This window comes from Phasianus colchicus, chromosome 3 (assembly GCF_987193195.1).
Source record: "Phasianus colchicus chromosome 3, bPhaCol1.hap1.1, whole genome shotgun sequence".
Lineage (NCBI taxonomy): Eukaryota > Metazoa > Chordata > Aves > Galliformes > Phasianidae > Phasianus > Phasianus colchicus.
The window spans coordinates 80,684,104-80,819,882 of record NC_143438.1 but is presented as its reverse complement, the minus strand read 5'-3'; the positions used below and the strand labels follow the sequence as shown (position 1 = coordinate 80,819,882).

Genomic DNA, 135,779 nt, shown 5'->3' with positions numbered 1-135,779 from the left:
CTCCCTGGGCAGCCCATTCCAACACTTCACCACTGCTTCTGAGAAGAAATTGTTTCAAATATCCAACCTGAACATCCCCTGGCACAACTTGAAGCCATTCCCTCTTGTCCCATCTCTATTACTTGATAAAAGAGACCAATTCCCATCTCTCTACAGTCTCCTTTCAGGGAGATGTAGAGAGTGATAAGGTCTCCCCTGAGCCTCCTCTTCTCCAGACTGAATAATCCCAGTTCCCTGAGCTGCTCTCCTTAAGATTTGTGCTCCAGACCCCTTACAGCTTCACTGCCTTTGTCTGGACATGCTCCAGTGCCCCAATGTCTTTCTTGTACTGAGGGGCCCAAAATTTAATACAGTACTTGAGTTGCGGCCTCACCAGGGCCAAGTCCATGATCAAAACCTGCATACTGGACAGAAGAAAGACACAACTCCATAGATTTCAGTGATAACCTGCTCCTACCTCCTACTTCCATTTTTATATATCTATATTTACTTAGCAACTGAACAGTAATATTTTTTAACTTATCACTTTTTCCTCACAGGAAGATGAGATTGGTTACAATATGTTTGGACACATGGCAGTGCAATATGTGTGATTGTCATCTGAGATTAAATGGGCACATGGTATCAATGTCTGTGTCTGGTTGAAGGAGACAATACTGTTTGAGAAACGTATCAGAGCTGTTTGATTCCTGTGGTGTAATGACTGTGACTCACACATCATTTCTGAGTACACAGATAAAACTTGGCCTGAGTGTTGTGCTGTCAAAAGGGAAACGTACTCTGATGCTATAGCCTCCAGTTTGGTATGGAGCTGCCAGCTACTGTGTTCCCTGACAGCCACACACCCGTGGTTTGCCTGCCCCATGGGAGCTGATATTTTCCACAAGATGCATGAGTATGTGGAAAGGTTCCCACCTGAGCTGCAGTTGGTAAGTTGCCTGCAATATGAAGTGCCCATTGGTCTTCCTCTTCAGCAGAAGAATTTCCCAGCCTGTCCTACTAGAAAGCCTGGTCAGGGCTGACCACGGTGAAGCTCATGTGAAGAGAGCCATCAAAGTGCTGAAGGTGCATACCCTGCCTTCTCACCCTTGTATTGCATTGACTCAAGTATGTTACAGCTGCAGAAAGCCAAAGCTCCATTTCCCTTCACCTGCCAGAGGGAAAGGAGAGCAGTAAGGTGGAGAGAGCACTCTGTTAGGGTTAGGGACCATGCCACTTGGCTAAGACTTGGAGTGGAGTACAAGGACAAGGCCTGTGGAGATGGAGGAAAAAAAGTCTTTACGCTTTGTAGTAGGAATGTGAAAACTGTGCACGTTTAAGAGAAGTCTAGCTGGTTTCATCTGCACATCACACTCAGACAGATGGGAGCAGGGAATGGCTCACCCATGGCTGTCTTCCAGCTGCTACAATGAGTAGCGAATGGCTTTAGATGCAAAGGGGTAGCTTAAACTGTTATGGTAAATTTGGTACCAGCATTTATAGCAAAAATAATGTTTTAAGATCATTGGACCAGCCCGTCACAAGGAGTATTATTTGAAAACTTCAGCTTCTAATTAATGCTGTCTAAAATCATTCTACTCTGAACACAGGGTAGAAAAATCCAATTTAACTGAAAGGTACAGCAGTGAGGTGTTACGCATATGAAGTTTGATTGCACAACTAATTAACTTATAATTTGACAAGTCATCAGTACGATACATAGTCTGCACATGTTTAAAACCTCCTCCTATTAATAGATCCTTAGGTTCCAGTTAAATATAGTAGAAGTATCTAACATTTAAACCAATCCCTTGAAAGCTACAATTTCTATGTATTTTTAACTCCAGTCACCTAAATTAGATTTTTTTTTTAAGGCTTACACTTACGAAGCACCATAAAGTCTGGTAGGTATGAGTTCTTGATGAAAGCCATGTAATGGTGGCAGAAGACCAAGAAATTAAGATTTAAAAGAGTTAATTTCCTGCTGACTGAAGGTTGTGTATGAGGTCACATGTATTTATCTTCCATCACAACCCTGCATTTCCTTCTGGAAGGGGAAGGGAACATGCCTTCATGGCACTTCTGCACTGATATTTTAATCTGGGAAGGCCTCAGTAAAAGAGGAACTAAGAATCTAAGTGATCCAGAGAAGGAGCTTTAACTCTTGAAATATTTATAAGATTATAAGATGGAAACTGCCAGAAAAATTTCTGTCCACGCTGCCACGGAGGCACCCAACCTATTCCTTCTGTGCCTGCTCTCACAGTCAGAAACGTTTCCCAGAAGTCACATTCCTGAATATTCTGTTAATGAATCTGCAAATGTAGTTACTTGGCACTCCGTTGTTTTTCTCTGCACTGGCAGTTTGTTGTTTCTTTCAAATGTTCATCTGGCTCTGTTTTGCTTAATCCTGGTGTCTCCCAAAGGTCTGCGCTAATGAGTTTCTGCATTCATACAATATGCTTTTTTTGCCATGGAGAAGTTCAGTTGTATAGCAAACAGACTTTGAAATTCTTTCTATTCCCTTCCTCCTCTTCCCTCTAATCTGAGAGGCCTTGTTGGCAGAAAGGTCTTCTTCCGCCCTGTGGTCCACATCATAATTTGGATCTGTGGCAACACTTTGAAAGCAATTACTCCTTCTTTCTATCTGCCCCTTCCTTCTATATTTGTAAACCAGCTTTTTTTGGAGCCTTCATTTGAAGTCCCAAAGGCCAACATCATCCACACACTCAGAAAGTGGTGGCAGCTTCTGGTGATAAAAGCAACCAGACTCCTACTGAAGAAGCCATGCTTCTTATTTACCGCCATCTGTGCTGGGGAAGCACTGCTGCTAAGCAAGGAGAGGGCTCTGAAGGATTTAGAAGGCTCCAGGCAGCTAGAAGATCGGCACTGGAGCACAGTCCCTTGGGAAAGGCCAAGCCATCTGCCCTAGGGATAATGACAGACAGCAAAGGAAATCACCCTACCTCCTCAGCAGATAAAAACAACCCATAAAAGCTGATATTCTAGATGGAGAATTTAAAATCCCATTAGCTATTATCCAGTAAGGAAACAGCCCAACAGGGACGGTTCTTCATGACAAAATCCTTAGAGGACTATTTTTTCCCACACTTTCTTTCAATTACTCTCACTCCACTATCATAAATTCCCATACTGGGGCATTTCAGGCAGAGATCTGCCATCAGTAGCAACTCTTAGCTTAGTGAAGTATGACAAATGCACCTCCAATAGCATAAAGGATTTCCCTCTTTCGTTTTCCCCATATGAATACAATCATAAATGGGAGCAACTTTCAAATCATGTCCCAGTTTTTCAGAATCCTCTCAGATTGTCCATCAAGTTGAAGGTGTACATAGGTATTGTCTCATCTAGGTGCATGCAGGGCATATTCCCTGGTACAAGAACCTATCCAGTGCCTGCAGCTCCAGGACGTGTGAAAGAGCCTGGTGCATTTGGTCCTAAGAGAAGCTCACTCCAGGACAGCTGTGTTAGGAGATCTGGCCAGGGAGCCACTTGTGCTGTCAGTGTACCAAGCACGACTTGCACCTGAGGGGTGGAAACAAGATCAGTGCTGTTGACATACACTGGGGTTTGGTGAAATTGTGCAGAAACACCCTTGGAGCAGAGAATTTCCTCCGAATAGAAGAAGAGTTCATGTTGGTCAGCAACACTGAGGTGGATATCTCAAAACACTTCTGGTGGTGAGATTCCCATCTAAGCAAGTCCCACCACAGCTGCAGGCCACTGGTGCCCTCTCCTTTTTAAGTCCACTTTGAGTGAGAAGAGCACTAGCACCAGTAAATAGCATTTTGCTCTGAGACATTAACTATCTTTCAGGCAATGGTATCAAATCTTAAGTGACTATATAGGCATTGCCAGAAGAGTGGAGGACAAGACTATGATTACATATCCAAGACATCAACTCCAGTTTGTTCATTGAAGTTAGAGCTGCTGTATTATTTTACAGCATTTAAATGTTCGCCAGATGTTTTTCATATGCACTTTTTCTGTTACTAGGGATTTTCTAGCTGTATCATTTTGTTTTCTTTTGTCTAGTTTTACAGCCACTTCCCAGTGTTCAGGATGCTTTAATATAAGCACTGGGCTCACCTGTAGGATGTGCCCTGATAAACTTGGCTGTCAGTTACACAAGCTCACATTTTTCACCAGCTGGCCAGATTTCTTCAAGCAGACCAAAGAATGTTGCATTAATGTATGGGAAGAGACTTAATCTACTTTTATATCCATTTTCAATAAAACACAATTTTCTCTGAAAGATCTGCCTAAAACCTTTGTCTCCCAGCTTGAAATATATCTCTGAAAGTAATAAAATTTTCCATTACACCAGCAAAGTAGTTATTAAATTTTATTTCTGCGAGTATCAGAATTTCCTATCCCTGGAGGGATGTCTTCTGTGTATCACTGCGAACCTGATAAATGAAGTACAATGAATCCAACTGATGTCACACCATCACAGCAGGGTTATTATGAAACAGGGCAGAAGTGTCTTTACAGAAAAAGGCTTTTATGTTCTTAGGATACTCAGAAAGCTCTTGCAAGAATTAAGACAAGGTGTTTTACTCCTCTATGTGAACATGATGGTTTGCCATATACTTCAGTCATTAAAATAAAAAAACCCCTGTGATGGATGACGAGACTACATACAAAAATAACAGAGCTTGGCGATAAATCCATAGTGCATCTTTTACCTACTATCTTTCTAATACTCCATCACACTGGGAGTTTCTCATTTAAGCTTCCTCAGCTGTTGCTGTCTTCCTTTATGGTGGTGATGGGTGGATGGTTGAACTATGTGATCTCAGTGGTCTTTTCCAACCTTAATGATTCTATGATTCAATGATCTTGTGTTTTCCATTATTAAACTCAGACTGTAGAACAACAGAAGAAGTGTGTTATCCTGTCACATGAAACAAAAACTGGATGAAATGGAAGCCGTATTGAAGGGAGTGTTATTTTCCCCTTGGGTCTCAGTTTTTCCATCCTGGGCTGTGGGACCATGGAGCTGGGCTACCTGGGGGACACTCAGTGGTCCCAGCTGGGAACACTGGAGATCACATCCCACAGGGTTGGCTCTGTGTCAGTGCTTTTTGTGCTGGGATGGACAGAAATGGTGTAGTGGCTGCCCACACATTTGGTGTTTCATGCTCTCCTTATGCTTCACTGTGCCAGAGAAGGTTTAATAATTGAACTCTGTTACCCATCCAAGATAGTAGCCAATGATCCTCTTCAAAGGATAATCGTCAACATAATGGTTTAACACAAGACTAACAAGTAACACTATCAGAAAATATAAAGCTGTTTTGTCAGGATTAAAGAAACCAGTGGATGTTTCTTGTGCTAAGAAAACACAGCTAACATCCAGACATTATCATTATACGGCCATGTAAAACTGAGACAGTATATGGCCATATAAACTGAGGCAGGGGAGGTTCAGGTTAGATATTAGGAGGAACGTGTTCACACAGATGGTGGTTACGCATTGGAACAGGTTGCCCCATCCTGTGGATGCCCCATCCCTGGAGGCATTCAAGGCCAGGCTGGATGTGGCTCTGGGCAGCCTGGTCTGGTGGTTGGCAACCCTGCACATAGCAGGGGGGTTGAAACTAGATGATCATTGTGGTCCTTTTCAATCCAGGCCATTCTATGATTCTGAGATTCTGTGATTCTATGATTCCATGATTCTACGATTCTTTGTGCCAATTGGGTCGGTTAACCCACGAGGTGCCCTTTTGGTTTAGCTGGCAAGGGGTGGGGGAACCCAAATTGGGCCTCCTCATCTGACACATGGCCTGTGCCAGGAGTTCCTCCTTCCTCTGAAATAGAAATCTACTGAACACCGAAAGTGAATGGAGCTACAAAACAGCAGTCCAGAAGAGGAAGATAGGCTCTTTATTTTTTGCTAATTGAACAAGATAGATGGAAGAGGTGAGTTCTTTCCATGTTAAAGAAAGGCAAACAGCTTGCTGGTCAAGGGGAGAGAACTGGCTACTGCCCAGGATCACAGCTCAGCACAGATAGCCATGTGTTTGCTTCCTCAAGGGTTCTCTTATGTTTTGTTGTTCTATTGCAGCTGCTGTCTGCTGGTTGTTTCCATGCTCAGTAACAGGGTCAGGGCCATTCTCCTCTCAAGACATTTGACGTGTTAAGGAGGCCAACAGAAACCTGTCCTTGAACCCTGCACTCCAGATTTCTTTTGGTCAGGTTGCTCTGCTCTTTTTTTCCCAGGTACCTGGGAAAAAAGCTTCAGCGATAAATGCATGCAGCTGCTCTTACAGAGCAAAAATACAGAATCATGGAATCACAGAATGGCTTGGGTTGGAAAGGAGTTTAAAGATCATCCAGCTCTAACCCCCTGCTGGGGGCAGGGCTGTCACCTACCAGACCAGGCTGCCCAGGGCTCCCTCTAACCTGGCAGATATTTGATCCTTCCTTAAAATAACCTCAGGCAAACTGGTACCTCCCTTGGGCAGCTCTTCCATCTGGATATGACAACAGTTTCAGTGTGGTGGGGTCTCTGACACCCTCTGGATATATCTCAGTTTGACTTTGTTAGAAGCAAAAAGAAAATGCTTTTGGTGCTGCAACATGCCATCCTGATATACAGACACTTGAGATTTGTGTGTAGTATGGCGATTGGAAACGCCTCTGGAAGAAGGCTCCCCGGTGTTAGAAACAACAGCAGCTCCCTCAGAAAAGGATTAGTGGATGTAGCAGTCTCTGGGGAAGAACAAGATAGGCTTATGCTACCCTTGTGCAGCGCCCAGCCCTCCCTGTGCTTGGGAGCAGACTTTGGGAGTGCATGGGGCAGAGATGGGTCTACTGCTCTCCAGTACTCTGCTGCCATCTTGAGACCCCCATCCCCAGCCCACACCTCGAGTTCCGATGCCCAGCACCAAGCCAGGGCTACCTCAGTTCTTCCATTATTCCCAAAATTATTTGCTGGACTTAGGAGAGGAGAGTTTGGCAGATAGCAGAGATAGCAGATAGCACAGATCAAGCCAAAAAGTAGAGGGGATACCTCACACCTATTGAGTCACAACCAGAAAAAAACAACACTTCTCCCTCTACAATGTGTGCTGGTTACAGGGATATGCAGCTCAAATTGTGATAGTAGTCAGGAATGTTGTAAAATCCATTTGCAGGTCACATCTCACAGGCAGGCAGGCTGTCATCAGCTCTGTTCTTGCCGTTTCATTTCCACTCGCTCTCATTCATGTGGAAAGATCCTGGAGCGCCTTGGGCTGCGATCTGTTCGGTTCTATTTTTGGCTGTCTCCTTGCTGAAGGAAGGTGATTTCTCACATGTGCTTGTTTTCCAATTATCACTTGTTGAGATGTACCCCCTGGCCACATTACAAAGAGAGTCAGGTGGCAAGCACGTATTTACAAGTCTTTATTCTAAGGCACAGGGTTACCTTTATTGATCCGAGCTTTGAATTGAAGCTGCAGGGACTCTTTGGAATCACATTTCTCATGGTTGAGTTGATCCATCCTCCTTCCCTTCAGAGGATTAAGTATCTGGTGTACCTGTGTGTGTGACTGGAGAAAGGAAGGTCTGCTGTATAAGGCTTAAAATAACTAGCTGTATCCTACAAGATGCTGCAAAGATCCCATTGTATGTGATATTAAACAGGCTTTTTTGCAGCTACCACTCACGCTCTGCACACCACGCTGCAACCCAGCTGTTTCCTTCATCTCAGAAGCTTAATCTTTTAGGTGAGGAACATTAGTTTGTAAAGCACTTTATCAGGAAAGCACAGACTTACGAGGGGATGAGCGGGTGAGCCAGCAGAGCAGTGGCCTTTCTGTTTGCTCTATCCACTAACAAGATGCACGGGATTACCTTTGAGCTCTCTTGGCAGCATAAGTTTGAAAATTGGAAAAAGCGTGATGATAAATGAAATACTCCCGTTAGCAGAGAGCAGATGGACTTGTTTTGCATGAAAAATTAGCTCAAATATTGACAGTATTACAATACTACGTCCAATACAGGAAAACAAAAGCGTTCTGCACCAGCTCCTGGCCAGCCACACAGTGAGAGCAAAGGCACCGTCCTTCCCACCATCCTACGTCCCAGGGCCCAGCACACCCAGTGCCACCAGTGGGACTGTGCTCCTGCATGGCTGTGTGGGACCAGTGTGGGTAAACCCCCAGCCACCAGCAGCCATGCGTCCAGAGCGATCCCAGAAATGGCTCAATTCCCAGTGAAGGCTGCTGAGAGGAGGGGATCTGTTTTGCTGAAGCGATCAATGTTTCATGGCTCGTAACCTTTGCTTTTTTTTGGCAGCCACTCTGTCCTTTGCACCAATGTGGGCAGCAGCTGTCTATCCTCCTTGAAACTCGAACAAATCTGACATTTTCCTGCAGTTTCTATTTCTTTTGTGAGTAATTTATCCTAGGGTCTGAGATCTCTAGTGTTTCTACCAGCTGTTTTCCCTTTCCAGCTGTTTACACCCATCTGATGGAATGATTTCATTAGAGCAGCTTCAAGCTCACTGCACTCAATTGCCCAGATTCTTTTACAAGTCACTGAGATGCAGTTCATTTTTCTTGCTTGTAGTTCTACAGACTGAAACTGAGCTGCACCAACATTCTGGTACATGCTAGCTGTTTCTTACTCATCTTCTCATTTACAAACACCCCACTTCTTCTAGGCAAGCAAGACACTCATTCTTTCCCTTCTTTCTATGCAATATTAGGATTAGAAAATCAGATTTGTGAACTGACTGATAGAGTTTTTAATCTCTTAGTTCACATGTTCAGCCTGTGGTGGTTTGTTTTGGCTCTGGTTCATACAAGAAAAAGTAAGGGATGTAAATATGATAATTGTAAGGCCAGAGAAATGGAAGGGGAAAAACATATTTCTGAGAGTGCCAGAAGGATGCAGAAGGCAAGAGTAGAAGCTCTCTGTATAAAACATAGGGACAGTAAAAGCAGAGGTCCTGCACTGTGCTTTGTACCCAGTACTGGAGATTTCCATGAACAACAGCTAACAGAAAGCATGCTGGGAACGATTTGAAAACTATAATATTGCTGCAAAAAACCTGGGCAACTAATTGCAGAGTTCAGTAATAGCAACTGCACCGGACAGCTGGAATGGAAAATAGCCCCAGAAAGTATGATTACTCTCTCCACCAGAGGCTTTCTGTTGAAATTCCTCTACACTAAGTGGACTATTTCCTTACCAAACATGACAGAAGGCAAAGCTGATGTAAGGTCCTGTCTATGTGTGAACCATAACCATTACAGAAAGCCACTCTACTGAATGGTCTGACACGTGGTACTCTGTTTACCAGTAAGAACAGTCGTTTTATCCATGCCTAAATCATATTCCTGAACAGTTTCAATCTGTAAGTGTTTAAGGTAGAAATAATTACATGTTTTAACAGTGTGTTTCTGGAAAAATAAGTAGCATGAGAAAACAGTCCTTTCTTCTCGTTCTGCTTTGTTTTCTGTGCTCACTTCTGTGCCATGTTTGCTCTCCAAGTATTATGCGAGGAATTCATACTAATCTGAGAGAAGAACCAAGAGTCCTGGAAATACTTTGTTTTAAATTACACCTACCCTTGGGCTTCTGACCCATGGTGTAGTCTGACAGAATAAACTGTAGTGGTGGATTTTATTTAAGTGGATTTTCTCAAAAAGAATAAGCAAGAGAGTTTACTCAAAAGGCAGTGAGGTTTAGCCCACTACAATTTTGCCAAGTTAATTAAGAGTGGAATGACACAGTGATTACATCAGGGTTCCAATTAGGGCTAAATCAATAAACCAATGGGTTCAAAGCATGATATCACTGAATTAACGCAGCAGGTAGTCAGACAGGAATACAAGGTTGGCAGTGCCTTGAGCTAGCCCTGTTTCAAGCTCTATTGAAAGCAAGAGACAAAATTCAAGGAAAAGCAGCTTCCTACAGCTGCAGGCTGCAGTCCAACCAGCGCATGAAATGTTTTATCCAGTGAGAAGTCATCTTGGTTTGAGGCCCATGCCACAGAAACATGGTAATCCCATCCCGCTTGATTTTAAGGAATAGTTTAGAGAGTTTAGAGAGCTCTCCGCTGTTCCTCTTCATGCTCAGCTGCTGCTAGCAGTCATGGGTTAACTATTATCTCTGAACACCACGACTGACAGAAACTTCTCAGAAAAGAATCAAGACTCCTTCCATGAGTTCAGAGGTCGTGATGCAGACAGGAGCCCACTGCCTGCACCACAGCTCCTCCCACTCCCCAGGCACTTGTACCCACCAGCATAAGGACAGGCAATGCCCAACCTGTCTGCCTGGGTGGCTCCTCCAGAGGAGTTATTGCTCATTTTATTTAAAGTCCCTTTAAATTCAGGCTTTCCTATTTCTCAGAAGAGAGACTGCAGACTCTTTGGTATGGATGCAGCTTTCTGGCTGCACTGCCTTTATCCACACAATTTCAGGGGAAGGAATGCTGTAAAGCTAAGCACGATGCTACTTTCCAAACATTTCACATATTTGCTTCTCAGAGTGCAAGGAAAACAAGTGAGTTTTTATCTGTGCAGATTCAGTTCAGGCTTCACCAGTGAAGTTCTGAGAACCAAATTCTTAAAAGATGCTTTGATGCTTAAAGATACTGGCAGATGACTCGTAGGACATTTAGTACTGTTTTTTATGGTTGATTTGTAAACTTTTCAGTTGCTAACTTTCACTCAGACCCGTGCCCTCAGGAAGTTTAATGCCTAATAAGTGGGAGCAATGACTAAATGAAAAATTGTTCTATGGACTTTCCAATGCTTAAAAAATATCTATTATTAAGCAGCTAACTGCAAAGTAGCCAAATAGATACAGGGTATCTTTCTCTACACTTATCCATTTTGAAGTACTGTTTCAGTCTAGATGGTGACCAACAGTTAAAAGTGGTCTTAGGAATTTTTAAGGGCACTATAATAAACTCAAGATGCAATACTATTTTCTGTCATGGGAAAGTCATCTTTGCTTTTATTTCTTTGTGTGTGACATAGGATAGAGAATTATGCCGCTCTCTGGTCCATCTTCAAAGGCACATGGCATTGCAAGGGAGAGAGGGACAAACCTCTCTTAATCCAAGTGCCTCCACACCTGATGCAGCACCATCAACAGTAATCCATCAATAATCCCTGTCCTAGTGCAGAAAAGTTCTTGTGGTCACCAGACCACGTAGAACTGTCAGAATGGCCAAATGATTTATTCCAGCTGAAATCGTTTTTATTGTGTGATGACTGGGAGTGAAGCCTGCAGAGCATAAATACATCCTATCTGGCAGCCCAGTCAGGGCTTTGCCATAACTGGGTAACTCCTGAGGCAGGCAATGATCTCCCTGCCATGGACTTCTACAGGACAAGTGAAAAATATGAAGAAAGTCTGGTGTGTTGTACTGAATTCAACATAATTTTAATGAATCAAAAATAAATCCATGATAAATTCATTAAGACTTCTCCATGGGGCTTCCAACCGACATCCCACAGCCAGGATTTAAGGGTCCTGAGACGAGACCTAGACGTTTTCCCCTTGGATGAGGCCCAGGGAACATACTAGCAAGATAAATGCACATGTCTCTCCCCATCTCCTTTCCTCCTCTGTAAAACATTTAGGCTTAGATCTTCCCTGGAGATAAATTGGCACAGTTTCACTCACTGCAGTCAAGCTGCAATGATTTATGGAAGCCCTATGCATATTAAATCACATCAGTTATGGCAGAAACAGAGGGAATATTGCAATCCACTCTCCCTTCTGACCATCACATCCCCTTCAGTTCCTGGTCCCCAGCTGAATGGTGTCCCTGTCCTCAGCTGAAAACCAGACTCTTTTTATGTTTTCCCATCCACTCACCTGCCTGTTCCTTCTGCTTTGGGACATAAAGTCCCCTCAGGAGCAGAGCTGCAACCCCAAATTGGGTAAGAATTCAGTGTCCAATGCCCACCTTGGATAAGTCAGCCTGGTCCAGCTTACCACATTAGCACAGACAAATTCAAGGCTCCATACAAGATTTTGGGGGTTGCATTTAGCAGACCTATGCAGTAATTAATACAGAGGGCCATATGCTGATTCTGCAGAGCCCATTAATCACTTTTGCTGAGACAGAGGGAGTGTTTGCACAGAGTTCTCGGAGATTATCACCCTGGCTCCGGGATTTGTCACACTGCATTACAAATGGTGTTTTAGTGAGCTCCTCAGGTCCCAAAGGGCCATAACCTGTCTGAGACAAAGTCAAATGTTGTTGAGCAGCAGAGGTTTCCCAAGAAGGAGCTTATCTGTTCCAGATTGCTTGGTTATATAAATAGGACCTTGATATGATATAGAAACACAATTAATTCCTCAAGGATTACATTTGATAATGGCATTGAAATTAATCTTCAGTGGCAGAAATAGCACCGTACATTTCAGGGAGTTTAAGTAAAAGCCTATAGAGACCTCCACTCTCCTACCAGAAACACTAACTTATTTTCCCCTTTAAAAGAATGTATTTTGCTATATTTTTATCTTTTTAAACTACTGATACTTCCTATTTCAAGGTATTTTAACAGTGGCTAATGAGTTTGTGGTTTTCCTGCCTGAGCAGCAGGCTGAGCAGATTACCAGCTCTCCCAGTCAATCCCAACCTGGCAGCAGGATGAACCAAGCATGTTAGTTGCCCAGCACCACTGGGGAGCTCATCCAAGAAGAAGTAACAGGTTATCTCCTGGGGTGATTGGGAAACTCATGATTCTGCAAAGAAGTGCTGATCACAAACCTACTCCTGCACAGGTTTACCAGCCAGGCAGCCAGGTGAGGATGATCAGGAAGCTAAAAGACTGCTGAACAGTACATGTTTTCACAGCTGTGCTATACATTTCTCACCTGTTTGTTCTGTTCCCAGATACCCTGCTGAAATTCCGTTGTCTCAAGCTTTTATTAAAAGTAAACTTAGTAACTAGATAAACTTCCTTAAACTTACTAACTGTTATTGTTATCAATTAATTTTTTAGGTTAGACCTTCTTTTCTGGGCCCAGTACATGTATAAAGGTACCCTGTGCAGTCCCCAAACTTACAATCTCCACCTGCTAAGTGTCTGTCCAGCTCACAGGGGGGATGAAGATGCAAAGGCCATGGGGATCTGGCTTTGATGCAGAGATGTTGGTATAGAAGTCCAGCTGAGGAGGAGCAATGCTTACATCACTCAAAAATACCAAACCGGTGTTGGTTATTGCTTGGTGGATGAGTAGGCTGTCAAGAGAAATGTGACCAGGGATTGAATGCACAGCTTTGGCGCAATGACTGTGAAAATGCTGAGAAATCTTTACAGGGGAAAACAGAACAAAACAAAATAAATAAAAAATGTGATTAAAAAAGCACAAATGTGAAAATGTAAAATTATGGCTCGAGTTTTCCTCAGTACAGTAGTGCCACATCTGTTTGCAGTAGAGGTAAGTTTGTGTACTGTAGGAGAGTAGCTGAGAAAGCCATAATGAAGTCAGAAACACAGTTTTAAAAAGCATACATGAAAGAAAAGTTTTGTTATTAAGAAGTTTGGTGATAATGTATTTTGAGCAATCCTACCACCTGCAGCTTGAGTCAGCTAGCTACTTCAGAGACTATTGGAAGGCACAAGTGAACAGATGGTGTGTTTTTGACACCATCAGGTAGTGGGCAGTGAATATTAGTAAACTGGCAAGTATCCACTAAAGATTATTCCAAAGCAGACAATTAAATAAGTTATAAATAATGACAAAAAGAAATCTCAACAGTTGAAAAAGGAGTGAGGGGAGGAAACAACATTTTTTCAGATGAATTACACAGCCGCATTTCTTACCTTCTTCTATCCTATTACACATAGAGACCAATTAAAAATCTAATTAATTAAACATCCCTTAGATAGCCTACATTACTGCAGCTAATTATCTGACATTTTGATATGGTCAAGCATACGTAATAACAATGTTCTACTTCACATTAGCACTACGAGATAACTACAGACTTGAAATCAAGATCTCCAGTATCACCAAAAGCCAGACAGGAACAAGACTGCTGCTCAGCGCCAAGGGGTGATTTGCACAAATGCCATATCCCCATTTTACTTTCACTCTCTTCAGTGCAGAAGCTTGGCAGGCCTGTTTGAGCTCTGCTTCTATCCTAGTCACTGATTTTGAATTTCTTGGGCAAATTTCTCTCTGGCTTAAACTTGACGTCAATTGTATTGTTCTTGTTTAGGACAGCAAGAGATCTGTCTTTTTTTCTACACAACATAAAAAAGAAACACTGCAGCTTTGTAAGTACTCTACCAGTGAAGCTGAAACCTCATTCTATTCTTCTATATGCATGTTAATTAATAAAGAATATCTCAAGTAGACAAGCAGTTCCCATTCTGAAAACACACTGTGGACACTGAGAAATGAGGTCTGTAAATAGGACAGAAGTACAGTACAAGAGCTGGAGGAATAAGTCTATTCAGATAATCGTCTAATTACTACAGACTATCAATTGTTGAATGAAGACTAGTCTCATACCATAGTGTTAGTTCAGTAGTCAGCTGACTTGTGTGTGCTAGTGGTCACAACCTCTCCAGAGCCCAGGATCTCAGGGAAATATTTGTACCACCACTGCACAGGCAAGGAGCCAAGACACGTCCACAGGCAAAGCACATCCATGGGCACAGAGCTTGGGTACCCAAGGAGAATGTGACAACCCAAGAGCTGAATGCAGAGCTTCTCTTCTCAGCCTTTTTTCCCCTGTGACCTGTAGGCTTCACACCAGGTTGAAGAAGATCCTTCAAAGTGGAAAAAAAAGAAAGAAAGGAAAAACCAGAGCTTTTGCAGCCACGAGTGTCATGGGAAGGGTGAGTAAGGAATGACAGTGTAATAATTCATCCATTATATGGGCTTTCAGAACAGACAAGAGAAAGTATTTCTAACAGAACAAGTTGAAGCTGTACAACTCCTTACTGCAGAAAATAACAGCAGCTAAATGCTAACATGGTCTGAAGAAGATACTAGACAAATTAGTGAAACCAAAAGCTATTGTGTGCTGTTAAAACAAAATACGTCTTTGGGGTCAGGAACTTGCTAATAAACTGTCAGGAAGTCAGAAAATAATCTGGGGAAGTTCCTCAAAATTGTTTTATCTATTTTTATCCCATCCCTGAGGAACAGCTTTTGGTCGCTCTTGGAGATGTGATGCTGGGCTCAACAGATTTTTGGACTGACTTGGACCAGGATGCTTATATTCCCAGGAGCTGACAGAGAAATTAGAGAGGGAAAGAGGGAACCAGGAAAACTAGACAACTGTTTTGTCTTTTTTTCTGAAAATGTTCCAGTCAAAATGGGTGCCAATTCACAAAGTAAAATATTTCCCAAACATTTCCCCATGAAAGCCAGAAAGAGAAACTACCCCAAAGAGTCAAACCATCAGCATCTTTGGTCTCCATGGTATGAACATGGCAAAAAGATCATTGTGGATCAACCAGAAGACAAGACTGCAACAAAAAACTTCAAAATCCCCCACAGAATTCCTGGAAGATAAGAGTTAAAAACACATACCACATTTTTGGTCATGATTTCCAGAGCCAGAAGAGCCTCAGTGAATCTCAGTCTCCCACTGCCAGTACCCCAGGGACAATTGGTGGCACAGCTAAGGTTCCTTCTGGCCACAGGATCTGCCTCCTGGGCAATGAGCCACAGGAAGCCTCAGGCTGCCTCTGCAGAAGGATTTGGCTGCAAACCTGCCAGTGCTGCAGAGAGTAACTGAAAAACCATAAAGGCCAGGCATGTTTGGCATGGGAAGATGTATGTTCTGTGGGAACTGCATTGATGCAAAACCTGTGTAACTGCTAGTCAGCCCAGCTCACTGTTTTAAAGGTGCAGAAGCCGAGTCAGAAAGGGCAATGGCATTTTCCTAAGGGAACTCAAAAGAATTCAGAATTTGTTTCTGGTTTATTACTCTGTTCCCTACTCACAATGACAGCTAAGCCATTCGTAATTCATCTTTCACTAGTGACCAATCCTTTCCACAGCTTCATACCCAGAAAACCTCATGTAAATTTTCCTCTCTTCCTCGGTTTCTCTTAAACCCCAGTGACTAATCTGCTGTCTCTTCTCCCGTCTCCTGGCTCTGGGTTGTTAGCCTGGCTCCTGTTAGCTGCCTGGTTGTTTCCCTTTGCCACACTCGGAGCACAGCTGCACGCTCCCCCTCTCAGCTCAGGAAGAAATCTGGCAGTGCAGCCCCTGGAGAGCCCGGCCTGTCTCCTCCTTAACAAGCTGAAGCAACTTCTGCAAAATGACAGACTCCCTGCGCCGGCAGCTGAGTTCTCTGAGACAGATTTGGGACTCAGAGCGTACAGACATAATAATTACCAGAAATGCATCACCCCTCCACCCCAGTTAGTCCACCCCTCACCATCAGGCATCGTCTGTCTGCCACTCCTGGCATTCTGGGTGCAAAAACCTCACTTTCTGTCATCTTCTCTCCACGCACTGCAATCTTTCTCTCTGAAATTGTAAATGATAACACCTGCAGGGGCTCTTGTTTGTTCATTCCCCATATCTCTGGCTGCTCCCTGTGTGAGATATTACGCCCACGCGGAGGTATGAAATATGCTGCAGCTTGTTGGGAAACTTCTGTATGAAAGATGCAGGGAGTATAAATAATGGTGCTGCTCTGACATTCTTCATCTTCTGTCTGACAGAACGTGTTCAGCAAACTACAGGAACATGCAGAGGCTGATGGAGAAGTCATTCATGCCTTATCGCTGCGGCTGAAAACAAACGAGCAGGACTGCTCTGGACATCCCATTTTCCTTTCAGCATCAGCACGCATTTATTTTTCGAGTCATACTATATTCATATTTACTTTAATGATTCATAAACGTCCCAGGTTCCAGAAGCTTCTAATTAACTCATCTGTTTAGTGTTGTTAACACGCTTAGGGAGTGATTTATTGTACAATACCAGATCACACCAGCGTATAAATCCAGCCAATTGAATTGGCAGACAGTCCGGGTAAATATCTTCTGCTGCTGGTAGATGAGGCTCTGTCCTAAATACAGTATTAATGCTCTGCAGACTGTGGCTGAAGCATTATTTCTTCTTCTATTACTGTGCACATGCAGCATACACTGTACTCAGCAACACAGGTTATCTCCCTCTAAAAAAAAGGATTTAGTGAGGTACTACGTAGGATGGAGGTTATATAGTAACCATGTCTGAGAAAAGAGCAAATCAATAAGCCCAAAGAAGTTTTCTCTCAAGCTCCTTTTCATTTACCTCTGGCTTTCTGCAGCTTTGAAAACAAAGCTATTCTCTCCAACGGACTGCAGCAAAATGATCCTTTATTAGAAAAGTCACTCTGGGGACACTCATTGCAGAGGTAGGTCAGACCACCATTTATTACACTGATAAACAAGGGCGTGGGCCTGGCCACCACGGCTTGGGGCAGAACGCACAGCTCAAGCTCTTACAACAGATGGAAGCAGCCCAACAGATACCTCCACAGCGGCGTTTGACACTGCACCTAGGGATGCTCCCAGTGATCTGCACGGCTAAATTGTTAGAGGGACCCCAGCACCGTGTGCAGTTGGACCAGCTGAGCCCCATCAGACCACTGCTAGGCCAGTGCCATCCCCTGGGGCAGCTCATGCAGCCACACCAGCTCAGACCGCGCGCGCCCAAGATGGGCCGGTCCCTGCCAGCACGGCTGGGTGCTACAGGCTAGCTTGAGCATTACTGCATTAAGGATATAAATAAGCCTTTCAATTTGGGCCTGGTGGACCTGTTTTACTTGGAAACAGTGTTTTTGTTTTTTAATCAAATTTCAAAATGTTGTGATTGCCTCTGCTTGCTGCCTGGTCAGGAGCCATCCTCCACAACTGAGAGCAGTGTTATTTACCTTGCCGGTGGAGAGCTGCAGACAAATTTTATAGCTTTTCTCCTAAGACCTCACTCCCTTTTCATTCCCAACGGCAACATCATGACTCAGTCTGTGTTAACAAAACACTAAGGAAACAGAGGCGAATGTTTTTTTAAAGTTCTTTAAGTAGGAGTCATTAGAGGACTGTTAAAGTATTATTTCTGCAGTAATTATGTTAATTTTTTTTTGTCTGCCTATAGTCTTGTATTTAAGTTTTGTGGTCCAACTGCACTGAAAGGGACTATTGTAAGAAATTGTGGTGCATTTTCTGCCTATTTTTTAAAACAATATTTACAGTAAAGCTATTATTTTTAATTATTTTTACTCAGAATGGGATTTGGAAGTTGAACCATCTCTGATGTCAGCTCCAAACTTTACTTACAGCAATGCTTTCTGGAAGTAGGTTTGGGAGGGGAAAGAAATACAAGCAGCACTAAAGGAGGAATGTGAAACAAACTACACTGTGCCCAAACAAGTGAAGGAAGGAACAGGACAACTTGCAAAAGGTGATACATTTAGGAATCACGCTGCACGAAGGAGTTCCTATGAGTTAGCAGATTTCTCCTCGGCACTCACTATTAGCGATCACTGGAGGAACACCACCACAATGAATGTGACTGTTTTTAATTTTTAATTGCAACTTTCATCTTGAGTACAGTAACCTTCCTTGCTGTTTCAGTTTGTAGCCAGTTATCAAGGTGCATGCAGCCTCTCATTGGGAAAAATAACAGATCCGGTGCATCTTTAACACCAGCGCACTGTGCTGTAAGCAGAGCACACTGGGATACCCTCGTGCATAGAATTGAGGGAAACCTGCAACTCCCCTGCCCAGGCTGATTTCTTAACCTCTGTGAAACAACTGCCCCTGCAATTTGAAAAGGCAACAGAAAGAATCATACGTTACAGCTACACAGAATTACGTAAGTACATTTATATACTTAAGAATCTGTGCAGGAGTCTCCTCATCATCAGTCAGTGGGCTATCTCTCAGTACTCCTCCACAGCAGTGCTGTGATGGCATTAAGTGCAAGCTGGAGCATCAGTTCAGCATTTTTAATTTGTATTCTTCTGATTTAAAATGGGAGAATGAGATAGAACTAATGATGAGACTATAATAGGTCAGGCATATCAATGAAATCACATGCCCTACAAGATCTCCATAGTAAACATTATGAACAGACACATCAGTTCCTATGGAGCTTATAAAGTTTATAAGTTAGGCTGGCAGTGACTAGCTGAGGTCACCCAGTCATTCTGCACACTCTGGCAGGAATCAAGATGCTGGAGAGAATAATGGAACTTGAGGGCTCCTAAATATTTTGTTGCATACCCAATTTCTAAACAACAGAATAAATTACTGAGACAATAACCTGCGAATGTTGAAAATGCAATAATAAGCAGTACCACCTCATAAAAATAAGTTTTAATATAAACAACTTAATTTCAGTTATTGCAAATTAATCTCGCTCTTTGCAGAGATCAACCAATGTCCTTCATTGTTCACAAAGATGGGTTTATTCTTTCTCATTCTTCTGCATTGACAGCACAGCTTCTGTTTTAACCCTAATTCGCTTTCTCCTTCTTTTCTTCTTTTCAGTAAGTTTCTGGCTCTCCTGTGTCTTCTTCTTCTTCTTCAGACAGCTGAGAGGATTGGGGCCACCTGCCCTTTTACGTTTTCTTCTCTTTTCACCTTCTTGCTTTGCCAGTCCTTCTTTTTCTTTAAGTTGTATGATGCTTTGTTTCTGGTGCTCTGGAACAAGCTGACTGGTCTGCAACGTTTGAACAAATGCCAAAGACTTAGGAGAAGGTTTGTCTAGCACCATAGTGTTCTGAATAATAAAGAGGAGAGGAATGCCAGCCTTCTTTTTCACTTTGTTTGCTAAATCCTGGTCCTGTAAAATTAAATACTTCAGTCAATATTTTGAGATTAAACAGCATTTGCAATTCAAATGCACCTACTTTTAATACAAAACTATAAAGATAAATTACATTATGAAAAAGATAAGAAACTTAATCTAGTAGATATACCTGGCAGAGTCTTTCAGAGCAATTTACATTTAAATTTTTCTCCCTCTGATTAGCTGTACTTCGTTGGAAAATTTGTTGTTTCCTTTTTTCCATGCTTGTGTAAGCCTACATGGATTCTTTTGAGAAGTGACATTTTATTTCACTCCATAACAAGATATTTAAAACTCCTTGTATCATACATAAGTATAATAATTCTACTGTAGGCCACTGAATATATTGTATATCTTACACCTACAGTCCCAAGAGTAGACCTAAGGAAAAAAGAACCTTGCTTATCTTATTTGTACACAAGTTCTACATTCTTTAGATATTAAAAAAAAATAATAAAATCATTTAAAACCGCACTTCTATGGTGCTTTAGTACTCTAAATTCACTTATCAGACTACCATGCACAGCAGTATGGGGCAGGAGATGCACACAGAAGCAAACTGACATTCATTACTTTTTTTTTCTTACCTGTTACTAGGTAATTGGTATATTTTCTCCATTTTCTGCTATACTAAGCAACATGCCTCTTTGGTAAAACAAACAGGTTGTTCAAATAATACATAAGATTCCTATTTTATAATTAGCAATTACATTTTAGAGTGAGTAAGGCTTTACAAGACTAATTTCCACAAACTATACACAAATCTCATAACCAAAATTTCACTGCCCTTATGTACCAAAGGATCACACTAATTGAAATGGAGTTGCATCTCCCACGCTCGTTTTTACCTGAGTAGCCACAAAGAAGTGATGAGGGTTGCCTTCCTCAACCATGGAAAGTAAACAGGCCGAGCCGCTCACAGGATCCTTGTGATGAGAACAGCTTCGAACTTGAAAACTTTGGGCAATTAATTTTGCCCCATACAGAGCTTTCCCCAGTGATTCCAATTCTTTCAGAATGCATCTAAAACCCAAAAGTAACAGCGATTTCTGAACAATGAAATAACCACCATTTTTTACAATAGCAAACGGTTGACAGTATGAATTATCACGTTAATGGGGAATGAGCAATGCCACTTGTTCAGGCTCTGTGAGCTATCAATGGCACCCAGTAATCTGAACGGAGTAACCAACCTGAATGCTTCAGTGACACTTCCTTGGCTCCAAACAAGATTAACCAGAAACAACAGTAAGTTACATTAAATGGATTTCAAAACATTTTGTATCAATGGCAACGCTAAGTCCTCACTTTTATGCACATGAACTGCTAGTTAACAAATAAAATTACTTGAATTAGCATAAATTGATTAAACACTACACGCAAGTTAAACTCTGCATTAGTATCCATCACCTTGCTTTAGGCTTATGTAGGAAGCCAAGTGACTCAAGCAAAAGGAGATTCTCCACATGATTAAAAATCTGGGATTTTAAGTCTCTACAACCTTCCAATTAGACAAGAAAACACAAAGCTGAAGCTCTCCTCTTAGCACAGCTGACATGGGCATAGGACAGTGTAGCAGTGCACAGTGAAGCTATCTCAGATCATAACTGGGTGAAACTCAGGAGAGAGCAGGTGATGAAACACCTACTACATGTGGAATGCAGTAGGAAAATGTATGGCCTGATCTTTACAGCCTTTTCCAAACTGAGCAATTTTAGGATTCTATAAACGGCCTCAAGTTGCATCAGGGGAGGCTTAGGTTGGATGTCAGGAAAAACTTTACAGAAAGGGTTGTTAAGCACTGGAATAGGCTCCCCAGAGAGGTGGTCGCGTCAACATCCCAGGATGTGCTTAAAAACCATTTGGATGTGGTGCTCAGGGACATGGTACAGCAGAGGGTTGTTACAGTTAGGGTAGTGTGGTTAGGTCATGGTTGCACTCAATGATCTTTAAGCTCCTTTCAAGCCTGAGCGATTCTGTGATTCTATGATTCCTGAAACACAGCTTCAAGGATATGGTACTGCAGCAATTCATCACAACTGCATGCAACAAAATACTCTGGATCTTTTACTTACTTATTATCACCTGAGAAGTAACTGTAAGGTGTTAAACAAAACTATTTTTCTTTCTAGATAATAAAGTTTAGCCTTTGGGGAGAGTCTTTATGGAGACTTGAGCCTGTTCTTTTTATTTTGTTCTTTTTTTTCTGACCAGAGAGCAAGGTTATTTCTTTGGAAAAGCCCTGGCCATGCCACAAAGGTGATTCCTCATCAACTCAGTGTGCTGACAGCAGAAAAATGAGCCTCTTCAGCCTCTCTAAATCCAAACAGGTAAAAAAGATCCACTGATATTGATTACAGAAGGGGAAAAAAAATGACATTTAAACATGACTGGAATACAGTAACTCCCAAACCTTCTAAAGCTAAGGGCATGACTTGACAGCTTCTTCTGCTTAGAAGCACGGGTCAGTTCTGCAGTGGAATAGGGTTTAATTTTTATCCAACTGTATAAATCTTCCTGATTCTTTCAACACTTGCCTCCACGATGGGCAGCTTCAGGCCTCCATCGCTTGACAGAACAGCACAATACACGTATGCCACCTCCAGAACTAAAGCAGCTAGTTATGAAGGAAGCTCGCTTCCTCATGGATGCTCACCGCAGCCCGATGGCTGAAATCCCATCCCATGCCACCCCACCCCACCCCACAGCCATCGCCCCCCGCCCGGCTCCAACCCAGACGGCGCCGCCCCACGACGAGGTGCCGGCAGCGCCAGGCGCCCTACGCACGCGCAGTGCGGCCCCCGCACGCGCAGTACCGGGTGGTGCAGAGCTGCGTGGCGCCGCCCAGATACCCGGGCAGCTGCTCGCGGATCTGGATCTTATTGCGGAGCGCGGCGTGGCAGAACGTGCCGTCCACCAGCACCTGGAAGGGCTCGCGGAACTGGAAGTTGTGCTTGTAGAAGCCCATGTTCTTCTTGGCGTGCTTCTGCCGCGTGATCTTCATGGCGGCGCCGCCGGAAGCCGTGCGGAGGGGCGGGGCGTGCCGGGTTCCCGCCCTGAGCTGCCGGGGCTCTGAGGAACGCTTCATTTTTTATTCTTTTTTTTTCGTTTTTTTTTTTTTTTTTTCCTTCCTTTTATTTCTTTTCCTTCATTTTTATTTTTTTTTCTTTTTTCTTTCTTTTCTTTTCTTTTCTTTTTTTTTCCTTTTTCGTTTCCCCTTTCCTCTTTCATTTGCAGCCCCCAAAACTTCAACATTAGTGTGGCACAGTCACGCGTTGCTGTACTTTTCTCATGCAGAATTATTCAGTGCCCACTGGCAGTGCTTGGCTGCAGTAGTTGTACCCATGTTCCAAATGATTTTTTCTTTGCTTCGTGGCAAATAGAGAACTTAATTTCATTGTAGTGTGCAGAAGCAGTAATAATTCAGACATTGCACAGACTGAGCAGACAATGAGTGGCAGTGAGAAAACTGAACTTCATTCCTGTATTTTGGGCAGGCAAAAGGGATGGAGTGTCTCAGCACCATAAAAATGATCACACAGAATGGATCACAGAATCACAGAATGGTTTGGGTTGGAAGGGACCTCAAGGATCATGAAGTTCCAACCTGCTGCCACATGCAGGGCCACCAACCTCCTCATTTAATGCTGGACCAGGCTGCCCAGGGCCCCATTCAACCTGGCCTTGAACACCTCCAGGGATGGGGCATCCACAACCTCTCTGGGCAGCCTGTTCCAGCACCTCACCACTCTCTCTGTAAAGAACTTAATGATAAATAGAGACATCTGGCTCTGTGCAGGTATGGCAGGAGACATCTTAATGCCAGGGACAACTGAATTGCAAAGAAAACATTTTTGCTCTGTGTAATCAGTCTGCTCTGAGGTTATTCATAGAATCATAAAATCACTAATATTGGAAAAGACCTGTACGATCATCTAGTCCAACGCTCTACCTATCCCCACCGTGCCCACTAAATTATGTCCCTAGTGCCACATCTACACAGTTCTTAAATATCTATATGGACAGTGACTCCACCACCTCCCTGGGCAGCCTGTCCCACTGTTTCTGTGAATAATTTGTTTCTAGTACCCAAGCTGAACCTCCCCTGGCACAACTTGAGGTCGTTACCCACCTGCAATCTTGTGGGTTTTTTTGTTAGCAGTGGGCATGGGGGAGCATCTGCCTCCAGAAAGAAGGGTTTCTTAGTGTTAAAAGAAACTGAAAAATAACGCAGCTAATTACTATTCTTGAATTCAAAAGCTTAGATGGGAGAAGCATTTACAGGATGAAAAATGTGAAGAGCAGGTGATTGAGAGTAAGATATGCATTATGGCTGTGCTGCTGGCAGTATTTTGCTGTCATTATGCTCTTTCCAGCAGCATTCAGGGAGCAGTTGCATGTGTTCATGAGTACCCTGGGCATACATGGGCACATGCCTTATGCTAAGGGTAAATTATATGCTGAATTTGTTGTTCTTTATTAAGTTTGATTCATGTTGCTGACCTATTCTACACTGGCTTGGTATCCCAATTCTTCTAATTACATGGTCTAATAATTAAAAAAATCAGATACACTCAATAAGACTCCAGAGCAAAACCTTCTTTGATCAGGGCTTATTTATTTTTTTGAAGCCTTTTTTTTTTTTTTTTTTTTAAACCAAGTTAACTGCCAAAGACAGGCAGTTATTCCTGATTAAGAACACTTTACCAGAACATTGCACACCAGAGGTATCAGCTAGAATGCCGAATCTGCAATGATAACAGCTGCTATTACAAAACGGAGATAAAAAGAAAAGCAAGTAAATGAGTTTGAACTAGTCATCACTTTCAACTAAATGCAAAGTAAGATGTAATCCAAAGTTGGGTGTTAAATACCACTGTAATGAGGTATTTCCCCCCCCTACTCAACTGGTAAATAGCATGATCACAGACAAGTTGTAATGCAATTGGTATGGTGAAATGTGTTCAGAAGACAAACAGGCAAAACTGCGAAACTGACTTCTTCATTTTGCAGAAAACACATGAATGGTGTCACTGAATCACAGAATCATTAAGGCAGGAAAAGACTCTAGGGTCATCTGATTTGACCGTCAACCCATCCCCTATGTGCCCACTAAGCCATGTCCCTCTGTGCTACATCTTAACCTTAACCTTTTCTGAACACCTCCAAGGGTGGTGACTCCACCACCTCTGTGGGCAGCCTGTGCCAATGCCTCACCACTCTATCTAGGAAAGTTTTTCTAATATCCAACCTGAACCTCCCCTGGTGCTATGCAAGGCCATTACCACTCATCTTATGATAGGCTACTTGCAATACCGTTCAGTAAATTGTATTTCTCTTCTGAGTAATTCCTATAGGATATAATTTTAATGTATTTTAAATGTTAAAAGTAGTACCTGTAAGAACATCAACTTAGTACATTTTTTCTTCAACATTTTGTTTGATATTTTGATAGTATTTTGTGTGTAATAAAATCCATCATTTTCCTTTCAAACTCAGTTATTTTGTTATGTCCTTGAAACATGTAGAATGGATATTTTAACAAGAAACTTTAGGATCTTATGTGAGCTTCTGAACCCAGTGGTCTCTGACAGCTAGAGACTGTTCCTTCTTGGCTGCTGAAGCGTACAGCCATTGGACATCCATGTGTGCTGGCACAGGTGGCCATGCATATAACACTACCAGAAATCATATGTAATTTAAGTACAGCAAAGTTCTGTACCCCCTTTCTAGCTGATCACTAGGGATCCCTCACATTCAGGGATCCCTCAAAAAATGGCATGGCCTTCCAGTCCATCTGATAATCATGTGTGGAGCTCAGGTTCCCTAACCTGTGCAGGTCCAAGGTCTCTGCCTTCTCATTGCTTAGTTCAACTTCAACCTTGCTCCTGGATTACACATATATATACAAGATTTAATTAATGTAGGAAAGCAAACACACCCATTGCTCTCTAACACACTCATGTGTCCCTGTCTCTCTGTTTGCTGGCTGTATCTTCTGGCCTTGTGAATTCTAGCTGAGGAACACAGCTTTCATGTGCAGCACCTGCTTACTCCTATATCCACTCCGATCCATACCAATGTCAAAATTTAGGCTGGTGCTCTGCAATGTGGCTCTGAGCAGTCCCTTTAAAGGCCCATCAGTTTGTAGCTGAAGAGTTCTGTTCTTCACTCTTGCGTTTGTTACCACCTGCTCAACTGGTAATTTCTGTGCATCTGTGTGTGTTTAACATACCACTTCCCTTGATATTTGTTATTTCTTTTCCACTGAATCGTCCTTAACTACATTACTTACTGAATCAAATGCTCTCGTATTTCACATACCTTACCAAGACTTGTCTATAGCACAAGAAAACTTGCCATAAAGCTTAGAGGAAGATCCGTTTTCAAATTACTTGCTGTTGTATTTGTAGTTTAAAAGTAGTTTCACCAGTTATCAGTGCATCACTTTAAGACTAAAGTGTTCGTTTTATTTTATTGAAGATCTAACAGACCACCTGCAGTAACAGCAGACTGCCTACCAGAAGAAGCATCATCGTGGAAATGAAGATGAAGAAGAGAACGGGAAGTGCTGAAGCACGACCACCGCTGACTGACAGGAACTGTTTTTGAAAGACATGAAACAGAATTAGAAGTGTGGCACTCCTTTGCCTGAAACACAGGTCTCAGAAAGAATACTGCCCTACAGTACAGTTCTAATCAGAAAACAAAACAAAACCAAACCACAACAGTTCCTATTACTTTTGCAATAATGTTTATACGCTGTGGGTAAGTATTCATGGAAATAACTATATACAAATATACAGCATTTATGAAAATAAGCCATCACACTGTAGGAGATCTGTATATCCAAAGTGTGAGCAGGGCTTGATACTGACCTTCCCAAACCTAAGCAATGATGAATCATAGGAAATTGAGCTTCATCACTTGCACACAAAATTACTTGCACCAGGAGAGCGTTAGCCCTTTTCAGAGAAGGCCATCTCTTGGCATAAAAGAGTTCAACTCTTGTTTTGAGATATGAGCTAAGGCAAGAGTAGACTGAAGTAACATGAAATTGCTATGACATGTGGATTACTTGAAGCTATAGCTGTTCTTTAGCTGTTCTGGAGCTGTTCTTTATCAAAAGAGCTTTGATGTGGGCCTAATAACAAAGATTTGCCTTAATAGCTGGCACTTGGCAAATGAGTGTAGCTTGGCAAGGAAAAGTTCTCAACTCCCGATTCTCCCAGACTTGTCCTGTGTCAGACCTTTTTAATCTGAATGTGTTGCCCCGAGGCAAATGTTGTGCTGTGCTCTGTGGTTATCTGCAGTAAGTCCTAGCACCAGGCATACTTAGATACAAAAAATGAGCTGATTTATAAAAATGAAAAATTACGATAAAGAAGCATACAACAGTAAAGCATTGTTGGAATATATCTGAAAATACATTCCTAAGTGTATTTTAGATTTTTTTTCTGATGTATATGAAGGCCACAGAAGTTTCAGCAGCATTTAATATGCTAAATTGTATTTGTCAGAATGTTTATTATTCATTGCTGGCTGCTCCTTTCATCACCTTGGGGCTAGGTTTGAGGTTTTGAATTTTAAGCTTCATCACATACATTCATCTTTTACAGTACTTATTTTTCTATTATCTCCTGGGAATGCAGCATCTGGATTTCTAATAAACATGGCAGTGGCAATACTGGCTTTTCTTTGCAGATTGGTATGAACTCACCAGATGAGAATTGTATATGTGATAAAGCTTTCAGAACCTTACTGAAATACTGTTACTGTACTTCTTAACTGGAAATTATTTCTGTCTTTAATATCCTAACTACCCATCACAGGACATCCCGCATGAACTGCCATGTAAACTGTGTATCATAAGTAGTGCACATTTAATGCAGAAGTTAGGATATTTACTGTCACTACATTCTTGTGGCTTTCATGGGTAAGAAAACGAAGACAATGGACATCTATATAGGCTTTTAAGTGACTGCCTATAGTAGCAAATATATGGAGAATGCTATGGAGAACAAAGATGTCACAGAAAACTTTAGTTTTCTTCCTAGTGCTGTAAGAAATTAGTGCAAGAAATAATTAGTGAGATTCTCCACAGCTTCTCAAATATTATACCAACTTTTTTTTTTTTTTTTTTTTTTTTTAACCTTGAGCTAGATTTCTAGGAGTGCTAAATAAAATCATACCTCAGTTAACAAAATCTTTCATCTTTCTGAATAGACACAGTGATACACATCAGTTCGGTTATGCAGCATTTTTGTCTGATGAAGCTCGTTAAGATGTACATGCTAAACAAATGTTTTCATGCTGCTGTAAGTACACACAAGGGCATCCTTAGAGAGCAGCCTTTCCTCCCTGCACTGTTCATCAGGATGTGCACTCATTAGTTACCATTCTGCTCTATGTGTGACATTGCAGCAGTGGTTCCCCTGCACTTGCAGAGCTTGTTCATGAGGCTGAGCTAAAGTGTGATAGAAAAGTGCCAGGAAAATAGGAAGTCTCTGGTACACAGAACTGGAATGTAACACTAATTCTATGATACCTGATATAATAGGTAGGGAAAGAAGGAAGTGCTGCTTTAAAGCTCATCTCTTGTGCACATGAAGCTGTCCATTCTCATTCTGAGCAGAGCATCCCTCTTCCCCTCTTAGTTTTCTTTCTGATAGAAAGTAAATCCATTTTTTTCCATTTAATTCTTTATGTCTTATTCTCCATAGAGAAGGTTGTTCTGTGTGCGACACCTTGTGCAATATTAAGGACCAGAAGGTGCACCAGTTGATTACAAAGATGGGACTAAACAAATTGACATCAAAAGTGAAATCTCGTGGTTAATTTCTTTCATTTCTTCTCTCAGATAAGAAATTAATTTTATGGCCCAAATTCTGATCTGTGTGAGAGAATTCTGTTGCATGAGATACTAAAAATATATTCTCAGCCTTTAGTTGATGTAATTAGAAGTCAGTTAATTGGGAACAGAAAAGTAGAATCTTTAAACCATGGAAATAAATGATATATATTCCCCATACTTGCCCAATTTTCTAACACGATACTACAGTAAGAGTTTGGTTGTGCTTAGCAACTTCCAATAAATTATTGCAAATAACTATTTTCTTTGCTTTACAATGATGGGAAAATAGATATTTAAAAAAAAAAAAAAATGCAGAGAAAAAGTTGAACAGTGGAAAGAAAAGTCCAAAGAGAAGTGCTCATAGTTTTTAAATATTTTCCTCATATGCACATGTGCCTTATTATGCCCATGATACCTGCCCCATATTTTAAGGCAATGCTTTACATTTATTCAAGCAAGTGCTAAAATGTTACCTGTTTAAGAGCATGGCTAAAAGCAAGTACGACCTCTGAAACCTACATGTTTCATGAAAAGAAATTGAATTTTCAAAGCTCACATTCTGCCCCGTAGTTTCTTTATTACATTTGATGTTTGTCTCCAGGGGTTTCCATGTGGTTGCCGCCCCCACCTTTACCATTGTTCTATCACTGCTGAACCTTATTACTTTCTATTCCCTATTCCAATGAAAAAATCCAATAAAACCATTTCTTCACTTTGATTCTCGAGAAGAAAATTACAAAAAATTACACAATGCATTTCAGCATCGGCACCAATAACATCTTTTAAAATCCCAATTAGCCTCGTGACAAATCCTAGTACTTAAAAGTTCTTAGACACAAAATGCCCAGGCGATCATATAATCATGTTACAACATTTACAAACATTTAACATCACTCACAGTAAGCACTGTCTGAATATTTGACTCATCAGAAGATGATGTGCATGCATATGTATTCAGAGGAGTGATCTCAGTGACTTGCATCTGGTGAAGTGATTTATATCTGAAGATGATACCAAGTATATGAATGAACACATGTATTCTTAGGTTAATCACTGTCTATTTCAAGTTTATTTCGATAGCTGATGCTTGGATCATTGCCAGTGTTCCCTGAAGAATGTAGCATGTTAGCAGAAATTTGTCTGGCCCAGGTTATACTTCCTCTTTGGTCTTAAAACTGAGACACCAAAAGGGAAACAGCAGTGTCCTTAGATGACTCATGAACAAATAAAGGCAAAATGGTTAAGGGGAACACACCTCAAATGAGCACTGAGGGTCACTGCGTCACTGAGGGTCACATAATTCTGCTGAACAACACTGCGCAGGCACAGATGGCTGGGGAAAGAAGACAAAAGGGGATGGAGTATTCTACTTGCTTCACTTGATGAATATGTAGGTAGGTATTTCTTCTGTATTAACAAGGTGGAGTAATGTAGGGCAGTATGTATAAATAGCTTGCGTGAGCAAGAAGGAGATGTGCTTGACCTGTAGAAATATTCCATCTGACACCCAGCACAGAAAATAAACAGTCTCTCCTCTGTGAGTGTGTTTCGGGAGTGCATGTTTGTTAAATATTTAGTAACAAAGAGAGTGCTGCCTTATTTATCAGCAAGATAATCAGCTCCCTTATTTATCAGCCAGAGGATGCTGCATTTCCCTTAGAACTGAAATGCGGATGTCACCAGAATACAAATGGCAGAAAATCCAGAATTACACAGGGTTTACACACAACTCTGCTTACTGGAGCTGGAGGGGGTGTGTGAAATTGCCTGAACATAGCACTTGGTGCTTCTGAACATACAGGTTCTCTACCTCTTTGGCTTCTCCCCATGCCACGGAAGAATGCAGTGAATAAGAAGATGGGTGGATGCTTGGCCAGGGTCAGTGCAGGCATGAGGGGCTTTCTTGGATTGTCACTCTCCCTTATGGGATATGAGATGGTGTGTGACTGTGAGGCTCGTGTTGAGACGAGAGTAAGAAAGGAATTTCAAAAGGAGGAAGGACACCGTACTATTTAGCACGTGCAGAAATTGTGGAATGAGCTTTGCACTTGAATGTAGGGACTAAGTACAGTCTTATGTTCACTGCAGTGCTCCCAAGTGCAAGCCTTACCGTACAAAGGAAAGAATTTAGATGGTTACTTTGCTTCTATGTGATATACTCACCTTCTAAGGCAGAGTGGGTGTATTACATGTAATGGCACACTGAAAAAGAGCAGCAATATACTCCTATGTGCCAGATGCCTGTATGCTGTGGCGTTTGGAAATTTAAGCCTGAATACCTCATCTCTTCCAGAAAACAGCCTTTCTGAACTTGAGACTTCTGTAAGGGCACAAGGTATTAAAAGATCACTTTAACTGGGCGTTAGGAGAATCTGTTGCCACCGAGTTGAGGAGATTATTTTAATGCAAATGGTTTCTGTTTGCAGATAACAAATGTTGTTTTAGGTGATTATAGCTATTAATGCAACTTTGCATTTAGGGTGCTGTTGAGTCTCAATGCAAGTACAGACTGCCATATGTGTATCCTAAGTGATTCTTTTGTATTCCTGTACACTGTGTGATAATGAAATGAAGGTATTCATTATACTTAGAAATACGAGGAATTGCTCAGAGGGTAGGAAGAAAAAAAACAGAATTCAGACACAACTCATTAACCAAGTGGTAGCAAGTCATTGCAGGTTGGCTGATCTCTGGAACTATTCATGTGAATGGTCTTAGCCTGCAGCATGTACAAAAGTAATTCAAGTTGGTTTAGCCCTTAAGGTAAAGCCAGTCTGACAATTTGGAAGGGATTACATCTTTGAAGCCTTAATCAGATTATTTACATTTAGCAGCACTTGTTCTGCTCATAGCAGTGATATGGTGTAGAAAAGCTGTGGAGGCAAATGACACATCTGAATTGTATCAAGGTTTTTACTTAAGTGGGACTGGAGAATAAAAGGGCTTTGTTTGGTTCCATCTGCCTTTTGACTTAGAGTATAATTTAAAAATGACTAATGGAGTTTGTGCACTACTTGAGCTTTCTAAACTATTTTGTGATGGAAGTCTTCTGTTCTGTGGTTTTCCTGAGTAGCTTGGGCAATGTTACTAATTCTTTTTTCAGCTTGACTTCCTTTTTATGTCCTCTTTTTCAATAATTCAGTATTTTCAGTGGTGAATTTCTTGTGGCCTTTAGCCTCTCATGATCTGAAGAGTTCTAAATAGAAGGAAGTTGATATTTTTCTTTCATTTTTCATGTTAATCATAATTAACCAAATCGACTGAGTTGTTCTGGCAATGCACTAAATGTGATCTCTGTGCCAGTCCCTAGAATAGAGCTATTTTGGGTGCTCACAGCATCCTCTTTGAACATACAGATGATCTGTGCAGCAGCTACTTTTCTTTTTTTTTTTTTTAATTAAATGGAGTTTTTGTTCAATATAGGCAGGAATAATGAATCACATTTGCGTTATTCAAGTAGTTTTCATTCCTTCTCAGTTTTCAGGTCTCTACGAGTTTGCCAGTAGTAAAGCACAGTGCATTTACTGACAGAAGGCATGTTTTTTATTTTTAAATATGCTTTGCCAATACCTTTGAAATAGCCCATAGATTTCCAGGAGTCAGTAGGCTGGCACTGAAAACCACGATATTACCATAATACTGCTTTCTAATCTTAATTTTCTTTAATCAAAATCTATTTGATTATATGTGTAAATTAAATCTGCTTATGCAAGTGTATATAACAGTACTGTGAAGCATTTATATTCAATCAAGCAACTTTGTTCTCTAGAAAAACTTCAAAAGACAATACGAGTGGGAGTCAGCAGTCACGGGAGCCTGTGAAAGGTAGGACTCAAATCTGCAACACCTACATGATGGTTGAGCAGGGATTACACAGGATACTACTGTGTAATTTGGGGTTGCTGTTGCATCAGCCTCTGACCAGTTTTTCAGAGCAGTGTCCTTAATCCTGCTGCATATGCACACCTCAGTTTCTTTGGAGCACATCTGACCTCACTGATGCTGCGAATTTTAAACGGGACTCTCAATCTCCATTTAACAGCTTTTCCTCAGTGGGAAATCTAAAGTGGGCCTCATCTCACTGTTGTGAGGAGTTCAAGGCTTAGTTGGGCACCTAGATTTCTCATCTCAGTCCATGCAGATCCAGTCAGTGATATCAATGGCATTTAGGATATGATTTCCCTGGTGGGTGTTATGGAGTAGGAGATTCTTTGCTTGAATCTGTTCCAGGCCTCATGCAGGCAGCTGGTAAGGATCATTCTGTGTGATGCTAAGGTCATTTTATTGGAACGAACGCTGGGCATGTGTCTGCTGGAAAATGCAGATACACCTCAGCACTGGCATTGCAAAATAACTTTCCCTGCCCCACTTAGAAATTAGCATCAACCACATGATTGAAAAACTTCACGGTGAATTCCTATGAGATCACGCATTTGGCACAGGATCTGGAGAGGTTTTGATGCCTGGTCCATCTACCTTTCACAGCCAATTTCATTTTTCAGAACACGGGAGCAGGGATTGGCGTACATTAAAAAAAAGCACCAAATGAAAAGCAGCAATTGACTTTTAGTACATCTCTGAAACTCCCGAGCCAGAGACGAGTCGCTGCTGCTTCAGGGTTTTACTTCTATCTAGGGTCAGGATTTTGTATCCCAGCTCAGCACGCCGAGCCGTTGTTTATGCTCAAGACGGGTACTGATGTTAACTGCACAGAGTCTGCTTTTTCTTTTTTTGAAGTTAAGTCCTAGGCTTTCACATGCATTTTCTCCCAGATTTCCAGTAGAAAGAAGCTCCCCCCTCGGCAATAAGCGAGTTTATTAAATATAAATCCCCGCATCGAGCAAGACTTTCCTCAAATCTTCCTGCTAAGAACCCAGATGCAAGTTTACGGCTGACCCCAAGCTCCCTCCCCGCTGCCAGCCGCTGAGCCACGGCCGGCCGAGCGGTGCGAGATGGCGGCAAGGCGACGCACCCCCGCACAACAGCAGCAGCCCCGCGCGTGCGCGCTTCTCTACCTCCCTCACTTGGAGTTTCCGCCCGGAGCCCTTTTCCGGCGCACCGCCTCGGCTTTGGAGCTCACTTCCGGTGTTTCGCTTTTCTCTTTCCGGTCGGTGCGAGGGAAAGATGGCGTCTCGCAAGGAAGGCTCCGGAGCGGCCGGCGGTGGCTTTGGCGCCGCAAAGGGCAAAGGCAAGGCGGCCGCCACGGGAGACTCGGCCGTCAAACAAGTGCAGATCGATGGACTGGTGAGTGGCGGTGCTCGGGGGGCAGCTGGCGGCGAGTGGGTGGGGTAAATGCTGGAGCCGCGTGGAGCTCCGGTGGAGTCGGCCCGGCCCTGCCCGGTCCGTGCGGCGCTGCCGGCGCTCCGTTCCGTCTCGATTCCGCCTCGAGTTGCCGCGGCCTGCGCTCATCCCTCGGAGGCTGCGAGTTGCCCTACACGATCCGAGGCAGGCTCTGGTGCCCGCATTCCGTTTCCACCCTTCGTACCTAGTGCTGTGTGACGCCAGACGAGTGTCACAGGGGAGCACGTGGTGGGGTTTTCTTGATCTGCTGTGTCTCTTAACTTCTTTGATGAGCTTGCCCTACCTACTGTGTTTTATTAAAAGAAACTAAGAAAATGAAGCTGTCCTAATGGTGGTGAGCAGGCAGGCTTTGAGTGGAGGGGTGTTTGCAAAAGTTGGTTCTTGGTTTTGCTGCTGGCACTTCCTGTGTCTGTTGATGTATCGTACACTTGATAGTACTCAGGATGACACAGAGTGGGAAGAAAAGGTGGTTACTTAAGCTTCTACTTAAGGAGTAGGAGCACTATTTATTGCTTCTTTGTCGTCTTGTCTGGGTATCACTGAAACAGTGAGCAGCTGAAGCGTGATGGAGAACTACAGACTAGGAGTGAGAAAGATTATGATTTGTGGGTAAGTACTGAAAAACCTGCTGGTGTCTGTAAGGGATAGTCCCCACTCATCCCAGAGTCATACAGCTTAGTAAATATTTAAGACTGCAGAGAATGATTTATTTGCTTTGTCGTGTGATTGAAAAGAGAATCCTTGAATTTCTTTTTGTGACCATTTCTGCACTACTGTGTTCAGCTGCCTGTGGCTTTAGTGCATGGGGCTTTGTCAAAGAATAGTCAATACTGACCAGTCACAAAGCATAGCTGTAAAAATATAGCAACTGACAGCAGATTGCTGTTGTTGCAAGTAGGCCAGAGTCTGCTAGAGCCCAGGACAATGGTGTGTATGTTTTTTAACAAGTTTGAGGGAATAATATAAAAATATTTGAGGGTAGGATACTTTTAGATTGGATTTACTTTGTTTCTGCCGTAACGAAGTAAAGAGAACAGATGTGTAATGTGCTTTGTGAAATTCTGACCACTCACATCTGCTGTGAGTGGCCCTGGTGGTCTGCTTCTTGTCTGTCCAATGGCTTTGAATGCTTTTTACTTTCTTGTTTTCTCTTGTCTTTGTGTGTATTATTCTGACACAGTGTGGTTGTATCTCTTTTATGGAGATTAGAACTGAAGCTGGCTTACTGAAAATTATGGACAGCTTTCACTCTTCCACTTAGAAGGCATCTCAGTGGATTTTCTGGAGCTTTCTCAGGTTGTGAACTGCGATTCTCAAACATCCACAATGCCTGTGAAGTTTTAGCATAGCTTTATTTCCTTTGTAACCAAAGTGTCTCCCATTGCCAGTCTTCAGACTGTTATACTCAGATTCTACTGGAACATTTCTAGTCTCAGTGTCTCATCGATGTTCTCACAAAGTAATGGGGATTCTTCAGTCTTGCATTAATGGTGATCAGAATAATTACATGCCAAAACTGGGGATGGATTAGTCTGAACTAAGGAAGTCAGTGATTTGTTTCTCTCTATTGATGCCTTATCTCTTGGCGGTGGTGTAAGTAATTCTTTCAGACAGGCTCACTGTGTAGGCTGCTTTGGTTTTGCTTATACAAAATGGAATATCTATCAGTCTTCTGTACGTGTGAGAATGTGAAAAGGCTTCTAGGAAGTCTGTTATTTCAGAGGAACAGTAAAGTACTAATTTTTTTTCTAATGAAGTTCTAAATGTCAGTGTGCTACTTGAAAACATAATGCATGCTGCTGCAACACCTACTTTTCTGGCTTCCTCTTAAATTAGGTACAAGTAGGGCATCTTGTAGTTGACTTCTTTAGTATTTTAATCTGATGCATTCCTTTTTCTATTATGTAATGGTGCCATTTGGATTTGTAACAAGTGCTGTTTTGTTTCAGGTAGTTCAACAGTATTTAAAAAGCACAGTTGTGGCTGAAGTAGAAGCTAACAGTGGAACCCTGGCTATTAAGATGGGATAAATCCACACAACTTTTAGAAGTGTTATTACTTAAATCTACTCTCCGTGGAGTATTTTATTTGGAAGAATCAGTAAGAACTGTATCATGCTATAGACACGTGGTAACTTGAATGGAGTACATGAGTGTCTTATTATAAAATACTTCTAAAGGTAATTGTGAACATGGTTTTCCAAACTTTACAATTTCTCAGAAGGGAGAGGAAGAATACAAGTCTGATGATGCCTCCAGGTCAGGCCTCATCTGGAATACTGTATCCAGTTCTGGGCTCCCTGGTACAAAAAAGGCAGGGATCTCCAAGGGAGAGAGTCCAGTGGATGACCACAAGGATGATAAAGGGCCTGGGGCATCTCCCCTATGAGGAAAGGCTGAATGAACTGGATCTGTTCAACCTTGAGAAAAGAAGACTCAGAGGTGATCTTACTAATGTTTATAAATGTCTTAAGTGTGGGAGTCAAGGAGACATGGCCAACCTCTTTTCAGTGGTCTGTGGGGACAGGACAAGGGGAAATGGCCGTAAAATGGAGCATGGGAAGTTCTGCACCAGTATGTGAAGGAACTTCTTCACAGTGAGGGTGACAGAGCACTGAATAGGCTGCCCAGGGATGTTGTGGATTCTCTTTTTCCAGAGATATATTCAAGACCTGCCTGGACGCCTACCTGTGTAATCTGGTCTAGGGAGCCTGCTTTGCAGGGGGGCTGGACTCTACGATCTCTGGAGGTCCTTTCCAACCCCTACAATTCTGTGATTTTCTAGCAGCTTTTTTTCTTGCAAAGTCAAGATCTCACTTGCCAAATGGTACTCATATTTGACTTACAGCTTCTGTATTTCAAGATAATGATATCTTAAGTATTTTATTCCATTTTTATTTTACTTGCGTAGAACACTTATCTTGTTTTCTGTTTTTGTATGGCTGCTGACAAGCAACTTTTTTGTTTCCTCGTTTTTTTTTTTTTCTTGAGAGAGATTATCACTAACCTGATTGCTCAAATTTGTCATGATAATGACTATGAAAGGATTTATGAAGCATCTTCAGTGTTATCTGGAGTTCTTAGAAACAGTAGCTGTACATATTTATCATAAATGTCCATTTGTAATAGACACCATTATAATGTAAGTTTGGACCAAAAAGAAAGACTGTTTTTGCTGCTTGGATTATAGTAGGTGTTTGGACCAAGGTAGAGTGCTCACCTTTTTATCATAGAATGGCCTGGGTTGTAAAGGACCTCAAAGATCATCTAGTTTCAACCCTCCTGCTATGTGCAGGGTCACCAGCCACCAGACCAGGCTGCCCAGAGCCATCCAGCCTGGCCTTGAATGCCTCCAGGGATGGGGCATCCACAACCTCCTTGGGCAACCTGTTCCAGTGAACAGTTTCTTAAGCTTGTTTCTCTATTTGGAGATCTGCAGTCTTTTCTAGCTGCTGCAGACTGCATTTTAAAGGCATTTTTGGAAGCTTGTTCTTCCAGTAGAGTCCTCTCTGCTCAGCTGTCTACTTTCATGGAGTCTATAGGAGTTCATTTCTTTCAAAGTGAAATCACTTTGAAAGTGTAGATGGTAAAACTTGATGTATGTGACGATGGTAAGATTTCCTTTGCTAGAAAATTAAGCAAATAATTCCCATGGCTCATTGCCTTGCATCACTAGAACTTGTTCATCTGATTGATGTGGTTACCTCAGACTGTTTTGTAGTTTGTTTTAGAAGTCCAGAACTAGTGTCACCTCATTATCATATTCTGCAACTTGAGAATGTGACTTTAAACAGAAGTCAAACCTAAAGGCTGCCTGGGTTTGTTATTAGCTCTTGGAGTGCTGGATTCCAACCTGCTTAGTGACTGCTAAGGGCTGCAGTTCTGGATATACCAGCTGCATTCGCAGTTGATTGTAACTACATTTAACAGCAGGAACATCACTTGAAGATTGAAAGCATGTCTTGCCTCTTATATATAACTATTTTTTTCTCTGCTTGACAGCAAATTGAAAAGCAGTGTAACACCTTTCCCTAAGCATTGCATGAGGAGGAAAAAGGGAAGCGTATGGACCTGGAGGTGCATGTGTTTGAGAGATAGGGAGGGGAGCATGGAAGGAAAGAACAAAGGCATTCTTTGGTGTTGCTTGTGTGTAACAGATTGTCTGACTCCTTTTCTTCCTTGTTGATTGGAGATGTAGCAACAGATGCACCAAGTACTGCCGTGGGTAGCTCAGTACGTTTCCTGGAGTCCTCTGAACTTTTTATGTAAATAATGGTGTCCAGATAAGAGCATCATATTAAGATTCGAACAATGAAGTAATTCTCACGGCGTTTGGGTGTAGTGCAGACACGGTTGTGCAAAGCCTTGTGAACCATTTCTTTTATGTTTATAAGCTTGCTAGTTTTTCAGTTTCACCCTTAGCAAAGACTTCAGATGTTACTCATGATTTGACTCCAAAGGGGTGGTAATTATTACATGCTATTTGAAATAAATGTACAGCAGCTTGTATTTATTTATTTATTTAAATTATTTGCTTGGAGCTCTGAATTTTTGGAATTCAACTGCAGGAATTAATCAGATTTGGTTCACTGACCTTCTATTCCTTCCCTTCAATGAGCTGCAGTAAACTTCAAGCTGTAAGCTGATGAGTTTTAGAATGTTGATAGTACTTTTTCTATACAGAAGAATGAAGTTTTCAGACTAATGGAGTAGATCTGGCAGCCTTCTTTTATGAGTACCTATCTGTGCAGTCAGGTGACTTTCCATGAGTATTTCTGTCTTGCTCTTTCTGTCCAGAAAGCAACAGAGATGACTTGGTTCCCATCTGATTCCAATTAGCAGTGTCAAGATGCAGAATATAAGTCTATAAATATGCCAGAACTTTTACACAACTCCTGTCCTTGCAGACCTGAGTGTCAGTAGTCAGAAAGTTCTGAATTTGTAAAGTTGACTATAAATATCGTTTATGCAGAACTTCTCAAGTTTGACATGCAGATTTAAATTGCATATGTACGTAAGCCTTTTTCAGATGTCTCCAAAAACTACATCTACATTTTCTGGGAGCATAATTGGTAGTGCTATGCTGCTGATTTATGCCGATAGCTGTATGGAAAACAAGTTTCATCGAGTCCAGAAGAATTTCTTCATGAAGAGGGTGGTTAGGCACAGGCTGCCCAGGGAAGTGGAGTTGCAATCCCTGGGGGTATTTTAGAGCTGTGTGGATGTGGTGCTTACTGACTTGATATAGTGGTGGACTTGGTAGTGTTAGGTGATGGTTGAACTTGATCATCTTGAGGGTCTCTTCCAAACTAAGTGTTTGTAATTTTTTTTTTTCCTTATCTTCACGTTTGCTTCCTTAACACTAACAAATGTCATCCTTTCTCTTTTTCATTCGTTATGCCCTGTACTTATTTGGAATCTGCATGACTTTTTGCGAAAATTATCTTCATGGTGTAGTTCTGCTTTTTGGTGTTATGACCATACCATGAAACAATGGGAAATTGTTCAGGGTTTCAGGTATAAGTGCACTTGTGGAATATTGCTGTTGTCCTTGGAATGCTGCTGTTTCTAGTCCTTTCGTGAATATTTGAAATAAGAAAAGTTGACATTCTTTAATTTTGTGCTTTTCAGATCAATGATAAAAGTACTTTAAGTTCTTGTACAGTTCATTCTCTTTATGATAGTATACAGTTCTAGAAAGCTGCATTTACTAGCAATTAGCTATTGTCTTTTAAAGTGACAGTCTTTTTCAGAACAACAATTCTGATTTTGCCATTTTTATTTGGCTTCTTTTACACATGCACTAGGAATGCTGGCTGTTTGCTCTGTAGTGCCTTTGCACTTTATCTCACTCAGCAAAGTGAACAAACGAAGCAGCAGGAGAGTAGCAGTAGTGAGGTAGGAGCTGATGAAGGGAACTTGTTTAAAAAGTGTTGTGTTGGATGTATGGTTACAAAAGAAGCTCAGAATGTAACCTTGTTTCAAGTTTGTAGTAACTCTTCAGCATTTGCTCTGTAACCTTTTTTTTCAATAGAGTAGTTGTACATTATTATTTAGGCTCGGTGTAATGCTGCTTTACTGCGAGAGTCAGGTTGGTGGTTGTAAGGTGCTGGGTGACCTCTTCATTTGTCTGTTGTTTCCCACTGCTTCATAGCCTCATCTTGCAAACTTGAGCTCTTTGGGTAAGCTAATAAAAACAAAACTCTCAGGCACCCTATGAGGAAAGGAAGAAGGTTGAAGGTTGTTCTGTTTTCCAGGAAGTGTTACAGCTCTAAGAAATTCTGAATTTCTATTTCACTTAGAAGATTTTTAGAATGCTCTTTTTAGTGGAACTTCTACTCTTGTTCTACTAAAGATGCAGAAGATGCTCTTGGTGCAAATTTCTGCCTGTCTCACAATTTCAATAGTAATGTCAGGCAAGATGCGAATCTGTAAAAGCAGAGATGATCCAGTGTACCACTCAGAGGCATAAAGTCAGGCAGGGTGAATAACATTGATTGCTAGATAAGCATGAAACCTGATGAGATGTAGAAATGAAACAAAGTCAAAAATGTAGATATTTCATGTGGTGGACTTTGTGTTATGCCTGTCCACTAGTAGGTAGATAGTGGTTATGTGGAAACTTTGTCCTGGGAAAGTAACAGCTGTGGGTTGGGCAGAAGGGATCTTCTAGCAAGGGAAATATACTGAATGTTAGAAATGTTAGAGCAACTATAGTGGTGTTTTTTTTGGTTTTTTTTGGTTTTTTTTTTGTTAATCACATTTATCTTTCTTATCTTTCTAGTAGTTAGCAGGAAGAATGCTGTTGTTGGGAAGCTGTTTCGTTCTTTGCATATCCTTTGCATGAGAATGTCCTAGGAGTAACAGTAAAATGAGTAACAGTGAAGATTGTTTTCTTTTGCTGAAGAAAAATTTCTTGTCCAACTGAGTCCTTAAACACCAACATGACTTCTTAAATTTAATTCTAACCTGCTGAATGTATCATATGCATTCCAAAACTACATTCAGAAATGCTTTTGGAGAATAGTGTTGACTAGACAGTAAAGCTTTTTCATATTGTTATGGCTCCAGTTATACAGCTATGCAATAGTAACAGGATAATGCATTAATATGTTGGTTGTTTTTTTTTTACTTCAGTAAAGAACGTATTTCCTTTTTTAATAAAACACTGTGTATGAATATTCTATACACTTATGCTAATTGATTCAAAAGAAACCTTTCTGGATATCAGCAGGTAAGGCATGCCTGTAGGCTAGCAAACAGCAACGCGAAGGACAGAGGCACTTGAGTATTAACTCAGTTCCAATGCCAGGTAATATTTGTTCCAGCTACTTAGTTATCTAAATATGTGTTTAGGCATGCTTTTAATAATACGTACAGAATTCAACCTTAAGATAGCCTTGTCTATTTACTCTCTTTCTCTCTCTCTCTGTATATTGTCCAACTCATAACTTTTAACCAACTTCTTCATATATATTTTTGTAAGCTTCCTCTGCATTTGTATTCACAGTAATGTTGATGTTTTTTGTGTGAGATTTGACAGGTTTATTCCAAGGCTATTACTTTAAGCTTCACTACATTATCATTGATTTGGAGATGACGTAGTGTTCCTAATGGCTTGTACTCTCACCTGTAGTATAAAAAGCATTTTTATTTGTTTTATTTTCTAATCTACTTTAAAGCTCTGCCTGCTGTTCTCTGTACAGCTTCTTGACATTGCACTGAATGGGGTTTTAGGATAGTGTGTCCTGTAGGCTCTATTTTCTTTGTGTCCTCCAGAGGAGCCTGAATGGCATTTTGAATTGAATTGTCATCTATTTGACTTTTCCTTGACCTGTTTCCCTAAAAGTTTAGATCAAATTAAGTTGTGATTGAGAGTTAGTGTATGATCTGGTTACTATCTGGATGTCTTCATGGCTCCCAGAATGGTAGAAAAGATGCAAGCATACCGTATTATTTGTGAGATATGTATGTGTGTGTGTATATGTTACTTATCTTGAAGTACAGTGAGTTGCATGAATATAACAGAGGGAATCTTCTGTCATATAGTCTGTGCTTATATTCAGAAGTGAAAGTGTGGACTCCAGTTGAAAAGTAAAGAGCCTCGTTGCACAAAATCTTTAATTTTCTTTGGGCTAAGTGAAATGCCAGTGAAATTTGGAGGCTTCTCATTGCTTTTGCTGGTGAGAGCTCCTTTTCTCTCCTCTTCCTGCTCCATTGAGGTAATTTTGTTGGTAATACTGTAGTAGTGCTAATAGCACTTTATGGAGAGTGGCTTGCAGTGACTGACTTGTTGGCTGTGTGCGTGTCTGTGATGAGGTTCTGGTAGCAGAGAGGCTCCAGAAGTGGCCTCTGTATCCAGAAACTGCCCCGTATCAGGCCAGAGCCAGTTCTAGCTATCTCCAAGAGGGATTGTCTGCTGTGCAGAGCTGAGCCATGAGAGATGCTGGGAGAGCCTCTGAGAGCAGGTTTAAGAAAGGGGCAAAAACTGCTGAGCAACAGCACCTGAGAGAGAAAAAAGTGATAAAAATGAGAGAAACAAACTGCCTTGCAGCCACCTTGGTCAGTGCAGAAGGGGTGCAGAGCAGAAGCTCTACTGTAGACTCCTCTCCATGGGCTGCAGGGACCAGGAAGTATGGGGGAGCTGCTGCCCCTGGGGACCCATGCTGAAGCAGTGTGGTTGTGAAGGATGATCCACACCATACTGACCCATGTAGGAGCAGCGCTTGAGGAGCTGCAGCCTGTGGGAAGCTCACACAGGATCAAGTCCAGGAGGATGATGTTCTGTGGGAGGAACCCCACATGGAGAGGCAAAGAGTGGCCTTGAAAGAGTGGCAGAGACTGCAGCTCCTGTTTTCTGTTCCCCAGCACTATCATGGGAGAAGAGGTAGAAGGGGATGGAAGGGAGAGAGAAGGTGGTTTTAGTTGACTTTGTTTTGCTTTAATCTGTTAGTAACTGGCAATAAATCGTACTGATCATATTTATGGTGAGTCTATTGGGCCTGTGACAGTAGCTGGTGAGTATGATCTCCCTGTTGCTTTCTCAGCCCATGAGTTTTTCATTGTATTTTCTCCCTGTCCTGCTGAGGCAGGGGGAGGGGAAATGTGAGTGGCTGTGTGGTGCTTGGCTGCCTACTGGTGTGAAACCACAACAGTTAGCTTTGTCTGTTACCAGAGTCACGGTTTTATAAATCAAAGTGGTAAAGAGTTGAATGGAATGTGCCAAGAATATTAGCTGTGTTCTTTGTCCTTCTTTTTACATTGTCGCATTCCTATTTAAAGCAAACAAAAGATTGGTTTGCTGTTTTATTTATTTATTGATTTAGTTGTTTTCCTAACCTAGTGTTCCTTCAGTCCTTTGTCTGAGTGGTTTCTTCTAGCAAGGAAGAAATTTTTTTTTTTTTTTTTTTTTTTTGTTCTAAACTCTTGTTCTTGCTATTGATTTCATTCTTAAATCTAAATACTGTTCCCTCTGAGAGTTCTTAATCTAAAAAGGACACAGCAACTACATTGTGGTGGTCCGAGGATTAAAATTTCAGTGTTTCGTCTGAATGGATAACAGGTATACATGTTAACAGAGCACAAACTTTAAATGATTTGTAAGAGTGCACTTGTGCACTCAGCATCTACTAAATGTCATGGTAAGTAGACTCTAGTGAGGAATTTAAAGCTAAAACATCTGGTATCACTTCATACTGCAAAACCAGTGTGCTGACAAAAGGAGTTAATCTAAATGTGGAGGTGGTTTAAATGTGTTGAACAGTGTTAGACTTCAAGAGTTGAAGGGGAAAATAATATTTCAAAGCAACCTTTTCTTTCCTGTGTGCATGGAGAAATAATATGTTGCTCTCTGTGCTACTGTCATTAACAGTTCAAGTCCTTGTTATTTTATTTTCCTTTTATATTTATATCAAACTTGTCTCTTGACTTGTGCTTATGCATACTTCACAGTTGAAAACAACGTGTTGTGCTCTTTTGGTACTTACTTTGCTGTTTTAAGGAGAGTGTTTCCACCAAATATCTTCCAAATAATTTCCTACATCTTAATGATCAAGATGTTACATCTGAAACAAAAGAGGTGGTAGGCATCACCTTTGTCTTATTTTAGGTGTTGATTTTGACTGAGATACCTAAGACTGCAGAGATTACTGTTGCTGGGTTTGTTGCAAAGACAAAACATTGTCCTCTTGCACACTGAAAACATTATTAAATATATTCCTTTGTTTTCACTTTATTGTATGTTTTAAAAAAAACAAACATAACCAACAACAAACCTTGTAGTTTTCGTGTAGTTCAGAGAAGTGCATGAAATATAGCAGGCCACTGGCAGAAAAACAGCAGACAGAGGTTTTATGCTCTTCTATGTCATAGGACTTTATCTTTCACCCTTATGGGAGGTCTCGGAAGAGGTCACCTTGTCTTTTTTCTAGTCTTTGAAAAAAGTCAATGTGTTTTTGACTTACTGTTGCTGTCATCTTCTCTATTAATCTTTAATTGCCACAGATGTTTTTTTGTGTATGATTTCTTTGCTTATTGTTTTTCCTTGTCTACGTGTGTGCTCAAAATGCATTCTTGATGGTACAGTTTAGAGCTTGGTGGTTTTTTTTTTTTTTACTCCAAATCTTCAGACAGCATTAAGATTGCAGAGATGCCTCCTGCTTTGATAACAGTGCTTAGCAGTTAGATTGTGAACTGCATGTTACTTAGTATCAATAGAATGTAAAATGCTTTTATATGTAGTTGGAAAATGTCATGCTTGTACAGTAAATCTAGTAAGTAATTCTTGTTACTGTTTTGTAGGATTATTTAGCAATCTGAAATTTCAAAAAGAATTTGAAGTTATTTAACTTAGATAATATCTTTTTGGCATGCATATACAAGATTATTTAGGAATAAGTGTGAGAGTATTCCTGATTTGCTTGTGTGTGGATGCTTATATCAGATAAGTTTTTCAATCATTTTTATGGGTTAATTTAATTTTTAGGTTAATAAAGTGAGGCTTATTTGTTCATATTGTTTGCTTTGGAGTTTGAAGATGCACCTGAGTTTTGCTGTGTGTATTCAATGAAAGGCTGTGTCTCCGTTATTTAAAAAAAAAAAAAAAAAATTTTGGTCCTTTACTGGAGAAGTAAAGTTGGGATGTTGCGTTGAACATATATTTTTGCATTTGCAATTTGCATTTGTTTTGCTTAAATGTTGCAGCCTGCTTTGCCATCCATTTGTTTTAAGATCTTCCTGTTCTATGGAGTCCCTGTTCTAAGATGATCAGAGGGCTGGAGCACCTCTCCTATGAGGAAAGATTGAGGGAACTAGGCTTGTTTAGCTAGGAGAAGGAGAAGGAGAAGAGAAGGCTCTGGGGAGATCTCATTGTGGCCTTCCAGTTCTTGAAGGGAGCGTACAAACAGGAAGGGGAATGGCTGTTTACAAGGGTGGGTAGTGATAGGACAAGGGGGAATAGTTTTCAACTAAGACAAGGGAGATTTAGGTTAGATATTAGGAGGAAGTTTTTCACACAGAGGGTGGTGACACACTGGAACAGGTTGCCCAAGGAGGTTGTGGATGCCCCATTCCTGGAGGCATTCAAGGCCAGGCTGGATGTGGCTCTGGGCAGCCTGGTCTGGAGGTTGGTGACCCTGCCCATGGCAAGTGGGTTGAAACTAGATGAACTTGAGGTCCTTTTCAACCCAGGTCATTCTGTGATTCTATCTGTGCGATAGATAATAGACACAGCTATTCATGTTGAGCAGGCATTGTGTCCTCTTGGTGTTAAGGATCTTTGTTGTAGAAAGTAGGTTGCTTTTTGTCTGTTGTTCATGCTGATCTGAGGATACTAAGCAGCCTCTGTCATTAACATAGAGCACTTACAACTCAGTTATCATTACCTTATTGCCAGTGCTGAAAATGAACTGTTTTCAAGCTTGTAAAATTGCAAGAGGACATGGAATAGGTGTTTGGAAATAGTCTGAAAGCTGTACTATCTTATCCAATGGGCTTCTTGGTGATAAAATTTAGAATGATTATTTTTAATCTTACTGTTACAATAGCTATTATTAGACATGGAGCTCACTTGGAAGTGTTTTTCACTTGTCTTTGTGGTGGTACAAAAAGCAAGTATCTCTGATTGATGGAAAAGTTGAAGATAACCAACAGTACCTCACTTTCTTAGTGTTTTTTTCTATGTTTTTTGGATTTTAAAGCATGAAAACTTGAAAATAAGTCAGTCTTCATTCTCAGGATTGCATTACCTTTAGTAGAATGATCTTTCTCCATCTCAGCCCTTTAGCATGCCTTTCTGGCAGATGCTTGGGTAAGTGCTTGAACATAGAAAATGCATTGTGCAAATCTTTATAAACTGAAAGAATCAACAGAATGGCCTAGGTTGGAAGGGACCTCAAGGATCATTAATCTCCAAGCCCCTGCCATATGCAGGGCTACTAACCTCCCCATTTAATACTAGACCAGGCTGCCCAGGGCCCCATCCAACCTGGCCTTGAGCACCTCCAGGGACAGGGCATCCACAACCTCTCTGGGCAGCCTGTTCCAGCACCTCACCACTCTCTCTGTAAAGAATTTCCCCCGACATCCAACCTAAATCTTCCCACCTTCATCTTAAAACCATTTCCCCTTGTTATCTACCGTTGTAAAGAGTTGACTCCCCTCCTGTTTATAGGCTCCCTTTAGGTACTGGAAGGCTGCAGTGAGGTTACCCTGCAGCCTTCTTTTTTCTAGGCTGAACAAGCCCAGCTCACTCCGCCATGGTAGTCAGGGCCAGTAGAGATTTTATTAGTTACTTAAAAGCTTCTTCTGAACACACTTGGAAATGGTGTTTTTTTTATTTTAAGACAAGCACTTTAATAGTATGTGCATTGCCGTTATGTTGTGTAGGTTATGGTCTTTACAAAGAGATGAACTGTCGTGAAAAACATAGCGTGCCCTCTTCCAATCAAGCTACTGTTTTTTGAAGTTCAACTAGATAGGAGTGACTATCTTGCAGTTTTTCTTTAGCTTTGAACTGTTTACAGTTTGGTACAATTTGATTAAAGGATAGCCTGCTTTAATAAAATTGCCTACTGCTGCTTTTGTCTGTCATTTTTTAAATCAATAGGAGAGTATTGGAAGTTGATGCTAAAGAGTAAACCTGCTTGCCAATACTCTGCTAGCTAAATAGGGACTTTGAATATTTCAGTGATGATGATTTACTTATACATGAAATATACATATTAACTGTATTTTGACATATATGTGTAAGGCTCTGGTGTATCAGTTGGAAAATGTTGAAACTTTGCCTTTACCCACTTCTGATGTGCTCTAAAGGGCACAGTTCATCAGCTTTCGCTCTTGAAATGAAGGTTATGTATTGAAATTGTTAAAAATAAGTATAAATTGTGTTGGCAGTTTAGAAAAACTGCTAAAATACTAAGTTTTCAGCTTTCAAAAGATTGGAGTCTTGTGAAATAGGAGAAATAATACACTTAGTAGTGCTGCTGAAATGGTCTGTCCCACTTGTAACTAGCAGGATTTTGGACGTTTATTTTATTACAGCCCTATCGCTGCCTCCTAACAGTGTGGTAATAGCATCTAATGCCCTGCTGCTCGCAGGATTGAAATCCTGGGGCTGTGTTACAGAAGTGTTTCTTGTAAAAAGTTATTCTTTGGTGCCTGTGGCCCTGGTGGTTTCTGTAGGAATGGACATGAATCCATGTACTGTGAAATTTGTTATGAAACTTTGCATTGCAGAGAAATTCGTTATACCAGTCTGTGACCAGGGCAATGGAGAGTTTGAGTGCACAGATGTAATAATGCATTTTGACTTATATTGAGACAATATTTATACTGATGGCTTGTGTGTGATCATGGAGGTTGTTGTTAGCCTGAGTCGTTGTGTAGTCTAAATTAAAATGTGATGGGACAAAAATCAGGAAGAGATGGATCTGTTCATTAAAAGATGCCTTGATTTAACATTTGATGTGTTTCTGTGTTTTTTAATGAACTTTTCTCAGCTGTTTAATGACCTCATTTGGTGTGTTGCAGTTTGTGTTCAACTTCTTTCTGTTCCAAGAGCAAGCAGCTCACTTGGATACAAGTAAATGAATGACTTAGATCTTTCATGGCACTACAAGACATTAGCTGATAAATGTAAGTTCCTGATAGATTTAAAGGAATTGCAGCCTGTGGCAAACCACTGAGCTTCTAACCAAAACCCAGAGATCTCCCCTTCTTGTATTGTATTTGTACAGAAACAGGCTTTTGTGCCTGTACTGCTTCAGTTCATCAAGCTAAATTCACCTATCTATTTGTCAGTAGCATTTTTACATCTTATCTTTTATATATTTTCCAGAATTCCTTCTAGATATTACCAATTTCATGTTTTATGTAAAAACAGCTGTTTCTATAACTTGGAGTATTTTTTTTTTTTTGTAGGCTTTATATTCTCAAATCTCTACAGCTTTTGAGGTGTCACAGTAATAAAGTGAATGAAAAATTGATGAGAGGTTGTGTGTGCTTTCATTAAATACATTTGTGTCAATTCACCAGTCAGTGTCTTTAGCAAGCCTGTGCTTGCACTGTGTGAATGACCACCCCCATCAGAAGACTGTGGAGGCCTGAAGGCTATACCTGCAGAGGAAGGCCCTGTCTTTGTTAGACTGGATTTCTGTTTTGCTTGCTGGGAAATTCTGGAGCTCCTGAATTGCAACAGTTTAAAATTACTTTCTGCTAAAAGGAGAAATAATGAAACAACTGAGAGAGTAGATGCTTATGAAGTATTTTATTTAGGGCATTACCTTGTGGTAATTTAACCTTTGTATACAATTCAAGATGTCTGTTATCTGTGGCATGAACTCTTCACATTTTATGGAAGGTGGGAATGAAGAGTATCTTACCTTTTCTGTGCTGAGTTTTAGGGTAGGTAAGTGCTGTGGTTTAACCCGGTAGGCAGATGAGCACCATACAACTGCTTGCTCACTCCCCTGCTCAACTGAAATGAGGGAGAGAAGTGGAAACAAAGTTGAACTTGTGGGTTGATATAAACTATTCATTAAGACAAAGAAAAAAAAAAAAGGAAATAGGAAAAAAATATGATGAAAACAAAATATATCCAAAGTGCAACTATGTGCAGTGTACTACCTGCTGACTGACACTCAGATAAGAATACAACTGCCCACCTACCAACTGGCTTGCTACCAAGGGCCTGCTAAGAATGCAATATCTCTTCACCTGCTCACTGATGTCCTGCAACCCTCCGAGCAGTGGCCGACTGCCCACAGCTTTATGGCCTTCCACGTGTGGTATGGAATAACTGCTGGTCTAATTCTGGCTCTGTCAATTCCCTGCTGCTGGACCATAATGGCAGCAGCTCTTCTACCAAGTGGCTACTGTGCCCTAGTTATGCACATATCACTGGGAGACAGCCAGACATTGGTGTTTTTTTAACACTGTCTCAGCTGAAACCAGTACAGTAAGATAGAATATTTCTAGCTATGGCCAAGATTTTACATAGCCAATTAATGGTAAGGAAGGAATGATAAAATGATATTGACCTGTCACCAACTTTGAGTTGTGCATTGGTTCATCCACTCAGTAGCAAGGTATATCCTCACTTAGTGCTATGTATGGATTTAATCACCTCAGAATCACAGAATCACAGAATCACAGAATCACTAAGGTTGGAAAAGACCTATAGGATCATCCAGTCCAACCATCCACCTGTCACCAATGGTTCTCATTAAACCATATCCCTCAACACAACATCCAAACGTTCTTTGAACACCTCCAGGGTCGGTGACTCCACCACCTCCCTGGGCAGCCCATTCCAGTGCCTGACCACCCTTTCAGAGAAGTAGTATTTCCTAATATCCAGCCTGAATCTTCCCTGGCGAAGCTTGAAACCATTCCCTCTAGTCCTATCACCAGTTACACGAGAGAAGAGGCCGACCCCCAGCTCGCTACAACCTCCCTTCAGGTAGTTATAGAGAGCAATAAGGTCTCCCCTGAGCCTCCTCTTCTCCAGACTGAACAATCCCAGCTCCCTCAGCCGCTCCTCATAAGGCCTGTGCTCCAGACCCCTCACCAGCTTTGTTGCCCTTCTTTGAACACGCTCCAGGGCCTCAATGTCTTTCTTGCAGTGAGGGGACCTCTTCTTTGTGCTGTTGAGGGGGGGAAAAAAAAAAAAAACATCATCTTCTTTAAAGCCCCAGAACAAGCAACCAGAAAAAAACCAACCAAACAAACCAAAAACAAAACAATAGGAAAGTGGTGATTTAGAAACTATAAGCATGAGATGAAGCAGGAGGTAATATGGAATGTCATCTAGATCCTTCAGGTGCCCTAGTAGTGCAGTATAGTAATCATATTTAGATGGTTTTCTTCAGCCCAATGTGTTATTCTGCACTCTTTGAAAGACTTCCTGTAGTTAAATCTTCAGAATTCTTCAGCTTTATAAGCTAAACACTGTGGTGCCAGCTGATGTAGTAACTCAGCCAGGGAATAAAAAAATTTGGATAATTTTCAGTCACTTCCAGTTCCCAGAAGTATTCAAATAGTACAGGAATGCTTAGTATATAACTATATTTAAAATTACAGTTCAAATCTAGTATTTTTCCATTCAATTAAAATTAATTTATCAGAGGATTTTGTACTGAGACAAAACCTACAGAATCCTGTGATTTGTAATTTTGCCTTAAAACAGATGCAATATCCATTATATGAGGACCACCTCTGATCAGTGTGCTTTGTTAGTAGTAGTTGAATTCCAACTTCTGGAAACTTCCAGTCTTGCGTCAAAAGATATTTTACTATTCACACCTGATTGAATTGGTATGAAATGGCACGCACCATTTTGCTATGCTTCCTATGGAATTATGTTTTGAAGCACCAAATTTGTCAAGTTCAGAAATAAGACTTTAACATCTGGTATTTATTAGCTGTCGAGTGACATAAAATGCAAGTTTACTATTCCAAGAACTGCATTTCCAAAGGCTTTCTAAAAGTTGGTATTAAGACTGTAGTCAGTCAAGATAAGGGTGAAATGTGGGCTTTTTGAGTCCTTCAGTTGAAATGATGGTAGTTTGACTTGCTGTACGTAATGTTGTGGGCTGAAATTGTTACTTATCAACAAGTTCAGGAATAAGTTTTTTATTATTATTATTTTTTCCACAGCTACCTTGCTTTTCAAATTTACCTGATCTTGTCCATTTAGCCTTTGCTTATGTACAATGTATTCAGATCAGTGTGTGTGTATTTTACCACAGACACTGTTACAATCGGAGATATTTATCAAAGCCATTACTTCAAGATGTCAAAGATTGTAATGGAAGATAAGTGTATGTGTGTGTGTATATATATATGTGTGTGATATATATATATATATATATATATATATATATATATATATGCATATATGTATTTTAACTTCTGTGTTAAAATTGGTGTAATGGTTGTAAGGGCCTTTATTCTAAAAGCATACTGGAGATGGGGAACAGGTTCCACTTTAAGTATTTCTCAAGTCTTTGTTGTGAAGCTTCATATACAGCAACAAAAAGGTTAGGACACAGAATTGTAAAACCGTTTGGGTTGGAAGGAATTCTTAAAGACCATCTAGTCCAACTCCCTTGCATTGAATGGGGACACCTACCACCAGATGATGATGCTCAGAGCCCCATCCAGCTGGCTTTGAGTATCTCTAGGAGTGGGATATCCACCACCTCTGGCAACCTGTTCCAGTGCCTCGCCACCCTTATCATAAGAATTTTCTTCCTTATATCCAATTTAAATCTACACTCCTTTAGTTTGAAATCTAGTAGTGCACCAATTAACTTGAAGTTCTTTGTGTGTATGTAAACAGCTGTCACTGTAACCATCCAGAGAGAGCATTATGTGTATTAGACATGTTTTCTTACAGTGATATCTTTAATTTCTTTGGAGTTTCTTTTCTTCAGGCAGGAAAGCTGAGATGCTTTGTTTCTGTCTTATCCAGTGGTGCTACAGCCAGGTGATAAATCAGCTCAAGGCGACTTTTGCTTCATCAGCTTCCAGAACTTGTATTTTGTAACTGTAGGATAAGTACTTATCTGTCCTCTGTAAAAACATCACTTGGTGCTATTAACAAATGTTAACATTGCCCATGTTTCACTGTATCTTTCTGTAGTTTTTTCTTTTTTCCCACTTTCCAGGTCTTTGTTAAAGAGAAAGCTATTCATTCCATGCTTACCTGATTAATTAAGTTTAATAGCTGAGTAGCCAATTGATTTTAGCCCAGCACAGACTGTAGATTTGCTTTTTGGTGTGTTGTGTGCAGAGAAAGCAGACAATGCCACAGAGGCTAGGGTGTATGCAGCTTGGTATGTCTCCGTTTGGAAAGTATCAAACAGATTAAATAGCACTTTCTCCAGAGCCGTTAAATATGGTTTTAATATGGATTAAGTAGATACCAGCATTTTAATTTCATCAAAATTCACCAACATCTGTGGGTTTAGGACAGTACAATTGCATGAGTTAGTTTCGTCGGTTCAGACCTATTCATTTACGGAAGTACACTGGCAGTTCTGCTCTCTTGAACGTTTTCCATGCTAGAGTTTAAATGAAATTGCCATTCCTGATGTAGCGGTAAACGTAAAGGTTCGTGGTCCGAGCTTTAAGAATTGCTATGGGAAAGGTTCCAGGACTGTGATAACACACATTCAAAATGTGTCAGCCACTATTACCAGTAAAAGCTTTCAAGCTATTTGCCAAGCTAAATATTGATCACAGTTTTCCCTCGTGTTATTTAGTGAGAGGATGTGGCTGTCATGGCGCCATCTGTATTTGATGCCCATGTCAGTTATGATCTGTTTGAAAGCAGCTAAATAACATCACTATTTACACTCTCTCCCCAGATCCTGGCTACTGGTGCTGGTGGTTGTGCTAATAAAGCTTTCATAGGTGGGAAACACTGTTAAGCATTCAGAAAGGTTTAAATACATGACTTAAGAACATAAATCAGCTTGTTTCATTGTGTATTTAGTGGGCTACCAAGAACTGTATTTTGCTTAATTTTGTATCTCTAAGAAACAACTCAGCACATGTACTGGAAATCTGGTTTCAATATAGGTACTTTCAGCTCTCTGGAACAGAACTATATATGAACTTTCAGTACTTTGATTTGGTGTTTTCTCTCTTCAGAGAAATACAAACACGTGTATCTTAACATATTCATGTCATTACAACTGAATGTTTCCAGGATCCCCACTGTTGAGGTTGTCAGTTCATGGTAAAGGTATTGCAATATTAAAATATAAACTTTTGAAATAAACAGCTGTGCTTTTGTAATATGTCCAGTTAAAATTGCTCATACAACTAAAATATGCATCTTTGAGCATTTTTAATGGTTTCAGAATGTATTTTTTTCTGTAGTATGACTTCATTTTTAATGGTTGAGCAGTGCTTTGAAGATTAGAAACACTGCTAAACAGCTAGCATTTTTTTTTAATTAATTAAGGATTAATGGCCATTAAAATCTGGCAAGTGGCTACTCCAAGTGATTGAATTGCTTTGGAATTTTTGAAGACTAACTTTACAATGCTGGGGTACTTTTGAGGTTTAGTTAGTAGCTGTTTGTATACCCACCCAATTCTAAAGAGCCCTTGTATATCTTAGTAAATGCATTTAGTATGTATGAAATATTAAGCTATGCACGTGACTGATTTCTGTGTTCAGAGATACTAGAATTTAAAAAACAAAGTTTAAATATGTGTTTTTATAGTAAGTCGTATTGCTTAATGCATTTTGTACTCCAGTAGGTAGGCAGCCTTTAATGGTTGGCGAGTCATATTCTGTAACTGCATTACTTAAATGACGGTAAGAGCTGAAATGTTTTTGGTTACTTTTAATTTCATGTGGCAGTGGCATAGCAGTGATGGTTCTGAGGGTATTTAGACTAGCAAACCTTGCGTTTGAAGGTCTGTTCTTAATACTGAAATAAGAATTTCAGTGCCTATATCTATACTGGTCATATGAAATTTTGTTGGCAAGCTTTTCAATCCTAGTTGAAGAGCCTGCTCCACTAAAGGCTTGTGTGCTATGCGCTAAATGAAACTCTCCAGAAAAAAGAACAAAATGAAAACAGGATTGACGTGTCATCAGGTACATTTCTCAGACTCCTTCATTAAACGTTTCATAAATGATTTCAGTAGCTAATGTATTTTCCAGTGCAGTCATAAACTTCTGCAGCTTGTTAATGGGTGTGAAATTGAGAGAAGTGAGTTTGTGAGCTACTTCTTCACTATTTTACTCGGACTCCTTTAGAAAACAATCTTGTGCGTGAGCCTAAATTGGGGTCTGTGTCTCCCTGGATAATAGCTGCTGTGATCTTCAGGTTGGAGATAGAAAATCACTGGCTTTGGTAACAACTTTGTTGTGTTTTGAAGTAGATGACTAGCATTTGAATACCTGGTTTTATCTTCTTGAAAAATATTGATGGTCTGTGACAGCCAGTGCTCTTTTTGTTTGCTGCTGTCTTCTGTGAGCAAATACTATCAGAAATGCTGTAATAAAACTGACATAATATCAGAAGCGCTTTTGAATTGGAGTCAGTGGGAAAATGGGAATCGTAACGGGAACAGTCAATATACACAGAAATCTCAATAGCAAATGAGGAGAAAAATGCTGAAAAAATGAAGCTTATAGGGCTGTATATTGAGAATAGTTGTGCAGTAAATAGAGAGCATGGTATGTTGTAATGAGTCCAGTCCTGAATTATTTTTTTTATGAATTTCTTGAGTGAAAGACCGAGTTTATGGTAAATATATAGCAAATGTTACATTTAACAAAACGCAAGCTGAGTGTTATTTATATGTTGTCTGTGTGATAGAAGATATTTGATAGATCAATATGGTCTAGCTCTTATTTGCTGCACTTCTTTCAAGCATTGCAAAATTCTCCTTTGCTTTCAGTTCTTCCCCGTGAAGGAAATCTATTTATATATATTTTTTTTCAAAGCACGTTTTTCTTCCATTTAATCTGTACTGCAACTCTTTAATTCATTAAGAGTGTTTTTCGCCAACTGAGGCAAAGATTAAGAATAAATATATAAGGACAAGCTAGAAAAAGATCTATGTTACTGGTATTTAAGTATAAGCTTGACAACCCTCAAGAGGTTGAGCTAAAATCCATTATAGTGGGGGATTTACCAGTGAATATATTGTAGCAGTAGTGTAACAACAACACATTGTCAGACATTTTCTGGTGCATTTTACTTGGGTCGATGGATTGGGATTTAGTGAAATAAAATCCACATGTGATGGACCAAGGATAAGATTTTAAGGTCTGTTTTTGTGGTAACCATATCCTGTCACGTTCTAGTTCTTATTATTAAACAAATTTTGATTTGTGTAGAGAAGGAACTTATACTCCTTTTAAGCATTCATTACTTCTTGAAATACGTAGTTCACAAGATACAGATTGCTTGACTATCTGAAGTAAAATTGCAGTAAGGTGCAATTTTAAATGTTAGTACATTTTCTGAGTTTTAATTGATGCATCTTCTGCTTAAAAAAAAAAAATCCTACTGGTTTCTCCATAATTACTTTCAAGATGTTTTGGTAATGTTTCTTTCAAGTGAGAGCTAATAAAAATTAGAGCAAGAAGATGAAGTTAAAACAAACAAACAAACATATCTGAATATTTCATTTTAGGAGGTTGTTTTGGAAAAATGATTTGGGACTGCATTTTGACTGTTCATTTAGTGGTCCTTTAAGTTCCCCAATATTTTAAGAGTGGCTGTTGTTTAACTTGCCTTGAAGATACTGGTATTTTAACCAGTAGCTCACTTGTTTTGCAGCTCTAGTTTATGCAACAGTTAAAAGAACATAGTTTTGAGTTTAAAAATTGTTGGGGGAAAAAATGATTACATCTCATGGTTTTCTTGTCTTTGCATTCTAGGTTGTGTTAAAGATCATTAAACATTACCAAGAAGAAGGACAGGGAAATGAAGTGGTCCAAGGAGTGCTGCTGGGTCTTGTGGTGGATGACAGACTTGAAATCACAAATTGTTTCCCCTTCCCTCAGCATACAGAAGATGATGCAGACTTTGATGAAGGTAATGGCTACAATTTTTTGCAAAACTTGTGTTAAAACACCATCCATATGTGCAAAAAGAGATTTTTTCACCACGACTAGTAGCTTCTACGTGATCAGAGAGTGTTTTTGTTTTGATTTGAGGCATAACTGCTCTACTTAAAATGCCATCTTGCATATTCAACTGCAACATACGGAAAGTTACAGATAAATACTATAATGTATATACACACATTGTAGAGTAAGACTGTCTCACTGAAAATTACATTCAATTCCAGTATATAATTCATATAGCCATTTCACAAAAAGACTTACAGTTTGTTTATCCATGTATGTGTATATATGTAGTCAAGCATGTAGGTTGCCTCCCTGTGGATTTCTTTATATGTGTTAAGTGCTTACTTTGAAAGCCTGGAGGGCAAAGCTTTGCAAGTTTAAGAATCACTGGTTAACATGAAATCTGCATGATTTTTTGCTTCTCCAACTAAGCTACAAGTAGTATCAGAGTTTTACATCTGTCTCGGTGCTTCCTTGCTGGCCTAGCAGGTTTTTTTTTTTATTTTATTGTCAATATAAGTTAACATAGTTGACTTGACACAGGATTACAAAATTTGTAAAACAAATTTTAGAGGTTTACAATTCTAATCTTTGTGCTGTGTGTATGTATACATCTAGTGATGCTGGTAGAAATGATTCTTTGCTAGGTTTTAGAGAGGAACAATTTGACTTCAAGAGTAACTGAAGAGGCAATATAATCAAAGGAGTTGTGGTTGGAAGCTTGATTCTATCTAATTTTGCTAATTCAGTTTGAGCAAGATTAAGTAATGTTTAAGCATAAACTCATTTTTCTTATAATAAGATTAGATATTATTAAATTAATATCTTATTACAAAAGAACCTTGAACTGCCTTTAAAACAGAGATTGTTTTAAGACTGTGCAGCTTGGTAAGGTTTCTTGGCTGTTTATTGCTTTTGTTGTGGTATCATACCATTCACAATTTTAAGAACAGTGAAACAAGGGAATGTTAATTGTCCTACAGTAATATGGTACCAGAGTCAGAGCTATATTTTGTTAAAGCCTAAGAGATGTTTTAAATATTATTTCTCTTCTATAGCTCTTCAAAGGATTAGAGTAAGTTAAATTTTTAATTGGAGCCTGTGCTTTAGTTTTTGCTGTACAAAAAGGCTGTTTTTTTTTCTGTGTAGCCAATAGATAAGCAAGCAGTGAAATAAAGTTCTTAGTTTCTGAGATGGGTTTATCTCACTATGACAACCGTACTGAAGCTGTAAGTCTGTGATCTTATTGCAAGGTTCAGCTGTTCCTGCTTGTAAGAAACTTCATTCCAAGAACTCTTGTCAGTTTTTCTTTTTCTCTTCTCAGCAAGCAGGCACTTATCCTGGTATCAAGTGATGTGCAAAGGCAATGCTTGTGGAGCTTCCCTTACCAGGATGCCTTAGCATTATCAACCTTCTGTTTCAGTGCTACAGAGGGAAGAACAAACTTGAGCCAGCATAGGTGGCATGTGTAGCAGTTTAACTGCTATGTGCCTAACAGCAGTATGGAATTGGCAACTGTGTCAGTGGAGCTTTCCAATGCTGAACTATGTACAAAGAGGTTCTCTGCCTTCTTAGTATAAGAAAAAACCATTTACACACTGCTCTTGTTCACCCTGCATTACCTTTAATTTGGGTCTCTTAAGCCCTTCGACCCATGTGGTAGAGGCTAGAGAAGGTGAAAACTGAAACAAAGTGGCTCTTGAGGTAGCCAGCTGAGTGTTAGATGCTTTTTTACCCTTGGAATATAATTGTCTTCCATCTTCTCAATGTGTCTTGTTTGTTTTCTCCGGAGCTGTGCTTCCCTATGCAACTGTTTTGCTGGATTTTCAAAAGATTGTTTTCTTTTAGATGCAGATATTTAAGCAGAGAGATCTATTGTTATCTGCTGGAACTTTAACATTTACCATGTTAAAACCTAAACCAAACAAGCATCTTCCTCTTCTCAAGACTTGTACCACTGGTTTTATGTGTCTACCCAAATTCAGACCAGAGATACTGAGGGAAGGAAAAAGTATCTCTGCGCTTCAGTACTTCCATCACCCAGAAAGATACTGAACTTAGTTCACTTTGGTCTGCATCATGCTTTGTATTGTCTTTTCCTCTAGTTTCCTCTGTGTGTCTTTGGATTTTTCTGTTTTCCTTTATTTAAGATACTGGAATAGCAACAATTCTATTTACAGTGTAAGTTTCTGGGCCTGCAAAATACATTTCACAGAATCACAGAATTGTAGAGGTTGAAGGGGACCTCTAGATATCATAGAGTCCAACCTTGGTCTGTCAGTATCCTGCCTGACTTTGGCCATGCATGGTTGTGTGTTAATGCAGGGACTACTGCACAGATTGGAGGGGGCAGCTGATCTCCTCCTGAGGGGGGAGCAATCATGCTGCAGTTATCTGTTCCCAAACACCAAATCTGCAATGGTGAGAATTGGATGAATGCACAAAAAATAATTTATTCTGTACTGTCTTGCAGGAGCTCTAGGAGTAGGTAACATGTAAAATACACATTTACCTTTTGGTCTTGAGGTGATTCTTGTTAAGAGAATGAAGTTTATGTATGGGAGGGTGATATTTCAGCAAACAAATTGTTGAGTACTTGGCAAGAAACATGAAAGCTAATGATTTCTTTTTAAAATGGAGGAGATCTGATATAAAGCACGTTTTTGAAGGTGCTAAGAAAATGCCCTTAACTTAAACTTGAAATAGGTACTTAAATGATGTTTAAGAATCTGAGGGATAAAGATGGATTTCTAACTGTTGTTAGCAACAGCCATTGCTTCAAATATGCTTTTATTTTAAAAGGTGACATTTTGCTGCTTATTGCTAATATCTGAACTAATAGTAAATTTTGACTATTTGCCTCAATATAATTGCCTCAAAAACAAAATTGTCAATTTAAAAACAAAAGTCACTGCTTGTTTTTTTTTTTTTTGTGAGATGATTCTTCAGAGTAGTTTGGACTATTTCTAGAAACTGTAGAAAATATACTTTTTTTTTTTTTTTAGCTTCAAGTAGTTCTTATTAAAAATCTGTAAGGGCTGTCTAACATTTATGAATCCACAGGTGTTTTTCATCTCAGAAAGTTTCTCTCACAGTGTCATCTTCCTGAGATTCTTTTTACAAAGTATAATTTTTGGTAAGATTTTCCTGTCAGGGAAGTCTTAAACACCTACAATGGCCTGCTGTAGCACAATATTTTCCAGGGAGACTTTCAGCCCAGCAATCTGTGCTAGAAAGCTGTAGGTGAAGTTTAGTTGATGATGTGTGAACTAATGGAGGAAAATTGCCGAACTGGTGTATGTTGTTGAGTCTTCAGCAAAATATGCCTCAGCGCAGGCTTTGATTTTAGGGCTGCTCTCTAGACTCCTGTTCAGGCTTTTACTTCCAAATAGCTTTATTTCTTTATGCTCAGTGTGCTCAAATGCTCAAAAGTATTGAAATGATTTCTCAAAACAGAGGTCTTTAAGTTTGAGAAGATGCTTTCATGTGAAGTCCTGCAGATTTTCCCTAAACATGAGTTGAATCTAATGATTTCTGCTCTAAAGATTTCTTGGTGAAAGCACTCCTGTGAAATGATGCAGTACCCACGCACGTCTTTGTTTTGTGAGGTTAGTTTTCTGAGAATTACTTTCACTTTAGGGTGCTTCAAAGCTTTTGTCTGTGCTTAGTTTTCCTTTCAGTTAACGTTTACAAAGAAGTTGTAAGGCATGACATTAATATTTAAGGAAGAAAATACGTATTATTCTTGACTACAAATTGCGTCTGCAAGGGACGTGTTGTGTTCTGTTCTTCTCACTTGGGTTAACTCGCTTTCCATGCAAGGAATACATTGCCTTTAAACAGGAAGAAAAGCTACATAACGATTAACATAGAAGAGAAAAATGATGTAATGTACATTTTGAAATTCATGATAAATTTTGAGACGCTTTATTTCAACCTGAGATGTTTTCACTACCTTACTTTCAAAGCTAAGATAATAGATTAAGTGCTGTGGTAGTTGTGCCAATAACAACTTTGAGGCAACTGTGTAATTATGTATTAAAAAGAAAAAACTCTAGAATGTTAGAATTTTCTTGTAGCTATATGGAGTTTTCATCAAGTTCCTTGTGAAATGCTGCAGATGGGAAGGTGATGTCTTCACTTGTGTGAATTTTACTTCCTCGCTTGAAGGTTAATTTTGTTTGTCAGCTTTCAGAAGAGAGCTATCTAAGGATTCTTACGTTTGCGCGTATCTGTTGTGTGTAGGCAGTATTTAGTTGTGCTGTCAGTAATAACTAAAATAACACAGTTCAGCGAGAATGTTGCACGGTTTGCTGTGCGTGTGGCTGCAGTTTAGCCTCAAATACAGCGGCATGTGGAGCGACACGTATATCCCATGTGGTGGTTTTGCAGGGCTTGAAGCAGACAGTGGCAGCAGCAGTTGTTAGTGCTGAGCCTTACCTGCAGCACTGCCAGCACCGTGCCCTGCAGTTACGTGATGCTGCGTGAGCGGAGGGCTTCACACGGCTGGGAGGAGTGCGCTTTTAGAGAAGTTAATTTAAGATAAGCATCACACTGGGCACGCGTGCCTGAATTGGTGCCTACTGCAGTGAGACCCAAGTGAATGTTCTCTGTTCGGGTATCTGTCCCGTTGGACGTTAAATCTTTTAAAACTAAGCCTGTGAGCTGCTGCGTTTGGCGTTGTAGCTCCTTAAAGAACAGCATTGCTTGAGCGTGTGCTTCCCAGCGTCACAGAGCGCAGCGTCTTCTTGTCTTCCACGGCGGGGCTCGAAGCCTGTGTGGAAAGCGGTGCGCAGCCATGCCCGCATCTCGCTCAGGCCGAGCGCTGCCGTCCGCCCTTACGCAGCGGGATGGCGGCCGTGCGGCGAGGCGCTGCTCTCCCGCGCGGGGCGCCGCCAGGGGGCGCCGTCATCCCGCGCACGGCGGCCGGGAGCGGAGCGGCGCAGCGCGGGGCCGTGGCGCCCCGTCCCGTGCCGAGGTCCGTCCGTGTGCCGCCGGGCGCTGCGGAGCTCCGTGCGCGCTGCTCCGGCTCAGGGCTGCGCCGGCCGCCTACCGGCTCTCCTCTCCCGTTCCCGATCCCCACGCGGGTCGCTTAAAGGGGAGGCAGCGTTAGTGCCGAGGCACGGACTTGGGTTTATGCAGCGGGCTGTGTCAATTTAAGAATTGCGTATTTACTATTGCATGTTCTGTTCCTTTTCTTGGTGCTAAATACCTCTGCTTGTAGCGCTTCTGGATTCTCGAGTGGATTCCTTCTTGCAGGGCTGGATAAATCCTTTTGTTCACCGTCTCATTTTGAATCAAAACTGAGAAATCTTTGTGTTCTTTTAAGCACAGACGTATTAAAATTGTATTTAAATCCACGTCCGTTAAGATGTGCTGCAGGAGGAGTCGGGGCAATTTGCACCAAACACAGGAATGCCGTAACGCCTTTTATCTTACTCGAAGAAAATGTTCTTTGTGACATTTTTCTTTGGGTAATTTTAAAGATGAAATACTTGCATCTGCCAGATTCCAGTAATTCGGTCCGTTTGTTTGATTTCTGTAAGCCACCCATGCAGTGGATTTCATCACCATATCTAATAAACTCGTAGTTACGCTGGAATTTACTGAAAACTGTACTTCAGAACGCTCATTTAATAGTCCTAAAGAGGAGGTGAGAGAGGGTTCTCAGTTGCAGGGAGCAGCTGTGCAGGTAGGGCTGTATGCAGCAGGCTGAGCAGCACTGTGCCGTGCAGCCCTGCCATTCAGGTACTCACTGCTTGCAAGTGCTGGACCTGAAGCCAGAAGATTTTTCCTTCATGGTTTGTGTTCCATCTCAACTCTATTCTTCATTTATAACCATGATGTACAATTGTGCAGCTTGCTAGATGAGTATTTCCTATTTTATAAAGCTTGCAGAGGCACATTTTTTTAATGTAATCAGTAATATGAAAGCTCAATTTCTTTATTTTCTTCAGGTTAAATAAAAAGCTACGGACAACACTGTGATTTTCTTTCTTCTTGTAAATGCAACGGGCTGAACTCTGACTAAAAGTGTACAGAGGAGAGTAAGAAGAAATACAAAAAGTATATTCAGATTTTAATATGTTCTTTGTTTTCACATATAAATTTCTATAAATTTTCTGCTAGTCATTTGGAAATATGAAGTCTTATGTTTAATGCTTATTAGAGATGAAAAAAATTACAGGTTATTTTCCCTGAGTACTCGGAATGATTTTCAGAGTTACTTTTTGGTGAGTTGCACAGAATCTTGAGGCTATTTGCTTGTTGCAAATTCACCTAATGTGTTATTCATTCTGTTTTGGAGATACGCAGGCTTAATATGGAAATACTGTATATTCTTTCACGCTTAAAATCACACAGAAATGATCTCCTCTTTATGTTTTATCATTAACTTATGGTAAGCAGTATCTAATGTACTAGTTTTGTACTGAAAGCAGAGTCCCAAGTAAACCTTACAGCTGTTTTAGTATAGATTCAGTAGATTCATTTGTGAAAAGATGTTAGTGTGAACATATGGCAACAGTGAAATGTGCTGCCTTTTTTTCAGACGTGCTCTATTTTTTACTGAGCATTTGAGTTTTTCTGTACTACAGTTCAGTCAAAGTCTGATGTAGCCATTTGTTTTTTAAGAAAGCAGTTTTCTTTCAGGCAAATGCTGTAACATATGATAGGTGTCCTGGTAGACAGGCCTGTGCTCAACTGTCACACTGAGGTATGTGCCTTCTGGGGTGCCCAAAAGTTGGGTGAGCAGTAAGTAGCTTGAGGCTACCTCTGTGCCTGGTAGATGAGCTTCTTGCAGAAGGAAGCCCAGACCACGTGAAGACAGTGGTGTCCACTGCAATAAAACTTGCTTTTTCATCTTTCGTTATGAGTCTTCAGTCCTAGACAACATGCTGCAGCAATGGAAATTTCCATTCTGTTTGGCTGCTTGGATCACTATCTCTACTTTGTGTGTGTTTTGTTGTGGTCTCTAGCATATCCCTGCTTAAGAAACTGATTTTCTTTTTTATTTGATTTTTTTTTTTCTTTTTTTTCTTTTTTCTTTTGTGGTCCCTGTGTTCCCCCATGCCTTTAGCTAGCTATGTCTCTCAGCTCATTTGTTCTTTTGGTAACACTTCTAGTGTGTCTGCACCAAAAGAAGGAGAATGATCTTTTAACACCTTCCTACTTGTTTCCATTCTCCCCCTCCCTTTTCTTTTTCTGCTAATGCGAGTATTTAGCCGTTTCCTTCCCTGAAGAATGCTGCAATAAACTTGAGGGAGCAGAAGGAAAGTACAGCGAACTGCATAAACCCCTGTGCTGGGGTCTTATTCCAAGAGGTAGAATAAAGGGAATGGAGATAGCTTTGTTGAACAACAACTCAGAGCAATAAATATAAGTAAAAGTGATAAGAATGGGTTGAAATAATAAGTAGTGGTAAATAAAAAAAAATTAAAAAAAAAAAAACACAATCTTTTTCATTTGTATTATCTCCCCTATCCGATATATTTTCTGTTCTGTGACCAGACAGCAGTGCTAGTGCTCTTAAGGTATCACCTAAAACACTACTGATGCTTTGTAGTGAACACAACTGTGTTGTCTTGGGCACGGTTTAAAAAATTAAAAACGTTGAACAGATTTCTTGCAAAAGTTGCATGGAAGTCATGGAACAGATTTTTATAATCTGACAACTGCTTCAAATGGTAAAGGCTGGGAGCAGCTCTGGGATGGGTGCATGGAAACAACATGTATTCCTGCAGGTGGGGAACTGTTCGAGTAACAGCTTCTTATGTGAGCTTTATTATTCTGAGGAATATGCTTTTTATCTTACAATGTAACACAATTATGACAACTTTTTAAAGATCAGTTGGGATGTTTTAGTGAGCAGGAAATGGCATCGGATGATTTGTTCTTGTTCATCGCTTAATGATGTGTTATGGTTTTCTCACAGCTGCATAACCTGGAGAAATTAAGTAGCGTTCTGTTCGAGAAGAAATTTGTATGATGTCAAGGTATAAAAGGCATTAAACCCAAGTCATGCCGTATTAGTGTATGGTGTTTGTATTTATTTTGTTAATGGACTGAGCCGTGTTACTGGCCCAGAGTTCAGTACTGAATCTTGAATTGAATACTTAAGCAATAGAGGTGGTTGAAATCCATTTTTGCTAACAGCAAAGCTACTGAAGCAGTGGAGTTGAAGGGATAAGCAATCAATTCACAAAGCTTGCTAAACTTAAATGATTTTCTAAAGAAATATTTGTCTTTGATAGAAAGGAGAAAAATCCTCAGTAGAGCTTAGATCCAGTGTATAGAATCTTAATAATGACAAAACTTGGGAAGTACAAACTGGTTTAAAACTGTGCTGAGAATGGTCTAGGTGTGCACAGCTGCAGAAGGAGTAGTTTATATCAGGTTATATGTTTTTAATTTCTCATTAGCCTACCTACCCAATGTGTTTATGGGAGATAAGGTTGTTCTCAGCCATCTAACTGGAGGACGTTTGCTTTATTTTGGTTTGTGGTGTATTGGTTGAGAAGTTTCTGTAGTACACAGCTTCTTTTGTTTCATTGTTTGCTGAACACACAGTTTGATTTCCTTTATTGAATTATATGCTTGGGTTCAGCATAAATTAATGCAGTAGAAAAATACACATTAAAATAGATTGTTTATTCTCTAGTAAAATATTCATACTTTTTTTTTTTTCTCGTAGGTTTGGTATGATAAATCCTCGATGCAGATATTTATAGCCAACACGCAGCACTCTGGAGCTTTATTCAATAATAGAAACGAAAAGATTTCTGAAAACTTTCAGGGGGGGGAAAAGACATGTTTTTGTGCAATATATTTAGGTCATAAGGGACATCTGCGAAGGATAATTTTTTTAATACTTGCTAACAATCCTAATATAATATGGTCTATTCATCAGTCATATTGTTCCTGACTTGGCTAGTGTGGATTTTAGTGATTCCCGATGTGCATTCAGACTCTCTTAATTGCTAGTTTCTTGCTGTTCTATCTTATTGTTTTGTAGGACAATGCATAAATGGGCACAGAATAATCAAAATGGTTTCCCTGGCCATATTAGGCACCTAACAGAGATATATTTGCTGTGCAGTGTGTGCATGGTTTTGCAAGTGGAAGTCTCCTTAGAACAAAATAAATCTTGACATGGAAATAATGCAGCAGATTTGAAATCTCTCTTCAGTGTGTGTATATAAATAAATCATCTGTGTGATATAAAAGCTCTGAGATATAACATTTATATTGGAGAGAAATTAGAGGGGTAAGTTAGGGAGACAGAACAGACACTGAACTCCAGGATTTTGGAGGTCTTGATTAAACTGTTAAATTGTGCCAATTTAATGCCTTTTGGCTTAGAGGGAAAAGCTGGTTCAGATGTATTTGTACTCTAATTCAGATCTAATCTTAGTTCACATGAGCTCAGAACTGCACTCAGCTGCAAGGCGTTGGGGTTCTGACGAGGTGCTGGTAATATTCCTCCAGCTTGCACGTGCAGGGCAGATAGTGAGATGGGCAGTGCTGAGCTTCCTTGCTTGAGAGGAGAGTGATGGCACACTTCTGTGTTTTAGGATTTAACATTAGTGACAGGGGAAGACTGACCAGCTGAAGTCTGGCACGATTCCTGAATGGTACTTGCAATTAAACTTCCATACGTAGGTGGAAACGGATTTTTCCATTGTGTTCTTTGTGCAAAAATCTTGTCTTTTTAGTGATTTATGTACTGTGATCTTACCTGCTGATAAAGCGACAGCTGTTTAATGCTTTGGGATAATCATTCTTATAGATAAATGTTTTATCCTAATGCAGCATCTCTAACTCTCAACTGTTTTTGTCAGCGAAGGAACAGCAGTAGAAATGAGGGCTGTTGCAGCAGGTTGGGGGGGAGCTTTCCTTGCAGCTGGATCCAGGTGTTGAATCTCTTTTTAAACCTAAACCTTAACCCTCTGATCGATTTGGGAGGAAACAAAAGGACTTTATTTGCTGGATTTGTCACGCTCATTTTTAGTCAGTCGTTGTAGCCAAGCACAACAGGTTGTCTTTAAAAATCCCGCATAGCTGCAACACGTGAAAATATTTTTTTTGTAATTCCTTGGGTGATTTTTAGTTCTGCCTTAACAAGCCATGTTTAATAAAATTGGTTGGAGCTATAAAAGCACTAACAGCGACCAGGAATAAATCAGCTTGTGGCTGTTAAGTCAGTTGTTGAGTGCACTTGAAAGACCGTGGTATATGCAAATGTTGATTTTATTCGGAGTTCAAATCTGTAGCTGCATAGCTTAATTAAATAATTTTACCAGACTTGATAGTTGTTCTCTATATTAAATAGTTTAAAATTTGATTCATCTCTGCAGTCTTGATTAAAAACAGTTTGGCAAAAGCTTCGTGCAAGCTGCTTTACTTGGTGAGCTTGATGGTGAAGCTGTGCGTTTCACAGAGCTGCTGATTTTCTGCGGCTGCAGTCGGGGAGAAAGGAGTGAGGGAAGATGGTTGGAAAAGGAAATCGAAGACGGTGTTGTAAGGATGCAGTTTGGACACTGGGTGCCACTCCTGGTACACACAGAGGCTCGAAAGCCTTCCTTTTACAGCGAAACAACAAGCGCTCTTAAAAATGGAGATCTTTGCTCATAAAATTCTGAAGGCCTTCGTCCTCAGAGCCAAGTGTTTCCCCTAGCTGGAAAAACATATTCCTCAGTCCTACGCGGAGTAATGAAAGCTACAAGGGCAAGATTTCATTTGTTTTTTCTTCTGTCATCATAATGGGAATGATTTTCTAGGCTTGATGCGTTGCTGTCTGGCTACACAGGCTTCCATCACGCAGTCACAGCACCAAGTATTCAGGAGCCAGACCAAGTGCCACAGTTCTCCTTAGAAATAGAAAGAATAATTCAAAAACAAAATAGGACTGAAAGGTCTCCCTCAAAGTGTGTGTGTGTATATATGTGTGTGTGTATATACACACACACATATGTATATATATGTTCTGTGTTTTTGGTTATTTTTTTCCATAGATTTATTGCTTGTTAGGAGAATACAGTGTTTTGTAAAATAATCTGGTGGTACGCTCTGATGGAAAACCAGATAAAAGAAATGGCTCAGGTTCACTTAGGGGTTGATGGACTTACAGAAACTAGGTTTGGGGGCATGTATGATGGTTTTTTGATAGGCACCGAGTGCTGAAGGTAAGAGGAGTGTTGAGGAGTGGGAGTGAGGAGAAGCATTCAGATATAAACTGGAGCAAGGTTACTGCTGCCATTCTGAAAGCCATGCAGCTCTCCAGCTGGGAAAGCAGGCTCTGATTTATGCCTTGCTGTGCCTGGAGGCATCAGCTGGCTCTGGGCATCCTAACCCCTGTACAAACACATGTGCTCAAACTGTTGAGGAAAGGCATAGGAGTTGAGGTCTTCTGCAGGAGTGTTGGCCTTTATGTACCTGGCTATTTGGGAAACTGAGATCTCAGTTCTGTTGATGAGTAAATGGGTCATTTAGAATGCTAGGAGGACAGAACACTTAAAAAAAAAAAAAAAACAACGTGAGACATCTAAGGCTGATCTCTGTTGCAAAAAATTTACCTGCTGTTTTGTTTGAAATGGAGTTAAGATAATGGGTCAGAAATTGAAATGTGTATGGAAGGGGTGGAAAGCATGACACTAATTGAAATAATGAATTGCAGGCTGAAGGATGAGGGAGTTCTTTGTAAAATTCAACTTTGATATAATTGTGTAGAGTTAAAAGCAAAAAGTCCCTCTATTCTCAAATGTAGAATTCTGAGATTTTTCTTTCACTTTCCAAAATGGCATTTGAGAAGGGGGTTCCTGTTTCTTACGCTGCTCTGTTGGACTAAATCATCCAACCTCTTCTCTTACAGTATGGTTCCAAATGAAAAAAATTGATGTATTTGGATGCATAAAGAGCAAAGTTAAGAGTGAAGGATAAGTCATCCTTTTCTCTGTGTGTTTTTGTATTTCTTTGAAAAGTAAAAACTTTGAAAACTGTTATAAGTATTGACTCTTTTGAATTTAAACTTGCAAATAAATTCTCTTAAAGTTGCCCTTAAATTTTTTTGTGCTTTGCAGGACGAACTCTATCAAAAAAGCTTTGGCAAACATGAGTCATTTGGTGCTCTTGTAATTAGCTTAGTCGTAAGTAGATGGTGAATAATACAAAGCCGCACTGGTTTTTGTGGTTTTGCTAACTGTGGAAAAGGCCTGACTTATTTTAAAAAGTATTTCTTTTTTTTTTTTTAATTTTAATGAGACCTTCTTATCAAAAGGCACCAGATACATAAGCAGAGCCAGATATGAAGGGATTGGCAGCAAGCCTCCTTTTGTTGACACCTGGAAATCTAATAAATGGACAATTGAAGTAATGAGTATGGTGGATGATAGGCTGGAGCCACCTGGATTTTATTAGGCTACTTGGTGCTTTGATCACAACTTGAAACAGAGAGTTGTTCGCTTGTAATGTTAGCATTCCCTTTCACTACAATTTCAATTTTAATCTGACTCAATACAAAGAAGGGTTATAAAACTCAAGACATGACTCAAATCAGAAATTGGTATGGGGAAGATGTTCAGCTTGCTCACCTCAGCACAAACCACCTGTTGAACAAAATTTGTACTCTGAAAGCGGAGTGGTAGATGACTTTCAGCTGGGACGCATCTGCTTTGAGCCATGGAGAGCATCGTAATGTCTCAGACTTGCTGTGAGCAGATGAAGGAGTTCACATGGTGCACCGGGCTGCATCTGGGGCTAGTATGGGTATCCATAGCATGTCTTGGTGTTGCATGCTGCAGCTGCTGTAACAAACAAGCGAAGCCGCAGGGCTTTGACTTAAGGCAGCAGGCGTTCTGGTGCGGCACTGGGCTCCCCGCACGTGCTCTGTGATGCAGGCATGCTCCTGGTGGGCTTTCTTTGCATTCCCTTCGTGTATTTAAAAAAGCACTTTAATATATATATTAGAAAAGAAGATGCTTAGATCTCTCTTCTCCTAGATCTGTCTTCTCATCCTACTTGCTCTTAGTAACAAATTAGTCTTTTTGCCTGTTCCCAACTTCAGATTTTCATTAATTTAGAAGGAAGTCTTCAGCTAATGCACTGTTTAAAAAGCATCACGATGAATGAAGTCTAAGTGTTAAAACTGGTTATAGACCCAATGGACAGTTTAAAAAGTATGCAATTAAAAGCTACACTTACAAAGATGGCTAGTGATCCTTTTGCTTCCCCTATGCTGGAGCCTTTATGCAAGTTAGATGCTATCTGGCAGCATATCCATTACATGCAGCTGACAGAAGTTTCATGGATCTCCTCGTATGGCAGCCAAAAACCTGCTGTCTGTATGCAGCTCGCAGGCTGCGTGTTTGTGCATACAACCTGAAGCTGCACATCGCTTGAACCAAATGCCCTCTTTTATGCAGGAAGGTGTAGGTAGCTGAACCACAAAAGTGCACTGTGTCTAAGATGTCTGCTGCAGGGCACCTCGCCAACCTGTGTAGTAGAGAGTTTAAATGGTTGTAAAGCTGCCAACGCTAGGTATAAGGTGGGATAAGAGAATGATTTGTACCTGGAGTGTGAGATTAATACCCTGCACTTGCATAGCACCTTTCACTTGAGGATCTTGGCACACTTTATGATCAGTTAATTGCCTCATAACCTCTCTGTGAGGTAGGCTATCACTAGTTTACAGTTAAAGAAACTGATGCATAGAAGAATTTAAGTAACTTCTTTGGGATGCCTGGGTAGTTGTGGGAGAAACCTGTGAAGTTCTTCTCTTGCTAATTTTGGAATGCCTAATATCACAGCATCTAATTTCCCTTAACAAAAGGCAGGAACTTAGCCTTGCTCTTTCTTATTCCTCCAGCTCTTCAATTGCGGGGTTCCTTGTCTGTGCTCTTTTCCCCTTTGTCCTTTAAACTGTGGTCTTCCAGGTGGCAGCTGAAGAGAACTGTTAGAAAGGGCAACCAAGTGCTCCTTTAGGTGTGAGTTTAAAGCTCTGTAACTTGTCTGTCTGCTTTAGATGCTGAAGAGTGGCTTATTGACATGAAAATATTTTGAATCTTTGGACTTGCTTCTCTACTTCTGAACACGCAGGTATCTCAAAGCTGCTGTCCATTGTTTTTGCCAGATTGAGAAAAGACAAAGCAGTGCTGTCGTGCCTGACTTCTCTTACTCCTGGCGCTGGAGGTCTGGCAGTGCAAGGTGCTGCTGATGGGAAGCCATGGCTTTGTCTCTGCTAGACCTCATACACATTAAATCATGGCAGTGCTGTTTCAGCATGTGAGTGCACCTCTGTGGTCCAAAGAAAACTTTTGCAGTTAGTAAATTCCTACTTGGCCTTTTTCACGTTAGGAATAAAACAATCAGAGCTATCTTTTTAATTGCTTCAACCACATTTGTGTAGAATTCTTCCATATCTATACTGGTTATAAAGACAGGAGTGAGTAGAAATTACTGTGCGCCAGGAAAAGACATATGGGGTATTCATCTGAAGAGGTGCTGGAATATGAAAATTAAACCTATCATCTATGGAGACTGTGCTACAGGCTGCATCCTTTATAGTATGTATAAAATGCTATCTTTAGAAGTGCAACTGAGAGTAGTAATTCTTAAGATAGGAAAGTGCTTCAGAATGTTTGGAACTGTGACAACTTATATTTTGGTTAGAAGTACACATGGATAAAAACTGGACTCACTCTTCTCCCCTCATCCCCAGTGTAATTTCCTTGTTATATGTACTGGTTCTTGCTAGTAATGATTTTCTTCTATTTTTGAGACACTGGAGAGTGAGAAGTGCTGAAAGAAAGCTGGTATGAGCCATCTGCTCAATAAGCAAAACACATTTTTTGACCTCGGCTTTGGAGAAGAAAAAAGTAAACAGGACTTTCCCTTAAGATACTGGTGGACTTGACAAGACTGATAATTGGTTTTAATCATTCTGTTCAGCTGCTTTTGCCTCACAGGAGAAGGTAGTTTTTCTTTGGCTTCTTAATAGTCAACAGTGCAGCTCATGCTGCAAGGCAGAAGCAGAAGCTCCAATATTCAAGATAGACAACATTTTTTGGTGTGATTTATGTGTATTTTTATCCCAGACTTACATTTTAGTTGTTCTGCTTTTTTTTTCTTTCTGTCTGCATCTGTTTAAACAAAGTTACGTAGCACTTCCTCCTTAAAATAAGAGCAATTGTAAACCTTTTTTAAAAGAAGGTTTACAAAGCTTGTCTTTGTTTCTGGAGGCAAAGATTATATGGCAACAAGATGACTGTTGTGATTGGAAAGGTAATGTGTTGTTTCCAGGGAGGAAACTCACAAGAAACACGAGTTCAAAATCAAGCTGAGTAGTTCTATGCTAGATGCAAACACTGGCACGGTTTTTGAAAATGCTACTTTCACACACTGACTGTAAGGTATTGCATACAGGTCATACCAACCAGCTCACTCTAGCTTATCATACCTCCAAGTAAGCTAATTAGGGTCACATTAGGTGTGTTACACATTCCAGAGGTTTGTACTGGTACACTTTCAAATTTGCGTGAGTGATAACTGAGCAGAGTTAATCCCTTGTCTTGTAATTATACCTGCAAACCTTTTGATCATAGCTATTTTCTTCCAGTGTTTAATGGTGGTACTTCTGCTTTCAGGATGTAATTAAAGAGCAAGCATTATTGAAGCACCTGTTGGTGTAACCTCAGTAAAGTTCTTGTTGTCTTCATCTGAAGAAAACTGCTGTTGTTTATTTGTTCTGTGTAGTACAAAATGGGTGGTATTGAGGGTTTTTTTCCATGCTACATATGCTTGGGTTTTCTTTCCTTATATCATGCATTTTTCACTGCTGGAATGGTACTGATGCATCGCCCAATTTTCAGTGCTCAGTTAATTTGTCACGCAGAAGATAACTGACTCTAGTGGCCATAAAATTTGTTTTATGGCCAATACGTTTAAACACTTCTGATTAACTTTTATTGGGGTCATTTTATTAAATTTGATGCCTGTGAGTATCGTGCTGAGTTAAAGATTGCTACTTCAGATGCCACAAATTTTATTAAATTGTTATCTGAGAGCATGGTGTTCTTTGTTCCTGGCCTGGACATCAAGTTTATTTGGAATCTGGCACAAGAATATGTTGTTTTCTTCTTTTGAATCAGTATCGTGCTAAGTCATAGCGCCGCCCAAATCCTTTAGGCAATTATTTGTAACAGGAATAAAAACCCGGAAATATTTAAAAGCTTGGGGAGCTCGTTTGAAGAACAGCATCATTTGCTCTTTTTCTTTTACAAAAGGGCTTACACAATTATAATAGTGCCCAGTAATACTTAACTTTTGGAGGTAATTTTATCGTCTTTGCAGAGAATAACACAGCTGACCTACCTGAAATGCACATTTGTTGTTTCTTCTCACGTTGGAATAAAAATGAAGTTTTCAGTAATTAATGTGTAAGAGGGATGGTTTTTCTTTTTCTGTTTTTTTTTTTTTAGACTGAAATAGCTACTTCTAGTGCAGCTTAATTAGATTTTACTCCTAAGCAGAGTAGTGCTCACGGTGACTCAGTATTGATTTGAAGATTAAGTGTTAATTCTTTAAAAATACATAAATACATTTTCATTTTTCGAGAAACATCTCTGTTTTAAGTAATGTTCTTATTCTTAATGATAATTCATTTTCGTGCCGTGTAATGTAATAAAAGTTACATCATGAAGTCTTTAAAGTAGGTAGTAATTAATTGATATCATAGCAGTCAAATGGTATTATAAAGTGCATCCTGCTGAAGGATGGAAATGTGCCAAAGAGTTATATACTGGGATTGGAACAGACCAGGTAGGATATTAATTTTAAATAGTAAATGGGCTATGAGGCAGTGTTTACCTACTGTGTAAACTAGGAAAAAGAATGTCCATAGTAGGCTTCTTTGGGGAGGGGGGGGAAAGAAACAAAAAACTTGAGATAGTTTAGTCCAGGTATCCAGCGAAAAATAGGCAAAGAAAGATTGACGGAACAAATGAAAGAATAACAGTGAAGAGATACGCAGAAGATGGTTGTTTGCTGCTTTTAGTTTACACGGTGAGTTGCATAAGAAAGTGAACGGGCAAAGCTGAAGCAGCAGGGACAATAGAAAGAAATATAGGGGTTTATTTGTAAAAGAGAGATCACAGCAATGAGAGGAGAAGTTACACAGGGAGATATAATGTCTTTTCAGTGGTGTGAGTTGTAATTTGGGGTTACCGGGAGGGAAATGATTATGGGAAGTGGAATTTATAAGGCAAAAGTATTGGTCTTTTTGAGCACGGCCTGTGAACGTAGTCTCCCTCTTTATAAAGATAAAGGCTAAAAATGGGTAAGTTGATTTCCGAGACTGTAAAAATCCAAGGATTTAATTCAGTGCATAAAACCAGCATTTGTGAAATTTGATGAACTGTGTGGTAAGTGATTATTTTTACCTCCACAAGGGACCCTGCGGACCTTCAAGTTTTTGACACTGAGGGAAATGTGTAATTCTTTAAAATAACTCCTGCTGCTAACCTAAGTAAAGAGAGAACTTTCATACAGAAACCTAATATGTGTGTGCCTTTAGTCATGCCAAAAGTGCAGATATGATGTTTCATACAGGCTTCTCTGTGGTTCCCAATTGCTGAACATCTGAGTGCTATGAGTGCATTTCACCATGAATTGGTAATGGTGTGTGCTTCATGGGAGAAGATGATAGTAATCTTTTGCCTTGTGTCACCTAATCTGATTTTTCAATTCCTCAGTTACAGAAACACTACAAAATCAAAATGTGGGCATCCACTCCAGAACATTTGGTGATTTATTTTTTTAATAATAATTTCTATTTTCAATTTGCATCTTCTTTTGAAGAATTTCTTTTCAGATTTTCATAGACTAATTCCTCTTCATATGAAACCGTGTATTTTCTTTCACATAACTCTTTTCCAATTAAGAAGACAAGAGCAGTGAAACACCCTATTTCTTGAGCATTAAATAGTTGTTCACATGTCTGCAATATTTAACCATGCCATTGTAAAACCAACTGGGGAATGAGACCTGGCCTGTCTGCTATTTTTTTTTTTTTTTTGTAGGAATATTGTGATTTTGATACGAAAACTTAAAAGTAAGAAGAAAATAAATTGAAGTGAATTGCTTTTGATGGATGGCTTTTGAGGAAGCTGAAAAAGAAAGAAAAACAGCTGACTGGCAATAGGTTGTGTAACTTGTTATCAGAAAGAATCATCCTTACCACCTGTTAGAATACAGTGGACAATATTATAAGCAGTTAGAGGAATATGATTTACACGTCAATCCAGAATGAATAAAGCTTGCAGTTCTTACAGTGGTAATAAAGGGGGGAAAAGTAAAATCTTTGGAAATACTTTTCCATGTTGCTTATTAATTAATGACTTGTAAGGTTTTTTTTTTCCAATTTTGACCAGGGGGAGAGGGGAGGATCAGATTTTCAGTTATTTTAGATAAAACACAAATGTTATGAAAATGATGAATCACATCTGGTAATTGCACTGTTCCTTGCAGTGGACAGAGTCCAGGTGGTTTAGGGTGTAGGATTGGATGCTTGTCTTTAGAATAAGACGGTTACCAATGCAATCTTGAGAACTTCATTAGTTTCAGGTAATTAATTGGTAGAACGCTGCCATGTAGTTGAACCTAATCTAGTCATTTATGCTGTGAACTGAAGCATTCCTAATAATAATAGAAATAATAATATAGAGTATTTTTTTAAAAGAAGATTTCCTTAAATTTCATTAAAGTGACATGTAGGTTCTTCTGGTATCGTTAGTCATTTGGATATATGGTAGCTATAGCTGCTGTGGAAGTGATGAGCAATTGAGACAGAGGGAGAAATTGATGAAGATGGAGAAAGGATGGGGCGGTAGTTAATGAAGTCCTTCAATAATATCTCAGAGGGCAAACTGAATTTATTGGGACATCTCCCTGGGCTCGTTCCTCATTTATGAGATGGAGAAGCTTGGAGGCAGCAGTTCAGTTGATAGCAGATCTCAACTGAAATTTCATCCCATACTGAATAGGTGGGCATCTGATCTGACTGTAATAAAGACGTGTCTCTGAATGGAATTGAGCAACAAATAGTAAAAACAGATACTTAATGCAGGGAGTAACTAATCAGTTCAACGTCAACAGATTGCTGTGGTGCTGTACCTTCACAGAAATATGCAGGTGAAGTGAGGGTGAGATCCATTTTACCAGACACAGGAATCATTTCTCAAAGTATAAAAGACTTGCAGTGTAATTCTTCTGTCAAAATGAGCCACTACTACAAGTTCTCCCTGTGTTTTAGTGGACACGTTTTGATTATTTTGCTGAAGACTGATTGTGTTTGTTCTTCAAGCACATCTTAAACTGTAATTGTACATGGTGTTCTGGTGAGATGTAGGAGACTATGATTGGGGTTTTCATTACGTAATAAAATAGGATTTTGAAAAACTTCCACTCCCTGTAGTACCTTTGTGGTACTCCTTATAGTACCCCATCCTTATTAGTATAATGAACTGCCTCTGTTCAAATGCAGTAATGTTTTATCTCTTGTTTCTTACGTACCTAAAAGCTGGGTCTTTCAAAGAATTTTTAAAGTCATTCATGAACAACTCTCTCATTTTTCACAGGATTCAGACTTTTCCCCCTATGTTACACATATGTACATGATTTTAAAAGTTGTAAAGAGATCCTTTAGTTCTTAAGTATATAGGTAAGTGTCCTACTTCAGTGGTGTAGCAGTTAAAACCTGCCTTACAGAAGTGGGCCCAGAGAGGTTGCTATGTGTTTGTCTGTTTGTGTTACAATCTTTTTCAAGACCTTACAAGTGGAAACATAAGCTTACATTTGTTGTAATAACACCTCTTCTCCTTCGCCACCGTCTGCCTGATGCTGTGTGGGCGCACGTTGATATGATAGCATAGAGCTACTTGTGTAATCTCTGTGAATACTTGTGATGGAGCTATCAGTGTAGTGGTCGAAGCCAAAGGAAAGAGATTTCAGATTTAGGGTCTGGAGATTCTCTTGGAGAACTGTGCCTTTCACTTATTCATCTGTTGTTCCTATATATAGGAATGGCTGTGTTTGGGTTTGTGGTTGTTGAGCTGTTAAGGATGGATCTGGGATCAAACTGAAGAGAAGCCCTGTGTACTGACTGTAACCAGTGTGTGAGGTGAGCTTATGTATTGATAAAGGCAGATGTATTCCGAGGTGGGTTTCTCGTGCAACTTGAAGCTTGCTTGGGTGCGAGGAAGCAGATGGGCATGTCAGGTGAAGAAGGAATGCCAACTGAGAAGAAGAAAATGTACTTGATATTTTTTAATCGGTTCTGCTATGTAGAGTGGTAATTGAAATGGAGAAAAAGTAATTTCACCAGAGCTCGTGGGGTAGCATTCGTTCAATAGGAAGATGCTCAAAGATGCCACGTCTCTAGGAGGGCATAGAGGTGTAAAGTGGTGCTGTGGGAAGAAGCTTCATGCTGTTACCATCTTATCTGCAACTGTCAAACTCAGTTTGGGAGCTCAATCCTGCATTTGCTACAGAGTTCTATATGTACTTCAATCCTTTTAATTGTTTTGCTCTTTTACCAGTCTCTCACATAATGAAACTTGTAATAACAGAAGAAACACATTTCACAGCTGCAGGTTAAGCAGTCTTTTTTGATTTGTCCTGTCCGTATTGAATTCTGCAGGAGGGAATGTGCTCTCTTTGACAATTTCTGTCTTGACTTAGTTCGTGTAGAGCATGACTGGTCATAGGGTGAAATACAGTGTGTACTGTTATTTTCTCTGCCTGATTTGATCCTACTTGGCCTGCTGAGAGCACCTCAAACCTGTGTGTTGGAGGGGGTGGTTGGTTGCCCTAGGGGTGGAGAGAGGAATGCAGAATGGCTTAAAGCGGGGCAGGTCAGTGATTTGAAGCCCTGTGATTCTACTTGCCTATATAACTTTTCAGAGGAACCATTTCTTACTAATGCGGAACCATTTTATGCAGAAATACTCAAATTAGTAATATTAACTTCAAGCAGTAGACCTTAAGTACTAACAAAGTCTTTTATTGCATGATTTTCTATTTCCAACTGTATTTGAGCTTTCTTTTATCATCATTCTATTTCCTTATTAATGCACACTACTCCCAGAATACCTGTTTTTAGTTGACAAAGCAAATGTTTGCTCTTTACACAGATGACTTCTATAAAAAGATGTATTCTCTCAGAATTCTGACACTCCCTTTTTGATAATTTGCTGCATAAATCCTTTTTTGTATGTAGGACACTGAAAAAGGTTTTGTCTTCCTTTGCATTCTGGACTATAGCAAATTAGTTTTAAGTTAATGTCACTGGGCTTTTGCTTTGAGTTCTACTTTTTTTTTTTTTCAGCTTCTCATAGTTGGAAAACAAGTTAAGGTTGTGCATACATATTATCTGATAAATTCTATAAGTTCAGGATGAATTTAAATATTCTGTATGCTATCTAAATTTTTTTCTTTTGATTCCCTTAATTGGTTATAGTTCTTGTTAAGCTGCGTGTTACCGGAGGAGCAGATCACTGATTGCACTGTCATTTCAGAAGCAAATAACTGTTGTTACAGAGAGACCTTTGTAGGTAGTGTTTAATTTAATTGTGTTCTTACAGCAGTCTTCTGGCTGTTAGATTTCTGTAATTCAAGCGCCTGTCATTCAGAGCTCAATCCCTGGCAAAGCAAACCTTTCCTAACAGAGGCACTTATACTGTGGCCTGGAAGCAGTAGTGTATTGATTAAGTTGGATTGTTTCAAGAATGGGAAATTAACCGTAACATGTAATTTACCCTTCCTTTGTTATTTTAGTAGAACAAGGGTTTTTGACTTCTGTATTAAAAAAAAAAAAGGGAGTGTGGGGGGGTGTTTCTTGTTACAGTACTCTTATTCTGGAAGGAGAGATTTGTTTACCTGCAGGTGAGCTTCCATATGACATGCAGTGCTGTCTCACAGCTGAGGGTAAGAGGGGTCCCTGCTGTTCCCTGAACCAGACTGTCAGCCCAAGTGGTTGTGTGGCCACAAACAGACAGAGATTGGTTTGTAGATCTGGTGGAGAGTGAATCCAACAAATTGATGCAGCTTGAGGAGCTGGAGGAAGAAGCAGAATGAGACCACACATTTCAACAGCCATTACTGGTAAAATAGGAGTGTGAAGCAATATCGTTTTTGTTCCTGGATTGTTTGTTTATTTTCTGCTAACACAGTGGAAAGCTTATTTTTAACATAATGATCAAGAGATCTAAACATTACTTGCGAGTCTTGTTTTTCTTCTAGCTAAAAATCTAGATAACATGTTAACATTGTTAAGAAGTAAACTCGAGCACAATATCACCATATCACAGCTGGAGATATATCTGTCAAATCATGCAGACAACTTGAGCAACTGTTGTGTTTCTCATTAAGAGGAGAACTCCATTTTAGCTCACTGACAGGTTAGCAGGGTATGGCTCTTTAAATGGAACTTACTGTGAGATTCTTTCATACTGCTATGCATGGACAAGGTGGTGTAAGCAGATAATGATTTATAGATCCCAGTGTACAGATTTCAAAGGGGTGTCCTTGTCAGAATAATGTTTTTCTCATTTGTACTTTTTTGTAACAGCTGATCTTAGTTACAAAAAGCTTTTGCATCACTCCTGTCTTCAGAGTGTTTTAAAGATGCATTTCAAGGTAAATGATGTGCAACTGTTGTTTGGAATAGAAGTTGAATCTTTCTTGCTTTAAAAAAAAAAATAATAATAACAACAAAGAAACAGAATAACAAATGACCAAAAATAAACCCAAGCTGCCCTCCTCCTGGCTCCTGGTTTTCTTTATCAAAAGTGGTCACTTCCTTTATCCATTCTTCCCCTGGATCCTTTCAGCGCATTTCTGCAGGGTGTCAACAAGCAGGACATGAGCTATTATCAACACCTAGTAATTTGGTATGCTTGGTATCACAGCTCTATTCTGCATGATAGATTCTTGGTATAGTGCATGATTTATGTCATGACACTACTGGCTTATCCTCATATCTTCCATGGCCAATTTTTAATCTCCGTTTTCCCTTGTTGATCACGTTACATTCATCTGTTCCTTGTTTTTGTCTTCAGCCTTGCATTAAGTACGTGTAAAATTTCTCGATTATTATAATGCAGGCTGTTACTCAAAGGTAAGTAGGAGAGAAGGGCCCTGTACAGAGAGAACTTTCTGCATTGACTTGTGTTATCGTGTGGTCTGGTCATTGGAAAAGTGTTGGTGTACATGTGTTGGCTTTAAACTTTTTAATCACTTTCAATGCTAGTACAACATTTTTATCCAGAAAAGATGAGTTTGGGTTTGGATGTCATTTCTTCATCGTCTAAGTTGAACTAACAAAATGCCCACTAGAGTATTTATTCTTTAGATTATTGTCCCAAGTTTGATGTTTGAATTGTTTAGTGACCAAGCTGTGTTTCCACTGCCAGTAATGTTCCTACCATCTATAACACTGTGTAAAATGCAGTCTCTCTTTCATCAGTACTAATGGAAGTGAATGATAGTATGAGGTGATGGAAACATTTTATTTCCTAAACACTTCTCAGTTTGCCGTTGATTTCAGTTACTCCAGAGGACTGATCTTTCACAGCTGTTGCAAAATGTAAGTGGTTTTTTTCCCTGCTGTGCAGATATCTGTCTTTTTCTAAACTCTCCGTGGCACAAAAGGGTCTTTTAAAAATGTCACAAATACAAAGCATTTTATGTTGGCATTAAATGTAAACACTTTGCAATGGTTGTTTATGGAAGAAATTGAAAGTTTAGGAGTGAATGGGTAAAAAAAGATAAATATTGAGCAACCTTCTTATAGAAACAAGAATGTGAGTTACACATAGTTTATTTCTTAGGAAATATCTTACATTCAATTTTATCAGTTACTGTTTGAAAATCCTTGAGGCTTCATTTTTATATGATTACACTTACAGTGCTTCTTACTGTCTACTCTTGGCTTTTTAAAATAAGTTTGGTTACACAGAGGTGTGTGGAAGAACTAATTGTTGAAAGTTTACTTGTGGACTAAGGCTAGAGAAAATGAGATAAAATCATGTATGTGACTAGATAAAACTGCATGTATGTGTATCGGCAGTCATATATATGGCTAGGTTGTTGCAGATGTGCAAAAACTGCCTGAGACACTCTAGAATATGTAATTTTAAATGTGAACTTTACTTTTAGCAATAATTTTCCACTGAGGTTTAGTGCTGGACGTTAATGCGTACATATGGAAGCACAATGTTGATTCAGATGGAAGAGGAAATATCAATTTAGATTGAGGAATGTGTTCCTTATAATCCTCCCTGTTCTCAGTTATTCTTGTAGAGCTTTGCATAGAGCTTGTAGCTATGGTGCGGGAATACTAACTTCAGTAGCAGATGTGAGCCTGAAGCTTATTACATGTTTCACCAGATGTTTCATTTATCTTTAGGGCAACCTTCTGGTTTGTTTTTTTTATATCAAACACTGTGAGAAATCAAAATTCAGAATGTATTTTAAACATGTTATGAGCATTTGGAGATAAAGGAACCCTTTTATAACCTAAAGAAGCATTATAATGTATCATATTAAATATATACTTCTTTTAAACCGGATTTTGTCAAGATACCTTATTTCTTGTATTGACCCAATCTTTTTTACACTGTTTACTTGTAAACATAATATAACAGTAAACAGAGCAGGTTTTGTTTGTGAAAACTCAGTCTTCTTCCATATTTTTGTATAAATAGTTAATTCAGTCTAATATCTTACATATTTGTTAAAATTTGTTCAGAGTTGAAAATCTTCTAGTTGGGGGAGACCTCAGCATTTATAGTAATGACTTAGAATGTCAAGTAGAGACACCTTCAGTTGGTAGTTGCAGAAGGAAAGTCATCTTTGGGACGTTTCTGTGGCTCACTGCACAACGGTCACTGCCTCAGCAGTGAACTGGAGGGCAGAAATTCAGCTTGTGTGTTCTTGCACCTGCTCACATACTTAGACCATGTGCCTTCCTCGCCATGTGTGAGTTATGAGGTGGTCCTAAAGCTGCTGTCTATTCAGTGTCTGTTAATGAAATACTTGGAACTCCTGCCTTGTTTTTCAAGAGTATAGCAAACCCAAATTTTGGAAGGCTTTACCAGTGAAAAGTGTAGGGACAGCAAGCCTATAAAGTTCATGTAGCAATTTTGTTAACCAGGCACACTTGGGAGCTTTGTTCATCACATGAGGTTTGCTCTTTCTCTGCCTTCTGTCTTTACTTCTGTCGCTGTTTTAGATCCCTGTAAAGGAGATATCCCATTTGCAAACTTAATGAAATAGCAGACCGAATTATTAGTCAACTTCAACTAGAAAGTAAGTTGGAACAAGGCACGTACTCAAATGTGATTCTCTTCTGTAGATCTGAATATGAGCTCCTATGGATTAAAAATAATAATAAAGTGTTGTCCAACTTAGCAAAATCAGAAAAGATAAAGTGTAATTCATGTCTTGAAATGCAGCTTTGGAAACAACGGTTCTTTACTGCTCTTGTCCTTGAAATGAGAAGTACAAGAGAGTCATTTCTGTAACACTTCGGATTGAGAGTTTGTGAGCCCTTGTGTAACATGGAGCAGATCCTAACAATAGACCATTCTCTGGATGTAATCTCTTGTTTGTGGATCACTCATTTGTGACTGTGTGTCTTTTTCCTTTAAATTTAGTTATAAAACCTTTCTTTAACAGCTACAATGTCTTCCCTGGAAAATTAATACTGGGAGAGTAATTTATGTATTTATAGCTGTCTTTTAAAACAGCAGCTGGCAGCCAGAGCTAGTGTGATGGGATCAGCAATCGCTCCCCAAAACAGAATTTGGAAGTCTGATTTAAAAGCTGATTGGTGTATCTTTACACCTAGGGCAGTGCTCTTGTTCCTCTTTGTGCATCCAATGTAACCTCCAGGGAGACGAGCCTTGAGAACAGTCTCATTGCCACATGAGTCGTAAGACAAAGGTGTTGGAAAGAGAAGAGACTAAGTTTTGTTTCTGCTTTAAAAGATGGTGGAGGAACAGGCAAATGTTCAGTTTGAACACTGAACCAATACTGCAAACTTACCCAGCTGCCTAAAAATCTCATGGGCTCAGCTCTCTCACGGCGACTTTGCAATATGTTTCTACACTGGCCTGTTTGCTGTGTGCTCCTGACTTGCAGGACTGTGTTGGGGCCATTCTTCACAGGCAGTCCTCCCTTCCTGAGGGGTGGGCTGTGGTTTCCCAGACCCTGCTACTGATAATCATGAAAAGTTATTTGCAGAATTGTGACTGTTAAACTTGAACAGAAACTGAATTAATTTACTATGCAGAAAAGATCTCTTTTTTATGCTGTTGACCAGTCACTGTTGTATGGCAAAGGGCTTTGCCCACACAGCACAAGCTTTCTCACAGTGCTCTCCAACAAGCAAAGCTGTTACTCTCTGTCTTCCTACAGAAAGGACTTTTTTTTTTTGGCAGTCCACTTGAGTATATTCTTATGATAAAATATGGAGGAGGTGTTAGAAACACAAATTGCAGTTTTTGAGTAGGTGTTTGGAGACTTTGAGAACAGTATAAACATCACTTTCTTCTGAGGCAGAGAAAGTGTTTGATGAGGATTGCATATTTCCTGCTAGCTGTGGGTATTATGATTGTGTTGCATAAAAATAAACGAAACGGGGAATTTTAAAGTAATTATTTCAATTAAACAGAAGTTGAGCTTATTTTTACTGAATTATCACCTTTCCAGACCCTTCAGTTACTGCAGTTTGCCTCATAAAACTTCCTTATTCTGAGCTGCTTTCTGATATGTGTATATATCTGTGACATGTGTAAATGTTCATTTTTCAGTGAATTGCTTTAGAAAATAGCTTTCTTTGTAATATTTTGCAGAGAAAGGATATTCAGCAGTTTATCTAGATTTTATTCTGGCTGTAATATTATTTTTCAAGGCAATTTACTGTCATTGCCATTGATAGCAGTAACAATATCCCTCCATTTTCATGATTTAAATGCAATTTTAAACAGTGGAGCTCATGGTCAGTGTACTGAGATGCTTTAAAATTTTTTATAGTATATTTCTTTCTGCCTTTTTCCCTTATTTGTTGAGCAAAATGAATTCTCTAGGCCTCTCCTTTCAAGTTCTCTTGACATTGCAGTTCAGTGTTAGTCAGTCTTTGGCTTTGTTTCTTTTCTGTCCTCTGACAGTTCTATATTTTCATGTTTGCCTACCATACTGAACTGCAGTCCTAAATCTAAACGCAGTTTGCGAAACAAAATATTTTCGGACTGGTTTACCCGTGTTAATTTTTTTTGAAACAGTTTCTGTTAACATTTTTGACAGTCATTGAGGGTGAATAAAATAAATATAGTATGTGGCTGTTAACCAGAGATTTTGTACCTATTGTGAATAGTGTCTTGCTTGCATTTGAAAAAGCATTTAGGCTGAATCCTTTGGGAATTATATAGGGCTCTGCATAATTACTTTTAACGTTTTCAATAACCAACAAAAAGTTGAATGCATAAGGAAAATAACTGCTTTTGAAACAGAAAATATCCTCTTTGAACTTTCACAATATGGTTGGTTGTTTTTAAAAGCATGTCTTTTACTCAAACCCAACTTGGATTGCCATATTTTTTCTGTAGTGTGTAACTGAGCTTTTGTGATCTTGGCCCCTTTTTGTGACTTGGATTAGCGTTTTGTGTTCTGTTTATTTAATTTTTTCCCTTCTGTCTCTTAAAAGAGTTCAAACTTACGAAGGTCCAATCAGAGATTCATTGAATAGCTAAAGTTGAAAGGGATGTCCAGCAGTCTTTCTTTCAAGTTCCATGCTCAAAGCACAGTCAACTGTAGGGCAGGTTACTCAGGGTTTTGTTCGCTTGATGATCTCCAGAAATGAAGACTCCACAGATTCTTTTTGAGCAGTCCTATAGGCCTCATTATCATGGTATCTTTTATTTACAGTTTATTTGATCTGTATTCACAGAATCATGGAATGGCTTGGGTTAGAAGAGGGACCTCAAAGGTCATCAGGTTCCCCCCCTGCCATAGACAGGGTTGCCAGTGGCTAGGTCAAGTAACAGATCAGGTTGCTCAGAGCCCCATCGAACCTGGCCTTGAACACCTCCATGAACGGGCCGTTCACAACCTCTCTGGGCAACCTTGTTCCAGCACCTCAGCACTCTCAGTGAGTAATTTCCAGCTGGTGTCTAATCTAAATCTTACCTCTTTTACTTTAAAACCATTTCCCCTTTTCCTGCCACTACCTACCCATGTAAAAAGTTGATTTCCTCTTGCTTATAAACTCCCTTTAAATGTTGGAGGTTTGTAATGAAGTCTCCACGCAGCCTTCTCTTCACCAGATTGAATAAGCCCTGCTCTTTCAGCCTGTCTTCACAGGAAAGGTAGTCCAGGCCCTCTGATCATCTTCATGGCTCTCCTCTGGACATCTCCAAAAGTATTTTCTGTGTTGGGAGCCCTAGACCTGGATGCAGTACTCCAGATGGTGCCTCAAGAAGGCGGAGTAGAGAGGGGCAATCATCTCCTTTGGCCTGCTGGCCACCCCTCTTCTGATGCAGCCCAGGATGCTTTTGGTCTTCTAGGCTGCAGGCGCACATTGCTGGCTCATGTTAGGTTTTTCATCTGCCAGGACCCATAAGTCCTTCTCTGCAGAGCTACTCTCCAGGAGTTTTTCTCCTAGTCAGTATATGTATCTGGGATTACCCTGACCCTAGTGCAAAGCCTTGCACTTTGCTTTGTTGAACTTTGCATAGGCCCACCTTCTGTGTTTAGCAAGGTCCCTTTGGATGGTGTCCCTTCCTTCTGCTCTATCAACTGTACTACTCAGCTTGGTGTCATCAGCAAACTTGCTGATGGGCCACTTGATCCCATCGTCTGTGTCATTGGTGAAGATGTTGCCCCATCCATGGAGGTATTCAAGGCCAGGCCTGGTGGGTTCCTGGACAGTCTGATCTTGTGGTTGGCAACCCTGTCCGTGGCAGGATCTTTGGCACTAGATGATTTTTGAGGTCAGTTTCAACTCAAGTCATTATATAATTCTATATTAAAGAGTACCAGTCCCAAGACAGATTCCTGGTGACACTGCATGTCACCAGTCTCCACCTGAACGTAGAGCCATTGACCACAACCCTTTGGCTGTGACCTTTCAACCAATTCCTTATCCACCAAATAGTCTACCCTTCAAATCCATATCTCTCCAATGTAGAGATAAGGATGTGGTGGGGACAGTGTCAAAGGCCTTGCAGAAGTACAGGTAGATGACATGAAGTGCCTTCCCTTTGTCTACCAATGCATTACTCCATCATAGAAGGCCACTAGATTGGTCAGGCACGTGACCTTCCCCTCGATACTAATCTTGATATACTTTTTAAAAATCCAAATATAATTTAGGTTGTAAATATACTCCAGTTACAAAGACACTTGGCAGTCTGGAAAGTACAGATACCATTAGGTGATGCAATGATTTGTCTTTTCCTCAAACTAGGCTGTTTTGTCCTTTGGCTGCATTCAGAATAAATGGTGAATGCTGTCCCAAGAGCTTAACGTCTTCAGAAGAGAGACAGGATTTGAAAGAATTGATTTATTCTGTGCCCATTGGTGAGCCCATCAGCTGATCAGCAGTGGAACTGCAGCCTCCTGCCCCTGGCTCTGAAATTACCCTGTGCTTTTTGCCTTACTTGTTAAAGTACTGGTTGTTGTGGATCTGCCCTAATACTTCCCAACTTGAGTTTCCCGTGCACAAAACCTACTTTAAGTTTATAACTTCCTCCTTGGCACAGAGTACTTTTTCTGCCTGTTTAAACAGGGTGTGAGTCTAGTTTTTGGCTACTTTAAAAGAACAAGGCACACTTAGATATAAAAGTTGCAAGTGTTATGTTGCTGAAATATTAGTTTTGGCTTGCCGAATTCTGCCATATGATGTTGCAGACCCTAGAAAGGAGAGAAATTCATCCTAACTCTCTGTCTTATAGTTCAGTCTAAAAGCCAGGAGTTTCACTTGCTACGTAAAATACATTAAATATTCTTAAACTGTTGAGGATCTTTTTTTAATTATTAAGAAATTGTTGCATCTGATTATAGTCTATGGTCTCAAGTTGTCAGATGCCCACGGCTGCTTGTGAAGAGGCATGACTGCCTTTTACCTCAATTATCCAGCCACTCCTGTTTTTATTGTTCCTCTCACTCCCCTTTGGAAAAGACCTTTTGAAGCTTTTCTGCATGGTCTGTAACATTCTGAACTCATTGTTTGTTTGAGGGAGCATTGAAGACTTCACACCGACAATAGGATATTACTACTGTTAGCCTGGATGTTGGAACCTGCACTGAGTAATGTCACTGTTAGTGACATTCAGCGCATACCTTGCAGTGTTAAGCCTTCTAAATATTGCAATACCATGCTGGGAAACGGAGTTTTCTTGTAGTACTGAGTTACCTTGATCTAAATGTCCTAACTGTTGGTTTATTATCTGAGCAGCGCTATGAAACTGTGAGCTTTGTAATGCTGCAAATGAGCGCATGCAGTGAGCTTTCTGTCTTGTTTATTACTGGGCAATGGTCTTTTAATTACTTACTGTTGAACTTAGGTGTAGTAGTAATAGATTCATTTTTATGTCTTTATTTTTTATTATGTTTTTGTTTTTAATTTATGTCAAGGCATAAGGTATTTAGTAAATTACTTGCTTTACAACACCGTTTTTCCACATGTATAAAATATGACCATGGTGACATTAAACCAAGGTGAATAGCGTAAGTAATGCATGTCGAAGTACAGTTTTTTGTTTATTCTCTCCTTCTTCCTCTTTGTGCGTACACATGTGTATACACACAGGTGATAACGGTGAAGCAGCAAGTGGTGATGAGGAATCCAATTTCCTTGGGAAGAAAACGGGAGCTGTGACAGTTTACTATTCAGTGTCCAAGGCAAAATTAGAAGTCTGATAGAAAAATATGAGGTAACTTAGTGGTTTTGGAGAATGGTAATGCAGCAGCACAGTTGGGCTGGATCTGCTGTGGTCAGTTGAAATGTCAGTTAGTCATACCGGGTTTTACTTTCTCCACATCAGTGTGGAAAGCCTCTGAAGACTAAACAATGCTTGCTATAGAATCATAGAATCTTACCTAAGTACTTCAGTGGTTTTCATGTGTTAAATCAAGTGTTTTCTTGTAAAAAGGCACTGGGGAGCTGGAAAAATCTGGCTGTCTTGTTCTTGCGTCAAAATGGAGTCATTCTCAGGTGTCAGTGTTCCTTTCAAAATTCTGCCTGCTGGCTCTCCTTGGCACCCATAGGTTTGCTGATCCTGTGTTAGAACGTGCCATTGGAGTTGTTTAGAAATCTTCAGTGTTGTGCCTGATAATGTAAACTTCTTAAATGTTGAGTGCAATAAGACTGTTTCACTAGCTAAATGTTGCACGTGCTGCCTAATGAATAGCTATTGTGGTGGCATCTGTGTTGGAGTTAACATAAGAACATGGTTTCACCTGAAAAAGCAAAATAGGCTTCCTCAATTGGTTAGCTTCAAAATTCTTTAACATGTTGTTTTTTTAGTGCTTAGCTGTATGGGATGATACGTGTTAAAAAATTTGGATGCTGTCTGTTCTGGATGACATTTTTCTGGTTGGAATGTCCTATTACTCATCACTTAGGCTCTGCTGCAGCCATGGTCATTGAGTGGTGTTTTTTATCTCCACTTTGCTGCTAATGCTTTTGCCTGTTGTGCTGACATTTACATAATGTTGTTTGACTTTGGCAATCTGTGGAGGCTGATTTCTACAGACAAGAGGGATTGCCTCTGTCAGAACTTGATTTCACCTGCTGTTTTTTGGTACAGCCAGCAACTTCCAGAATCATTGTGCCGTGCCTGTTGGCAGGCAGGGCTTACTAAAAAAGGTAGATTTCATGAGATGTGAAAATGTCTTATTGTCTATCCAGAGCTACTTAGAAGACTTCCAGGCAAATTCCTTCACAATTTTTAGAATGCTCTCCAATACTCCAAAATGTTCATTTTTTCGAATCTCCCTAGATGTTAATCAGAGTCTTTCATTCTTCAGCCCACCTACAGTCAATTCCCTTCGTGTTGCTCCTAAAACCTATCTGAAGAGAGAATTGAGAGCAACTCTTGATAACCAATATGCTACAATAAAATACCAATGTAATGCGTATTCCTTATGAATATTTTACTATATTAAAAAAAAAAAGGCAGTTATTTCATACTCTCAGTTCTGGCTCTCATTAGGCATCAGCTAAGTCTGGATCCACAGCCTCCACATATGCAACACAAGAATTTCATTTCATTTATAGAAATACTTAGCTGGAGGAGTTGTTCTGTTAGCCTTTCAGAAACATGCATGTTAAGAGTTCTTGTGCATGGTGAAGCTTGGCATTTTTTTCCCCCTAGTTTTAAATAACTCTTTAAAATTAAGATTCATTCAACTACATCAACTACATCACCCACTATCAATGGGTAATTACCCATTATCTTCTGTGTAGTCACTGGGTCTGAAGCTTAAGTAGTGAACAAGCAGGTTAACAGTCCATCTCAGAGCTTTCTGTGTACAGGCTGAAGAAGAGTATTGTGGCAGGGATGGCAAGTGATTCATTTTATCTCATAGTGCATGGCCCCACATCTCGTAGAGGAGAGGTGTTTTTGTATCTTGTTTGGGTTCAGCTCATGGTGTGTGGATGACTGATACGCTGGTCATGGCTTCAGGACCTGCAGAGATGAGCACAGTAGGCAGTAGGGCAACTGGGATCCAAGCTAAGGTATCCTTAACTAGTGCTTTCACAGCTGAGTGGGATATCTTAGTCCTCTGCATCACGGACAACTGAATGGCCACATGCTGTATGGGATGTGTTACAAAGAGGTGTCAGTGTTGTAAGAGACCTACTGAAACATCCTTGTGACGCTGTTTATTGATGTATTACACAGAGTTCCCTGTTACTGCTTTAAATGAGGGGTGAGAGTTAAGTGCTGACTGTAAAGAAAGAAATGAATGCAGCATTTTACTACTGTTTAATTGGTGACTAAGAGCACCTGGGCTGTATAAAACCAGTAGGCTTTGTAAAATGAATGTGAAATTTGGGGTTGTGTGGGGTCCCTTCTTTCTTCCCGTACCTGTTAACTGTTTCTGGCCTGGCACCTGGTGGGTTCCTGTGCTGTGCCAATGGGCTCCCGGTGGAAGACGTTGTAAGCCTGAGGCAGCTTGTCTTTTCTTCCAAGTGTGCTTAACACATTTGAAAGCTAGATACTTGTGTAATTTTGATTCAAAAGACATGTGCTTAGGGGGTAGCAACCACATTCTTCCTATGCTTTGCCAGAAATTAGAACTTTTCTTGACTTATCCTCCCTGCCAAGTGTTTTAACAGTGTTATCCCTGCATTATGGGCTGATGGCGGTCGTGGAAAACAAATAGCTTGTGTAATTTCCAACTGAAGAAACAGTCTGTAGCAATGAATTTTCTTTTAATAAGTTGTGATTTACTGTAAGGACAACCCATGAAAATTATTTTGTGAGTGGGGTGTCTGCTTCAGTGTTTGGACCACATTTTGCGAGCTTGAAACGTGAAAACAGTGTGAGGGATTCTTCAAAACAAGATGCTTGGATATTTAATACCAAGCCATCAGAAAACCATTTGCTTCATTGTATCTGGTAAAATGAGAAGGGTGTTTTGGCTGTAAGCAAGCTGTTGGAGATGCTCCTTCTCCCTTGCTGTGCTTTTGCAATGCAAAAAATGGTACAAAATGGTACAAGTTAAACAAACTACCAAATTTTCAAAAACGCAAAATCTTTTTCTTTACAAAAAAGAAGTGGTGGAATTTGAAAGCCTCCAAATCTCTTAGGTGAAGTCACTATTGATTTTCTTACTGAAAAGTTCTTAACAAAATGAGACTTTCTTGTGATGTATATTGTATAACACTATGGATTTTCAAAATGCAGCAAATTGCTAAGTTGTTTCCACTACATTGTTCTGATTCTCCTCTCAAATTGTTGGATGTGAAAATCTGTTGTTGTTTTTTTTAAAGAAAATGACTGTGTAATTCACTAATCTTCAAACATTTCCAGTATTTTTACTAATAAATTAGTAAGAACTCAGAGCATTTTTGTGGACGAAAATTTTATAAATAAATATGTATTGGATCATATCCATTAAATCAGTTTGATGGTTATGCGGGGAAGGAATTAGATTCTCACCATACATTCTTGTCTTGCTGTGTACTTACTTTCTTTGTAACTCATTAGCACTAAGGTAGCTACATTGCTAATATTTTGTAAAGAGTAAACAAGAAAAAATAAATGACTGGTAGAGAATATTTTGGGAATTTGGTCTCTTAAAAGAATATAATTTTTTTAAAGGAGGTGATCAGTGGAATAGCAGATTACTGTATCCAACAACAAGACATGTTTTTGACCATGCTGGCTTCTTTTCACAGAATCATAGAATGGTCTGGGTTGAAAAGGACTTCAAATGTCATCTAGTTTCAACTACCCTGCCACAGGCAGGGTTGCCAACCACTAGACCAGGCTGCCCAGAGCCACGTCAAGCCTGGCATTGAATGCCTCCAGGGATGGGGCATCCACAACCTCTTGGGCAACCTGTTCCACCAGGTGTGTGTCACCATCCTCTGTGTGAAAAACTTCCACCTAATATCTAACGTAGATATTTTCATACTTTTCAATCATATTTTGCATTTTAGCACCTAGAATCATATTCACTGCACTAAAATTGTATATTTTAAGGCTTCAAGGTGCTGAAGCTGATGGGGAATGCGTTTCTGATAGAAAACATTTGATGCTTTCATTAGGAGTTTGATTTTTATTAGGAAATGAGATAACATCTTATTTTCCTTTTACAAGGAAAGCAAATATCGGGCTGTCCGGATGGCAGTTCTTACCATAATTTACTGCTTTCATGACAATGTAGCTGCTGATTGAAACTTTTTTTCTTGATGGAGATTTTAATCTTGTTTAAAATGCATCTCCTACCAGCGTACGAAAAATAATAGTACTAAACTATTAATATCTAAAATGCTGAGAATGTTTATCAACCTTGAAGAAAGAGATTGAGGATTAAGTGATGAGTCTTTGTTCAGTACTGTGAAGATGTAGTTTGTTGCATACATTTGTGCCCAGAAAACTATTCCAGATATATGGCAGAAAACCTTTAAAATATATTGCATTTGTTGTTTGACAGTTCTTACTTAGGGATAATTGTCAACAAAACAGTGGAATTTGCATTGCTTAATTTCATCTTTAGCTTCAAAATTTTAGTTTTGAGTGACATTCAGCATTAAAAATGATTTTAAAAGACCCATCTTCTAAGTTGTTTTAAGATAGTTGTAATATTTTGGGAAGTACTGTGTTGCTTTTATCCTTTGGAATACTGTTGCATGCTTCAAGAGACAATTTTGGAAGTCACCTTGACAGTCCTGCCCATTTCTTCTAGATTATTCATGAGTTTCCAATGCATTTGTTCAAAAATAATGTGAATTTCCATTATCTTCAGTTGTAGTTAATTGTGCGGTCAGTAAGATTTACTTAGCTTTTCAAAGGCTTATTTGAGTATTCACTTACGTTCTAATGAAACCATTCGATAGCTGGATGAGTTTGATTGCCTCCTTATTCAGTGGTTATATGCTGAGGCTGGAGTTCCATGTTTCCTGACAGCGAGCGCTGGGTGCGTGCCAGCACATGTGCAGGAAGTGGTGTGCTTCCATTCGCTGCTTTCCCATTGCCCTGTCACGCACACCGCCGTGCGTGGGGTAGATGTGGTACTGAGGGGACGTGGTTTAGTGGGCATGGTGGTTGGACTACGTCATCTTAGTGGTCTTTTCCAAGCTTAATGATCCTGATTGTAACTGGCATTAAAGGTGAAGCTGTTTGCTGAGCTTACTCAATTAGTAGTAGCAGTATTAAAAAGTTTTCCCTCTTTTGTTTTACCCCTTCTTAGTTATAAAGTTGAAGGCCTTTTGGCTTTAGAAATGTTAAGACACTATCAAGTCTTCCATTTCTGTAATAATCACCTTTTCAGAAGACAATTCACAGAGCATAAGTAACACAAATGGAGATGATTGCTACAGATTTTAATTTCAGTTTGTCCCATGATCTCTACTAAGAAAAAAAGAGCAGCCTTGGGAAAGCATGTGTTATAATAGCACACAATTTTTCCACCTGAGTTGCCGACTTATTAAAATGTAGCAGTTCCTTTAGAAAAACTTAATCCACTTTGGACATGCGTTTTCTGCCCCTACTTTTTTTCATCCCGGATTATGGCAAATAAAATGAAGTTCAATTCAGCCTTTTGACTCATTTTTGTTTTTGTGGTCTTTTGATTGACTATGACTCCTGGACTTTTGCCCGTTTTCAGGTGATTTTCTCCCAACCAGATATTCACAGGTCCCGGTCTGCTTAGCTTCCAAATTTAGAGGAGATCAGGTGCTTTCAGCCCACTATAGCAAAAATTCATAAAATGGAGTACTGTTTTGCAGCCGATTTGATATTTCAGAGGAGGAAATGAATATTACTGAGGAAGGCAATATTTACTTTTAATTTTTTTCTCCCTGAATAGGTGAATTGTTGAGTTACTCCACTTTGTGCGTTTGTCTTGGGAGAAGTTGGAAGTTGGATATAGATAAAAATCTGCAAATACATGCACATGTGTTGCAGTCTTAAGCTTAAAATATGTTTCAGTGGTATCTAAAGGCTGTAGTAACACACTGCTATCACTAGAATTAACTATTTTCTTGGTTTTCCTTGCCCATCCTTCATATTTTTAACCAGAATAAGTTGGTTGTGGTGGTAATTATGTTTGTATTTTCAAAATTTGAGTTATCAATAGATGCAGTCTTTTTGATTCATAGTCTTTTAGGCAATTGGGTTTGTATGTGTGGAGGGAAAAAAATGATCTGTTGTCTCCATAATTCTCTGAGCTTAATTAAATTAAATAAATCAATTTTCCTTCTTTTCAAATGCATACACTAGTTCCTTGAACTAGCATCTGCTAGCTTGTTTTAGTCATTGAAGATACTGTGTGATGCATACATGTGGTTTGGCAAAGTTTAATATGTATAGGAAAAACAGAATTTTTTTGTGCTGCTAAAAAGTACCATGTAGTGCATAGCACTTGTTTAGTATGCTTGCTGCCACAGGGTAGCACTTCAAAAGATACCAATTAATTGCCCTAAAAATATTGTGCGTTAGTAGTGGTGCTGTAAAAAGGATGTTTTGGCTGGTTTTCAATATAATTTGACCAGAATAACTAAAATTGGCTATGTCTGTGTTGTCAGTTAAATCCAGATATGTGTTAGAGCAGGAGCTGGTTACTGTGGCTTTTGATAGGCCCAAAGTCCAGCAAGAAAAAAATATTCATCCTCAGGTGGTCTGGGCAGTCCTTGGGGAAGCCTTGGGAGTGAGGGTGCCTCTAAATTGCTCTTGAAATTGCTTGATGTGCTCTCATGAAGAGACGCATATAATTTCTTCTCAAGTTTGTAACTGAAGGACGAATTTGCTGGATGCAAGGCAAGGCAAACACTTAATTGTGAAATCCAGGCTTATGCAAATGTTAGTGGTTGCTGGTTTCTTTGGTAGTGCCATGCCGTGAAGAGCAATGGATGAGCAAGAATGACAGACCAGTCCACAGCATTGGTACCAAGTTCTTCCACTTCACAGACATGTCCTTTGCCACTCTTCAAAGCGGACTTCTTAACATGTGGAAACCTTAACGAGTGTTTTGGAAACTGAGGCCCTATACATCTAAGGTACCATCAAAGGTATTGGTTCTGGGTCATCTTTGATCACTATTTCACATCATAACGTTTACCAGTAGTGCGAGTGTGGCCACCTTGACATACATCTCATCTGACAGTAACTATTTCAGAACTGACTTTTGGCAACATGTACATTGGCACGTGACCTCATAAGGGCTGGATTTTAATGAATTGTTTATAGAGAAAATAATATAATTTTGGAGTGTTGAATAGACTTGCATCATGTATGAGGCTGTTACAGGAACACTTGTTTCAAAAGAGTTTGGGAAATAAGCTGTTATTTCAAGCAGAATGTGAACTTGCCAATTGTTTGTGAACTCCGGTGTCTTAAGCTTGTTTGCATTTTAAAATAATCACAGGGAGTCTTTATTTTCTTTTTCAGTGTCTCAGTTGATTTGGCCTATTCTTAAATTAGGTTTTTGAATAGTAAAATTATTGACCCAGACTACTTTAAGATATTAAAGGAATGTGGCTGAGTTGCCCCTAATTTTAAATGGGTCACCACGTCGGTATTCTGTTCTTGGTACTGTATCTGATCTATTACATGAATTTGTCTATGTTATATCCTCTATGTTAACAACAAGGAAATATGTGTAAAATGTTAGATAGTTTATACTGTTGCTGCTGCTTTTTGGAAAAGAAGCAAATGTTGATGTTATTTAAGTATTTCCTTTAATCTTTTATGATAATTTTGTTAAAATTTAGTTTAAATAATGGAAGAAACATCCACCGAACAACTGCAATACTCTTTTCTGTTTCTATTTTCAGTTAATTTTCAGAATTTTGTTAGTACAGACAAGTATCACTCAGATTCAAACAAAGCACCCATACTGGACAGTTTTGCGCTTTTTTTTTTTTTTTTTTTTTTTTTGCTTTCAATTAATTATAATGCTTACTAGCTGCCTTCTCTTTTTTTCTTCCTTCCTGCTTCCCCATTAAATTTCTTTGCAAGCAAGTGAAAAACTAACTGTAATTTTAGAGGAAATATGTATTTCAACGATAGTGAAAAAGGTTGTCTGTTCAAAAAATCCATTCCTGCCAAGTGTTGAGGAGGTAGAGGTGCAATGGGTGCGTTTCTAATGCAAGAAGCATGAAGTGCAGACATGTCTGATAGCTTACCTCATCAGAAGTAAGGAAGCTTCTGAGCAAATAATTTGCTTAAAAATGCAAACTTTGCTGCATTCTGGTATGACTTGACCAATGCTTGGCCCTTTTCCTCACTCATTTAAGCTCTGGGCAATCTTAGACTTGGAGGGCACCCGCCTTTCCAAACCCTATGGTTCGAAACAGTGAACTCCTTGTCGAAGTGCTTGATTTTCCCAAGTCATAGCAGAGCGAGGACTGGATAGAAGAAAGCTCTTCCCTAGTTTGTACTTAACTTCTAGTTAAATACACGATACTTTGTAGAGTAGGCAAAAGATGTAAAGAAATGGCAGTAATGATATCAGCAGAAGCAACTTAGGGACTGTTACACATTTGTGCAAGCTGGCAGCTCTTGGAGCTATCTAGCTGCTAATACACGTTATAAAATATATATGTTTGGTTAAAAGAGTTTCCATTTCTCTCTGGTGGGAACTGCATCATGTTTTAATTTCTGCAGTTGTTTTCCCAAGGCAGAGATGTTAGCTATTGATGCTTTATTGGTTCTTTGAGATTTTTCCGCTATTGCCTTCATTATCATCTAACTGCTAACAGTCATGAGAGGAGGAACTGCTGACTTGAAATCTGGATGCTTTTCAGTGAGGCCTTTCTTCTACGTGATGTCTCTCACACTTCAGTTAGATGATGCTGTGTTTAAGACAAGAAGTCCTCGAACATAATTTTTGGGTTGCACTTACACTTATAAGAGCACGACATACTTTTATTCAGGCTTACAAAGATCTGGATGTTTTCCTTGGGTGTCACCTATCTTTAACATCTCCTTAAGATCTCTTAAAGGAGAAAATACTGGAATGGGTTTTACCATATGATTTCAGAGGAATCTGTGTAGAAAATACTTTTTTTCTATCGCTTCATGGCCGCTTCAACTTTGGCTATGTCTTCAATTTTAAGAAAATCGGCACTGCAATTAGCAGTGTAGATCAACAGTCTAAAAATCCTCCTCTATTTTCATTAAAAAAGAAATTTCCTCTTTCAACTGCTTTTGAAAATCTCTTTCTATTTTTTCTGTTTTATGACTTCATCTAGCTAGAGAGGATTTAACCGTAATTTCATGTCTTTGCAAGTCATGTCAAAAGCAAGTCTTACTTGCTTTCTACACAAGTTTTTTTAAAAACTTTCTTTAAACCAAAATAGCCCATTCCATCTACATTTTCCACATTTATTGAACGTATCATATGCTTTTTCTATTTAAAATTGTGTCATAGCAGCAGCCTTGCAATTTTTGGGAAAGAATTGTGTTCTGTATGTTTTAACTGTAAAAAGTAGGAGAAAAGGAAAAAAGCCAACCAAACCTTTAAATGTAAGGACTGTGCTTCTCTGACAAGCTAGATCTTGACTTTGTTTTTGTTAGAAGACTGGGAAATGTCTTGAGACGCTACCTGCTGAACAGCGGGGGCTGCTGAGTAAGGAGGATTCCTGAAGCTGTCCTGTATTTCTGGAAGTTATGCAATGAAAAGGGGATTCACGTTTATTTTATTTCAGTCCGGCGAGGGGAAAGGTGTTGGTAGCGACCGAAAAGGAGCTGTTAGATCGGTTGCAGTTAGCTGGCTGTCCTGGGAAGCAGTGACACCTTTAGATGTGCCGCGGTGCAGTGGCAGCCCCGTGGTGCGGCCTTTCTGCATAGGTGTGTGAGGCATTTCAGACTGAACCTGGATGGTTTTGCTGTGTTAGTGTGGGGTGCTAGCTTATCGTTGGTGTCCTGGCTGAAACGCAAATTGTAAGTCATTTATATCAAGGCATCATGAAATAGAATGCAGGCACCAACGTATGCTGATGGAAAAAGTCTGCAAGTGCTTATACAAACGTATGTAGATTGCTTAAGACATTGTAATTTAAAAGAGTTAGCAGACTGCAGAATTTAGTTTGTGCTTTGTGTGTGATAAGTTGGAAAATGTGTCCGTTCTTGAGAAATGTCTCCTCATATCTTTAAAGGATGTAATTGTTTTTTATTCTGGAAATGATATAAAGTGGGTTCAGAACACTTAGCACGTTCTATTCTCTAATTAATTTATGTGGCTTTCTTTTATAATGAATGTCATATTTTCATCTGTGCAAGGAGAGCCCATGGGGGAAAAAAAAAAAACCAACACAGAAATAAATGCATAGGATGGAGTTGTTTTTGTGAATTTGGAGCAGCAGATAAAACTGAAGGATTGTGTAGTGCTGTTGCATCTGATTGCCTATCGTTTGGCTGTGAGCACTGGCACACAGAAATCAGCCCCCTCATATACAGTCAGCAGGCAGTGTCTGTCTAGAAGGTCTGATAAGCAATAAGGTGTGTGGATCTGCTTGATCGGAGCGTGTTAAACATTGCTTAAACATTAAGCATTGCTTTTCCATCGTGGTAATCTGTCTAAATGAGGCATTTGGTAGAAACAGAATTTGTTCATGGACACAATAAGACATTACAGCTATGGGTTTAAAAAAATACGAATTAAAAAATCAACCTTTCTCTGCTAAGACAACAAGCTCTGTATGTATATTATGTATAATACTTCTCTATCCATCTTTATGTATATTGCATATACATATATAAAAGAAACACTGGTAAAAAGTTGAAGATAAATGCAATTAAATCTGACAACTGTAGCGGGTGCCTCAAACTATAATACTGAAAATGTAGTTCTAAACTGTGAAGAAGACACAAAGTTCTTTCCTATTTTGTATTTACATTAGATGATTTTTGGATCTAAAAGAATATTATTTAATCCCTAGCAGTACCATGATTTAAATCACTATTTATTTCGTTACAAAATGGTAAATTACTGGTTAATGAAACCTGGTATCTGCGATTTTTTATGAATGAGCGAGTAATACGCACTGCAAATGAGACGTAACAGTTTGTTGATCGCTTTAGCAATTAAGTCCAGCTGAAAAAAGAAAGTCTGCTTGCTTAGGCTAGTCTTACTTTCTGAGGAAGCCCTGTATTTTCCTGCAGATAGTCTAGTTAGTGCGGGAGCACACTTCTACGCAGTGAATGAAAAAAAAAACAATGAAAAAAAGTAGTACAATTCAGTCATTGAATATTAAACGCTCTCTAGAAATAGTACAAATTGTGTAAGTTTACTTTCTAAACATAATTTTTATTTAATCCAGTTCAATACCAGATGGAAATGATGCGGAGCCTTCGCCACGTAAACATTGATCATCTTCACGTTGGCTGGTACCAGTCCACATACTATGGCTCTTTTGTCACCCGTGCCCTCCTGGACTCCCAGTTCAGTTACCAGCACGCAATTGAGGAGTCTGTAGTTCTCATTTACGGTTAGTATGAGGTTTCCTTTATTATTCTTTTCCCCTCTTAATATTATTACTACTATTTTTGTATTCTGTCTTTTGCCTGTAAGAGTAGCCTGGCAGGCCTTTTCAAGTAAATACCAACCCTGTGTCTACGGCAGCCTCAGCAGCAGCTAAGTCTAGACAGGGTTTCCTTCTTTCTGTTTATTTTTCTTGCTATCAGAGCCCTGATGTGTACGTTTTGGAATGCTGGAGTAGCTGCTTCATTTTTATTCCTTCATCTCCCCTCCCTCGTCAGAGGGGCTGGTGGAACTCGACCAGATGTCTAACAAACCCCGATTGCTAGCGTGTCTGGCTCTGTACGTGACTGACCAATCATGACACGAATTGCCAAGTTTTTTTATACCTCTGACAGAAGCATACAAAACCTGGACTGTTTCTTAGCACAAAGATTTTTTTCTTTTCTGCCTATTTAATGGTGTTTCCTCAAGCTCTCCAGACCAGATGTTCTGTGCTGTATCAGAACCGTAGGCAATTTAACAGCTTTATAGCCTCCCCCTCCCCAAACACTCACAGTTTGCCATATCTGGCAGACTTGCATATAGTTTCCAGCTGAGAAGTAAATGTAACGTCCTGAGTATCTGTCAGAAAAAATACTAATGAATACGATCAATCTTATGAGCTGCCCCAAAATTGTTTCAGTATGTTAACAATTGGATTACAGTAAAGAACAAGTTGTTAAAGTATACTTATATTGGCTGGAAACATTGCATCATCAGACCTTGATGAATTTTCCACTTGTTTCAGTCTATTTTGGTTTTTATTTTATCACCGATTGCTAAAAGTTTTACTGCGTTAAGTTTCAGACAACATGAATGTTAACACAGCTTTTATTCTAATGTTGGCATGATTCAGCCATTATCATGCAGTAAGTGTTAAGCTTCTTTGTCCTAGGAATGTAACAGTTTGTTTAGAAAATTTCCCCCTTCATTCAGTATAGTGTGTCACAGCAAAATTAAGCATTTTATATGCCAGTTACACTGTTGTGCACCGAGCAGCAGGGCAACTTGATCTGAATTAGCTTATTGCTACTCAGAAATACTATTTTTGTATAAAATGCTGTTTAACGAATATTTTGATTTACTGCATAATGACTAGAGGGGAAAATATTTATTTAAATGAGGTCGCTGTTACATAAGTTATGCGGATAGTTCACATTAAGGAATAGAAAATGTGAATTAGACCTTTAATGGGAAAATAATGTTATGGGTAGGAGGGTTCTCTATCCCCACTGTGTTCTCCAAGTTATGTTTATTAATCAACCTCATTGTATATAGTTGTATTTTACATTTCAATATGTGTTGATTGTCTTATTTTTCTAAGATGACTATTAATTTTTTTGCTTCCTGTTCATAAATTAAAAAGTAAGCTGGAGTTTGTATTAATATTCTTCCTTTGTTTTTGATTATAGATCCCATTAAGACTGCCCAAGGGTCTTTGTCACTGAAGGCGTATCGGTTGACTCCCAAACTGATGGAAGTTTGCAAAGAAAAAGACTTCTCTCCAGAAGCGTAAGTAATTGAGAAGAATGATTTCTCATGATCTACCTGGATTATTTGGGTGCAGGGAGGTACATGGGATGATGAAATACAGTATTTTTAAAATCTCACATAACAGCATGTGCTGGGAAACTGGATGTGTTCTGCGTGGTGATAGATGTGTACTGATACAGTCATGGAGAAGGAATGGAAGTCTGTCATTGGGCATTTAAATGGGGGCAGGGGTGGGGGGACTTGGACTGATTTTGGAGGTGGACAGGCTGGCTGTAAGGAATATGGCAAAGGCAGCTGTGTCTGGGAATAGAGTCAAAAAATGTATTAAAAAAAATTAAAAGGAAAAAAGAAAAGAAAGGGAGGAAGCACAGAAAGAAGGGGAAATAGAAATAGCTGGTCTGTCTTCAAGCTGTTTTTTTCAGAAGGAAAATTGAACAGGTATTTTACAATAGCTGATCTTCTGTGTTTATTTCAAATTAACTCCCCCATGTGGTCACAATCTTCTCGAGTAAAAGTAAGGTAATTAACTGTTTCAAAAGAATAGTTGCTTGTAGTAGATGTAGGCCTGAATTTTCTCCTTATTCCCCAAACAGCTTGGTGTTCAACAGCAAAAGCACAAGCACTTGTTAAACTTTATTCATTGAGGAGAAACTAAGTAACTTCATTGCTCTGTGTCTAAAGATAACATTTGCATAATGAACAAACAAATCTGGTCCTCAGTCAAAAAAAAAAAAAAAAAAAAAAGCAAATGTTCCATACACATACAAAGAAGTTAAGGATATATTTACTTAGAAACATATATCATGCTTTTATTTCCAGATTTTATGAAAGGTGTTAGTATCTACTTATTTTAAAACATGAACAGTAGTTGTTATATTTTTTAAAAGTGCACTATAAACTTGTATTTTAATATCCACCATAGAATTTAATTGTTCTGAAACATGGTGTTTTGTCAATCTTAATTTTCATCAATAAAATTCTTAATTATTTAGCTATTGGGGAAATAGTTTATTGTTGTAATAGTTATGGCTTTAAAGCTGTTTTGATGTTATACGGTAACTGTTCACTTCTATTTAAGAAAATCTGGTGGCAGGGAAGGTAGTGAAGTATTTTGGAAGGGGCAGAGTTAATCCTGTCAGTGCAGTCTTTTGCTGGAGGCTTTTTCATGTAAGTAATGTATTAGCGAGCAAAGCAGCTGCTTGACTTCTGAGAGTTTTTGTAAAGCAGCTTTTCCTACTGTTTGTAAATGTGAGGTTTTGCCATGCAAACGCTCTCTAACAGACAGACCTGACTTTTGCTTGCAGATGGAGCTCTGGAAATGGGAAGTTTTAACAAAATTGCCTATTTAATGTAGCTGGAGCAACAGTTTAACAAAATGAACAATAGAGGTACTGGTTATTTTAATAAATATTTTTAACTTGTTTCACAGTTTGAAAAAAGCAAATATTGCTTACGAAAACATGTTTGAAGAAGTGCCCATTGTAATTAAGAATTCATACCTGATCAATGTGATGTTGTGGGAACTGGAAAAGAAATCTGCAGTAGCCGATAGACATGAATTGCTCAGTCTGGCTAGCAGGTAAGTACTTGTTACAATAATGGATGTATTTTTATTCGCTTTCCCAAGCCACAGTTTAACACCTTGGGTGAAATCCCAGTCTCATTACAGCCCATGGAAGCTTTGCCTTGACTCTAATGGGGTTAAGACTTTACCTTCATATGTTTTTTGCTGAAGGAAAATCTGCGTGGTAAAACGATAGCATTAATTCTAGGACTAAAATCAGCCCGTAATCTGTATTTACCTGTACTGCTTGAACTGTGTATCCCTTTCAGTAATGCATATTTTCTTCACTTCAGAAAAATATCAGTATTCAGAAAAATTAAGGCAAATAATTCAGTTAGGTAATCCTTAAGTGATGCTGTTAATAATTTTAATAAAAAATAAATCATATTTGTCTTACTTTAGTTGCAGGATTCATTAAAAAAATTGTCTGAGAAACTGGAAAAAAAGCTCGGACTGATGTTGGTGAGAGCCAGCATTAATGATGTCGGTAATTATTTAAATAGCTTTTTGTTCTTGTGGCTCTTGGCCCCAAAAGTATATTTAAGATACAAAAGAGGCATCACCTAGAGCAGAAATTGGATGGTAGTTAAATCCTACCTGACACAGTGTAGTTAATTTGGTTATTATTGGGCTGATTGAAAAAACCAGATGCAGAAAAGGATGCAATGTCTTGTTGCGTAGAAATGGGATATATTCACTAATAGATTTTTGGAGTGGAACACTCTTTTTACCTTGATGTATTATCTGCCAACATTGTGATCTCCACTGTTGACCCTGCCAGCCAAATTAGGTCCTTTTCTTCCCCTCACCATGTAAAGCTATTTAAGATTCCATGTTGCTAGTGGTCCATATGTTGCTGGAGTTAGCAGTAGTCTTCAACTCCATTTCAGTCTGTTTTCTTTTCCAGAGCTTATGTTCACATAATGAGAGATCTGATGCTTTTAGAGAAATTGGGCAAGAGAGATTGGATCTAAGGCTGAACTGTGCTTGGGAGCTTACAGATGTCACAAGGGAATATTTAGTCAATAATTTGTCCAGTTCAGTTGCTGCGTCTGAAATTAATCAATAGGTAAAGAATTGTTGCTGCGAAGTGCAGGCTACTCAGTTTCCAGGCTTCCTGTCAGTGTTTTTTGCATTGTCAAAGCTTTTGCCATGAGGAATGGGCAGGTACTGGATGTGAGAGATGAGCAATTCCTCACGAGCTTTGCCACTTGACCATGAAAAGGAGAACTGTGATGAGGACGCGGGGAGGTGTGCAGGTGACTTGATAGTGTTGTCCTTTATTGCTTCTGGGACTTTCCTCCTGTTAAAAAAGACTACTAAGCAACCTGGATCCTTACTCAGGCTGCTGCTAGTCACACAGTGCAGTTCTGGAAATGGAAATGAGTCTGAACAGATTGCAAAACACAGGTGAAGTTTTTCACTGATTTGTCTTCTTTTGGTAGTGACAGTGCTGTACTGCAGCTTGACTGAAGCTAAAAGACAGACATTTGCAAGTTAGTTTTCTTATTGGAATGGCAGTGTTGGGGTTGTAGCCTAGTGCAAGACAGGCTTTTGTGGAAGTCCTTTCATCAGAGAAGTGAAGGAGAAAACAGAAGCTCTCCATTTGTGCTTAGGAATCCTTTGCAACAGGAGAAAGAAGGAGAGCTTTTTTTCTTTCAGAATCAAAGTGTATTTTCAATAGGTGTTTTCTTAGAGCAGTATAGCACTGTTCTTGACAATGACACAGATGGAAATGGATTCTTGATAAACCCGGTTAAAAGTGACTTTTCAATTAAATGTGTTTCTTTGAACTTCCATAGTTACTGTCCTTTATGCTGGCAGCAATTTCTTCAGCTTATCGAAGACTACTGCTTCCCAGTAACGGGGAATTAATTCAGCAGATTCATCAGTTTTCAGCTTTATGTCTCCTGAACTGACTTTCCTGGCAGCGTTTTTGAAGCTCACCTGGTCTGTTGGAGGAGTTTAATATGCTTTGTTTGATTTGAAGCAGACAAAATCTTGTAAATTATCCCAGTGAGTTTATTTGAAGATTATTGTAAATGCATTTTTTTTTTTTTAATTCTTTAGAGCTGCTTTTAGTTACATGGCAGGTTACATTCAGTGACATTTTACATTGGTGTGACTGTACTGGCAAATTAGGAACACTTTAATGTTCATTTATTCTAAGTAGGGTGACTTACATTGCTTGCTTAAATATTTAACTTGTTTTAACTTGAATTCAGTTACCAAGATTTCTGTCAAAGAACATATTACCTGAAGTAGGGGAGTTCAGATTACCACTATTCTGGAGTTTTATTTTCATTTTGTATTTCCTTATTTTTTTCCTTGGATAGGCTGAAAAATCAATATATCAATGTTTTATTTTTAAGTTTTCAGGTGTCTTCCTCATTGAACAGCTGCTGCTGTAGATTTAGTTGGCAATAGCTTTAAGGCTACTTTATTTTAGGTAGAGTGAGGGGTGGGTTTTTTTTGTTGTTTGTTTTGGGGGTTTTTTGGCTTTTTTTTTTTTTACTCCTGTCCTTTGGGAGCATCCCTGAACCTTTTTTAATCTTTTGAAGCAATGGTTTTGGCAATGAAATTATTTACCCTTGGTTCTTCTCATCTGGAGTGTTTGTTTCATCAAGATTCTCACGTGTTCAGCCACCCACCTTGTCTGAGTTTGAAGCTGTACCTATTTGAGGTACTTTGAATGCACCTTAATATCTTTTTTCCTTTTGAAGTAAATTTGTGATAATTGTATGAAGTAGTTTACTTTTTGGGCATAAATCTGTGTTTCTCTTGTGAATTGTGAGTTAACTGGAATAATCTCAGGAAAGAAGTTAAAGGCGGAATAGCGCCTTTAACACAGCTAGCAAGTAATAGCAAGTAAAGGCCTTTTGCTCAAACTGCTATCCTCCTGCTACCCTTAAGGACCAAAATGTCTTGTGAAGACCTTGGAATACTGCCAATCTTTTGATAGAAACTCAGGAATTAAAATCTTGTCAGATAATGTTCCAGATCTTCAGAGAAATAATTACAACCAACTTTCCCATTCTCATCCATCTCTTCCCTATTCCATTGATGATCTAGTTTAAATTAAAATAAGCTTTTTTGTGGTCTAGCTTCATAATAGGGTTGTTCTATAATATCTCAATTTGTCTCAAGCAATTTTTCTAATAGTGTGCGTCAGTAGAAGCAAACATGTGCTGAACATTTACTGCAGTAACATCTACTTGGCAGAAAGATTTTTCAAACATCAGATGCGATATTTTTACAAAAGTGACATAAGGAGGGTTACTTTGGCATTCAAAAATAATGTTAACCTTTGTTCGTTGTACTGCTTGTTCAGAAATCTGTATGTTTAACGGATTATTAAGATAATTATGAAAATCTCTAATTTGCAGATGGGGGAAGCTGACACACAGAGGGTAAATGTGTTGCCCAAAGGCACACATCAAAGTCAAAATAGAAAATGGAATGGAGCTCTGAGACTCCTGACTTACATATCTCACTCAAACAAAATCCTCTTAAAAAGAGCACAGGTTATATTCAGGCTGAAATGTGGAGATGTAAACAAGTTCTTCTGCTAAGCGGTGGGAACGTTCCTTAGAAATATTTAATCAAAAAGATGTACTTCGCCCAGCAGTACCTCTCTAATCCACACAATGCTGTTACCCTCAGGAGGAGAATGCTCTGCAGAGTGGCACCTTTTCCCATAAAGCAGTGATGGAGAGGGGCCTCAGCACAGCTGATGAAATTGGAAAACCAGAGCAGTAGATAGAGCTCTTCTTGTGTTTGCCCTTGCTGTTCCCTGTTCTCATTTTCTTTAGACAAGATGCAAATAAACAGATGTACTTTATTTTATGGTAATTTCGGAAGGCCTTTTATTTTTTTTTTTATTCCTGCAGCTTCTGTGTTGCCATCCTCCAACATGAAGTGCATGGCAACTCAGATCTCAGAGGCTCTGCTCCCTTTTGCAGCATGGGTAGCTGAGCTTCTCTGAAAGTGCAAACTGTGAGGCCTTACCAGTCATGTGTAGAGAGAGAGAAAACTAATGCCTGGGACATGGGAAGCTGAGAATGATGGGGATTGTGCTTCTTTTTGAAGCTTTGGTGCCTAACTTGAGGATGCGTTGTGGGTGTTTCAGACCTTTAGTGAGTACGTGTGGAGTTCTTTCCTGGTTAAAATGCTGAGGAAAATGTGGGCTTCATGTGTAGCTCCGTGCTATGAATCCTACAGAAGTGGAGCCAGTTGAGGTTCCAGCCCCCAGCTGTTTGCATCATTCCTCCCTTCTATCCCCATTTCATCTCTACATCCCTCCCGCCCTCAAAGATTTTTTTTATTCCCTCATCTGTTTTGGAGTACGGCTGTACAAATAGCTTTGTGGAATAGACTGGTGGAAAAAGTCAGGCTCCCACTCTTCTTCCCTTCCAGCCCTTCCTTCAGTCTCTCTCTCTCTCTTTCTCCCCCTCTGTTTAAAGAAACCCCAACAGAGGGTGTTTTTGCATTTACAGTAGAGTGTTTCACTGGAACGGTTTAAAGTGTGCCCACGCAAACAGCTGAATCCATACAGCTGAGAGTGCCGTAATCCTTGGGCAGAGGGAGAGGCAGGAAGATGCTGATGCTGGAACCTTTTAAACCAGCTTTGCTGGCAACAGCAAACCATACCTTTGCTCTTCTAAAATATATCCACAACAGGAGGCTCTGGTGGTATGAGCATTCCCTCATGAAGAGGGAAGCTTGCATTCAGGTCCTTTAGCCAGATCTGCATCCTAATCATAAAATCATAGAATGGTTTGGGTTGGAAGGGACCTGCAGATCATGTAGTCTCAACCCCCCTGCTACAGGCAGGGACACCTTGCACTAGACCAGGTTGCTCAACAGGATACACTCATGCAGTGAATGATAAATGGATGCAATCTGATCTATAGGTAATGCTTTGTTCTTCCATGGAAGCTAGACCATAACACTGCCAAAGGCAAGGCTCGTCAGCCAGAATAACCAAGTCACCTATGAGTTAGAGCTGTCCACTCACAGCTTTCCATTTCTCACTCTCAGAATTATTTTAACTTCATTTGATAAAACGAATTGGGAGTAATACTTGTGCCAACTGTTTGAGTATGTATCTTCCCTTTTTGGTGAAAAATAATGGGGGGAATGGGGAATCAATTATAAGGCTGTTACAGAAGAAGTGCACAACACTAACATGTATACAGTCACCTGTGTGGACTTTTTGATGCTTAGTATGATGACAATCCTACAGCTAGGGTATTTCTAATAATTTTCTCTCCACTGATACCTGAGGTAGAGAGATCTCCTAGTGCTATCTCAACACATCTGTTGAAAATGCTATTTCTGTATTGCTTGTGCTCACAGAACAATTTGTTGGGTGCTGAACTCCATGTTGTCTCCATTTCACTATCACAGAGACTTTTAGGAGAATGCGTCTTTACAGATATGTGAGCAGCAATTACTTGCACTTTTTTCTTTTATTATTGCATTAAAGTGTACTGGGCATTTAGGTACCATGTAATGTAAGTTTTGATATCATCTATGGGAGTACAGAAGGTAAGGAGATACCTAAAAGAGCTTTTGGCTGAGTAAGTGTATGGTGAGTTTTATGGGCTGGAACAATACAATTTAACCTTCTAAATCTCACTCACATAAACTTCTGCTGAATAAAACTTACTTAAACGTTGCATATAGAGTTTTATAAATTGTTTCCTATTGGCCTTCATATATTCTTAAAGAGATAATGGAGCAAAAGAGAGTATCAGGCACATGAGACATAAGGAAAAAGCAGGTCCTGTATTTGGAGCATACTTATCACTTCATGTCTCAGTTCACATCTGTTTAAGTTATCTGTTTTTAGATTTTTGTTTCCTTGGCAATGAGAGCAAACGTTATATTACTGCAGTGTCTTAACAATAACTCCCTGTTTCAATATTCTGCTATACTAAGCTGCTCCTAGAGAGATTCACATAAAATCATTCTTGTAACCAGCTATATTTCATATGGACGCTATCTGTAAAATAATTATGTATTCCTGGTGGCTGCATACCCTGTAAGACCATTAGTGTTCTGATAATATCCAGTTCTTACACTAACTCAGTGTAATATAAACTCTGCAGAAAATGAAAACATGTACACCCATGGCCATGGCAATATTCCACAGTTCTGAATATGATAATGCTTGAAATGCTCGACTGAAAGAAAGAAAGAACCCCTCCAAGGAGTTTAAAAATAATTATTACTGTGGCACCTTTCTTTCTGCTATGTAGCTGAAGTCTTCCTCACCATTTGCCCTTGTAGGCAACTGAAGTTTAAAACTATGGCTTTAAATAAACTGTGCTCAGAAATTACCAATCCAGCCTTTTGTTGGGTAAGCAGGCAGCTCAGCTGGTGAAATAGCTGTACTGATGCTTGTGGATGAGGGCGAGTGTCTTTAGCTACGTTCTCAGCAGGTATCCTCTAGTGCCTCTTACAAGCATCTGTCTACAGTTCTGAATTCAGTGGGCTCAGTATTAGGTGTCTTGTTCCCTTTTCACATTGTGTTGCTATTTCCTACTGGCTCTTCCAGTTAGTTTCCCCAATCCATAGGATTTAGGATGGTGTGAATGCATTGTAAAAAGCAGTAGGAATCTCAGATAATGTGGAGAAACGGTGACTGAGGGATATGATTCTGACTGCACCAAACTGCTTTTAGTTGAAAGAAACTTCATGAATATTAGTGGATTTCAGTTGAAGAGGAGAAGAATGAAGTTTAGCTGCTTAGTCCTTGGTCTTCAGCCAGGTTGTACTGGGTGTGGCTTAAATTTGGAGCCAGAAACCTAGCTTCTGATCAAAGAGATCAATACACAGCAGTGAATACCCTTCTTTTACTGCACTACCCTGTAAACACAATCTAGGATGAATACCGTTTCCATGGGCACCAGTCTTCAAAGTTCCAAAACTTAAACTTGGAAACTATACCTTAAGTTCCTGCTAAATACTGAACCAATTGCTAAAAACGGTTGCAATAAAAGTTGTTTAACAGACTGCATTTGTCTGGCCAAGGCTGTAGATCGCATAACTGGAACTGGACGCACCCAGCCTAGCTGCTTCCATGTTGCCTATGATATGGAATGTGGAATTGGCTGGGCTGGATGCGATACTGCCTCTCAACAGCTAAAATCAAGTGATGTCTGCTGAACCTTCCAGGCATGGTTTGATAGTCTAGTTAATGAGAGAGACCTCTGAAGAGTATTTAACAAGGCCCACTGAGCATTAGAAGTACTGAAAAAAAGCCAGAAATAGCTTGAAACCAAACTGAACACATCTTCTAGAATGTTTTTCAAGGTTGTGTGTCACCACAAAGGCATCAGACTTTCTCTTTTAAACATTTGACCTGAATCCATAAATCTTGTTAAGCAGAAGGTTTTCATAACTAGGAAGTTCTTTGCAAAGACCAAAACATTTAAATATCATATTTGTAATGTGGCAAGACACTGTAGGAGGAGAAGCCAGGTAAAATATCTTCAAACACATGCATGAGCAAAAATAACCGGGAACTGAATAAATAAATACATGTGCAAAGTCTGCCATTAGTGCAGAAAAGTTTGTCAAATAACTTGAATTTTCAAGTTCTATTTTTTGTTTCTTAAATAAATTCAGTTTTTCAGGAATGTTTTTTGTATTTCAGTAATCATCTAGGGAAGAGTCTGCAGCTGCTGATGGACAGAGTGGATGAGATGAGCCAAGACATTGTGAAATACAATACCTACCTGAGGAATGTAAGCAAGCAGCAGCAGCAAAAGCACCAGGTTGGTAACAGGGAAAACCTGAATGAGAAGAGTTTCTCCATGAAATACGGTTTTGGGGAGTGTTATCTAAGACAAATGGTTTTGGATTTGGGTCTGGATCTAAGCAAGATAAAATTTTTACAGAAACATATCCGTTAAGTAAGGTCATAAAACGTTACAGCTAGTGGAGAATCATCAAATGAATTCAGCTCTGCTGGCACATAATGGGGATTTGTCTGTCTTTGCTATTTTATGTGTTTGTTAGTGATCTGTGATAAAAGCAAAGTCACTTGATAGATATACTGTGGACATAAGGATTAGAGGATTAGTAAATGAGATGAAAGAGCAGTACAGTGAAGTACAAGTGAAGTATTCTGAAGCAAACTGTGTTTTAATACCGTTGTATATAGTCCTCCAAAGAAGCAGTCCATACTGAAAAGACAGCAGAGTGCCCTCATCAGAAATGACATTTCGGTCATGTTTCATGTCAGCAGATAGTGATGCTGGTCAGGTGGTGCTGGCTTTTAATTCCTAATGCCAAAAAAAGCTGCTTAAAATCCAGAAGGCTCTGGTTTGGGAATCCTGAGTAGGAAGACCAGCTGTAGGTACTGCTGCTTGAACAGAGGGGTTAGACCAGATGACCTCAAGACCTCTTCCAGCTTTCAACCATGCTGTGATTTCTGAGACAGTTGCTTTACCAAATGCAGCAGCAGCAACTAATGCAGTACCATGTCTAATTAGAGAAGAATGCTGGTAAATTGGAAAAAAGCTCTATGGGAATGATTTAAAAGCCTTGAAAGCAGATATTCACGAATACAATTCACTTCATGTGATAAATTCATGTGTAAAATTAAGGAATGACCTGCTTACTCAAGAAGTACCTGCAAGAAAAATAAATTTGAGCTCTTTAATTTAGCAGACAGAGATATAACAAGATTTAATATTGGCCAGTTGAAATTGGACCAGACTGGTTTACAGATAAAATATTGCAGCTATTGCTACACAAAATAGCTAGTTATTAAAAAGGGTATCCATGTTTCACGTAAAATGCTTTATCACTGACTATTTTCAATCAGAATTGGCTTTTTTTTTTCTTTTTTTTTTTTTTTTTCCCCCACTTAAATATAGCTTGCATAGGGATTGCTTTAAGGAAGCAGTATGTGATCAGGGGGCCTCTTCTGGCTTTGCAATTCCTGAGGACATAGACTCTTCCTGCATGTTATCTTCAGAAGAATTATTTTCCTTTGCTGCCTAATTTGAATAGAAAGATGGCACACACTTCAAAGGTTTTGTGGATAACGAGGGGATCTATTTATTTGGAAAAGCAGAACAAAGTAGGTTCCATGGTGTCTCACTTCATTTCTTTAGTAACTATGACTGCTTTAGTAGTGGCTCATTGTGACATAGTTAGTGGTCTTAACTTCATTTTTAAAATGGAGTGATTATGATTAAGAGCAAGCCGTTTCAATAGAGAATAATAGGCAGACTGCTGAGAAGTGAATGGGGTAATGCAAAGAAAGAAGAAACTACATGAAATTCACATACAAATATGGGCATTTAATATTTTATTTTTAACAATGTCCAAAGAGATGCATTTGTCACTAGTGCTGGAAAAAAAATTACTTCATTTCAGTATGCCACCAAGTATGAACTGTTCTCTTGTGAACAGATATGTTTAAGTGAGAGAATATACTCTGTACAATTTGGCTTGTTTATTTTAAAGTTTTTTTGTGTGTTGAATATGAGGACTTTGGTGGACAAAGCTTACAATGTTTACTCCTGGCTCTGACACCTGGTACAAAATCTCACATGTATTTTTGAATGCATGTAGTTCTGTGAGAACAAATGTTTATCCAACAGATGAAAAAATGATCAGCCTTAATTTTTATGAAGTTTTAATAATCTACATGGAAAAGAGAAGTACTGAAAACAAATGTCAATATATTTTAGTAGCAGATTAATTTTTACAGACTGCTGCTTCAGGTATCATTGGGTAACCTACAAAGAAACGACATCCATGTGGCAGAATATATGAATAACCTGAATGGAGAAATGAGCCGTTACACTTTGTTTCAGTTACCACTTTGTGATGGTTTGAGTTAATACCTTTTGGCTTAAAAATACCTTGTTTAATCAAGTTCTCTTTCCCTTTCACGTTAATGTTGTTTAGACCTGTTACTTACATGCAATTGGGTATTACTGTCTTATACTTGTATAACTATTTGAGGCAATGGCTTCTCATATACCTTCATATTCTAACCTTGTTTTCCATTTTTGCTTGGAGAAATGGAAGCTTTTATCTAGCATGCTGTAATGTTTTCATCAGATCCAGTATTTAACTCTGAAAAAAATCATAAAAGTGATCCCTACCACTTCAGTACCGCATGATTTCCTAATGCCTCACTTCTTTCAGGTGCCAGCTTAAAGGAAGAAAATGATAACGCTTGTTGCCAGTGAATTGAATGCAACATTTGGGCTTATCTTTTAGAGCTCGCGCTACTTTTTCACTTGGTCATTTTGTTTCTTATATAAGGGGGTATTTGAAATTCCCTTGATTCTTTACTCTGTATGGTTAAGAAGGGTTTTGAAAACGTACTTGCTAGTTAAGCAAAGAGCATCTGAAAATAAAAACTTAACAGGACTTCCAAAGCACTGCTGCATTCTTTTTCTGTTGCTTTTTTTTCAGTACCAGCAGAGACGTCAGCAAGAAAATTTACAGCGTCAAAGCCGAGGAGAAGCCCCTCTGCCTGAAGAAGATATCAATAAACTTTTTAAACCACCACAGCCCCCTGCCAGAATGGAATCACTCCTTATTGCAGGTAATGTTCCAGCAATCTTTCTGACTCATCTTTTCACGTATGAATGTTATCCTGGGAAAAACTGCAGTTGTTACCCTAGAAAGCATCTTAATTTTTTGTTATCTTTGTCACTATGGTGTTATGTTTTGGTGTTGGTAGCGTTGTAAATACCGCTCTTCATTTGGTCAAAGGCGCTGATTGGGAGCAAACTGCCCTTGTGTCTGAAGCATTCCAAAAGAAGTGGCTAAGATAAACAACTTCATTGCTAGTAGGCAGTCCATGCCTCTGTTAGAAAGTGAACTTCCACACGTGGAACAATTCTAAACCATGTAGGGAAGTAACTGATGCATGTTACGGATACCAGCATAAACATACATGTTTTTATGAAATCAGACCACTGTGTTTAACCAAAATGTCTGCATTTAGCTGGTATAAAATCAGATTGGTGTGTTTAACTAAAATGGCTGCATTTAGCTAGCATAAAATCAGGCCTTTGTGTTTAACCAAAATGGCTGTGTATAGCTTCATACTTGATGTATGGAGATTTTCTCGGTTTATTTCTTACTCGGCCATCATAGCTAGCCTGTGTCTGACCATCTGTGTTTCATGGGTTGCTGGAAAAGGGCAGGAGCAACAACGAGAGCCTCTTCCTGGCTCCATTCTGAGAAGCTGAAGTGGGATTTGAAAGGAGAGCTGGAGAAATGCCCTGTGGAGCATGGCTTTTCTGTGCAAATTGGAGTAGCAACTGCTTCAGCCAGTAAGCTGCTCTCTGCACTCATAGCCCAGCTCCTCTCTCAACTCCACATGTTATGGGGTGTACAGCTGAGAGGCAGGAATCAACTGCTTAGGCTGGGAGCTTTTAGTCAGAGCAGAGCATGTGTCTGCCTCATTATCTGCAGCTCTAAGTTACTGTGACCATCCCTAGGTGTTGAAATGACTGTTGCAGAAGCTGAGAATGTTGCTTTTAACTTCACATAGAATTGGGCCCACTTCTTTGATCTTAGTGGCCAGAGTTCTAGGGTAGCTATCTTCCATCTTCCCATACCCAAATGTGAATGAAAATATAAATGGGAACAAAGCACAGGTGTTTCTGGTTGTGTTTCACCCCCAGTCTGTTCAGTTTTCTGGTGTTCTGTAGCGTACAGCCACAGTTTGCTACAAAATTCAGTGCCTGCCCCTTCCCTCCTGAAAGAGCAAAAATAGCTGGGACCTCACAGAGAGCAGAAAACCTAGATGCACTGCTAAGTAATATAAGTTTGGAAAATGTCACAGGAAATCCATTTTCTTTTTTAAACTATGGGAGGCTTTTCAGCTTAGCTATCACCATTGTTCTGTACTTGAAGAAAATTAAACAGAAGTCTTGGCAGTTAGAGTACAGAAAGTGAGTGATTTGACATGAAAAAAAAATAATTAAGTCTTCAATTTTGGAATGTCCAAGAAATTTAAGGTAGTACTGATATTTTTTTTCATACTGCTCCTTTTAAAAGAAATAATGTACTTGATTCATTATTCAATCCAAAGTCTTTCAACAAACAATTGTTTAGATAGTTCTGAATGGTTTTGAACAGTTAATGAATCCTAGTAGCAGTAAAGTATTTAAACACTCAGCTTTAGCATAGCTTAGAATATGCAAAATAAGTGTGCACACGTGTGTTATGATAGTGATAGCTTAATGTGAATCATCTCTTAGGAGAAATTAAAAACTATTAAAGGAGAAACAAAGCTTTCAGCCAAAGCACTCTTCATTTCTTTTTTTACTGCAGTCAAGGGAAGAATTGGAAGCATCTACTTAAATTCAGATGAAGTAAAGTTTGTGGATAAAGAATAAAACTTAGCTCTTTTGTCTCTGAGGCATTTAAAAACTTTTCAAATAGAGCATTAGCGTGAGAGTTTATTGGGCTTCTAAACAGTTTTAATTTTGATTAAACTGGCTTCTTGTTTTGCTATTCCTGGCTAACTAGGGAAATAACTTGAAGCAGTGCTTGTATAAAAGTGTTTTAATGGGCACGTTTGATTTGTATAGCACTGACAAGTCTTCATACCCTGATGACTTTTGAAATAGCTAATAAAGTGAAATATTAGGTGGAAAAAAAAAAAAAAAAAGAGAAATTGTCAAACAGGAGTACCACAGTGTTCAGTGTAAGTGGAAAATATTTGTTGTTATAACATTTTAATAGGGACAGCAGATGCACAGAAGCAGAATTGAAAATCAGCTGTACAGTATTTTTAGAACAACTACATTTTAGAGCAACTAAATTAGTTAAATCATTAGTTAATATGATTAGGCTTCTGATACAGCTACAAGTATTGTTTGTTCTTTTTATTGTCATATGTCTTTTAAGAAATTGTAAATTACACGGTTGTAGGAAAATTATGAGGTTTTGAGCATGCTAGTTTACCTATTCTACTAATTTATTCTTCTTTCCAAACCTATTTGGGAATATTGATGATGTGAATTCCCAAGTATATTGTATTCAACCTGTTTCGGTTGCTTCTCTATGATCCTACATGGTCTGTGATCTTGCTGTTTTTAAAAAATCATATTCTGGGGTGTCTTTTCTGAATTTGCAAATTGATGAGGTTTTAATCTTCTTTTCTATTGACAGGTCAAATTAATACCTACTGTCAGAATATTAAGGAGTTCAATGCACAGAACCTGGGCAAGCTTTTCATGGCTCAAGCTCTCCAAGACTACAACAATTGAAGAAACTTTGCTATAACCTTCAACAGAATGAATTTTACAGTTCAATACTGTTTGTGCTCCTGTTGAAAACTTTGTATACTGGGAAAAGAATGTTGTAAAACAATCAGCTTGGTTTGTGCAGAGCTCTCCAGCTAGAAAAATAAAAGGCAAATTTTAATGATATTTTAGTATTTCCTTATTTGTTGGCCACATTGGACGGGAATTCTCTGTGGTCATTCAGGTTTTCTAAGTGCCTGGCGGTTATTCATGTTTAGTCATAGCAAATAATACAGGTTTTATTTAACTTGGAATCCGAAATAAAAACAAGTTATTACAAACGTTCAGTATGGCTGACTTTACAGAAGAAATTTAAGATTTCCCAGTTTTGGTTGAGAACTTACAACCATAATATGCTAGTACTTGGAACAGTTGTCCACTGTGTTGGACAGTGTGGTGCAGTGGACCTTCCATATTGCAAATATCTCATAGACTTCGCAGTTGGAACATACAAATCAATATTCTGTGGAGGCTGATCCCCACGATGTCATGCTAGGCTGTGTTCCCATTTTCTATTGCCACCACCAGCTAGACTGAAACCCAGTGATCCTGCTGAAATCTTCATGGAAGATGTTGTAGAATTAATTAACCTGTAGGTAGTGTGGTGTGAATGGATGCCATGCCTACACTGTGTTAACTTTACCATCTGCACACGCACTTATTCCTGAACTTGAGCTACTTTACTTTTTAACAAGAACATTAATTTAAGTGTTTAATGCATGGCGATGCACTCATGTTACTGTTTTTTTAAAGAAAAAGAAGAAAAAGTTATTGCGTCTCATGGTGTGATGAGTCCTGAGAGCCTAAAATGGCTGTCAGAATTTGGTTTTACTCTTTTATAATAAATAACATCTTCTAAGTACAAACCTAGTATGGAAAATTTCAGCCTGCAAGGTGAATGTTTTGGAAAGTCAGAAGTGTGTGAAAACAGAGGTTAGATTAGGAATTTATTTTTGTCTGTCTTAACTATAGTGCTTGTGGTATTTGTGCAAATATGTATGCAAATTTTGTTCAGCCCTCAAATATCTGGCAAATTGCCGGTCTGATCTTTTTATCTTGGAAACTTTAGGCACTCTTGTGTTTATGTTCCTACAGTGAACTTATCTGAAAACAAAAATCTGTTCAACGTTCTGCTACAATGCACGTGATTTTTGTTTTCTGTATAAATAATATTTAAACTGTGTTAATTTTCTAGTTTTCTGAAGGACCAGAAAGTCCCCATTGCAGCAGAAATAGGAGCAGATAGTTAGGAGAAGATGGGACGCTTGAAATAGAGGGGAAAAAATGATCTTCTAAATGACTGGGAATAAATGACTGTCTCTTTGGTGGCTGTATATAGAAAGAGAAGTAACATTACGCATACTAGGTCTGCAAAAAAGGTGTTAGCAGAATAAATGCTTAGAATAGATTCAAAACAAATTGTGTGTTTTGAATCCTTTAAGATTGTGGATATAAATGAGAGAAAGTACAGTAATCTCCTTGTTGGAGTTTAACAAGATCAGTGTGTTTATTATAGCTAAATTGAAAAGTGTCAGCTAAAACATATGAAGAAATGTGGAAATCTTCAGTAGAGATTCATGGCTTCTCAAGATGTATGGATTTGAGTCAGATGGGGAAATGAGCTACAATAGTAGGTAAGGCTTAAATAGATTTTGGAGGTGGTTTCTGACTCTTCTGTTCTGAATCACACTTTGGTCATCTGCCATGGTGAAATGAATTAGGGGAAGCCTACCTGAGCCAGGCAGGTGGAGTCAATTGAAGCTGTCAGTCTGTAAATGAGATTCAACAACCGTGGGGATTAAGAATTAAAAGGGGCTATGTGTCCGTGCTGGGTTTGGTGTCAGCTTTCCCCACAGTCAATATGTTCCTGGAATTCAGCTCTTACCCATTCCCTTCCTGAGGAAGTAGAGCTGGCAGCTAATTCTATGTAGACAAGTCCTTTTCCATTATCACAGCATTATCTATTTCTGGCTGCGACAGGCTTCTAATGCATATGCAGTGACATTAAAATCTTTAAAAATCACCTCTAAACAAGTTAGAACATTTTTTTGATCACTTATACAGTGTTTAGTCTTGAAAACAAATGTTTTCCCTAGAATACCTGCTCCGGTCTCAATTTTTCATACTTCTCCATTTTAATAATGCTAAGATAGTGAATTTTTATATCTGTAGTGAGCTGCAGTACAAACTCTTCTCTGCTCATGGTATTCATAGGCTTCTGTAGATTCCATAAAGATCACTTACGGAGAGGAACTGCATAGGAGAACTTTCTCTTTCTCTTTCTGTTCCAGAGACGGTTGACAATTTTGCTGCCTGTCAGCACTGACTGTTCTTCTTCTCATCAGCGAACCTCTCATCATTCTGGCAAGCAAGGCCTTGCACTGAGCTACCATCTCCGCCACATATCCACAGCTAATGTGTATGCTCACGAGAGACCAAGTGTACAATATTCTTTTTCTGGTTGCCTGATATTTGGAGTCTTCAGCGGTGTAGCTCTCATTTTACTGTGACAATGCCTCTGTTCCACTGCTACTATTAAGGTGCGCTAAAAGTACTCGAAACTGAGCCCACATGGGAAGTGAAATACCAACTCCCTTTGTGGTAACACTAGCCCCATGCTGTAGTCACTGCTGTGACTGCATGCTTACAGGGTGATGAAGTCCTTTGCCCCAACTCTCTTTTCGTGTGCAAACAGGGCATAGAAGTGTTGGTATAAGGCAAAGGTGAATTGGTGTTGCATAGATAAAAAGTTACTGTTTCTGTACTTGGAGGTGATGCCCTCCTTGAGGAGTCAGAGTATTGAACTGTGAGTTCAATACCTGCTCTTAAACAGAGTGGAATAGGTTAATCACAGAGCTTCTCTAATGCTCTGAAATGTGCCTAGGTATGTATTATCTCCAGGACAGGCAACAGGAAAAGAAGCCGCACTTCAGGCTATCTGTTTGGTTAAACTAAGAAAATACACATAATTCCTTAGATACCATATACTGCCATGGTTGTTAGCAGTGACTAATCCTTAATGTTTGAGGAAAATGAAACCAAATGGGAGAGAGCTTTTCTCTAATCTAGACTTACTTGGTGTGCCTTATCTCTACATCAGGTTATGAAGTGGTATTCCGTTCTCCTTTTGGACCAGATTCCATCTTGTATCTGTAAGTATTCTGCAGCAAACTGCTCACATGGAGGAAACCAGGACTTCTTTACCCAGTTATGCAATACACATTATCGTGTCTTTTCTTCTCAGTTCCATGCAATGTTTCCCTAAATGCTTAAACTCTTTAGGACTTGGGTTTTACCTTCTCTGCATCCTGTTGAAGTTTGGGCTTCTACGCATTGAACAGAACTACTATAAGGCACTGCCAGGTGAGAGCAGGTAGTGTTTGTGTGGCTGTCCACATCTGCACAGAGAAGGGCTGAGTCATGTGGATGTCCTGCTTTGTGCTAGCAGAGGTGCTGTGTGGGGTTGGCTGTGGCAACTAATACACTTGTGAAGAACATCTGATATCTTCACGTTCATGCTCCTTATGCTTTGTAAATTCCTGAGTGCAGAGTCATTAATCTTCTTGTTGGTCGTTCTTGCCTGATTTTTTTGCCTTCTGATGAGACAAATCACCAGTGACAATCTGAGACATCTCTAAGGAGCAAATGCTATGTAATGGTTCTTATTTGATAGTCTAAAGGACTGAGAAAACTCTCGGCGCTCTGCTAAGGAGCCATTAGGAGCTGATGATGCAAATAATAACACCAGCCTAAATATGTGCAATGTGTGCAGTAAGAAAAATTGAATTGTTCTCCGTAGATCTGCTTCACAGCCAGTTTGTCAGCCCAGGGGTGAAAGATATACCCTTCCTTGTGATTTTGTATGCCGGTGCATTTTCTTCCCTTGGTTTTTTATACTTGCTTTAAATTTTCTTCAGATTTTGCCCACAGCTTGTTGATCTTTAAGGAAAAGATCATGCTGTTCTAAGTCTTCTGATGTCTGTCATTATGTGCTTCACTTTGGGGTGAGTTCTTCTGGATAGGTTTGGAAAGATAGGTTAAATGTTTTGAGCAATGCATCAAATTAGTGGTGGAAGTTTTGGATCGTTGCTCCGGTGTGCTCCCAAGTACACCTTTCTCATGCCCCTCATCTTCAGGTGTGAGGGTACCAGGTGCATCAGCACTGCTTGGAAGACTGTGGTACTGCTGCTGGGACCTCACCAGATAGAGTGAACTGAAAGCTTTTCACACCAACTTTACAACTGGAAGGCAGTTTGGGATTGGTTGTTTTTTTTTTTTTAATCTTTTAATTGACAGAACAGATTGCTGTTCACAAGACTCATCATACGCTGAGCAGTAGTGAATTGTGCAGAGCTGAAGAAGGTGTCTTGAAAAACAGCTTTGGCAAAAGGCTCCTTAGTGAGAAAAAAAATCTTATTTCAATTAAAAAGAACATTTATATGTGAGAAAAATGACCAGATCCATTTTACAATGATATTAAAAGGCTTTAGTGTCAGTAAACAAGGAAGGGCAGCAATGTGTTTATCCAGCACAAAGCTGAAAAGTTCAAGAGCTTTGTAAGATGAAAAGGATGCATGCATTAAGGATTTCTGTTCTGTTTTAAATGATCGATTTATTAATCTCACCATCGTTGGTATTGGTGTCCCTTAAAACAGAATGATACATCAAGCTTTTGAGTTTTGTAGTGCGTGCCTAGATTTGAGCAATGCAATTGTATGATTTCATCTTTTGTCTTGTCTCTATAACTGGATGGACTGAGAGTCAAACCCAACAGGCTCAAAGCTGAAAGCTGATGGAAAAATTTAGAGGTGTCATCCCACAGCCAGTGTTTGCACGCTTGCGTATCCTAACATTTGAAAGCATGTATCTGAAAGATTTACAGTAGGTTTTGTCTGTCACTAATTTGTGAATTTCTCTTTTTGTTGTTCTGAAATCTTTCACTTGGCTTTTAACATTAGTAAATTTAATTTTTAGATTGCAGAATAAGGCATGAAAATATTTAACTGGAATGCAGTAGTGGCAATATTTTTTGTCTATTTCAAGCTGTGGTAATAAATATGCCTGAAAGCAGAGTCTAAATCATAATGACCAATTTATATATTTTAGGATAAGAAGTAAACAAAATGACGATCAAGGCTGTATTACAGCAGATTGTAACACTTGAGCAGTTTCTGCTTTCAACCAAATCTGTGACTTCCATACGGATTATTTCAGCTTACCTTAGGCAAAAAGCATAGCACGTAGTCAGACACATCCAGTGTTACTAGCTGTAAAAAACTGGTTTCCAGAAGGATTAGTAATTACGAGTTCTGACAATGTTAACAGCTTGTTTACATGGACTACAAGGTCTTACTTGATTTAATCACTTTTAACGTGACTCTTGATGCCATTAGGCATCCATCAGTGGAAAAAAAGTAATAGCTTGCAGTTGATGGAAGAGCAGTTTCTACAGTTGCGTATATGAGCACATATTCATGGAGTTGCCTTCTTGTGGCTTTTTGGTCTTCCTAGTTCAACCACAAAGAGCTGTTCCCAATGACTTCCACACACAGCTGCTGCAGCACCCACAGCTCCTCCTTGAGCAGGTGTGGGTCCAATCCTTACATCCCCAGCATAGCTCCTGCCTGGCCACACCAGCAGACTTCCAGCAGTACTTCAGCCCCTGCCAAGTTGCTGCCTCAACAAAATGCCTCAGCCTACTAATCTACCACATTTTAGCTGAATTTGGCCATTGGGTTTAGAATTTAGGATGCTGTTAAGACAGCATCACTGTGTATGCCCTACTTCTTTAGCAAAGCTCCATGTAAGCATTTGCTTGCATTGCTGTGCATATCGCAGGCAAAGAGCAGAGGAGGCTGAGTACAGACTCGGGGTCACACGGAATTGGCATCGTCACGGGGTGGGTAACAGATTGCACCACAATGAGCTACTTGGAAATGAAAAGCTCTCGTTCACTAATTGGTTTCCGTAAGACTTTAATGAATCTTTAATGAATCCTCAATGAATCCTCACTCTGAAGGGAACGTTTTCTAATTGGGAAGGATACTCAGAGAATTTAACTTTATGGAAAGGAAATAAGGGGATCAGTGAGAAGAAAAAGAGTTTCTGAATCGAACACTGAAGCAGTAATATGCTCACCAAGTGACTGGATGGTGGCTGTCTACAAATTATGTGCATACACCCTAAGCATTTGTTGTAGTTAACGTCTCTTAATCGCAACGCTATTAGAAGACGCTTCTCTTGAATATTTATGTTATTTTGCAAATAAATGATGACTGGAATCAGGCATTTATCTGAAATTCTCTTCCCCTCCATGTGCAGCTGCTGCTTTCTGTCCAGGGACAGCTGAATCTGCTTTGCTCTCACCCGAAGTAGGAGGGTTTCCACACTGAAGAGAGTGCCATAGGCCATGGGCTGAGCATTCCCAAAGGAGGAAACCAGCACTCTCGGTGAGAAGCTCATCCCCGCCTGTGGTCTCCTAGCCATAAACCTCCAACTCCCACCAGGCAGTGGCTGTGAACTTGTCACTAATTACTGGAATCTTGGTGTTGGTAGACATAGGTGAATAATTTCCTTATGTAAACAGCAGCTCTTCCTGATACAAAACATATGGGCTGCTTCATCACTTGCAATTGCTGGGCAGTGGAGGTGTGAGCCTAGCAGGGGTCCTGTGTCTGAGCCCAGATTCAGCAGATTGGATAAATGACCCAAACAGATCCTTCAGCTCTGTGCATTAAGAATGGGCTCTGGCTCTTTTGTATTTATGGAGTGTAAGCTTCTTAAGACTGATGCCGCCCATGTCTGTCACATGCATTTAAAGTGCTTAATGTGCTCAATCCAGTCCATGCTCAGCAGGTCCTTGATATCATTTGGAGCATAACTGCTCCAAATGCAATCTGAGCGTAATTGCCTGATTATTACATCTTATGGAGAAAATGATTAGCCATTAAAAGGTTGTATGCTGTGTAGCTGGATGAAGATTTCACTGACATTTCCAGTTTTTCCTGTCTCTGGAGGGCTCAAATTTCCAAAGTTTAGGAAAGCGGATTTTGTCCTATGGAGATGCATGGGCTCTGTCTGGGGGCTGTGCTGAACGCAGTAATCCCCCTGCTTTAGAGCAGAAGCACATTGTGGGTACCTGTGACACAGCCCTGATAGCAGGAGGTGATAACAGCTCCTAACAGGTTTCTTTGCTGCTTGCAAAGCAGTGAAGCAGGGCTGAGGCCAGAGTGTGGGGATGCGAACACCCCTATCTTGTAACCCTGTTGACCAGAAAATGTCCTTCTGCCTAATCTCTCCTTAGCACCTGCTTTTAATTTCCTATGCCTCTTCATTCTCTAATTAGCACATCACTTCATTTTCATCCATCGTGTGTGCTTTTTCAGCCTTACTCCTCAGTCACTGTCTGAATTTTTAGCAGATTTATTGCTGAAGCTCTTGTTTAACTTTATGGGAGCATTTGAGCTCTTCGTGTGAAACTGTAGTTTGTTTTCTCAGTTTTTGTTTTTTTTTTTCTTCTTGTAACCTCAGTCTTGGAAATAGCTGAATCCCTTGAGCAAAAGCTTCCCAAAAAAGATCCCATTAGTCAGACAGCTAACGTCAGGAATGCTTAGCCTGAATTGTTCAAAGTTATCCTGAAGCAGAGTATTACAATGGAAAATGTTAAGTAGCCTCTGCATAAATGTGGCTACTTGTGCTGCCATTAATAACCTTGGCCTCGTAGAGAATGTTCTTGTGCTGGCTAAATTAGATTAACCAGTAAATTTTCTCCATCTTTAATGTCCATCAGATTTAAGACTTTTGGGCTTAAGCCTATTGCCACTAAAGCTGGTGGTAAAACTCTGCTGCTTTCTGTGTGAACGCGGACTTTTCAGGAATGATGTCAGAATTCTGTACTGCTGAAATCTGTGAGCGTTAAGAATACAAGAAAATGAACATTACGATGCAGAATTAAAGTGAACGGCCTTCAGAGTAATGTTAAGTGGGAACAAGGATGCGTATGGCATTTCAGTAGGTTTTAATGTTGGCTTGTAAAAACCTTTAAGTATATTAAGAACACAGGAGTCCCCATGGCTTCTGGTAAAATTACGTTTTTAATATTGTAGAAAAAATTTTGTGATGAAGAGTTCAATTCCGTTTTTCTGAATGCTTCATATAGCTGAAAAATTACAGCTCTTGGGAGAGTGTAATATAATATCTAAAATCACATTTGTATTTAATGTTTTATCATTGCAGTTCTGCCTACCACCTGCACCTTATTTCATCTTCCCCATATATGCTGTGGAGGTGCTCAGATGTAAATAGCTTTTGCCATTCCCTGGCAAGAAAGCTGTTCTGGGGATATTGTCTGCTAAAGAACACGATAGCTGAAGCTGCTGCCCTTTTCAACTGGTGATCACTGCCCATAGCAGTGGTTAACAAGCTGTGTTCTGGGATCTTAACTGGCGTATTGCCTCTCAGCATGGGGATAAGTGCTGTACCCCTAAGCAGAAGCAAGGTGCTTACAGACATAAAGCACTGAGATGTGTTGTTCTGTATCTGTACAGACTAGGCAATTTTTGTCCCCTTCAACTGAAGTTGGAAGCTTTGCCAACCATAGCTGGAGAGCTGGAGCCCATTCCCAGCAAAGAGAGCTGATATCCCAGTAAGTGTGAAGGGGCAGGTTGACAGCTGACCCAAAGGTCTGTCCTCACTCTTGTATCTGCCATGCAGGGGACTCTCAGCAAGTGCCCAAAAATGACCATCCTGCAAACAAGCTTTGTTCAGACTGCTCTGCTGAGCTGAATGGGAGACCCTCTCTGGAGCTCGTTTGCTGCTGGTTTTAATAGCAGCAGTCTCATCTTGGTGTAGGGGGCTTTAATTGTGCACATCCCATTAGTGCTAATGGAGTTCTGCACCTGAAGTCCTGTGTACAGAGATGAGACCATAAATCTAAGGTTACAACCTCATTAAGGTTGTTTATTTCATGTGTAATAGCTCCTCTGCCACCAGGATACCTTAATTCATGACTTTATTTGTCCCTTTGAATGAAACCTCCTCATCTCCAGATCACAGCTTCCTCTTCTGGGCCATGCCCTGAGAGGGCTGCTCATATTTTTCTCCACTTCTATTGCTCAGTGTGTCACCAACTCCTGGATACATCTTTGGAGAGTTACTGGAAGCCTGGTATTGAGAGCTGGTATTGAGAGCTGGGACCTGCTGCTGGGCTGTGCCATTTATAGTCAGGGTTTACCGCTGCTTTTGGAGATGTGGCTGTACTGAGCTCCCCATGGCAGTGACACCAGGACGTGCAGAAGGGCACCAAGGAGAGATGGCTGAGGCACATCGAAGGTTTAGGAAAGGGGAGGAAGGGAAAAGGTGGGAAAGCCAGGAGAGGGCTGGGGCTGGCAGAATTGAGGAGGGGAGACATTTTCTGAATGTCAAAACCAGGTTTAAGTCTCATGTAGATGGACACCTTGGTCGTCTTCCTGTTGTCTTTTCAGCCCTGAATCTCTTTTGTCTCCAAATGATGCTGTATATGCCAAAAACAGGGACATTTTAACTTACCACAAATAGCAGATGACAAAAAAATAAGCTGCTTTATTCTAACAGCCTTTGTTTTGAACATTTTATTTTCTCAGCGGGGTGGTTTTGTTCACACTTGCCATCTCCAACACAAGGCTCTCTAGGAGTGCTAGTAAGCTCTGCGTCCATCGCTGTTTGCCTCAAACAGGCTGGCTTGCCAAAGAGATTAACTGAGGTCTGAACATCCTAAGGAGGGATACATCAAGGTTAATGTCTTTGGAGAGTATTAGTCTTTTCTGACACAAAAGTGTTAAAAAACCACAAAACCTGCTTGAGGCAGTTGAATGTTCACAACTGTCATGCTCTCAGCAGTGTGTAGTGAGGATGGGAAAGGGAAGCAAGTGCTTGTTTGTCAGTCATGCCAGCATATGTGGGCAAGAGGAAATGTGAGGAATAAGAAAGCAATAATTTGCTAGGGCAGAACCTGACTTCAAGAAATGCACATATACGAGGAAGATGCTGAAGGCAGTTGTGAACGTAGATTTTAATATTGTTGTTTGGGGAAGAGTCCTGGGTGGAGGAAGCTGGAATTAGGTGGAAAATCTCTGATGTGGGCAGACTGGAGGCAGTGATGAGCATTGTGCTGAAAGCATTTGGCCAATGTTGGTGAGCTGGGATGAGGAAGCTGAGATTTGAGCAGAGATAATGTTAAATGGAGATGAAATTACTGGAATGGGAAACTTCTTCCTAGGCTGTATATATTCACTTACAGATACCTTCTGCAGAATCAGAGAGTGTCCCTGCAGAACCTGAGCCCAACCTTCACCAAAGCTCTGCGTCCCCCACACCACCCAGGGGCTGCTGCTTTTCCTTTTGTGTCTAAGTCTCAAACTGTTTAAGCTTTAATAGCACTGCAGAACTTCCACTTTGCTTTTGCATTCAATTTTCAATGTGCAACTTGCAGAGTTAATTCACGAGGGTGGTTAGCATGGTTTGAAACCATTTATAGATAGATCCAGGTGAGGCAGCAGCAGGTACTGAGCTCCATGTTTTGCACTGAAATAGTGTCCAAACCGGAACTTTTTTCACTTGTTTTTTCCACTTCCATTTTGTTCTCTTATTTAATTAGATAATTAAGATGCAATTTGCCCCCAGAAACCCATTCTACCCAGAGGTGTGTAGCACCCTGTGCAACTGGACCTGCAGCAGTGACCTCAGAGGTTTTTAAAATTGATTTCGCAGCTCAATTAATAGAGACAGCTCTGAGATTTCAGGTGCTCTGAATGTTTTTGCCTGCTGCGCTCTGATAAAGGTATGCCTACCTCTGGCACGGGTTCAAGGTACAGTACTATAGACATAGGCAGCATCCAGGCACAGCACTCCCCTTTCCATCCCTAATTGAGACCATCACTTCCAGCTCTCCCTCGATGCCCTGCTGGCAAGGTGAGCCAATAAGCCGTCCTTGCAGTCCTTCAATTTGTGTGAGCCTGGGGAGAGAATGAGGGCCCTTCAGTCGAGGACCCTTCAGCGGAGCTGTGGCTCTACTCCTTTTGTGATAATCACAGACATTTCTCTATTAAAAGAAACGCATTCAGACACTGGAGATTTGTACCAACTTTTTGTTCCTCAGCGTTCGTCTGGTTTATTGCTTGTTTAGTGCTGCGCAGTTTTTATGTTGTTTGTAAGATTTGAGGTTTTGTTTTTTTGTTATTTAACCAAATCAGCACAAAACAGCGGCAGTAAAAATCAGGGCATTCTTATTTTTAATGCCTGGCTTTGCATGATCTTCCACACTGGCAGGGAGTAAATAAAGGCAGGGAGTAAATAAAGGCATTCTGTTTCTCTGTGCAATGAGATTTTTCTGGGCACTCAAGTGTGTGCTATGCTCCACAGTCAGGGTACACCATAGCTCCTCTCAAACTTCCCTAGCTGTTGGTTGGGGCGGATCTGTGCCTGTCAGGGCAAGCACTGCCAGGAGCCATCACCTAGGTGAACCCAGCACCCACTGCTGGGCCAGATCCCACAGCACCATATGTGTGCCATGGTGAATACCCACTTGGAAATGGGCTCTGAGCTTCCTGCTCTAGCTGTAGGTGTCCCTGTTCATTGCAGGGGAATTGGACTAAATGGCCTTTCAGGGTCTCTTCCAACTCAAACGATTCTAGGATTCTAAGTGTATCACATTGCTGGCTTTCCCCATGTTTTTGTATAGCTACAACTATTTTCTATTGAGTTTTATTAAGTGAGACCCACATACTTTTGCCAGTTGTGACTGCGTGGTCGGTTCCTCCGTAGTTGCTCACCCCACCCTCACTCAGCAACACTTCACAGTCATGCTGTGTTGCAGATGAAGAATTAGGGTTTGAAGCTGGCAATCTGATTCCCATTAAAGCTGCATGGAAATTTGCCACACACCTGCCTAGGAAGCTGGAATAAATAATTCAGTGCTGCTCGCTGATACCTCATGGCAAGCAGATAGCTTTGAGAACCCTGTACTAGGGTAGGTTCATCACTGCTCTCTGTTCGTGATGGGAGGAGGAAAGAACCCAGACAGGCGTGGAGAGGTTAAGAACGGCTGAGGGCTGTCTGTCTCCTGGAGTCAGCTTCTAACCTTCCCAAACGAAGGGACTGACATCTGGTGCAGCTGAGGAATGCAGCAGTGAGAGCTAGCAGTGAGACCCAGCTATGCTCACTGCGGAGCAGCAGCAGCAATGAGAACACAGCTGAGCTAATTGCTGCCTGCTAATAGCCATACAAGGCAAAAAGGAGTGTGTAAATCTTGGTTTCTGACTCCCATTTTCGGGAATACCTTCAGACTTTAGGCACAAATAACATCAGTAGAGTTTAAACTCTTCACTGCCTGGATTACTTCTGCACGTGAGGCCACGGCCATCAGGTGCATCTCCTGGCCATCGGCTGTGGGAGCAGCTCTCCCGCAGCAGTGATGGATTGCCCCTCCTTGGATGCAGCTACAGAAAATTGTTTAGAAAGCTGCATACAGGAACCGTGGGCAGAAACTTCCAGATGTAAGGCCCATGCTGCCTAGGAAGTTGTTTGGTCACAGTGCTTTCTTGGTGATTTCTCACTGTCTGTTATCTTTGTCCATCTGGTTGGAGCTCACTGCTATTGATCAAAACTTGATTTCATAAAATCATGTTAGTGTTGGGATTTTTTTTGTTGTTTGTTGTCTGCAGCACCTTTTAATTACCTTTGTTCCTTCTTCTTGAGGGTGTAGTAATCCCTGCCTCCAGGGTGACTGGTGGTGATCTGTAATTTGGAGACAATATATCTGATTTAGTAAGAATGATGCACTGGTTCCAATACATGATGTAGCCTGTCAAAAAAAATAATCTCATCTTGCTAAACATACAAATAGATTAAGACAGTATTAAGAAGTTTATGACTTGGAGCTCATGGGCCTCTGTGACAGCCTTCTTCCTCCTGCCCTGCTGCCAAGCCCACGTCTGGGCACTGTGCACAGCTGATCCTTTCAGTTAGTTCTCACCAAAAGCTAAACTGGTATCAGCTCCGTGGAGGAGACACCTGTTAATCCTCAGTGACCTCTTCACCTACAAACTTGTCACTGCAGTTGTGGTCTTGAGAGGAAAAGTATCTTGGATAGCACTGGATCTGCAAAGCTACACTGCAGAGCAGCCCTGTTGCAGCGCTGTGTGCCCTACACCAATTGCAGCGGGATCCCAAACCTACGTCCTGGGAGAGCCAGCAGAGGATGCAGACAGAAGATTCCCCGGATGGGGGGTGGCATTCTCATGCCATCGCTTCCCCGCACTGCAGGTTCTCAGGGCAGATGTAAATAATACTGGTGAATTAAACAGAAGTGATTTCTTCTATTACGTAGCTATTGCAATTATTTCCAAGCTGTATGGCAATGAGATTTTCCGGCATGTCTGTGCTCAGAGGGAAACTGTAGGTAGGTCTGCGTGCTCAATTTCAGCATTTAATCTTGGGACAAGTAGTCTCTCAATGACATTACAGTATATTGTGTTTACGATGTCAAACTAAGGCCATTCTGATTTTTTGACTTCTATAAAACACCCCATATACTGTATTAGGAAATAGTCACTTTCTTACATATGATGTGCCAGGTTGGTATAGCGAGACAGTTTTGGTACGTTTCCAAAGAAACTAGACTTCTGGGATTTTTTTTTATTTCATTCCACCCAATGCAACCTGATCTACTGTGGGTCCCATGTGGAGTCAGTTTATGTGCCGTTGGCCACACAGCCCCACATGATTACTGGCTCACTTTCTTGGCTTTTAGAAAAAACTTTCAGGGAATTTTCGATGCTACCCCCAAACAAGGAGAAAAGGGGAGCGTGCTGGTCCTGGTTATGCTCACAAGTGGCAGGGAAAAGGCACTCTTCTCTTCAAATAAATGGTTGTTTTAAAAACAGTACCCACAAACTGCATTTTTCTTATGTCTGAGATGGCTTTTTATCGGGGGGGGGGGAACAATATTCTCACACTCCCATTTGCAGACTGGAACAGACCTTGAGACAGAAAAATCTGGTTTACCAATAAAGTCTATCAGCCGCACATATGAACATACCCAGTAATGTGCAGAAGGTCACAGCGATTGCTCCCCAGACAACCTGTGGGGTTCATTTTGTTACTATTTCTCCATATTTGTTTTCATTTGGTGATGTCAGCAGGCAAAATTTAAACATAATGGGATCCTTTCACCTCTTATTTAACTATTGGGTGAGATCTGTTTCCCTGGCTGCAGGCTCCTGCTGATGGGCTCCGTTGTGCAGGGGATGGCAGGGCATTCCTCACCCCAGTCCTGGGCAGGGGATGGAGGGGACAATGACTGTGCTGATCCCACAGGAGGTGAATGAAGCAGCTCCACTGCCAGCGTGGTAACGCTGCTCAGGGGTCCGCCCAGCTCAGCAGGGTCTGGTGCTGACCCCACTAATGCTGCCCACCAGGGCAGCTGGGAATGGGTTGGAGGAAAGTTTTAAGGAAATTTGATTCAAGATGCAGATTTTCCAGCTTGAACCTATTATCCCTGCTGGTAGCTTCTGCATGATGGACAGGCAGCAGGGTGGGGGTGGCACGCTGCCAGCTGCAGGGGAAAAAAATACAGGCTCTGGGTGCTGCTGCGACAGCTCTGCTCTCTTTTACAGGAGCTAAATGAGCGTTTCTCAATCTTTCAAAATCAAAGGACCAACGAGCTGTTTTGATGTGAGCACCAGCAGCCAGTGCACGAGCTGTGCCTGTGGGCAGGCGCTGATGGGAGTGCCTGCCAACTGCGTGGGATGGCACGTGCAGGTGTTTGAGGTTGGATTTTAATTATTTTTCAGCAATCAGTTCATGGACCACCTTCTTGTATGTTGTAGGTTGCCTGTTGCCCATGGGCCCTGCAGAGCGCTGCTGGCTGGATGACTCGCACTGCTCGCATAGGCTGCACTGGAGGCATTATAGATGAAGGATTTATGTGCTGTTACATATTCCCTGAAATAATCACCTGTCTCGAGTACTTTGATAATGATAAGTGACTGAAGTAGAATCTGAGTTCCTATCTAGTCATACATGCCTTGTTTTGCAATTATCCGGCTTCACTGAACAGTTTCCTCTTACAGGCTTACATTTAGCAATTATTTCTTTGCAATGACCTACATTAGTTCAGACAGTGCATCTAAGATTTTAATCTAATGTGTGTATTTCAGGTGAAATATTGAAAACTTGCCAGCATCTTTTTTTTTTTTCTGCATTAAATGAAGGATTTTTTTTATATTCAGCATGAAAAGAAAATATTTAGTAATAAGGGCTGGCTTCAGAGTGGCTGCAGACAGGAATTTGGAGAGTGGATGCTCTCTCTTTAACCCATCTCACCATAGGAATAGAGCTACACAGGAGCTGAGCATTAAGACCATCTCATTGCGGTCTTGGTTTGCTGGGCTCCTGCTTTGGGCAGGCTGAGGACTTTGAGGATGGCAACTCTCTGGTGGCCTCAAGTAGTAGTGGCTTTCTGCTTCGGCTTCTCCAGGTGGGGACATCCTCAGGGTGCAGGAAACCCTGGAAGGATGGCTAATGATATGGTAATGACAAGGTAAATCAATTACTGTGTGTGAAAAGGCTAATTAGTGAGCAGGTGACATTTTGCAGCTGGCTTTCAACCTGTTTGCTCAGGCCAGTTTTTCAGAAGTGACTGATAGGCTGCAGTGCTTGATCTCTTGAGTAAACACATCTCATTTGGTGGGTAACAGGCTGGAGTGATGAATCTGGCTGCTTTGCAGCAGAGCTGAACTTGCTTGCAAACAGTCGCTGTAAAAACATTTGGGGCATGCGGTGCATTTTAAACACTGACGTTGCAGCCATTTTTGTTGCTTTTGCAAAACACTGGAAGAGACAAGGAACGGAATTACAGAGTTCTCCGTTTCTCTTTGGTTTGTTCCTCATCTTAAAGTGAATTTTTCATAAATGGCATTATTTTCATTTTCTTCTGATTTCGTCTGCTGCTTTGGATGTCTGATCTGGTATATGTACTCAATGTACGCACAGTTCTTAAAGTAGAGGGATCCTGTTATTCTGCCTTAAGCACAGCCCATTCCCAATTATACAACAGTGATTTTACTTGAGGAGCATTACCTTCTGCTCTGCCAAGTGCATGGCTGGTAGTGACATTACTGCAGTCATTGATCAGGAGTCGAGCTCAATCATCCTTATGGGTCTCTTCCAACTCAGGTTATTCTGTGATTCTAGGTCTGCCCTCGGAGATGAGCAAATAGAATATTTTCTGGCCGGAAAGGATGGGGCGGAAAAATTTCTGTACCTGCTCTATAAGAACTCTCTTGTAGGCTCCTTAACAGTTTGGAAAAGAGGTGGTACGATGGTTTTCTTGCATGGCACTTGGTGATGATTATTTTCTTCAAGTGCCATTTCCTGTGAGCACGGAATAATCTCAGGTTTCATTTTGTATTAAAGAAAGTAATTTTCTAAGCGGTACTTTGTGTTTGTTGAGGAAAGGCTTGAGAGAAAAACTTCAAGGCTCAAAACCCAAATGGTGAACAAGAAACTCAAAAGGTATTATTACGAAGACAAACAAGCTGACCCACCTGACAAACACAAAACACTCCTGATCAGGGCTGGCAGCGCTACCTGTTGTAATAATGTTGTCAGTCCTCCTCCTCCTTGTCTTCTAATTTTGTGAATGGCCTATTTCTGAACGCTCCTCCTCAGATGTGCTTGGCGCTGGTGAGATGCACTGGCCATGAGTGCTGGGTTAGGCTGTGCTACCCATAGTGGCTGCTCTGCTGCCTCCCTTATTGCCACAGTTCTGGGTCAGTGGTAGTCAGAGGCTTGGGAGGCTGCCAGGTCTCCGTCAAGCTGATCTGCTAGGTTTACAAATATACCTTACATCGATCTAATTGTCCTCTGCTCCGACAGAGCTGACAGCTATCAGACTCCCCAGGATGTCCCCTCCACTGCTTTTTGGCTTCCTCTCCGTAATTTCCCTACCATGTCTATCTCTATCATCGCTAGAAGAGCTCGAGGCTGAGCTGGAAATGGAGATACTGTGGCTTTACTGAGGGGATCTGGTATTGTTATTTACTTTCCCTCTGTTTCCTATGCTAATGGCCATTGCAGCTCATGTTTTATTTCAGTCTGACATTTGACAATTCGTTTAAGAATAATGGATGTTTAATTTCAAGCTTTGCCTGGAAATATCCACAAAGCTTACGCTAGGAGTTGCCAAATCCAGTAGCCCTGCAGAGGAGAGGCTGCTGCAGCTCCACGTCCCCCAGAGAGATGGAGTGTCTGTTCCCAATAGATGCACAAATCCTTTCCCGGCCTTTGATTCATCGCAGCCTCGCCGGAGCTATGTACAGAGGGATGATCACTTCTTTGCTCCTGCTGGCAACTCTACTTCTGATACAAGCCAGGATGCCATTGGCCTTCTTGGCTACCTGGGCACTGCTGGCTCATGTTTGGCCGAGTGCTGACCAACAACCCCAGGTCCATTTCTTCTACACAGTCTCCCAGTCACTCTGCCCCAGGCCTGTAGTGTTGCCTGGGGTTGTTGTGGCCAAAGTGCAGAACGTGGCACTTGGTCTTGTTGAACTTGAGATTTCACCAGATTAGCCATAGCTTCAGCACGTTTAGGAATGCTCAAGTGATGTACCAGACTCATGTCCTTTCTTCATACGTAGGAACATAAAACCTAAAGCAGGATGGTTGTGTTTGTGGTCCCAGATCACTTCAGAACAGGGGGGCTGAGGTTTTTTTTCTGCAATATTTACTCCTGTTTTGACTAGTATTGCACAAGCCATAGATTTTTCACTATGAAAACTGCTCCCATTGTAACAATTTATGGTGAAACTGCAGCACATATTTTAGACAAATAGAGACTTTGAGTCAGGACTGGATAAATAAAGGAAAATGCATCACCCCATTTAGCAGTGTGTTCCAAGAGCAACTTTGCTCTAACAGACGGTGATTTGTCAAAATCCACTATCTAAAACCTAATTGAAATGAGTTGTGCTGATTGACAGAGTTGTAGTCAACAACATTCAGAGTAGAAATAAGCAGGATATTTTCTTCTCTGTGTGCTTGTTAGATTAAAGAGCTCTCGGGGATCAGAAGATGTGTCTCTGTCTAAGGAACAGAGGCATATGTGAGTGGTAGGGTGTAATTTCCTACCCACCTCCAATTACACTCTCTTGTGATCCATCTGTCTGGGAAGCTATCAGGTATTGTGTTTTATAATTGCTGCTTGTTAAAAATATCATCATAGCTGGAAGTTTAAAAAAGGAAATCTCAAAAGCCCTCAAAAATGAAAGCAAAGATACTTTCAGGAAAAAAAAAAAAAAAAAAAAAAGCTTGTAATGAGAAATAATTAAAAATGGGAATACTTTGCACCAGGATTTGATTTGGAAAAAAAACAACAACCACAAACCAACAAACACAACATGTAGGTCATTTCAATGATACAAGCAATGCATCTGTTTATGAAAATGTTTTCTGTCAAAAAAGTGCATTAAAATGTTTAAATGAAGATATCTCAGTATAATTGTAGAATTGCATGGAGAGGTGTCCTTTGCCTGTTCAGGTGCAAGTCTGAACTCCAGGGTTTAATCTTCGTTAACAGCTGTGCTCACTCCCTTCATCTGGAAGAAAAGTGGTAGATCTAAGTGACAGGAAAGCTAACTGTGAAGCTAAAGCGATCTGGGTCTCCCTATACAAGCACCTGATTACCTGTAGAGCTACATTTAGACAGGCAGAGCTGATGCCTCAGCCCTGGTTTTCCCTTCAGGTAGGTGTGGGGGATACTGTTAGCTCCCAGCCTCCATACCTTGATTTCCTTCCTGCAGAAAGGAAAGGTAGTAGATGAGCTATGCATCTGGAGCTGAGAACTGGCAGTTCTTCCTGGGCTCCTGCTATGGATACAGCCAGAATTCACCCCCAGAGGTCTCTCAAAGCACTTCATTTCCATAATGAATATACAGGGAGCTTTGTCAGACTGTTGCATGTTACATTAAGCATTTGAGAAGCCTTAATTAATTGGATTTGGTCCCTCCTGGACTGACCTTCACCTCTGTGCCACTGTGAACTGTTTAAACAAGAAAGCATTAAGAGGTAGAAGGGGCTGAAGACTCACACATAATCCTAGTGATTATAGCAGCACAACTCAATATACACATTGATATAACAGAATTTGGCCTCTACTTATTGATGAAATTATGGCACTTATTTCTCTATCCCTTTCCTTACTCTTGATATGACATCTTCATTTGCTTCTGCATAAAACTAGAAGTCCCCATCCCAGCTTGTTTGAGAAAACGGATCCATGTGATAGTTTCTTCTTTCCAACTTATACCTAGTTATGTCCTGCTTTTTTTCCTTGGTACCTGATCACCCAGATTAGGAATCAAATCATTTAGAACTGTAGAATTACGACATTCTCTTGTCTGCCTTCAGTTCCAGGAGCTGATCCATCTGTACCAGTAACACCTTGGGAAGCACTTGGATTCAGCTGGTGTTGTCCCTTAAGTAGTACAAGCACACCAAGGATGCTCACTGCTGGGTCAATGAGCTCTCTCCTCAAAGCCAGGTATATAGAGATAGACAGGAAGACATTGGGCTAACCTACACTGTAGTGACATAGTCCTGGATCTTTGCAACCAAAATAGGAAACCAAGGAAGTGAAATGACCAGATGTAGCTCTTGAACATGGACTAATCATTATTTCTAAGACCACAAATGCAAATAGCTCATGTCTTCAGAATGGCACCTTCAATGAAGCCATGTCAATTTCTGTGGGCTGGTGATGTAGCTCAGTCTCTGCCCAGCTGTTCCTTCCCCTGGTGTCTGCACATAGTAAATATGAGAAAAAGTGGGATGGATTCTCAGACTGGAGCTCAAATTGACCAGTCAGTGTTAGGGAAAATGACCATTGCCTGCACAAGCAGGGAAAGAGTTAAAAATTGGAATTCCACTTTGGGCAGAGGGGAATCATGACTTTTACTACATCCCTCTGCCCAGCAAGTATAGTAACAAACTGGGTGGATGAGGATCTCTCTTTGTTTGTAGAGACTGAAAATTATGGTATTTGCACAGCAATAAAGTGCTGTGGAAATAAAAACAGCTCTCAGATGTTTACTGCTGGCAAACAGGGGGATCCTGAAAAAATAGGATCACGTAAGGATTTATGTTTTGTGGTGGAGACACTGACAGGAAAATATATTTTTAAAATAGGCAGTATTCTTACCTGATACCACGGGCAGGCTGTGCTGCTGCATGGCTTCACCTGCCGGACTGTATTTCACATCCTGCAGAGGCACTGCGCTTTGTTTGCAGAATGAGAGCCTGACTTTCTCTCTCCCTTTGTGCCCTGGAGGCTTGTTAAAAGGAGGAAGAAAAAGTGCATCTGGAAAGGACACAGTGAAATTACCCAGGAGCCAAAGAGCTGGGGGCTGTGGAGGCTAAAACACAGCCTGTGGGCCACTCCAACTAGTACCCCAAACCTCTCATCCCGTGGAGCTGTGGTAACCAGAGGGATGCCCTACTTATAGCTACAGTTCAGGTGTTGCCCCTGGGGACCCCTGTGCACTGAATGGACTGTTTTTCCTAAGGAAAGTCTATAATTAAAATGCTCTTTAAGCTCTACTCTGTGTACCTTGAGTCACTGGGGATCTTCCAGGGGCAAGTTCCTGCCCGTGAAACCCCCGGCACATCCTCTGCTGCACCAGGCTCACGTGTTCTGTCTGGGGCCGTGTGTGGTTTTCCAGGTAAGAAGTGCTTTGAGCTATCCGTGCAATGAGAGCATGCAGGCCTCTGCCTGGCCCACAGCCACCTAGTATTTCTGGTGGTCAGGGTGCTGGGGATGGGCTGCAAGCCCGCCTGGTGGCAGCGGTTGGAAGCAGAAAGGGAATTTCTGCGCCCAGAAGGGAGCCAGCTTTGCATAAGGAAACAATCTCCCACGACAGTGTGATGAATTCATGTGCATGTGTATCCCCACTCATGGCTGGAGGCAGGCCAGGCTACGTGTCTATGTGCCATAGGCCCTCAGAGGCACAGGGCGCACAGAGGATCCCTTTCAGCTGAGGTGGCGAACCAGCACGGAGCAGTGCTGGGCTGTGGGGTGCTTCCAGCTAGGCACTCTG

The 135,779-nt window shown here is 40.1% G+C and overlaps 2 protein-coding genes across 2 annotated transcripts; one reads left to right on the top strand and one right to left on the bottom strand.

Moving 5' to 3' along the window:
• Nucleotides 1–18,486: 18,486 nt before the first annotated feature.
• UTP23 (UTP23 small subunit processome component) lies at nt 18,487–22,825 on the bottom strand. Its single transcript, XM_031591149.2, has 3 exons — nt 22,593–22,825; nt 20,625–20,799; nt 18,487–19,770 (listed from the first exon to the last, which is right to left on the bottom strand). The coding sequence occupies exons 1-3, from the start codon at nt 22,778–22,780 to the stop codon at nt 19,393–19,395; spliced, it is 741 nt and encodes a 246-aa protein (XP_031447009.1). The 5' UTR covers nt 22,781–22,825; the 3' UTR covers nt 18,487–19,392.
• Nucleotides 22,826–33,718: 10,893 nt separating this feature from the next.
• On the top strand, nt 33,719–114,774 carry EIF3H (eukaryotic translation initiation factor 3 subunit H). The gene is made up of 8 exons (XM_031591148.1): nt 33,719–33,874; nt 55,846–56,002; nt 98,090–98,257; nt 99,702–99,801; nt 101,213–101,362; nt 109,011–109,131; nt 111,797–111,929; nt 114,515–114,774. Exons 1-8 carry the CDS (start codon nt 33,755–33,757, stop codon nt 114,610–114,612), a joined length of 1,047 nt encoding a protein of 348 aa, XP_031447008.1. The 5' UTR covers nt 33,719–33,754; the 3' UTR covers nt 114,613–114,774.
• The last annotated feature ends 21,005 nt before the right edge of the window (nt 114,775–135,779 follow it).

Coding starts and splice junctions, on each gene's coding strand:
- UTP23 (XM_031591149.2), bottom strand. CDS start 22,780: ATGAAGATCACGCGGCAGAAGCACGCCAAGAAGAACATGGGCTTCTAC. Junction 20,800..22,592: donor ACGCAGCTCTGCACCACCCG/GTACTGCGCGTG, acceptor TTTGGGTTTTAG/ATGCATTCTGAAAGAATTGG. Junction 19,771..20,624: donor ACTTCTTTGTGGCTACTCAG/GTAAAAACGAGC, acceptor TTAATTTTACAG/GACCAGGATTTAGCAAACAA.
- EIF3H (XM_031591148.1), top strand. CDS start 33,755: ATGGCGTCTCGCAAGGAAGGCTCCGGAGCGGCCGGCGGTGGCTTTGGC. Junction 33,875..55,845: donor AAGTGCAGATCGATGGACTG/GTGAGTGGCGGT, acceptor TTTGCATTCTAG/GTTGTGTTAAAGATCATTAA. Junction 99,802..101,212: donor AAAGACTTCTCTCCAGAAGC/GTAAGTAATTGA, acceptor CTTGTTTCACAG/TTTGAAAAAAGCAAATATTG.